The 144,179-nt window shown below is 41.0% G+C and overlaps 1 protein-coding gene across 1 annotated transcript; it reads right to left on the reverse strand.

Annotated features, from left to right (window-relative positions):
• Positions 1-5,205: 5,205 nt before the first annotated feature.
• Positions 5,206-84,508, reverse strand: MAP1B (microtubule associated protein 1B). The gene is made up of 7 exons (XM_044446150.1): positions 84,131-84,508; positions 75,059-75,160; positions 30,372-30,454; positions 26,446-26,586; positions 14,593-20,983; positions 12,697-12,935; positions 5,206-11,483 (listed from the first exon to the last, which is right to left on the reverse strand). The coding sequence occupies exons 1-7, from the start codon at positions 84,306-84,308 to the stop codon at positions 11,328-11,330; spliced, it is 7,290 nt and encodes a 2,429-aa protein (XP_044302085.1). The 5' UTR covers positions 84,309-84,508; the 3' UTR covers positions 5,206-11,327.
• Positions 84,509-144,179: the final 59,671 nt, after the last annotated feature.

Here is a 144,179-nt window from a genome sequence, read left to right on the forward strand (position 1 = left end):
AAATATGGATGTGGGGAATTGAACCCAGAACCATATATTAAGTAATGGTCTGTTCTCAGAAGCTCTCCCTTCCGTGCCTGGCTTGGAAGCTTTCCACAGTCATTTTACTGGCTGCTTTGGGGACATGTTTAAATGTTCCTCTACTATCATCTACTATCACAGAGGGCACAACTTTTTTGGTTCCAGTGGACTGTGTCAGCCAAGAGCCACACATGCACTCCTCTGTGTGCACACATTTCCCCACATGCACCTCCTGTCACTTTCTGCCAAGATCTAGAATCCACTGGGGATTGGGATGGATTTAAAAGTGTTGGCTCCTCTGCAGCACAGCTGACTGGGGACAGTGCGTGAGGTCCTGCCAGCTTTGTAGGTTGCACAGGAAGCAACCAAAGATCACAGGTTGTACACATGTGCTCTAGCAAGAATAGATTATATTATTTTGCAGCCACCTGACTCCAAACAAGCAGAAAACAAGCGAGTCAAGAAAGCAAGACTCCAAACAAGCAGAAACTTTAAGATGATATAGGAATATTCTATGAAATGCTTTGCAGATCAATTTCTACCTTTTTCATTAGTTGCTTGCCCCCTGTTCTGGCTGTGCTTTACAGTCTACATCCCAATCTCTTGTGAGCAACTATAAATATAATCTTGTAGTCTATCTGGATTTATTCTTACATTTTTGTCTTACATTATTCTTACATCCCATTATTACATTATGGGATCAACTTGGTTGCCTTCCGACAGTGTTACTGGACTGGGGTAGGATGGAGGGCCTGGGTGGAGGGGTGGGAGGGGCAGCTCTGCCATTACTAAAATGTGAGAACCAGTATTCAGCCATCAGAACTGGGCCACAGCAATCTTGTTTTTATGTGTTTTACAAGCTGGATCATAGAAGTTGCTAACATTAAGGATGTCTTCTTTCCCTTCAATGCTGACTTCCGCCTGCCTGCATGCATTTTCAATCTTGCATTCCTAACCTGCAAAGTTCCTTCTCTTAAACATCCAAGTTGCCTCTCCTGATATCTCCCTAGAAAATGTCACAAGATAATGATCTGCCTCTGTCTGTCCAGCACCATCAGGTCCTCTGTCTCATATGCTCTAAGCATCTCCTTCACGCACCTCTCCGTTTATTTTCTCCCTGCATCTGAGCACGCTACATCACTACAGCAGACATGGGCAGGGTCCCAGTTATTCCTGATGTCTGATTAAAACCAGTGAGAAGTAGGCATTGCTCCGAAACACTTTCCTTCTTGAATGACAAGACTGTTTCAGGAAGAAAAAAATATTTTCCAGTTTACAATCAAATGCATACCTGGCACAGACATGCCCCATCTGCAAAGAATTCAAGCTATGTAGTAGAGTTTTCTTCTTTGAGTGTGTTGGCTTATAAGTAGCTGCTGCATCTTTTGCCTAGCAGATTACTCTTCCTTATTCTTTTGAGATGCAGATTTATTTATGTTTGTTTTTTTTACTATAAGGAAGTCGCAAAACACAAAGTAGCCTTTATCGTTGGTGCTCATATAGGAATCCTTAGCACTGTCTTGTAATTCTTCGCTCAGGGGCTTCCAGAGGACTCTGGAAGATTTCTAATGGCATTTAAAAGCTGCACACAGTTTTCAGAAATCCCCAGCTGCCCTGCCTACCCTAGCAGCTTCACCCTCCAAGTAGGGAGATGCATGGACAGGACCACATCTCTTTACTGAACAGGATGAACAAAATCCCTCACACAGCAGGAGCTGGCAAAGCTCAGCACTCACTGCTATTTCTGTGAGGCTTTTAAGGGGAAGGACATCTGTACTAAATAAACAAGCTAATAGGCAAGACGTTTTTGCCTGTCAAAGCTCAGTGCCAGTTCACAGGTTACCAAATCCCATGATGTGATTCCCGTGTCACTTCTAAATAGTTGCATGCACATTCATCAATTTACACTAATCTGCCCAAAACAAAGGTGACCACTTCCTGCATATTGAACAGTGAGGAAATTCTATTGGCTGTGTGTTTACACAGAAGTAATTCTTACTTTCTTCAATGGGTTTTGCTCCCAGGTAAGTACATACAAGTTTGCAGTCTGCATTTATCTTTTCCTGCATCTTTTTCTAAATTTTAAAAATTCGTTATTCCTTCTAATTATTAAGGAAAAAAATTCTGTACATGAGGAGCAGAGAGATAATCAAGGAACATGCTGTAGAAAGAATCAGCATGTTGTATAGACAGTATGTCCCTGTAGCAATTGCAGAAAGGTGCTAGGTGCCAAAAAGGTAAAAGTCTGGCACAAAAACACAGGATGACCAAAATAAAAAGGCAGTGTGTATGTGCCCATTTGTCTTAACGGAGCCCAAATCCCAAGGACGTGTGTGCTTGTAAAAAGCTTGTATGGGCAGGAGAGAGGAGAGCATTTGATTCTTGGGAGGGGGGAATGCAAGTAGAAAGATCCGGGGTGGGGTGAGGGCAGCAGGAGTGGAAGTACATGCCAGCCAATTCAAGGGAAGCGAATGCAACGGGTTTCAGAGCCTCTTCACCTTTATTTCTGCAAGTGCCCATGCATGGCAGGGCCGGTGGGGCCACTGGCCTCGCAGATTCAGGGTTTCAACCGAGTGGGCCACCCCTTAACATTTCCTTTGAATGATTCTCCTTTGTATTCCAAATGTGTATCTTACAGGGCATGTTTTGGAAGGGCAGATGCATAAGCCTATGTTTAAGTGTCCTGCTTTAGAATGCCCTTGTGATCTAGTCTGTAGGCAGCTCTAAACTGGGAATGTTCTGTATCCATAAAGAGGTTAATTTTGATCTGCATATGAAGGGTTATTTTTTGTGTTTCATTTGAAATGCAAACCATTATTCAAATGCACAGTAGACACAAATAGTTTAATGGATAGGTAAGCGAATCTACTCCTATTTCCTTTTTTATTCACAATATTTTCACTTCCATAGAGAATATCAGTGTGCAAGATAGACAACAGGGAAATTACACATTTATTTTCTTCCCTCCCAGATCAATGCTACAGTAGCATAGCTGGACAAATGACAGCCTGTTGACCTTCAGTACAGTGGACAACAGTAAGATCCAGCCCCCAGATTGTTGCAGGACACAACAGCATGAATGGGATTCAGATTAAGCCAGATCAACTGTGCTGGTGAAAGCAGACTTCCGTGCTCACTCCACAGCATTCCTTCCAGACCCCTGAAAACATTATAAAGAATCAGCAGACCATGCTGAATGGGGTGAGCTGTTGATGCTCAGGACAGAAAGAGATGCTTCAAGTCAGAGCGTCCTGCTGCAGACACAGTGGCTCCTCTTGTGAAAAGTCCTAGAAATATAGGGAAAAATGACTCAGAAGGGGATTCCTGGGCCATCTAGCCTGCCCGGCCGCCTGGCCCAGCCAGCTCTGCTCACCTAATCCCCAACATGTTCTTGTCCAGGTTATGGAGATGCTAGATCCAGCCCTCTAGCAGCATGACTCCCCTACCCCACTGCCGCATGCCTTTGAGATAAACTAAGAATAAACTTCTAACTTTTCAGATTTCACATTAAATAATTTCACATGCTTTTGGTCATCAGACACTAAGAGCCAAGCCAGTCCAAGAAATGGAACAGGACTGCAGTCAGCATGCAGCTGGTCTGTTGCACAATTTATGTATACCTGTAGATCACTGTTCTTATTCTGGAAGGAGCAGCACCATGAATGCATAAGCAGACTCACATGGAACTGGCTTGGGACTCAAGGGGAAGGAGGAAACCTAAATGGCTTCGGCGTGCTGCTCTTTGCCCACTAGTTTCATTATATACATTGAACTTGCGGGGAGAGGGTGGGGAAGTAACTCATCCAGAAACTCTTGGAGATGCAATTTTAAAAAGACTGGATGCAGGCCTTACTCGCTTCATGTTGGATGTATTGGTGGATTATTTGAACGAATGATCATAGCCACAGAAGACTGAACCTTTCTTATCCACAGACTTGGCAGCCATGCTACTTCTTCTATGGCAAACCTAGCTGAGCGAGGCCTATTCATACACTTGTTTACAGAAGAGCTCCTCAAATGTTACCATCGTGTCCCCTCCTTTAATTGGAGTGTCCCTATGCATGGCTATAAGTAATAGCAATTGGACTAATTAATATTTGGGATGTTATGCAAATCCAGTTTTCTTCATGGATGAAGCAAGACTATAAATGCTGAACTGGGACGTGTTGACCAATAGTGAGAATAACATTACTCCTTGGAAATGTAAAATTATGCTCTGAAATTCAGAGCAACCGGCTAAGAGAATAATTTTTAATATGTTATGCAAGCTGCTTTTAAATAGTTCATTACTGGGATGAAAGATCCTGTCATCTGCAAGAGCTGCAACCAAATGGAATGTGTACCATTTGATCCTAGATTCAGACCACAATATTTCAAGCAGATGACTTCTTTTCCTTCCTTCTGAATCCTCCGTTTCCCAACCCTGTGGAGCAGAATTGGAGGGTGCCCAGTGGGACCGCAGCGAGATGTGGAAGTCCCATTGGCCTGGTAGTGGTACAATGCTGGATCCAACCCGATGTAGGTTTTCTCCTCTGCAACAACTGCTCTGGGCTTTAGATTGCAAAACAGAGCAGGGTTCCTGCAGCCCTAATTGGTGACCTTCCCAATCTGCATTCAGCCATCTCATTGTGCTTTTGGATGGTGAGATAGGTACAATAAGGATCCACATGAGTTAAATGTTTTAAGTTTCCTTTCCCAGTTCAGTATTTGCCCATCTTATTTTTAATAATTCTGCTGTTGCATCACACAAAGTGGGAGCAATAGGTTAGGCGAGATTACAAACTGCCCAGCTTTGCAAGTTAGGTTTATCACCTTAGTGGTGTCAGCTGAAATCCACAGCAGACACTTACTCTAGAACAGCTCTGTTCACTTTTCTGGAGTAAACCAGGACATTGCAGTGTTTGTGCACCTGCCACACAAGAAGCATAGCCTTCATTTGCTTCTCTGATCTGCACAAAGGCCAATTTAACCCGGGATGCTGACGTGATGAGCCAGGTGCCTGAGAAACCCAGAGTTTGCAATGATGCTGGCCGCGGCTGCCTCCCACCACCTTTGACTCCAGTTGCTGATACCCACTGGAGCATTTGCTCTTGCAGCCCATTTCAATGGATGCAGGTTGAAGAAAGTGCTAACATCAGATTTCTGTATCATGGTATAGAAGGACACAAATCATACCAACACCACTTGAACTATTTTTGTATTTTATTGTGGAACTGCGCTTGTTTCCTTTACATCAAATATCCTCAACGGAAGAGGGGATATTGCACACAAATATCATAAAAGCACTACATATTACTTTCACTGGAAACTAATTTTCTACGTTAGGTATGACTGGATAGAATAGAGGTGATGCAGGATTATAAGACATAAACCATACACAGCTGCAGACCGACACAAACAAGACCATTCAGAACCAGAGAGAGGAGTGTGTGAGGTGCTTCTCAGCCAGCAACAAGACTTTCTCTCCATGGCTTGGAAGAATAAATGGCTGCATGCAAACATGTGAAAAGCATCCTGGAACTTCAGAATTGCGCTTTTACTGGTATGATTACAGCCCAGTCTTGTATGAATATAATGGTAGCGCTGGGCATTTGGAGCTCCTAAGCTACTTTAGTGCAGAGAAGCATTCCCCCCCCACCTTAAATGTTCAAGGTTTTGATGCTGCATTTTTATTATTTTGTAAGATCACAACAAACAGATTTTTAATAGCAAACATCTTTTAGCAAGGCAAGCAATGCAATTGCAAATGCTTTTGAAGAACTGCTTGTACCTAGACTGATTTTCATGGTTTGTTCAACTATCAAGTGAAAAGGTGAGCTTTAATTTTTTTTTTTAAGTATAAACATTATTTTCCCATTGCTAATAATGCCAGACCACACAAAATTACTATTGTCCTGTAAGCAAAAAATCTCTGGCTACGTATGGACAAAGAAAGGGCCTATGACATAAAACTTGAAAATGCAGAATAACTCCTTGGGGTGGCAGTTCTTGAGGCAATTTCCCTAAGCAAAACTGTTCTTCTCTATCCCATGTTGCAAGGTTTCTAAACTGCTTAAGCTACTGAAGACAGCTAAACACATTCATATACACATTTGGATCCAATCACCATAGTATGTCCAAAAATAAAAAGAAGCATGAGAGAGAAAAAAAACAAAAGAGGGAATTACAAGGTAGGAATATTTGTAATTAAACCCACCCTGGGAAATGAAAAGGCATGCAAAAGAAGGTCTGTGTTAACTTGGAGATTGGGCTGAGATCTTAACTAAACCATCACTGAATTTCCATCAGCAGTATAGTACTATCATAAAGGCCATGATTAGGGGAATGTTACCAATGGGTAATGCCATTTTCTAGAGTGGTCTTAACACCCAAATATTATACATTAGAATTAGACTAATCCATATTGAACCATGCTTCTAGTAATCTGTGCTGAGCAACAGAGCTCAATATCAATATCCGTGGTACTTTCTGATTGACTGTCGCTAAGCTAATTGTGTCCGGCTGCGACTAACACAATTAGGTTAGTTGCACAGGCAAGAAAGGCATTAATTTGGTCAGGAGGAGCTTCTTTTGAAAAAGAACACCAGAACCAACTGCCAGTTAAAACTTTCTATGTGTATGTGTGTCGGCATGTGTGAAGAAAATGAAGGTGTTTGCAAAATACTCGGCCCACTTTCCCAGTTGTATTTGGAAACCTGAAGCTGGGAATCTGGGCTTGGAGCCAAAGATACTGCTGCACTGGGGAAAGCATCATGCTGTGTGCAGGGCGGGTGTTAATTTCACCTGTGCTGTCTCTCCTTGGATCCTCCAAAAGCCCTTCCCAAAGTTCTCTGTCCATTACAATCCAGCCTGGGTGCTACAGAGGAGGAACAGGGAATGAAGCAACATGGCTTCTGCACAAGGGCATCTTTGTTTCCAAGCCTTAGGGCAGTGTCAACCTGCTGCCCTCCAGTTCTCACAATTCCCAGCCAATAGCTCGGCTGGCTGGGAAATGGGAGTTGCAGTCAAGTGCATCTGGGGAGACCAGTTAGGGCAAGACATCACAGAGAATGCCACATTTTCATACAGGAAAAGGTTAGTTGGCATCCGAAAGCTGAATGAGGCTATACAAGACTTCTGAAGCACTGAAAAAAGGCTGCAGCTGACACAAGAACTTGATTACAGTTTTGCTTCCACAATTCTGTAAGAGTGATAAAGAATGTGCATAAAGTGAAGGAGTGTTAAGGCCAAATTCGAACCCATTAAGGCTGCAATCCTATACAGATTTACCTGGTAATAAGTCCCATTGAACTTGGTGAGGCTTACTTCTGAGCAGACATACACAGAATTGCGCTGTTAAGCTGCTTTTAAAAAAATCCGCTTTAACAGGACTGCTGATGTACATAGATTAGTGGGGGACAGCAATGACCACTTCTCTTTTCAACATACAAAAGTATATACATTTAATATTGCTAGTTAAGACAGAACAACAAAAGAAACCCCAATCCTGTATTTTGTTAAAAGAAGCAGCCCTCCTAAAAACAGACTAGATGGTAACCTCCACAATGCCCTTGCTCCCTTTTAACTACATTCTCCATTTTTGGTCAAAAGGTTTGTGAAATATATACTTGTGCCGCAAAATGCCATGGTTTGGATACAGGCTTAGTAATACTTAAGAGCAGACACACTGAAACCAATGGGATTCAAATCAGCGATGTCTGAGTAATGTCAATGCCATCTACTCTTAAGTAAGAGTATATCTGGATCCAAGCCTTTAAATTCTGCTTAATTACAAAGTGAGGGAATAGCAAGAAAAACAAAGTCTACAGAATTGGTAGCTCGATGGAATATTGCACTGGTAATTCGCTGGACTTAAATTCAGTCCCTGGATACCTACTGGGGAATAAACCTCACTAAACTCAGCATGACTTGCTTCTAGGTAAACATCCATAGTAGCAGACTGTAAAAGACGCACTGACTGTGTTAGCAGAGCAAGCTGAATGAGCGTGGGCAACACAACTGTGCCCTGCACACCGCCACAGTCATGTAATGTGTGGTTGGCAATATTGTGCTGGTTCTTCCAGTGTGGACAAATGTGTTGTCGAGGTCACTGCATCGTCAGATGCTGTGCTACAAAAAGGCTACATCTGAGCTAGGAAGTGGGCAAGCAGGAGTAATGTCCGGTCCTATGACAACATGTGGGCATTTGAGTTTCAAGGTACCGGCGGCTTCCATATGGGCAACACAGCAGAGCAAGCTTCCTCCACCTGTCCTGCACAGGAGTCTGTTACAAAGCACTCTCTGCTATGGTGCAAACCCATTTTAAGGATCAAGATGATCGCATTTGAGAAGAAATGTAGCATAGGTGATCATGACTCAGTAATTTGCTTCTTTCCACAATACATTTCCCTTTGCCATGCACGCTACAATCATATGAAAATTTAAAAGACGTTTTAAGACAGTTAGTGCTTCCACAAATATTGTTCCGATCAGAGGGAGTGCAAGAACACAAGTGTTTGAAGGGCCAGGGGAAAATAATAAATAAAGCAGCATTGCTAGAGATGTCGAACAAAAATAAAATATTAGAATTTTTAACTGCACAAAACATGTAACAAACAATATTTCACAGCATTAACTGGGCTACACAGCCCAAATTAAAAGGGGTCAGAAGTAGGATTAAAAAAATATAAAAATTAGCAGTGCAAATGCACATCTATCAAAACAAAAATAAACAATGTTAACCATTGAAATAAATTATACAACCAATAGAAAATGAAAAGCTGCAATTGTCCACTACTTAATGGAACCAAAGCCTTCCACCAAGATGACCATCGCAGAACAATGCAAATTCCTATTATAAAGAAATGAGCTTATGTAAATTCTGTACAAAGCCACAAAGTAAAACATAATGGGTATAATATGTAGTGAGAACATGCTGTCTGGTCCTTAAAGTATTCTACCAGCACCAGTTTCTTTTCTATGAGGTCAGAGGCTCTAGCATTTTCTACCTCTTTGAGCCCATCTGCCTTAATAGCAGGACAGAAGTTTTACACAGGCTGTCTGTACTCTGCAATTGTTCAATTTTTTTCTCCAGTATAACCCAAATTCTGTGATAAAGACTGAATTCTGTAATCTATATAAATTATGCATATCTGCATGCTTTCTCTTATTCTGTATAATTTATTCTTCTACTGTGGGGCTTGGAGAGGCGTATTAAACTGTATTCTCTGACTGCCAGAAATCCTAATCCACAACTCTTTTGGTTTCTCCATGCAACCTTACAGGTAAGAAACTTTTTAATTCAAAGAGGGATGAGATTCTTAGAATACTGAATTCTGACACCTAAGCTACATTTTGTAACTCTTCTATGCTCTCATAGAATTAAACATACACACAGCCTTGGTTTTCCTTTTGGAAGGAATCTGCAAATATTGGAAAGACAAACTGCTTGCCTTCCTTGAGCTAAATTTACTCATAACAAAACTAGGAGAAAGGAAACCTAGGCAGAGCTGGCCTGAGCCACTGGGTTGCCCCATCCTGCTGTGCTAGTCAGTTCGAGAAGGACATTGCAGGACTGGCTGCAATGTCACAGAAGATGCTGCACCAAAACTCCGAATCGCAAACTGTTTCCATTGGTACCATGAAAAATATTGCTGCCGCCAATGACTGCTTGGGTTACGTGTTCCCTTCAGCCAGCCCAGTATTCAGGCTGACCCCCAGTTAAAAAAGAAGCCAACCAGCCTTTCAGTCCTCCATCCTTTGATCAGTAACACTTAAGACATATTGTTAGTGTGCTCCCTGCAACATAATTCTTGGCAGTTAATGGTTTTCAATAAATACGCTACTGCAGTATCTTACTTCATTCTCACCAGAACTCCAAAACAACATTATGCATTTGTCTTACAAAACTACTAAAAAAAAAAAAAAAAAAAAAGCCTTTATCCGAATTTTTTTCTTTGCAATTTCCTGGAAATGAAACTTCAGTTTAAAAATTCATCTATTAAAAGTTCACACACAGCTAAAAAAATTCTTCTGTACATTTGTTCCCATTATCACTCTTAAATCAAACAGTCAAAAGAATGTAAGACAAAGAAGTCTTCCAAAGACTATACAGATGTGCAAAGAACCTTTTTGCAACATTCTGTATGTTTGTTAAGTTTTGCATTTCTGGTACTGGGCACCCTTTCTTTCATACTTCTATGAAGCAGAAAATAGGAGGAAAAAAACCAATCTTTCAAAAATGGCTTGCAGTTCAGGTGCACCAATGAGGTGTTCCACTGACATACATAATTCATAGCACCAAGCTGTTTGACCCATCAGAAAGGTTTCCAATAGCACACATGCACACGCATATTTCTGTACTGGTGTAACTATAATCCTACACAGATGGTTTATAAACTTGCTATCTTGCATTAAAAAATAAGTGCATCAAGTATCTTTTTACATTCAAGTCACTTTCTAAGGCAAATTGTCTACCATAGGTACTCCCAACTGCTTTGGTATTTTGCTTCAGTAAACTTGACTGTGACTTGGGTGTTTCAGCATGCAAGTTTGTCAAATTTAAGAGGATTAGGTGGATCTTCCCTGGGAGCATGCCTTAGACCGACAGGTTTGCATGTTAAAGTGAATGAGGTTCAAACTACTAGCATATATTGCCTAAGAGAACTGTGTTAAGCGAGTATGAAGCACTGAAAAGTGAAGTTGCTAACAGCAAGTGTGTGTTTTGGATTTCATGTCCCTTCAAAGCCATGCTCAGTTTCACATAATTTTCTGGCTAATTGTCACTAAATTAAAAACTCCCACTCTTGTGATAACTCCAACTGAGGAAAACTATGTCTTTCTTTTTAAGTGACAGCAAGACTACAGGAAGCAATGCATTGATTGCTTTGAGAGTAATGCAAAATGGATGAGTTTATTCTCCTCTACCTCCCTCTCTCTCTTTCTCTCTCTCTCTCACTTTCTCTCTCCCCTCCCGCCCCCCTCCCTGTGTTTCCCTCAAGGGCAAATGCCCATAACCTGGCAGAAGTCAGCAGTGTTTGCTAGTGCATGGTTTTCAAGTGTTCAGTGGAGATGAACCTGGATCTGCAGTTTGTGCAGTAATCTGAACCCTATGGTGGGAATACTGTTATTTCCCATAGCTATCAGCAAAGACCGGAAAAGAAAGAAAGATTAGTGACTTGCATCACTGTGATACAGTATAGCATTTGGCAGGAATATATAGTTCAGCAGCTGAATTAGATGGATTACATTTTTAAAAAAGGTGTTTTCAAATTGAAGACTTTCTGGAAATAAAGTTTAAAGTTGTGAAGCATTGCTTTTTTTTTTTTTTACAGTTCAATCTTGCATGCAGGGAAAGATTCATCTTGCATAACAACAGTGCTGCTGCTTGCCAAAACCATGATGTTAAGGTCCTGTTGTTTCTCATGGGTCTCTTGATACCATTCCCGCATCACCTCTGAATCATGAGTTGGGATTAGGGTCACCTGCAATACAAGAACAGAGGATACACCATCACCACCACCACCGCCTCCCTTTTTTCATTCAGGGAACTCAAGGAGGTTTACGTAATCCTCCTCCTCCTCCTCCTCCTCCTCCTCCTCCTCCTCCTCAATCTTATCCTCATAACAACTCTGTAAGTAAGTTGGGTTCAGAGTCTATGACTGGCCCAAAGTCACCCAGTGAGAGGTGGATCTGCTAAATCCCATGCCATTGGAACAGCCACTGACCTAAAGCAATCCTATGCCTGTTTTCCTGAGAGGAGACAAGTGAACGATGCCTCCTAGACAGCAACAGATTGCCTCCTTCATGCCTGCAGACATGAGCTTCAAGCACTGAGAAGATTTGATCTTGAATCTCCTTTTTCCCAGCCCCAACCATGGTGGAAAGGTTCTCCTGTAAGATTGCAACGGTGACCTCAAGAAAGAAGTCAAAGAAGAAGAGGAGGTATGATGGTGGGCAGGAGTGAAGAGACTACAAAATGCAGTCTTTTCTCCACCCACGGAAAGGTAACTTGGACTTGGAGACTATTTGCATTTTAAATAGAAGAACACAGAGGATGTTGCCTTCTTGGTCCTCTCCTGCCCAGTTCCTGCCAGAGCTCTCGGTCTGTTGTAGTGTGTAATCCACAGGACTCTAACATAAGTTGTTTAAGGGCAACTGAGGGTGGAATTGGACCTGTGACATGGCGGCATCCAGCAACAAGTGGGACGGGGTCAATTTCAAGGAACAGAAGCAATGAGCAGGAGCGGTGGTAGAATCTGTGTTTATACTACATTTTTGAAATCACCTGGAGAAGCTGCAATCCTACATTCAGGTTCCTAAAAGCAAGCCCCATTGAACTCAGCAGGACTGAATTTCAAGTACACCTAAATAGCAACCTTCCCCAACCTGGTCCTCCCCAGATTTTTGGACTACGCCTCACAGGTTTCCTGACCATTGGCCATGCAGGTTGAAGTCCACAACCTCTGGAGGAAAGCAAATTGGGAAAGGTTGATATATAGGATTGTACTGCAAATACAACTTTTATTGGGCTAGGTGGAGAATCACCATGTTTTAACTTTGTGCAGATAAAGATTGAAGACAGGCTGTTTTCAAATACCAAGCACCTCTTGAAATCTGAGTTTAATAGGTTTCCCCCCATCTCCTTGTCCCTTTTCTCCCTTCCGATTTTAATTCACTAACAACAGGGCAGCCTACCTGCATGTTGTTTCCCCACTGAGCCTTGCCCTCCAGCAGGGAGTCCAGCACAGCCCTGCTCGGCTCTTCGGCAGCAGGATCGTTCCCACTCACCACGTAGTAGGATGACCTCACCCTCTTGAAAAACTCTACATCAACGTTCTTACTATTGCTGTGGTTGGGAATGTAGACCAGGTCTAAATATACAGGAGGTCCTGGAGGGACAGCTATAGATTTTGTTTGTTTGGCATTTCCCGGTCCTTTAAAAGAAAAAATAATAAAGAGAGAATTATTGATGAGCAAGTATTCACACATATTGCCTACTAGTGTGACTTAAGAAGGGACAGAACTGTCTGATCACACTCTGGTTGCACTATAGACACACGTATTTTCTGATGAATTATGTTGCTGTCTATTGGCTCTGAGATGCTAAAATAGGATAACTGTGTCCCCAGGCTGGCTTAGTGAAGAGAACAAGAGTGTACTTTAGTGTTATTATAACACTGCCCTGTAAGTAATTTAACCAGTTTTGTTAAACACAAAATGGTCACTTTGCTGGTGGTGGTAGTAGGGGCCACGTGTGCAACAGAACTGGTGGTACTGGCTGTGTCGAGACCACAATGGTGGCCAGCCTGGATGGGCAGCACTGGATTCTGCTCAGGAGACAAGCGGCTTAGTTTGTTTAAAGGATTTAGGGTCTGCTTATACCATAACCTTCCAGGTTTCAGCACCCACTCGCACCAACTTCAACTCAACATGATTTCAGTGTTCATGAAATTCAATTTTATTGTATTTGTTGCTTAATGCTGCTTTTGCACAAAGACTCTCTTGATTTTGTTTTGCAAAAAGGGTAAATGAAGAATGGCAGCTGAACATCCAACATATAAGTACAGTGAAGCATAAGGAGGTTCGGTGAACAAGTAACAAAGGCTTACTAATCAAAGATAAAATAGGGGAAGGGCTGCACACCAGTAAGATGGGCCTTACATGGAGTGGAATACAGTAGTAAGCCACTATTGTTCTTTTTCAGAGGAGGACCACAGATCTTTAAAAACACTGTCTTGAAAAACAGGAAATAAATCTGGGTATGTAATATAATACTTACAAATAGTCACATCCATAATAAATAATAGAAAGTAATTGCTATTGCCTGAACAATAAGATACTGCTGGCACTATAGAAACATCATGATATCAAAAATTGCTTAAAAGTTATCAAAGTCAATGCCCCCTTTTTTCCAGACAGTAGTGCTGGCTGTAATGAACAGCATTGTCACTGTCTATTTGTATGTTTGTTATGGCCCAAGATATATTAATGGATGTGTAAAGCAGGTGTGCTGTCATCACGCTATCTGTTTGCAGTGGAAACCACAGGACAACACAGCAATTGTGTCTGCCATGGAAGGTGCAGAACCTGAGTCACTGTTAGACATTTTTAAAATTTAAATGAGTAAGTGAACAAAAGAATGAGCAGCCCAAATATATATTCTTTGAGCAAAGTGTTGTTGATCCATGTTGGTGATTGACATAAAAATTAGACGAAGCCAAAGACAGTGTCTTGATTGAAGGGAGCACTGATAGTCCTTATGTAAATTGCATTGGACAATTATAAGCATATGGTTCAAGCCTATGTTACAATTTCCCTTTTCTGCCTCCCAACTGCAGCCCCCTAGGTCTGCTTAGGAGAGTTGGGGATACACGGAATGCTGCCTGGGAGGGAAATCCATGTTGCCAGTGGCTTTCATTCCGCTGGCTGATGGGTAGGGTTCTGCTCCACTTGATGGATGGGCTGAATAGCTGAACAAAGAGACGGCCAACTTCATTAGCAACATCATTAAGAATATGACTTCATACCATAGGTTGCTTTTGCAGTTGAAGGGAACACCTCTATGGGACTCACCTTACAATTGCTTCTTACCTGCAGTCACTGTCTTTGCTGACTTTGATGTTGTAGAATTGGCTGCGTTCTTGGTTTCCTTATCCTTCTCCTCATTACGAGAAGATTTTATCTCTGGAGTAGAGATGTTTTTGGCAGCTTTCTCCACAGACTCCTTCTTCTTGGGTGAAGCCGTTCTCGACACTTTATCCAACGATTCTTTCAAGCCAGCAGGCTTTGGTGAAGCCACCTGCTTTGACTTACTGTCACTCTTCTTAGCAGGAGAGGAAGACTTGGTCTTGGTGCCCTGCTTTTTTGTTTTGGTCTTCTCTTTCAGATCTTTCCTCAAAGGTTTACCTAGATTCTGATCTATGGGCAAGGCTTCAGGGTCTACCATGGAGACATCGGGCTGCCTAGGTGAAGGGCTGCGATCTTGCATTGGGACTGGTGGAGGATCAATGTGTTCATATGTAATGGTTTTATCTGTTGGAATAGTTTCAGATTCATCTTCCGAATCAATGTTAGCATCTGCTGTAATAGAAGGGCACTCTTCAGTCTCAGGGGGCACGTCAGAGTCAGTCTGTGATGGAGCAGATTCACTTACTGAAGTTGGAGGAGTTTCGCCACACAGACGGCCTTGTTGTTTTCCTCCCGAAGGTGGAGGCCCACCTCCAGATTGAGTGAACGGCTTCTCTTGTTCCTGAGATGCTTCTTCACTTGCAAACCATTCTAAGGGGTTTGGATTGATAAAGGAAGGTGAAAGTTCTGTTTTGGGGTGCTTGTATTCACAGGAAGTAACAAGGCATAAATCCACATCTTGGCGCGTCTCTGATTTTTCTGAGGCAAAGTACTTATCAGTTTCATAGTGGTAACTAGCAGTGTCGGGTGATCTGGTAGTTTTTCCAGTCACCTCATAAGAGTAACTGACAGTCTCGGGTGATTTGCTAGCTTTTTCTGTGGTCTCATAAGAGTAGCTAATAGTTTCAGGAGATTTGCTAGCTTTTTCTGTGGTCTCATAAGAGTAACTGACAGTCTCGGGTGACTTGCTAGTTTTTTCAGTAGTCTCATAAGAATAGCTAATAGTATCTGGTGATGTGCTGGATTTTTCAATGGGCTCAAAAGAGTAGCTGACAGACTCCGATGATCTGGTGCTTTTTTCACAGGAATAAGCAAAGCCCTCTGGTGACTTGGGGGCTTTTTCTGTTGTTTCATAGGAATAGCTTTCTGTCTCAGGTGATCTTGTGGTTTTGCCTGTTGCTACATAGGAATAATCAAGAGCTTCAGGGGAGCCAGTGACTTTTTCTGTTTTTTCATAGGAATAACTAATAGCCGGAGCCGGAGGTGATCCAGTAGTTTTTCTAGTTCCATTGTATGAGTAATTAAGAGCTTCAGGTGACCTGACTGACTCGTCAGCATCTTCTTGACCTGTAGAGGCTAGGAGTTCTTGACTATGCTTTGTTAGAGGATCTTGAACTACTGAAGTATGATAGCCAAACTCTTTCTCTGGAGACATTTGCAATCCTAGTGGAGGTGAGTGGCTAGAAGCACTTGTTTCTTTCATCACAGGAGGTGAATCTGAAAAGCTAGGTGAGTATAAAGGAGAGGACTCTCGTGGTGTTAAGGGAGATAAGTCAGATTTCGGTGAAAGTTTTTCTCCCAGACTCTGCATTTTGTCTGATGGAAATGCAGAATGTAATGGCATATCACTAGGCTGCATAACCCCCGATATAGTCTCTTCTTGCAGGGGAGAACTTGCCTGCGATGGTGTATGAGCAGAAGAGGAAGATGGTGAAGCCTCTATCTGAGATACTGAAATAATCTCAGAAATATCCTTTTCATGGCCATAACATGCTTGGTCCACTGGTGATATCTTATGTGGGAAAGAGTGCTCCTGCACATCTGGAGGGCTATAATCAACTTCAGTGGGGCCATTTTCAGATATATGGTGCATAACTGTACCTGCTATGGGGTGTTCAGGAGACTGCCTACTGAAGTCCATTGCCAAAGACTGCTCAGGTGAATCTTGTCCAAATTCTACTGACATAGTTGACTGCTCAGGAGACCTATGATCTTGAACAGGTGTCCTTGATTTAGCTGTTTTAGGGGAAAAATCTGGGGGAGAAATAGACATGGGTCTTGGGCATTCCTCTTTAGATGGAGACATTTCTGTTTCCTGAAATGTTGTTGGTGTTTGTACAACAGACACAGAAAGAGAATCATCTACTTCAGTAGAATGAGGAGAACCAACCTCAGCATGCAGCGAAGGAGATACATCATCAGTGGTTGGTTCTGGAAATGAACTAGTAGCAACAGATGCTGTTGAAACAGAGGCAACTCCTTCAATATGTGAATAAGTGTCTTCTGCTACAACTTCATCAACAGGCGTTGCAGATTTATCAGAGACTGTGCCTTCAGAGATTGACATTTTGGTGTCTTCTTTGAAACAGCTAAAATGACTAATATCTACCTGTGTAGGAGAAACCTCTCCTAGCTTCCTTTCATCCAAAACCAATGCAGGCTGAGTTTCTGAAGTTTCTAAGTCATCTTTTGTCCTTTCTAAGATGAAGTCTGCTTTTGGTGATGGAAGCTGCATGTCTTTTTCAACTTGCTGTTCTTGGAAAATGCTAGGAGAACTCACTTCAGAAACCGGGCTCTTCTGTGAGGGAGATCTGTCTTTTTCACTTTTCTCTTCAAAGGGACTCTCAGTTTCTCTGACAGGAGACTTGACATCGGCACTCAAATAGGCATCATAGGAAGGTTCTGAACCTATCAGTGGTGGACTTCGTAAAGGTGAGAGCACTTTTTCAAAAGGTGATTCAGAGTCAGGCACTGGTTCATCCATTGGGCTTATTCTATGTTTTGCAATATTATCTTTGGCATCACTGACTTCAAAGCTGATTGGTGCTTCTGTCGCTTTTCCAGAAATCTCAGATGGAAGTTGGCTTGCTTTTTCATCTGTTGGAGACTGATAATAAGGTGTGTGCCCAGCACTACCAGCAGCGGATTGTGATGGGGAAACTACTTCCAATGTTTTATCATCAGGGCTGGGACAGTGCTCTTCAGGGGTTTCATGAGGTTTTTCAGGCAGCACTGTGAGAGCTGCAGGTTCTGTTGATACTTTAATTTCATTGGGAGTCAGCGAAAAGTTCACACTCCGTTCACTCAGAGGCGTTCTAGCAACTGGCGACAGAGGGGTTGGACTTTCATCTGGACTCTTAGCTGGACTATGTTTTTCATCCACAGCTTCTGAAATTTCTAATTTACCAGTACTTCTGACTTCATGTTCTCGTTGGTGGTACAGATCTTGGAAGGAAGATTTACTGAATCTGTCTTCCTCTAAGGAAGAAGGTGGTGAAATGGTAGAAGCCGAAACATTATAGTCTTTGCCTTCAGTAGCATCTGTTTTAGATCCTTCAGATAATCCATTGAAAGCATCAGGAAATGGTGAAAGTTTAGGCTTAGCAAATTCCTGAACATACAGTGCTGACTCATACTTAGTAATGTTAACATATTCCTGGGATGGGGATTCACTTTCCTCATTATTAGTTTCATCACTCATCACATCCCTTGGAGTTGACATTTCATCCATTGGAGTTGGCTCACTTGATATTTCAATCGTTGACTGGGTATAACCTGAAGTAGCCGTGAATTCCTCAGGCTGATCTTCCCTGTTTTCTTCATCTGAAACAGTTGCTTCACTTTCTGAACCACCAGGCAAAGTTTCATCATGGATGGAAGAGGCTGGTTCCTTAGCTGGAGATAGAGGTTCTGAGAGCTTCGTTGGAGTAGTTATATGCAAGCTGTATTTATGATCAATCTCACCAGCTTCTGCTGCTTTGTCTACAACAGCCATAACATAGTCCTCTCCAACTTCAATTTTTTCAGTTTCCTCTTCTTCATCTCTGACATCCTCAGTTTTGTCTTCCTCCTCAGTCCCTTCTATTTCTGCCTTTTCAACTGTTTCATCTACATATTCTTCATCTTGCTCCTCATCTGCCTTAAAGTCTGCTTTTTCATCATATTTTAAAGCTTTCATTTTCTCATGCTCAGGTATCGCAGTTATTTCCTTTTCAATCTCCCCGGTTTCTACTGTATCCTTCATATCTTGCTTTTTGAGACCTAGTGGTGCCTCTTCTTCCTCATTGTCAACTTGTTCTTCAGCCTCCTCTGTCTCAGCCTTTTCTTCATAGTCACCTGTCTCAGATGATTCTTCAAAACCTGTCCCTTCATCTTCAAACTTTTCATTGTCATCAACCCTGTCTTTTTCGACAGGCTCAAGTTCTTCAGGAGTTTGTTCACATTCTCCCTCAGGTTCAGTGGTAGTTATGCCTTCATCAGGAGAATCAGCAGGACCTTCTGTTTTCTCCTTCTGAACTTCATAATCCTCCTTTTGGTCTATATCTGTTAACTTGCCGTCATTTTCTATTATATCTACCTGAGGCTTTGTTTCCTTTACAGCTACAATTTCTTCAGCCTTTAATTCTTCGAAGTCTTTTGTTAAATCCTCTGGTGAAGACATGAGTGATCGCTCCACCTCAAGTTCTTTTCCAGGAGCTGCCAGCCCCACAGCTGCCACACTTGCAGCAACAGCTCCCACGGCAGTCGCCGCAGCTGCTGTTTCGGTAACCTTGACCTCTTTCTTCAGTGGCTTGCCTTTAACTTTTTCCTTTGGTTTCCCGACAAGTCCACTTTCCTTTTTGACAGTCTCTTCCTTCTTCTGTGGCTTAGGCTTTGTTGCAACCTTTTTGGACTCTGGCAAAGCAGCAGACACTTTCTTTGTTTCTTTTGGAACCTTCTTGGGCTCTTTTTTTTCTTCCTTCTTAACGTCTTTTTTCTCTTCTTTTTTAGATTCTTTTGGAGGTGCTTCTTTCTTTGATTCCTTCTTAGAGTCTTTTTTCAGGTCTTTCTTGGCATCTTCCTTTTTAGGTTTTTCTTCTTTCTTAGCTGGGATTTTTTCGTCTTTCTTAGGCGCCTCTTTCTTTGGTTTTTCCTTTTCCTCTTGCTTTTCCTCAGATTTCACTTTCACTTCCTTTTTCACAGGCTTCTCCTTCACTACTTTTGGTTTGACATCAGCTGCTTGTTTTTCAGCTGCTTCAGATTTCACAAGCTGCTGCTCCTTAGCTGTCAGATCTTTTTCTGTCACAGAAAGCCTAGCCTCAGCTTTTGCTGGCTTATCTTTTTTTACTGTGGGTTTTTCTTTACTTTCTACTTTTTGAGTCTTTTCAGGTGGGCTTGATTTACCTGTGTCAGGTGCCTCCTCTCTTGATTCTTTTCTGACTGTTTTGCTTGGTGGTGCTTTTGTGGCAGGTTTGAGACTTTCCTTACTGTCTGTTCGCTGCTTAAGTTTTGCTTGTTTTACTGCTGGACTTGCTACATTACCAGTTAGATCTTTCTGTGTAACTGTTGGATGCTTAAGAAAGTCTAAATGTTTGAGTTTCTCTAGTCCATCTAATATGCTATATTGAGAACTGTTTCCTGGGAAAAGAACTCTGATGATCTTTTCAGCAGGATTTGCAGGATGCCATACAATCAAAGATGAGATTGAAGTCAAATAGGAAACTGGTATGTCTACCTCTTGACCATTTGGTAGCACCAGTTCAGCTTTATCTTTGTTTGTACCTGTCCACTGGTGCATGAAATACTGCATCTCTTTGCTATTTTTCACTGGGTTGAGCACATACATTTCAAGCTTTCCAACTCCCATTTTTTGAAAAAGTATAATGGGTTCAATGCTTCCCACATTTCTAAAAAGAGGTTCTGGTTTCATAGATAACTTATTTAAGTACTGCAATGTGAAACAAGCTTCTTCCACGCTTCTTTTTAACTGAAAATTAGGATCTGGGTTTCCCAAGCTTTCAGGAACATTAAGAAATACAACCCCTAAATCAGGTGAAATCAGATTTTTCATCCAGTCGCTGTTGGTAGTAGATCCTTGAGACTGCTCCTCTTCTAATTCAGCTATCTTCCGTTGTAGCATGCTATTAATTCCTGGCAGGTTGTCATCTCCAATATGTGTGAGCAGAATTGAATCCACTCTGTCCAAATGTCGGATGAGTTTCCAGAAGCAAGATTTTCTCTCAGACCCTCCATTGATAAGCATGTTAAAACCATTAACTGCAAACAATGCAGAATCTCCTCTTCCACCTGGAAAGATGTAACAGCAAGGTTTAGAAAGTTTCAGAAAGCCACCGGAAGTTGGTGGCTCCAAGATATCAAAAGGTGATGGCACTTCTACTGATTCTGACAGATACTCTGTGAATTCAGAAAGTCCTTCCATTTCCGGCAAGATAGAGGCAGAGTTGAGTTTAATGTTGATAAAATCTTGAAGGTTGTGTCTCTCAAGATTTGAATTCTTCCAGTCCCCTTCCTCAGGACAGAAAAGTGTTAGACTGGCTTTGTTGGCAGGGTGAGTAGTGCTCAATAATTCTCCAATCTGGAGTTGGAAAACAGAAAGGAAAATATTATGTGGCAATTTACAATGAATTAAATTCACTTTCCATAAATCAAAAGCCTATTTTCAGAGCCCTGGTAAAGTTCAAAGTACAAGAAAGACCCCTTCCCTTTGTCACAAACTGTAACAAAAATAGAGAGAAATGTAATTATATTCATTCATTGGTAATTCTACATCCAACCTGTGCAAACTTTACCCAACAAGCTAAATACAGCTCATTGATCATGTGACTTGTGGAGACACGGCTGTGGAGAGACATGAAAGCGCTCTTCAAGTTCTTGGAAGGCTGTCACTCATGGAAGGGCCAGGATCTCTTCTCAACCATGCCAGTATACAGTGCATGGAATAATAAGCTTAAGCTACTGGAAGTTCAGGTTCCACAATAATTTTACTAGCCAAGACAAGAAGATGTTCCTTGGGGACCTAAAGGAGCATGATCTATAAAACAATATCTATGGGCGTTTTCTCCCAGTAGTTGTGCTGGAAGAGTTCATGGGATGCAGGAGGGAATTTTTTCTGCGCAGGTCACCTTGTAGCATTTGGCTCAAGTAGGTGTATATGGTTTCAGTTCAGTAAGACCAGATTCTGTTGGCTTAAAGTCTGCTCTTTCCTCCCTAAGCAGAAGGTTTAGATCCTCTAACTGGTTAAGCTGAAAAATGTGATCCACAAACCTAGTCAGGTGTGATCCCCAAACCCTAAATGTCTGCTTTCAAGATCTGAGCACTTGTTCTTTTTAAGCACAGAGCTCGTTTACTTGCTTTGGAGTGGCAGACAGACAGAGCAGATGTTTTACCCCTAAGAAATAATCCCCCCCACCCCCGGGTGTGTGTGTGATAGGATAGTGGAGGATTGGGATGAAATAAAATAAAGACAACTGAAGAACTCCATTGTGTTCATATGTTACTGAAACAGAATGGTTGGCCTATATAAAGAGATCGTATCCAAATATCAGATAAAGCTTTACCTATTATTAAAAAGAAACAAGAAATGTAATGAACAGGAAAAGTCAACACTCCTAAATATGAGAAAAATGCCAAGACAAAACATTTCAAAAAGATGGCTGAACTTATCTATATTTTAAAAAATGTTTATCATCAACTAACTAGATGAATCTCCTGACAAATAACTCTGGAATGACCATCACCTTTCTCTTGAAAAGACTGCATAACTTAGCATCTATGATAAAGAGCGGGCACCACCTTTTCATATGCAAAAATGAAGTTACTTCTAAAAGAAAATGTCATTTTATTTCAGTGTCACTCCTTACATTCCCAGAACAACTTCGTACATCTCCCACACGTATGCACACTTCTAGGACTGCAGAGGCAAGGTCGTTCTGCCGCAGCCACATACCATTAATAAAACACTGGATGTTTAAGTGCTCAACTGCATTCTAAAATAGGGCTCAAGTGATCAGACTGTTCTTGGGCCAATGTCCTTGTGTACATTCATAAGTCTGTTCTATCCCATTTCCACTCTGATTTGTGCGTTTTGGAGAGGGCGGTTTTTGGAAAGAAATCTGCATAGATTCTTCACACCATCTCCCAAATAAGCATGTCTATATATATTGTGTCATAAAATCCACACTTTAATATCCATCCTGGTAATTGTTGGTTTTGTTTTTGTTTTTCAAGGGACAAACAGACTAATGCACCTATTAAGGGTGCAACGCTATGCATACTTTAGAACTGTAAGACTTTTTCCTACCCAGATGCTTCAGATTGCATCCTTTGTTAAGGATGCTCAAAAAGTGGAGGAAACAACTGTAGCTAAGAACAGTGATGTCATCAAACACTGAGGTCAAATCACCAGAAAGCTTGTACCTGTTTAACAGGATACACAGAGCTGGGGAATGGGATGTGGTAAAATTCTGGATCTGCCCATAATGCAGACAGCATGAAAAAAGGCTAATCTGGATGTGTGTTCACAATTTGCAGAAAGTAGATCTGGGAGCCAACCCTCAAGTTCACTGATTAGATTAGATCCCCAAGACTCTGGGAACCATTAGTAAAGGAGAAATAGGGGCTAGTTCTTCTTTGGAAAGCTACGTGTGCAATACCCTGTGTAGAAACTGAGTAGGAGTTACATAGATATATTCCCGGCAATCAAACCAGAAAGGTAAAAAGGAGGCCTTACCTGGAGTGGCACAAACATTTGCTAAATATAGTATAAGGCTAGGCTGCCCATGCTATTGATTCAAATGGCAATTTACACTAGAATTAGAGTCACTCTATGTCTGTCTATATGTGCTATAAAAATGCATAATTCAGCCTGACAGTCTGTTTACCATAGGTTTCTTGCCCAACAGGAATTTGCAGACACTATGCATTAATTGTAAGCCAACATAATGTGTAGAGAAACAGACAAACAAAAAAGGAAAGGCAGAACTTCTACTTAACAATCACAGATAGTTGTAGTTAGTTGATACACACTTTGCCAATTCGGAAAATGTTGGTATTTTAAATGCTCTGTAGCCAAATTAGTAAGGTTTTAAATGTGGCAATATCAAATAATATATCCTGTGAATTGCTGAGCAGGGTTATCAATGAAATACAGTGTGCCAAATGTTCAAACATTGCCATATTAAGAGATACTGCTTTCATTTTACAAGTATTTATATCTCCCTGACTGTGGAGAAAAACTCTGCAAATATCTGAGCTGCGTCTGCTAAACCCCTGGAAACTATGAGAGCCAATTCCATTTTAGTTTTTAGACATGGGTGCAAAATGTACCTGGGTTTACAGGGTAAATTAAATTTGCAATGTAATTGGCTGTTGAATGGTTAAAGACTATTTCCCTTATAATATACACAGAAGTGAGAATTAGGAAAGGAACCTGTTTCCACACTTTTCTTGAACTTTGTTTCAAATTGCTTTCTGGAATGCAGAAGGAAAATTGCTTAAGGAAGGCCCATTGCTTGTCAGTCTCAGGATCTGGTGTAAATGTGTATTTGTAATATAAAGGACTGTGATATCACTATGCAAAGCCCCTAAAATAGTGCAGTTTGAGCACTTGCAACAATCTCAAGGTATCCAGATTCTCTCCACCATGCTTAAAATTTAAGCTCAATTGGTTACCAGGTGGCTTTCAGACACAATTCAAGGGACTTGTTTTAAAATTTACAACCATACAAAGTATAGTCACTGCTTTGTGTTGGTGCTGCACCCCTTCAAGTCACCTTGAATGCCCTCCCTATGAATGAGTACCCTCCAAAATGTTCTGTCTGTGCAGCCCTGCTCAGCTCTCAAGGCTGTGGCTCCTTTTCTGGAATTGTCCATCTCATTTGGTCTTTGTCTTATTCCTCTGCCTTCAACTTTCTCTAGCAACACTGTCTTTTCCAGTGAGTCCTTCCTTCTCACAATCTGCCCAATCTAGCCTAACTTTTGTCATTTTTGCTTTCTGGGCAAGCTCTGGCTGGATTTGTTCTAAGACCCATTTGCTTGTCCTTGTATCAGTCTAGGGTATTTACAAAGCTCTCCATGTTTCTAGCACATCAGTTTCTTTGTGTCAGCTTTCTTCGCTGCCCAAGCTTTCACACACATACTTCACAACTGGGAATGCAACAGGGCGGATGATGATCTCAGACTCATCTCCAATGAAATGCCTTTATACTTGAGGATTTTTTCTAAATCCTTCATCACTGTCCTTCCAAATCTCAGTCTTCTAATGTCTTGGCTACAGCATTGATTTAGCTAAGATATGCAAAAGTTTACACTAATTCAATTTCTCCTTTGCTCATGAGGACAATCAAGGGCTGAGGCACACCCATTTCTTTCAGAACCATCCATAGTTTCCCATGATCCACGCAGTCAAAGGCTTTGCTGAAGTCTAAAACACAAACTGATTCCTGGTGCATTCCAGTAGCCAACATGTTTTTGCAATACGATGTTAAGTGTCCCTTCCTTTTCAAAATCCAGCTTCACTGTCACAGCATTCTTGCCCCATAAATTTATTTGATGTAACATCTGGAGCATCACTTTGCTTGGATGAGATTACTGTAATGGTCTGGTAGTTGCTGCACTCCTTAGCATCTCCTCTCTTAGGGATTGCAATGTATATTGACCATTTCTAGTCTGTGGGCCATTGTCTTGTTTCCCATACTAGCTGACATATTCTTGTTAGGATGTGGTCCAATTCCATTTCTGCAGCATGGAAAAGTTCTGTTGGTGACCTGTCTACTCCAGAGGCTGCATTCCTTCCAAGTGTTTTCAGAGCGGCTGTCACTGCCAAATATTGCAGTTTCTTTCTCAAAGGATCCCTTTTCAAAGAAGTGGGTCATCTTTTTATTTCTTCTCCATAGTTCTTCTACCTTCCCTTTATTTAATCCAGGTTAGATAGTATGTTCCCCTGTTTGTCTTTCAGAATTCCTAATCTGAAAGTTAGAATTTCTCTGTCTTTGGGATTTTCCTCTTTTGCTGTTTTCTTCTATTTCGTTGTATTGGCCACTGTAATGGTTCATGTTTGTCCCCAGGTAATAATTGCTGAAAAGTTTCATTCAGGATTCAGATACTATTTCTGTTACCTTTTGCTTCTTGCCTGTCTTTAGCAATTGTGTGCCTTGGTTAATGCTTACTGTAAAGGAAATTCTCTTTTTACATGTTCTTACTTGTGTATTAAGATCTTGTGAAGAGGCCTTTTCACAAATGCCCGCTTTCTGATGTGCAGCAGCTACAAATTTCCCTGCCCAGAGTGAATTCACAGTCTCCCAGCATTTTACCCTTAAGAAGCTGGCAGAAAGAGTTCTGTCTTGCTGAAACTTAATTAATTTATGATTAGGCAGAAGTGTTTTCACCCCCCACCCCAAAGCTTTTGCTTTGTACTTTGGTATTTGCTTTATCACACATTTTGTAATACAACTTAGTATCTTTGTTATTTTGGTCCCAACCCCTTATTGTTAAAGTTTGTAACACTGCAATCCTGCAGCCACCAGACACTGTCTAGGCAGGCACAGGAAAAGTTGGAGACCCAGTTCTGGGCTCAGAAAAGTGCTCCAAGGTCAAAGCTGAGACTCTGGTGCCAGAGCACCGCACCCTCACAGCCAGTGTGGTTCTTTCCACACTGCCTGTGGCTCCTTAGTTTGAAGACCGACTTTGAAGCTGGGCACGGGAGGGTGGGAGTGGGGACTGTCATCCTACAATGAATTCTGGTGCTCCTGCTGCCTTTGCCTTCTCTCCTTGCAAGCTGCTATAAAACATCAACATGACCTAAATCCTCCATCTAAGTCTTTTGGAGGGCAAGGGAAGGGCAGAGGCAACCCTCTCCCCTGTGCTCCTCCTGCCCTCCATTTGATACCCAGAATCCTTTGAGTTTGGAGGGCTATGGGCAGCCACATGTGATGGCGCCCTAGATCTGCAAAATGTACAGATAACTAATGTTGAAGAAAACAAAGACACTTTAGAGCCTTGTCACATATGGTGAGAGTAGCAAACTATTAAAGGGCAAACCTCTTGGTCAGTGAAGATCTCAATAAAATTCTGAAATGAGAAAGACCCAGACTGTAGAATGAGCTCGCCGGTGTTTTCAAAGCTCTGCCCAGTCAGTACCAGCAGCTTGTGTCTTGCAGCATCTGTGATCATTAAACGCACCTGTGATAAAAGGCAAACCAATACCTTTGAAACATTTCCTGCATCTCTGTACAGATAAGCAATCGATGTGTACAAAACTCAAATCATTATCAATTCAATGAAGCTGTGTATGATTCACTTTGTATTTTTTATCCAAACACACTGGAAGACTAGACATATGTAAGTGTGTGTATATATATATATATAAGCAAAGAGAAAGATGCATACAGAAAGATGCATACCCTGATCCACCATCTTAATCCTCAGGTCAAATAAAAATCCCTATAACAAACTCAGACTATAACCAAAAAACAAGCAGCAGCACAGGCAAGAGAATGACATTAAACCAATCAGGTTAAAACTGCAGAAAAACAAACACAGCCAATAAAGCCATGTCAGCTAATGCTTAAAATGATTGGAAGCACAAATGTCTTTGCTGGGCACTAAAAAGACACAATAGTATGCACTACATGAGCTTTCCTGGGGAGAGAAATCCACAAAAAAGTGCTATGAATAAGAAGAACAAATGACTGAACATGCACGTTTGATCATGAACCAAAAATGTGCATTAATCATTCCATTCCTTTCTAATGGAATTTTAGCTAGCATTTCAAAGCTGAAATAAACAAGGAATCTTTAAGAGGCTTTGCACTCCTAAACACACTTCTTAGGGAGTAAATCCCAATGAACACAATGCATGCAGAAATACTAACTTTTTCATAAACATGTGTATCAGTGTTCTGTTAAAAACTTACCTGGGTAATAAATAAACTGTGTGCAGGGTTTAGGGCTAACAGGCCAGTACAGACCTCTATTAAATGAGTAGTAGAGGTTTTTAACAGAGACAATGCGCCCTGTTGCAAAAGTGCTGCAGTGGCAGGAGAAGCTTTGATGGTCAACTTGCCTGTTTTGCAATGCTTAAGTCCCAGGATGTGAACCTGAAACCCCCAGGGGTTTTGAACAGGGCTGTCTTGACACATGGGCCTGATGGGCACTTGTCCGTGGGCCCCATACTAATCTGTGTATGTTAACCCTTCATTTTTACATTTTTATTCCTGTGAGTAGTTGTCGTAGGGGCCCCAGTACACTGCTTTGCCCGGGGCCCATAATGCTAAGACAGCCCTGGTTTTGAAGGGGTACAATAATAGAAGAAGTAGCTTCTTCAAACCAGATGCCAAGATACGCATCTACATATATTTAGATATTAGGTGGAGGGTCAGAGCAGCATGGTTTTTTGATGCCAAAAATGATCACTTTCAAAAATAACTTTGTTCTCCTCTCCCTCAGTGTTTCTCAAGTGCACCCAACAGTGGACTTACTGTTTTAGGTGAATTATTGATGCTGACTGGAACAGCTGAATTCTCTCAAAACAGTTTCTCAACAAGCCACCTTTTTACATGTATCGACAGTAAAAAAAAATCAATTGTTCTTAAATAATTCCATCTTATACCATGAAAAAAAATTCTGCTTTGAAGTCAGGGAGTTGCCTTTACAGAGAGTTCAAGGGTATTCATGAAAAAGCTTGAAACAGCAGAAAACCACATAATCAGAAGTAAATCCCATGCTGCTTTGACACTAATTGTGTTGGGATATCAAAATGTAACATTATTCTTGATGGGTCAAGTCCATGTTTTGTATGATTTTTCCAGAAAACACTGAGGATGGTATTCAGCTGTCTGATGAATGTCACTTAAATCTTATTTAATTGCATCAAATCCATTAAAAATGGAATAATCTTTCTTTATTGTTTCCGTTGTTTTGGTGGCAAAGCTCTGGGAAAGTTGCCAGTTTTTTTGTACAAAGACATTAGCTTTACCAATATCTCCCACCCCTGATATATTTAACACTTACATATGACTGCTGCATTCTGTTCCTAAACTTTGTATACTTGTTGATGGACATAAAAGTCATGCAGAAATGGATAACACAAGAGGAAAGAAACCAAAATCAAATTATTCTTAGAATTATATTTATTTATAAAGTTGAATGAGGTCTCTGGATTTTGCTATTCAAAATTTTCTGAAAGACAAAACTCTTACCAAATGAGAATAAAGAGTAATAAAAGCTTTTAAAAAATAAACGGAGACTGACAAAATGACAACTGAGGAACTAAAAGCATTAAAACCAACAATGCATTGTGGGGACAGGGTTGGATCTAGAATGCGTTAGTCACACATTAGCCCTTTTAAAATGAATGTTAGTCTTGACTAACTTGATTCAGTGATTTCAATTGGGCTGAGATAAAATTGTGCTAAAGGAAGGTAAGGAGATGTATCTGACACCTGTTCCTGACTGACTTTTTCACAATCTGGAAAATCAAGCCAAACAATAGAAACAAAGAGAAGTCTTACTGACAAATTGCAAATTGACCAATTACCTGGTCTGGATCTTACTGAAAACTTCTTAAAGAACTGAAAAGTAAAGTTGGTAATCTTCTAAGGAAAATGTATAACACAAGAACCACGCTGAATCAGACCAAAGACCTTCAGTGCCGCATTCTGTTGCACAATGGCCAATCAGATGCCTGTCCAACATGACAGAAATGCAGTTTCTTCAGCAACTGGTACACAGATGCATGCTCCTCTGCTGCCTGAATTACTATGTAGCCATCATGACTACTAGCCATTTATATCATCATCCTCCATGAGCAGTCTTTTTACCAGGGGACTGGAAAGCAGTCAATGTATTACCCATTTTTAAAAGGCGATCCTGGAGGATTCCAGGAAATTACAGGCTTGTTGGCATAATTTCCATTAGTGGAAAGTGGGTTTAAGTAGATTTTAATTAGTGGAAAGCATGATTTAAGATAAACCTATCAAGAATAATGAACAAGCCAAACTGGTTTTTCCCTCCCCATTATCCAAATTTCACTTACTGCTGAGGCCTGAGCTGTCAGTGACTTCCAAGAAAAGAGATCTTATGGTCATGGTGGACAGCTCAATTAAAAAGTCATGGTGATAACCACCAACAGACACACTTAAAAGGGAATTATAAGAAGTTATGTTATCAACGTCTACTAGTCATGATGGTGCAACCCTACCTCTAGGACCAGAGGCAGAATGCCTTTCAATGCCCAGTGACGTGGAACATGAGTGAGAGAGGACTATTTCCCACATGGGCAGTTTGTGGGCTTCCACAAGCATCTGTCTGGCTTCATGAGAATTAGGACACTGCCTTAGGATCTTGCAGAGCTCCTGTATGTTCACATCATCTGCTTTTCCTTCAGAAATTAAAAAAGGGAGATATAGATTGCTGCCTGGGAAATGGCAGGGAACAGAAACAAAGACAGAAAGGGGGGAAAGGACCTTAGTTCACCATTAAAAATCAGGACAGTTAGAGCAGAATCTTATCACCTTCATGGGAGATGCTCAATTTGGAGGCTTACAAGTACTCAATGCAAGGCTCAAAGCACAGCTGCTGCACCTCATGTCTTGCATTTTACCTTGATGGCCATTTTCAGTTATCTAGATGCGGGGCAAGTGAGGGTACAAGCTTGTGTGAGCACAACTTTGTGTCCTCAGCCTCTGGCCTGCCAGCACACCTCTTTTCCCCCTCAGACCTCGTTGCCACATGGTTCTTTCTGCACTTCTGCAAGGGGGCAGCTGTTCAGCCTTAAGTGTCTGGGCACCAAGGCTGGAGGACCTCAGTGCTCAGACTCCAAAATATCCTACAGCCTCCCAGACAATGTAAGGAGGGCATAGAACTGCATCCTTAATAAAGCACAGTTATTGCTTCCCAAGCTCCTTTAAATGAAGCTGTTGTATGGCCATTGTGTACAATGTATGGTGCACTTTGCATTACTTTACCTCAGTGCTGACTGCTTCATCCGAAGGATTGATCAGGACTACAGTTTCTAAGACATCGCTTCTGTGGTGAAGAATTTTCTGACCTGCAAATATGGAAGGAGCAAAAAGTGAAATGTGTGGCTGGAACTTCAGTGACCTTATTTATCACCATACCAGGAAAGGTAGTTTCTCCAACCTGCTCACATTTCCTTTCCTCTGTCATAAAAAAGATTCATGCTTTCCAAAAGGTGTGAGCAGATCACAATATGAAGGCTCTGAAAAGAACAAATCCTATGTGATTATGCTCCACGTAAGACACCACTGGTGTAAATGCTCAAAAGTTAGCACGTGCCTGTTTCTCCGTGTGATGTTCCACAACCTTGGAATGACTCCCTCCCACTTCTTTTCTTTTTCTGGCATTTGGCATCACTCTTTTTCTGCTCTTTTCTCTGAGAACTGCATTGAGATTAATTAGCACTTTTATTGCAGTTGTGAAGGAAATGTCATCCAGATACCCTGGCTGGCAATTAGTCCAACACCCAAAAAAGAAGCCTGGCACAATTTAAAAAATGATTAATGAATTAATTAACCTTGACCAAAAAAAATGCAGGGAACAAGTAATTCATTTGCCAAGTTTGAAATACTACTGTTTTGTACACAGCACACATACTTTTGAGGGGAAAAACACTCCTGACGTGGAAACACTGTTCCAGTTTTAGGCATATTAGGGATCCTGTCTTTCTTCCAATGCATTTTTTTAGATGCTGCACAAGCACATTGCAAATATTTTTCTTAGTCATGTTCCTACTGCTTAGTTTAACAATTCTAGTGTTTTCAGGGCAGCTGTAGCTCTGCGGGAAAGAGGAATTGAAGTGGGATTTTTCTTCATCACTCTCTCCACCTGAAGTAAGAACTCTGACCATAGGTAAAAATGCCATGTGGTTGTGTGCCGGTGGGTGGGGAGAGAACACACCTGCCTCAGGTACTGGCTCCACTCTGACAGTGCTGCTGCACCCAAAGAGCCACCGAGTGGAAAATCACTTGAAAGAAAAATGGATACACAAAATTGCCTCTGGTGCTCCCTGCATTCTATTAACAGACCACAGGAGACCAGGTATAGGATGCTGGGAGCCCTCTAAACTTGGATGCTTCTGTCTCTCCATTTTCTGAAAGGTAGGATTGCTCCCTTATGTCAGTGTAACTGTATGTGTGCCTGTTCTGAAGTAAGCCCTATTAAATTCACTGGGACTTATACTCAGGTAAGAGTACATAGATCTGCAGCACGGAGATTAATTTTATAGGGTGACAGCTATAATCCGCTACCTTTAACAAACCTTCAGATTAGATTTCTAGCATATCAACAGTTCCAAATTTGTGCAATTTCAACAAAAAGAAGAATCGCACAATTAGGCTGGGTAGTTTTATGAAAAACATTTTTTCATACTTTTAATTGCCTCCTAGAAACAAGAGTGGATTCACAAAAAATGTTGCTGTTTATAGTATATTTATTTATTCCCTCTTTTTAGCCCAAGAATTGTATTGTAATATGGCAGATTATTTCCAACGTGAGGATGAGAATGTGATACCATCTGCTGTATCCAACTGTCAACACAGGATCAATGATAAACAAACATTGATATGGCCAAATATTCCTACCAATGCGCTATTTTACTGACACACTGCCCCCAGGTAAAGATGCCACAGATGAAGTGAACTAGCCCCTTTGTTCAGAGACTTAATTTCCACTGGTCTGATTTTAACACATTAGTCAGGCAGCCAAGTGATCCTATTGATTGTATGCTGGAGGTGCACTACAGATCATTTATTTTGTGGACAAGATCATCCCTTGTATGTATAAAGTTTACATACTGGAATCAAATACAGAAGTGCTGGTCAAGGAAGAAAGCATAGTTCTGGTGCTTTTTTCACACTGGTAATTACTGATATCGGAATTAATGTAACTTCCATCACAGATAACTGAAGTATTCAACAGACTGATCAAATAAGGTGTCAGTTTTAGCTGTTGTGGCACTGACCACCGATTCTGCCCAAACATGTTCCTAATCTCATTGTTTAAGAAGCATCTGGGGAAATTTTGGAAGAAGATTAACAAAACATACATGGCTGACGTCAATAGTAGACATTATGGGGCACCTGCCAAGGGCCATGCCTTTACACAGGGATGACTGCCAGTCCTCAGAGCCTTGTGGCTCTCCTCCTCCTCACTCTGAGGGCTTGTTCACCTCCCTTGCAGAAGCATATAAGCAGCCATCAGCATAAGAAGACAGAAGAACATCTATCGTCTATTGGCTTTGTTCTCTCCATCTGTGCAGTTGTTCAAATTAGCTCCAAAAAGAGAAGTGACATGAATAGGCAGGAGAGATGGAAGCAAGATGGAGGTGGCCCTGGTCAGGCAGTGGGCCCATGAAATGAAGGGCATGTTGCCCATGGGCCCCCCAAAGCAAATGGTGAAAATAATATGTTTATTACAGTCATTTCCAATGCTAGAGACTATAGGTTTACCACAGACATTACATCACAAAGAGTTTAATGGATGTCAGAGTCAGCAAAGCTCTCTAATAAATCTTCTGCTCACAACTGAATAATAAAATGAATTGTCAGCAGATTGGAGGTACTTTCAATTAGCTTTGAAGTATATTGACTCCTATGTTGCCTTGCCTTGTGGAAACATTCCTCTAATGCATATAAAGACAAAATAATACTGTGGGAGGGGTGTCAGAGGAAGAAGGAAGGGACTATACTTTGAAATAACTGTTTTGCATGCTAAAAAGCAATATGAATTTATTATTTTAACATTTTTAGGCAAATGGGAAAATTGGTGTCAGTGTTATCAAGGGCTAACAAAATTCTAGCTATATACCACCTAAACAACAGATGGATCTGGAATTTACGTTTTTAGATTGCGTATTAATGAAAGCTTTGGCCACCTCCAGATTTCCATGCAACACAGAATGGCTTAGATCCATGATATGAAACTGAAATTGCAGAGCTTAGTCTGCATCAGGAAAAAATGTTCTAACTGTATTGTCAGTAGAGTCTGAATGCTTCCTAATATTACTTGTCATTCACGCTCTGGTTATGGATGGCTGATCTGTGGACAACCACAAAGTGGGTTTAGACAGTGAACAAAAGCATTTTTCCTGGCGTTCCCACAGTGCAGCTTCACAGCCTTCAGCTGAAGAATCAGCTGGGGAAATCACTTATAAGTGACAGGAAGGCCTTCGATCCTCTTAACCCCCTTCCCATCACCACCTGGGTCCAAATGGACAGGTTTTTCAATATTTCAATCCTCCAGTGAATAAGAACGGAAAGTATCTATCTCACAGAAAGCCTGGCTCTTATTGCAGGCTAAGACAAGGCAACCCATGGAACGCACTTAGGGAACATATGAATGGAAAAATAATGCAATACACTGATTAGCATAATAGGGGCTACTGTACTATGCCAGACAATGAGGCTTGCAGAAAAGTAGCCTGTTTCCAATAACAGCCACCCTTAATCAGATAATTGCATGGAGTTAAATTGATTTATGGAAGGCGTACGATTTACAAGATAATCAGTGACTGAAGTGCTACTTCCAGGGAAAAGGTTCACTTTTTTAACATTGGTAAGCAAATTAAAAGATAAATAAATACTGATGGCAAAAGGTAAGTGATAACATTAAATGGATTTCAGACTGAAGCACAAGCCAATTCAGTGAAAATATATGAGGTTAACTGAAGATAAAGTACTTGGGTTTACATCCAGAATCAGCATTCCATCGATGGAAAAATACAACCGGCAGAGCAAGAGTTCCACACCCACTCCTCCCTGCTGCAGTTCCCACAAACCCTTCAAATCTGCCCCAGTGGGTTGGAGGAGCCTGTGGAGGAGATTTGGAGCCCATGAGGCACTGGAGAGGGGGGGCGGGGAGGAAGCAGAAGGCCAGTGGTTTCTTTCCACTGGCAGCGTAATTCTGGATTCAACCCTTGAAATGTAACTGAGGTGCAGCCTGATCCTATGTGTGGTTTCTCAGAAATAAGTTCCATAGAGTTTATTCCCAAGGAAAATTACACAGCATTGCAACTTGCATGAGAATCTGCACATTGTCCTATTTGTGTGAGATCCATGCAACGCCTATAAAGTTGGGGCAATATTTAAAGGGCTCATCTAAGTGGGCATTCACAAAATGCTTGCTGCATTGGCACCTCATCAGAGGGAAAGTTCGGATTTCATGGGAAAAATCCACATGACTGGTCTTACCTATATAACTTTGGTCACTGTTCAGCTGCATGGAATCCACTCCCAGAAAAAAAACCACTCTTATGTCAACAAAGTTATACTACAAGATCCTCAAAATAGCGAAAATCAATCTGGCAAGACCCAATATAATTGAGAACTAAGTCAATTCCGTCATAAAGCTTTATCTGTTTTCCTACAAGTCCTTATGATTTAACCATATATACCAGCATAGAAGATGGCCATGAAATTGGAAATAGTGAAGCAAAAATCAGGAGGTCATCTTATATGCCTGGTAAAAAAATGTATTGTATAGTTGGACCCTGGGATATAGGCTCTGATCCCCTAGTGGATGCCTGAAATCACAGGACTCCTATGCAAGTAGAAAAACTGTAAATATCTCTAGGCTTTTCTTCCTCTGGAACCTTTTATTTTCTGAAGAACACAGTTTCCAGCTTGACAGCCAGTTTTTGCAATCTCTGTTGTGATAGCAAGCGACAACCCTTTCAAAGTGCTCAAACCATTCAAGGGGCTGTCAGTAGCTGGCAAACTATTGTTGTTGTTGTGCTGAGTGTGTACAAATGTTTTTGTGATTTTTTTTACTGTGGATGGGAGCCTCAGTTGGGCATTGTCCTGCAGATACCTGCTTTTGAAATGCAGCAGGTACCAATGCTGGACACTGACTTAAAGATGCCCCAAATAAGGATTTCTTTGCTTTCTCTTGACAGCTGTCAACAAGCAAACTGTCAAGGGAAAGCAAAAACACAGGGGCTGTCTGCTCAGAAAATAAAAGTGGTGAGATTTACACCCCTCCTATTTTCTTCTTTTCCCTAACTATCCTCGGGGTACTTCACATGCTTCAATTTGGTCCAAAACTTTAACTGCTCAGGACGATGCAAAAAAGCATCCCATCCTCTTTTCAGAGAAAATTGCTTTGCCTCCTAGCTGAATCAGAATCCCTTTGAAAATGGGTTTTTGGCAGGGCTGTGGATACATATGTCCCTGTCAAATCCTCCCACTGCCCCATCAAACTCCCTTTTAATGGTTTGCCAACCACTGGCAGTCCTTCCAATATGACATGTTTGCCAGCAGGCAAAATGAAGATTGCGAAAATTGGCTGTCAAACTAGAGTTTGCAATCCCTGTAGGAGGGCCAAGGAAAAGCGAGGCAACCAACAACCCACAGTGAGTATCTGTCACGTACACCATGGTTTGGAAAACAACCCATTCACCATTGCTTATTGCCAAGGTGAGCTGTCATGACATGCAAACTCAGGAAGCAGGTAACAGATAAGCCTTCCTTAGGCTAGGTTGGCAAAATACCAAGTACCTGTTTCCTACAGTTCCTTAACAAATGTGATGCTGGTTAGCAATGAAAGATGTGTTTCCAGCTTCTTCCAATTTGAAACATTTCCAGCTCAGCTTTTATCAACCTGAATATCACTAAGCAACTCTGTGTACTGTACTCCTAAACATCTTTACTCAGAAATATGACCTTCACCATGGCACCTACACCCTAGTCGGCGCTCTCCAATATGGTATCCCACAGATGCTGTGGAATTCAACTTCCATTATTTCCATCCAGCATGGCCAATGGTCAGGAATTCTGGAACATCTGAAGGATATCAGGCTAAGAAAAGCAGTTCTAGGACCTGTGTTCAGGATGGCAGCCTAGAAGCTTCTTTGTAAAATCCAGAAATGAAAAGCAGGACATATTTTTCCACTGAACTAGGGCCAGGCTTAGGAAAAATTGCAAGGTTATTTTCCCCCCTTCAGATACTTTGCAAGCAAATATTGCTTGCAAAACAAATATTTCCCAGGATGATCATTCTTTGCACCTACAATGGCACCTGGTTAGTACAGTTTGAGACTTGGTTTCTTACTCAGGGCAGGTGATGAAAAAAAGGCCTGGGGATCTCTGTTTGGAATGAAGACACTGATGAACTGTGAAGAATAACTATGTGGGCCAGTCTCGTATAGGATGACTGTATGTCATGTAAAATTACACTGGCCTTTATGTGAACTTTAAGGGGGCGATTCGAGTTCCCTGATATTTGCTGCTAAATTTAAATAGGTGGATGGCTGCCACCTTCTCTCAACTTCCAGCAGTGGTATCAGCTACCTTGTAAAAATGTATTCTTCTGGGGATTGTTTTAATTATTGCCCATCTAACTGAATACTTAGGGAGATCTTTGGAACATTTGAAGCATTTCCTAGGAAAAGCTCAGTAGCAAACTGCGTGCCTTAAATCAAGTTGTGTGCACCTAACAGTGTTGATTGCCAGAATAATTGTAGCAGCTTTTCACACTAAGTATTGATTTGTTGTATCATTTGCCAACTTTATGTGACATTTAATTTGCTGTCAAACTACTGCCATTAATCGACTACAGACAAACAGCTGACCTTTTACCTTCATTAGTTACCATAGGGGACAAACTTTTCCCCACAACTGTCATATATATCACACCCTGCAACATTGCCCCTGCTTCATTTTTAATAATGCTGTTAGACCAGGACCTCAACAGCAGCCACCCCAACAAAAGCCCCATCCCAAAATCAGAAGAAAAAAGAAACAGGACATTTGGTACACTGCTGATGCTTAAAGAAAGCAAGGACACAATATAGCTGATGTTAAATGCTTGATGTCGATTCCAGTGGGGGAAACATTTTTTGTTGGATTCTGCCCAGCCCTAGAAGATTAATGTATAATTATCTACCTGGCTTAGCTTCAAAATCTCAAATGCACAGCAAAGCAAAGCAATCTCTTTATTAGCATGTGTATTTTTAATAGGATTTTAGTTGTTCCATGTCTTAAAAATATGGCTGAATTGATCATTGAGCCCAGATTTCTAGCTTTCAAATAAAAAAGAGCAAGTCCCCACTTCTTATAGAACCTTAAGATACAAGACAAAATCTTGTGAGAAACGAGTCTGCTATCACCTTTCAGTGTTTTTAGCCAATGACCTGGTTCACGTGAACAAAACAACCCATTATGGGTTGTTTAAACCAAGATAGGCTGTAATGCATGCTGGTGATTGCAGGACATTTTGCACAGCTATGGGTTCTGTGAGGGTTAAACAATTTTTGTATAATCCTTGATTTGCTATACGCTGTTTACACTTCACATAACTCATGCGGCTTCAGCATGATTAGAGGCAGACTATGCAAAATTCTGATGATTGCACTGCAGCTCACCATGACTTAAAAATGCCATTGTGGACTCCATGAAGTCACAGCTATGATTGAAATGTAGAATGACCACTTTTCTGCAAAAGGTACTTTGTGTTTCATTTGGGACCTCCCCCCCCTTTTATCCCTTCTGGAATAAGAGATTACTGCCCATAGAAAACAATTAAAAAACCCAGAAATGTAGTTTAGCTGAGATTGAACAGTAGCATATTTAGCTAGGGTTCATGTTCTGTCTAGTTCAGTTATTTCTTCCAAAAAATGGATTGCTGATTTTTGACAACATTTTAAAACATTTAAAAAAATCACCATGCAAATGTAAATCCAGTCTAGTTGTAAGTCCATATTTTGTGGGGTGGGGGTGGGATGGGAAAACGGTGGCTGAATATGGGCTATGCCTAAGCCCTGCAAAACAGTCCATTGTTCTTACACCCATGATACGTTAATGGGTATATAACATCCCATAACATTTTACCTGTACAGAATGATCCCAAATCTTCTAGTCATTGATGCTGTGGGTCACTTCACATATGCCAACACCTGAAATGTCATATTTGTATGTTGCAAAAGACACACCCTGCTTGGAACCAGAACTGTAAAAAACTGCACATGGAATCCAAGTGATGGATATACTGCTTACCAAAAGTTTATCCATCAGACAGAAATCGTCTATGGTTCTGTTTCAAGTAGCACAAAAACAGAAGTCTAGAACTAAGTCAAACAAAAACCCTCAGACTGTCTAGAGAAAGTACATTCAGTTTAAAAATGCCTCCTTTATGTTCTCTACCTTGCATCAGCAACATTAATAAATAATGAATTCCAGATTAGAACGTATTTCTACCATTGCTTAATGCAAATGGTGTCAATCTTTTAGAAGTCCATCTATCCCTTGATCGTAACTTCTAATGAAGCCTGACATTTCCCCAATCTAAAGAAACTCCTTGTCTCTCAGAATTTCTCTTTTTGAAGCCTTTGTATGCCTGAAATGTTTGCTTAGTATGGCTCCAGGGACTAGTCCCCAAGTGGTTTAGGACTTTAGGTTGCAAGGTTTTCTGTGACAGCAGCACAAAAGAAACAATAGGCCCAGAAAAAAGATGGTATAGACAAAGTAGAAAGTCTCTGGAGGAAAAGAGATTTATGAATAGTTACAGAAATTTCACGTAAAAGATCTCAAGAGGGAGAACAAATTTCAACAGCTGAAGTAATACAACCGTCAGGGTCCAAAGTAATAAAATTGTTTAGTCTAATGACTCAACAGGCTACACATAATTTTATTCACTTTTCTTAACTGTTTCCTGGGCTCAAAATTTTGGCTGGCCTCTATGATGGCAGGTCCCCTCTTCCCCAAGGAACCAGTTCTTGTCCCGGACATGAGCGATGTATTGGAAATGCAGCTTGTGCCTTCTTCTCCAGCTTGCTGCTGAATGAGAGATGCAGGGGCATAATGCCTTGTTTTGACAGGTGCTCTGATCTCAGAGTGCCAATCAAGCACTAAGCAAGCCCACATTCCTCTTGCCATCAGTTTGGAGCTGGGAGGGAGAGACCTCAGTTCATCAGCCTGCTCTCCCTCTCATCTAATAGGCACTCCAAGGTTAGAGTTTGCATTGCATGAAGAGTTACAATTTTGGGTGGCTTTATAAGACAACCACAAATTCACAGAGGATACGGTTCTCAATGGATGCTAGTTCTGATGGTATCAGAGGCCATGCGCCAACATACACCAGTTGCTGGGGAATATGACTGGAAGGATTCTCTTGGTGTCATTTAACCTACTTGTGGGTTTCACACAGCCAGAGAGCAGCTTGGCTATTATGTGAACAGAATGCTTGTCTCTCCTCATGTACTAGGTTTAAGGACAATCTGATGTGCTTCCGCCTCCAGTGACCATCTTAAACTGGAGAAAGGAGCTGGGATATGTACTTCTGGCTTGCAAGCACAGAACCAAGAGAAATATCTAGCTTCAGCAGAATTTGGGGCTCAGGAGGGCTCATCCCCTTTTTAGCACCAGGTTTATTAGAAGCTGAAGGCTCATCTCCCTTCTAGAAGAGCCTGGTTCACCTCTTGCCATGGTGAGTGTGGATCATACCATAACGAGAATCATAACGAGGGTGTGGAATGGGCTTTCACAGGAGGTCGTTAAGGCCCCATTGGTGAGGGTGTTCAAAGACGGGCTGGACATGCACATGGTGGGCATGTCTTGAGCGGAGCCGTCTGGTGCCGGAGGTCAGACTAGATGGACCAGGAGACCCCTTCTGACTCGCTCTGTTTCTATGTTTCTAACTTCACCAAACTCTGCTGGTTTTGTATGTTTTGAAAAAGCTTGCATTCAAATTCCTTTAGACACCACAGGCATCTGACAGAGAAGTTTTTATGATACAGAATTCTTACTTAAGAAGGTTTTATGATAGGAAATTTGAGTAAAATAGTGCAGCTCTAAAATCTTTCCCAACACACAATGCACAACCAGTTTTCCCACTTCCCACCTCTTGGTATTATAAAGTTATATATTTCCTGATGAGCTAAATAAAATGGGAGGGGATCAAAGCAGCACAAGTATCTAAAATAAGCTACTATTTATCATAAGAAAGGGAAAACTGATACATCTGTGAGTATCCATTGTTGAAACTTTACAACAAGGTTTATGGATTCATGCAAACGTGACATGCACAAAATTCTGCACACAACTTCTTCATCCTAGTACAAAAACTACCTTATGTAGGTCAAATAGGGGGCATTTCCATGGAATGGGCAAGAAGAAAAGAGGCCAAGCTATTCTAGTCCCTTGGACTGTTCTCCTCCTGCATTTGACAACCTAAATCAACCTTTTAGAAGGCTTCCATTTTACAGGTAGTTACATTAACGAGTGCACAGAAAAGTAAACTAGTGAAATTTAGAGACTGTTCAGTCTTCAAGCAACAGTAAGATTATATTATGCCTACGCATAGTTGAAATATACTATATTTTTCTTTATGTCCCCAAATTTGGAATTGATATGCTTAAGTTATTTCTTTAAAAAAATAGCAAGAGCAATGGAGTCATGACTCTGAGAAAAGAAAATAGGAGGAGGCCATTTCAGTTTAAAATCAACTCTTCACATGGGCAGAAGTTATTTCCACAGATTGGAAGGATCGTTACTTTGATTTATGCAACTTATTAACAGATGTAACACAGCAAAACCTGTTAGGTTTCAGTAAAAGATGGTATTTTATAAATGTTTCATTTTGCTCTGCTAGAAAACAAAAGGCAAGGGGAGAAAAATGTGCTTGCAACAGTCATGCAGCCACCTGGAAGACTGGGGCTGTCACAGCTGGGGAGGGAAGAGATAAACCTTTTGCTCCATGCAGTCCTAGTTACAACAGTGTCTCCCACAGGTATAGTTAGGGAAAATAAAGCAAGGGACACAGATGCACACGGCAGAGCAAACTGCACTATGCAGTTTGACCCTGATGAGTGAAAAATAAAGAAAGCACCTAGTTAGTACTATTAGCCTGATTGTGAGTTTGCCACGTACATTTATAATACTGCCTAGCAAAAAGGAAGTATTATTCTTATGTATCAGTTAAGCCACAAAAATATAAAGTCAATAAATTGCAAGCATACACATTTTTCTCTGCATTTCTCACATTCCCCAAATTATGGATATCTGCCCCCTCTCTCATGTATGTGTGAGATATTGATTAGTCTTATTTTATATCTTTCAAATACTTTCCCAAGTCAGCTGTCTCTCCCAAGTAGTAGTTAAATATGGATTTTGTTAAACCCTGTAAGACTCAACAGTCAATTCTGGCTTTTTAAAAATGCATTCTTTTCCTCAGATACTACAAACTGGAGCTCAGCTCAATTCTGAAGATCTTCTGTTCTGTTTCTGTGAGCAGGAAAGCTAGCAGAACATCCTGATATCTATAATCACTTCTGACCTCAAATATCCACAAGTAAAATGTGGAACAAAATGAACAGAATATGTATTTGGGAAAATGAGTAATACATCATCTCCAGCATTTATGTAGCACAATTAAAGTTCATGGTGCTCTGATTAAAGGAATCAAGCAAAACCTCCCTCACAGAAACATATAGTTAGAGTGGGCCTGAAAGGCAATCTAGCCCAACAGATAACCCCTTTCAATGCAGGACAGTCCACCCACTAGATTATTGGTTCCACTGCTAAACTGCACTTATCTATCATCAATGTGTTAACTAAATGTTCAACCAAATTCTATCTCACTGTAGCTTAAGCCTATTGCATCTAGTCCTGATACCTGTGCAGCAGCAAAGAACAAGTCTCTCCCGACTCCTGTGCAGCAACCCTCCAGGTATTTGGAGAGTGCCATCATGTCCCCTACTCCATCTTCTTCAGTTTCAACATAAACAGTTCTTTCAACACTTTCACATAAGCATTCATATTCTATAACACTGTCCATTTTCTTTGCCTTCTTCTAAACATATTCTAGGTAGTCTTTTTTCCTTCTTAAACTATAGCACTCAGAACAGGACACAGTACTCCAAATAGGTTGGACAGTTATAAAAAATAAAACAGAATTATTCCTTTTCAAGACTTGGAAGCTGCTTTGCACTACTGATTCATAATCGGCTACAATGCTGAGATCCTTTCCCCATGCACCACTGTCAAACAGAGTATTTCTCATCCTTTACAAGTACATTTGATCCTACACCCAAGGGGTACAGCAATGCTGTTGTTAACTAGAAGAAGGCCATGACTGGCAGAAATTATTCCCCCCCCCCCTTTCCCTCATGGCAGCCCCCAGAATGATCCCCAAATCTGCTCAAGCATTTAAGTTAAGTAGATGGGGCTAAGGATAGGGAGGACTTAATTGTGCAACTGGACATCCCATTCACAAAAGAATTGGATCCAATCTTTCCTGCATGTCTCTCTTGAATTCATTTCAGCCTAGTTTTCCATTTGTCAAAACCTTTGAAATGTATTCCTATTACCTAAAGCATTTACTGTCCAAACTTTGTAAGGAATTCCCATACCCCTTTATTCTAAATTAGTGATTAAAGTGTTGAAGAGTACCAGAACCAGGAGACAACTAATTTGAAATCTTTCTCCAATTTGATATGGGATAACTGGTGAGTACTCTTTTGCTATGATTTTCCAACCAGTTTGGAATCCACTTGATTGTATTACCATCTGGCCCACATTTAATCAAAGAGCTCGGCCAAATATTTTGCTGAAATTAGGACAAATGAGCTCCACAAAATCCCCACAATCCTCTAAGCTAGGTACCTGATTTTTAAAAGAGGCAGAGAGATAAGATGAACATGGCAATATTTATTCTTAACAGTTTGATGCTGGCTTCTACTAATCACTACAGCTATCAAGATGCTTACAAATCAAATTCTATTTATTCCAGTATCTTCCCTAGCGTTCACGTTAGACTGGAACTGCCTAACTGGCTGCCATCCTTCCCCCCACTTTTTTTTTTAAAGACTGAGATGTTCTCTCTAGCGTTTCCAGAACTGCTGCAGCTTACCTGTTCTGCAGATTTCTCCAGATGACAGGCAGGGTCTCTGACAATGTATCAGCAAGGATGCAATTCACTTGGCCATTAAGATTCCCATTATTTAATGTAGCTTATTATTTCCTGGCCAGCTTCTCATCAGTACATGTAATCCTGACTTCTCATGCTTCTTAAAAGTAAGGTTGTACAGAGCCCAACTTGAATGGTCAGATTCCAGTCCTAGGAGTCATTTCATCAAGTTTTAGTTATACCTACCAAGTCATGTTTACCTTCCTGTAGTGGGAGTTCAAGCTCAGCTTGTTAAGTCACATATTCTTCATGTTAGTATATACAGACACTAAGCTTTGGCTATTCTGTTCCAGTACCTCTCCTCCTTGTTTTTGTGTGACTCCCATTCCCCAGGAGTTTATAGAAATGGTGGTATGGGGAAAGAATAAGGAATTGGGAAAAAAGAGATGTTCTTGGAAGGCAAATATAAGAATGAGTGAGCAGCATTGTTTACTAATAATATGATGCTACTGAGGATGGTAGTTTGGGAAAAGAAGAGGTGATATTAACAGGCTAAAGAGAATAAGGAATATCAAATAACAAATTAGTATCTTAACATTTAGTATTATATTGCTCTATCTTAACAACAGAGCAATAAAATGCATTGCCTTATTTAATTTATATAAAGTTGTAAAAGTCTATATAAAAATCAATGATACACAGTATATGTTGCTACAAGCATACTGTGGGTGTCTGTAGGACAACAGACTGGAAATACGTAACATTTGCAAACATCAGAAAAGGTAGCAGTGTTTGGAAGCCTTGATTTGTATAAATTCACATAAAATTAATAAAACTATTTGTCTCTGAATTGGGAAAAATAGTATGCTGAAACTTAAAAAATCAAAACCCAATAACCTTGGATTTTCTTCTGAACAAACACAGTATTTGAACTCTCTTAGCTTTTCACATCAGTGGCAATCCCATCTTTAAAATTCAGTTTCATATGCCTCTTTGCTGCTCCCTTATTGAACTACTTGGCTTTATGCAGTATAAATAATATATTACAAAGCCCTAGAAGGTTTCCCGTCATTTTAATATATTTATAAAGGTTCCCCCTGTCAGTCTTCACAGAGTGTTATAAATTGATTTTCTGAGGTGCTTAGGGATACCAGGGATCACTTATTTGCATTCTGCACTATTTCAGTGAAACAGCTCACAGAAGCAATTTGTAACACCAAAATATTATCAACGGAGGCCTTTAAAATGTGAGAAGTCCCACTAGTCTTTTAGTTGTTCATGAAACCAGTGTCTAAAAAAATGTATGTGTCAAAATTTAACACTGAAGTAGTATACACAATTTTAAAGCAGTAACTTAGAACAATCTTGGAGAAAACAAAGGGTGTTTTTCTAAACCACATTTTGCATAATCTGGCATAGCCAAAGAGGCTTTTCAGTATTTGAGTCAGTCAGAAAATCCTAGCTGAGGTTGAATTTCCATCCCTGTTTATTTGAATACAGTCTTTCCAATTTGCACTGATCACATCCTAGAATCTGAATTTCATATTTAACCCCTTCTTTAATTCTACACATAGATATTTGCCCATTGACACATCTTTTGTAAAATCCTGAAGTACTGGTTAAATTTGGGTAGTATCCCAATGGAGTTCTGGGCACTAGCACAAATAATGTTACACTAGTATAAACCAAGGTTTGCACAATTAACTTGCACAACGGAGAAATGCTTCCTCTAATTTCTTAGACTTCTTCAAAGCTGAGGAAATGGTGATTCTACCAGGGACTAAACCAGGGGCAATGATAGAGCTGCAAGGACCCTAAGCGAGACACTGACAGCCATACCCAAGAAAGCAACCTGCCACACTTCCACATCAGCAGAAGATGATGGCACCTGTCATCCTCTTCTCTCATCATTAGATCAGGCTTCCTTTTCATCCATCCTTCCCAAACACCCACATGTTGTCCCCCTCCTTGCCTCCTTCCACAACCTGTTCCACAGATGTCAAATAATTGCCAATCCCATTCAGATGCTGTTATTAAATTTGGAAGGCTCAACCACTGACCAATCCTGAAAAGGTATTGATGTGGACTTGACTAAGCAATGCATCATGGGATCCAGGTTAGTGATAAACGTTTACCTCTATCTTATTTTGGGGGATCATTCTAACTATGCTCCTTAAATGAAACGAACTTCGGTACTGTAGCTACAGTTATGTAAGCTCTCATTAGCATGACTGATTGGAGGGTACTGTGAGATGGTGTTGGCCAGTCCCAAACTGTGTACGTTAAAAAGTGGTTTTAGACTTTAAGGTTCAGGGAGCCTGCAGGGGACTTCTGCCATTCTCAGAGCCTATTATGGATAACATACCTCCCCTGCTTAACAACGCTTCTATCAGCACCCCCTCCTATGGAGGATAGATAACGATCCATGAATTGTTTTTTGAACAATAGATTTAATAGAATAGATTTTTAGAAATTTAAACCAAATTTTCAATTTTTAAAAAAAACCATTGAAAGTTCCTGGCTTCTACTTTCTGTGTTTAAAGCCAAGTGTTGCTTTGCATTTTGTTCATTATTTTATTTTATTTTATTTTATTTTATTTTATTTTTGAGAGCGAGGGTGAACCAAGACAGAAAAAAGCAGAAACGAGTAACACTGGAAAGAGAGAAGAAAGAAAATGTCCAGTGTGCATTTTCCTCAAACTAAGGTTGCAATATGATACCTAACTTGCCTTGGGAATAAGCCATGCTGAAATCAATGCACAGCATGCACAGAATTGTGCTGTTAGCCTCAAACTGTCACAGCTGCTGGCTATAGACCCTATATGGGAATATGTTAAAGACATTCCCCCTTTAAATAAAGGCAAAGCAAGCAAAATATATACAGCAGGAGAAAGAGAGATCTTTTAGACAACTATCCAACACTATTGTTTGGCCAGAGTTTTGGCTTTGCAACAAAAATTATGTTCAATCTTTTTTTAAAGGAATGTTTGTTTTTTGTTTCTCTTATTAATGCAGTTGTGTATGTAAATATACATAACTTGCCCATTCTGGTAAATAGGAAAATTATATACAAGCACTTTTAAATAAATAAATTCATTTTAATGTAGGTGAAGATCAAATATACTTTGACAGTTGGATCATCATAATTCAGTTCTGCAAGACCCGGATATTCAGCAATTTGCTAAACAAGAACTCTTGTGGTCAGTTTTTTGTCTAGCCAAAAATATATTGAAGAGAGTGTGCAAAAGCATAAATAAATAAATACATCCAGAACATTCTTATCACTTTTCTACTTATTTGGTTTCTGCATCAGGTGTTCATCATAATTTTGGTATATTACAACTACTAACCCAGACTGAATTGTATCAGCTGAAATTCTGATGGGCATCATAAAACATAAAACTGTAATAATGTCTTTGTTGTTTGCAAACTGCTGTTAGATAGTAATCAATGATTCCTCCAGTTGCATATTCCAGCTCCATTCATTCTTGTGTTCCAAAACTTTTCTAGAAATGTTGCTTTTTCCTATGAAAAATATAAATGCCACTATATAACTTAATAATCTCTGAAAGTGCTGTACATCTTTCTTTGCCTGGTGCGTATCACCATTTTAATATCCTGAATGTTCTTTTGTCAGGCTTAACTCCTCCACAGTGAAGATTGTAATCTTCCAGAAACACGGCAGTTTAGTAAATATATAAATATAAAATACATACACTGTCTATTCAGTTTTATAATTCCAGTTCAAATTGCCCCCAGTATTCTCTACTATCAATGATCATTCTTTGGTAGAGTCTCCCATGGTAATTTAAAGAAAGATCATCGTGTTAGTTAATTGCAACAAAAACAATCAATAGTTCTTGCAGCACCTTGCAACACCAGGGTTAAACAGACAAAGCATTCGTTAGCTAAAAATCAAGCGAGAAGGCACGTGTGTAAGTTGGTTGGAATACAGGCTCAAACAGCTTTCAAATTAGAAATTAATACTATCAATAGTCTTAAAACAAAAAGACCACCCAAAAAATCAAGAGCATAAAACCTAGCTCAGCAGGACCAGTTAAAATGGGGAAGAGATGAGCTATTCTAAAAAGCCAAAGAGGAACATAACTGGTATTACAATATTGAAATGCTCCCAAAGAGAGGGAGTGTCAAGAGTTGCAGGGCTAAACATGCACAGAATCATGCTCCTAGTGTCTAGAAGGTGATGGCAAGGTTTTTGTAACTCCAAACAGGAACACTTGCCACATTTTTCCAGCTACCATCCACTGGTTTATTCCAGACTGCAGTCAAAATCAGTGCTCATTCATGCAGGCTGTAAAAATCCTCTCTGCTACAACTTAATCTTATTTGTTCTACTCTACAAGAGATATTGCTTCTTCATGCTTTGATATACTTAAAGAAATCACCTCCTTGAATCCTGGAAGGAGGAAGTTAATTCCGACAAGTTATTCTATAGAATTCTATTGCACAAACCACAGGCCAAGTAAGATTTGAAACAATTGTATTTGGTCTAGCCTCTGCAACCTAATCACATGGCAATTGGCCAATAAATAGATAAAAATCAATATCCAAAGAAGCAAAAGTACTTTGCTAATCAAAGGCAATATTAATATAGTTTAGATAGGAAGAGATTTACTTACATGGTGGCAGGCCCAGAATAAAATGACAAGGTGTACTGAAGCCAAATATGTGTTCTTTTTATTACATAATACAACAGGGGGAAACTAAAGATCTTTTTCCTATGGAAAAAGACAGAACTCTTCCATTTACCATATATTGGCTAAATGGTGAAATGTAATCTCCAAAAATTTGAACATAATTCATTCTGGGTAGCTATCTTTTGAATTACTGCAGTTTCAAATGAATATGCATCTATAGCAACACATCCAATATATGATAAATCTGTAATCCTGAAACTTGTTAAATCATACCTATGTACTTTTTCACAAGACATATACATTAGGCAGCTGGCATGAAAGATAACAACAGTCTCTGATGTGGGGATGAGCCAGAAGTCCTAATGAGAGACCAATTGTAATTGTCTACACTTTTACAGGCAACCACAAAACCAGCCAAATTATTTCAGGAAGTGCATTAGCCAAATAACATCATTTTGATTGTCTTTTCTGCAGTCTCCTGTATAATGACAAAATCCTTTTTGAGATGGGGCAACCAAAAATGTACATTGTATTGCAAGTAAAAGCCACACCATAGACTTGCTTGAAAGACTGACAGTCTTATTTTCAATTTACTTAGTACAGTAATAATCCCCTCACTGCCACTGCATTCTAATATGGCATTTGCATTGATTATCCACCATGACCCAAATATCTCTTTCCCTCATCATTTCAGACCCTAACTGTATAGACATGACAGGAGGATTTTTACTGGCCCAGGGTGCAACACTGCACCGATCCACATCCCTTTAGCTATCTTCTATCCCATCCACTAAGTTTGGAGCAACCCTACTTGTGCTCTTTGCAGTCTACTTAGGGCAGTCACTACACCAGGTCTGATGGGATTATTTAGTAAAATCTGGCACAGAATTAGGAAACCACACAAAAAGGTAGGCTTCCTTCCTTCCTTCCACATAAGATTTTATTCTCAGAACAGTGGTTCATTGAAAAACAGTTTCAGGCTGTTCTGTCGATGAGTAATTCTGTTGCTGAATAATGCATGAAATACAGTTGCATGAATTGATTAAGCAGAAGTAAACCTGAGCATGTTTCATGTGAAGTATTCATGTAACTGACGTCTTCTACACTTGAGCAGCACATTTGTATGCATATTTGTATGTATGTAAGCCAAAATGTATTCAGAGGGATTTACACACTAGCAAATATGCTTAGGATTACAGTCTAAAAGTAAGATGTAAGTAGAATGCATATCCAATTAAATTCAGAAAAAATGAGTTTTACAGTAATCAAAAGTTGGGACAAAACTGGTTTATGTAATTGTTGGCAAGGAAGGTGAAAGAGCAAGAAAGTTTATTGTGCTGTTATACATGGATATTATGTTCAAACAAAGTCCATGTAAAGGTAATAGGGAACTGTCAGCTTCTCAGCAAAGTGGTTGTGAAAGCTGTTCAAATCATTCTCATTGATTTAGAGATCATTGATGAAGGAGTGGAAGAAAGGAAAAGCTATACTGGAATCCTGTGCTAGCTTACTTAGAAGTAAGCCATTCTGAATCTACAGGGATATATCTATTCACTTGTACACATTCACTCAGTTAAATACTTCTTTTTGTTTAGTTTGTTTTTAATGGTTTTTTAAAAAGAAAACTGTAACACTAAACTTCTTGTTTAAAAAGCCAATGATCAACAAACCTGCCAGTTTAAGACAGGAGGATATTTCTGGCAATCCAATAAGGTTCAGAGGTTTTATAGAGCAATATAAGGCCAAGACAATGTGAAGCATTTTTCCTGGTGTAGTTTGCCAACTTGCACATCTGGATTTGGACCTTAACATCTTACCAGTAGGAAAAGTGAGTGTACTGGGAGGGTAAATGGTAAGCAAACACAATTTGTGGCACTGTACACACAGGCATCATTACTGACTATGGGAAATGTCTGTTAAGGAATCAGGCTGAGCTTCCAGTTTTCTGGCTTTCTGGAGCTTTAGCCAACATCTTGTCTTAGAAGAGGCAGTTTAAAAAAACAGAACACACACATCTGCACCCTCCTTATGTTTGTTAGAGTTTTCCTATTGAGGCTGCAGAATAAAACTAGGCTTGTTGCTAGCCCTTTATCTCATAAGTGCTCTCAATTCTTCGTACCAGAAGGATCTGATCCACAAATCAGTTCAATTAGCATGCTTGGATTTTAAATACATATCACATCTGCTGTGATAAAGTCTGCTCCCATCCATTTCAGTCATTCTGGATTGCAATAGCCTTATATATTCTGTGCACAATGCTTCTTTATTAACAGCCCCTCATCCTATTGACAGTTGTGGGAACTACGGCTGAATATAATGCTCACTTTAACAGAGACCCTACACATTATGAGCACTGAATACTCAGCCCACCCTGGCTGCTTCACACTGTTAATATGCTGCTCTGTTCTGCTTCTGCTACAGAAAGAGCTTAGCATCACTGACATTTAAGCAAGTGCTTACTTGGTTAGCTCATTATTTTTTTGTCATCACCAGAATGTTTTTTCATCCACCTCTGTCTTTTTAATTACTTGCTTTGATTATTACTTGCTTTAATATTACTTAACTTACTGAACTGTTTCGATTTCTTTGTAATTTTCACCTTGGGTGCTCTGCAGCAGAAATGTAGAATGTAAGTTCTACATTTCTACAATGAATATGTAATTATATACACACCCTGTCCAGACCTGCAGCAGTATTTTCTGCCAGGAATGAAGAACATTCAGTAAATAGTACACATACTTCTTCAGAAAAATGTAATAACAATAAAGATTTGAGCCTCCAATTCCAAAACTTTTACTGGGGACACACATCCAGGTTTGGCTCAATGTCCAGCAAAAGCAGCTCATAGGACAGGCTCCTCCCAAGTGGTGTAGTGTCAGATAGAGAGGAGTCTAGTGCATCAAAGCAGGGACTCATCCAGTCAAGCGCAGTCACATCCCAGAAGTCACAGTCCCTGGAGGGGTCAGGACCTTGGACAGCATACGCCAGGAGATGCTCACTTCAGCATTTCCCCACGCGGAAAGCTGTGGTCCCAGTAACAGACTACAGACAACTGGGGTTTGAAGAAGGGAGCAGGCATAGAACTTCCAGGGGTTTCACCCCCAACTGGATGCTAAAGGGACCACAGTTATTCTATAATCTTGCCCATGAGAGGCTGAGGGACTGCAGAAACTTTAGGGAAGTTGTCCTCGGCATCTGAGGTTGAAAGGAGAGCTACATCCTAAGGCATGAAAGGTATCTGTGTGGGCACAAAAGTTCTCCCTGAAATGGTGAACCAATGATTCCTTGGGATCGTGTTTTTTTCCTCAGGGTGATGACTGGATTCAGATACAACAGGTTCTATTCACAACTATTCTAAGCTAACTGTACTCTGCAATTAGGTTTACACACTAGAGTTGTCTATAGGAGTCTTAAGTGTGTTTAGGATTTCACTCTAAAACTGACTATAGCGTAATTATATTTACTGCAAGTATCAGCTCTTTTCAGATAAAATTTCTAAGTAATTGCTGCAATGCTTTCTCTTGCAAAAGAAACAGTATCCTTACCTCAGCAAAAGCTTACCCAGGCAGGTTAGAATGTACTCAGATACCCAATGTAGCCATAATAACTTTTTCTGACAGCATTTAGAGTTTAAAAATATTAGAAACTCACATAATCTTATACTAGAAAGAATTTAGAGAACATCAAATGTTTATGGTTTTATTGTGAAAGCTGTAGTACAGCCACCACATAACTTTTTTACCACAGCAATTACAGGACTTGAATCTTTAATTGCAGAGGTGTCAGAAATCTCTGCCACAACACATTTATCTTTATCAAGAAGATTTTTCACAATTACAAGGAACAGAAATAGTAGGAGATGCTTTGACAATGGGTTGGATCTACCTTTTGCAAGAGGAATAGCCCAGATCACTTTGTGCCCAAATTTTGGGGATGTGCCTTCCCAACACACACCACAATTCCCCCATTCAGCACCATCTTCTGGACTTCTATGCAGGCTTTTTAGGGGACTGGTGAGCTGCCATGTCCTGAAGGTGACAGGAAAGTTCACTTCCACCACATCCAACTCAACTGAATACATCTAGCTTTCTGTTTTACTTAGTTCATAACAACCATCTTTTCAAAACGTATTTCCTGCATCTCACCTTTCCCCTTGCTCAGTCCATGCTATCACTTTTTAGGTCAATTGCAAATGAAAGTACCCCAAAAGTGTGTGGGATTTGCTAACCCTAAGAAACTATATCTAGTGCTAAACCTTTAGAATACATAATTGCTGGCTTATGTGGGAGAAAATTCATCATCTAAGTGGCACAACTGGCATATTTCCCTTGGGTGCTATTACAAATAAATAACAGGGTTCTTTTGTTCCCTCATGGATGCAAAACACATCCAGCCCTCCTGTGCAGAGTAACTCGTGAAATATTACCTAGGTACAAAGTTGGCATATCTAAGCATGGAGGGTGCAAGAAAGAGAAAAAGCTGAGGAGCAGATGTCCACAGCAGCATCTCTAATCCCTTAGTTCCCTGTGGCTCTGTCTTCCATTTTCCTACCAATTAAGGCTGCCAGCTAATCTCTCTAAGTGATGAATGGCTAGGTGATGAAATCTCTTGGACTTTTTGATTAGGAGTCTCTTATTATCATCATTATCCAGCAGCTATTTCAGAGAAGATGAAGGAACCAACTGCCACAATTCAGAATCCAAGAATTATTTGTCCTGTTGGGTTATCCTTTGTCTCTAAGGAAGAATGAGCTATTAGTTTGAAAACATACCAAGAACCTCAGAGAAACTCCCTTTGGAATATTTGTCAACTGAAGAAAAAAGCTTGCATCAAGATATCACAGAAATCTCCATTCATATTTATTCCAGCCCCAGGAGATCAATTAACACACAAGGCCAACAATATGGGTGGTATCGAAGTCTGTGTCCCTGAAGACTGAAAAATCTTAAAGCATCTCATTGGAACAAAGGCAGAGGAACTATTTATGGGGTTTCATGTGGCTCCTCTGTGATCCAGTAGCCATGTGGAGGTTCGTGACTATACTGCTGCTAGGTTTTGCTCCAGCTCTCACTTTTATTATATACACTATAAATGTTTACACTGTATTTTATGTTTTAAATTGTTTTGAGCTGCCCAGAGAACTTCATCTCTTGAACAGTATAAAAGTGTAAGAAGCAAACAAACAGATATTAATCTTTTCATTTCAGATTGCATATATTTCAACTTTAAAAACAGGGGCTTAAGCAGAGCACTCGAAGTCCTGCAATATATAATGTTGTGCTATGACTTTTCAAAGCAACCACTTCTGATTTATCCTGCTGTGGCTAATGGAATAAATACGAGGCTACTAATACAAGGATTAAAAACTTCTAAAACAACTCAGAAAACTCCCTTACATTAGATGATCTAATTCTGAAAAGATTTAGGTAACAATTGCCTTCACCAAACAAGTTTAACATCAGGATATTAATCCTGATTTCAATGCCCAATTCATGGGGCACAACACATTATTTTATTTATGTAGAATATTTATATGCCATCCTTTTGCAAAGGCCTCAGGACGGCTTACGTAAAGCAGTATTCTTTATAGAGTACAGCTACAAGCCTATGTTTACTTTCTGGGAAGTAACCTGCATTTACTGAATCATGCTACAACACAGCAAGTTAATACAATGCAAGTTGAAGGGTTTTAACAGATTCCTCTGACACATACCAAGACTGCTCCCTCCCTCTATTTTGTTAGTACAGGCAACTGACACCTATTTCAGAATTTGACTGGGGCAAAGAAGAACCCACTCTCAACCCGAAAGATTGTGTGTGGTATATGCATAGTCGTATCTACCTGTGTCGAGCACTCTTTGAAAACCAGTTGCCGCAAGCCCAGAATCCACATGCAGAAATAAGATTAGAAACTGTTGTTATAAATGGAGAAAATGAAAAAATGGGGCAAATCACATCAAAGAAACGCGAAATGTTGTGCATTACATTGTGTTCATTGTGTTATGTGGCATTTTAGTTTTTTAACTATTTGTAAACATTAGCTATTGGATAGATTAGGATAGTAATAAAAATTGATTTAATTAACTCAGTGATGGATCTAGTGTTAGAATATAGCCTAATTCTTAGGTTATGAGAACTATAATGCCTGAGTCTTCTGTTTTAAGTATAACTTTGCTTTTAAGGTTAACATAAGAAACCAGGGGTTGAGTTCTCTCCATTTCGGAATTTTTTTTCCTGAAAAAATTATCACTTTTGAGCAAAGCTCCTTGTTATATGTAATAATTCCACATCTGAACAGTAACAACTTCTTTAACTTTCAACACATAAAGAACTGAAAAGGAAAAAATGATTTGTTACAAGATAGCAAGACATTTAGCTGGTTTTTAAAAACTGGAATGACACATTACATCTCAAATACCTTTCAGGAACTTTTTGAAGTCTGACACAGAAAATGAGAGAGTTGCTTTGGGTCTCAAATTATCTTTATTAGTTTATTTTAATGGGAAAAAGCAATCGTTCAAAATGAGATGAGCTGCATTAATCTGAATTTAGGCCTTGGGCATTATTCAAATTCACGGTCTAAGTGTCATGCTGAGGTATAATAAATGCATTCAAATCATCTAATAAGTACCTTCTACCCTGTAGCATAATACTAGTGCTTGCAAAGTGGGTTAGCAGAGCAAAACTTTTCTTCAAAATCACAAATTTGATATAGAAACACTAACGGTGGCTACTTGAACAACTGTAATAAAGACTGCATTTAATAACACTATTTCTATTTTAATAGAACTCTTCAAAACATATTTCCCCTTCATACTGATGACACACAAACATAGTTGCCCTATTAACCACTGTTAATTGTATTTATGGTTGGATGCAGTGTTAGATCGACTGTGCTGGTAGAAGGGGTTTTCCACACTGCCTCCTTCCAAGGCAAGCCTCTCCAGCCACTTGGAATTTCTGCACAGGAACCACCACTCATGATCTAACACCTTAAACACATAGCATCGAATTGCCAGTTTACATATATCAGGCACACTGGCAAGGAGAGTGTTGGAATGTATTATAAACTACAATAACTCAAGATGTAAGGCAGTGGAATTACACGATTACTAAGAAGCAACCTCCATTTAACATGGTGGTAGGTACTTCCAATTTAAATCCTTCCTCCCTCTGCCCCATCTTCACGGACAAGCATAGCAACACTGTTGAACTGTTGCCTAGGGGAGCTCCTCATTTTATTTCAAATACATTTTTGGTCAGTTCTAGAATTTTGATAGAACTTTTTTTTACAGTTCTTTATTATTCTTGAAATCCTCAAATCTATGACAAGTTATGTAATATTATGTAGCAACCTCAACATGCCAAAATGCACAGTTGGAAACCTTCATTAGAATCAACCACAATTCCTAATAAAGGTATTGCTCAGCTGTGGACTGGGGCTTTTCATTTCTCATGAACCTTTGCCTTTGGTGGTTAAAAAAGAGAAACAAAAGCAAATTTATGATCTGTAGTTTCTCTCTAGATCCAAATACTTCATTGTAGGTAAGGGAGCTTGCAGCTTGGAGCTGGCACTAAGGAATAAGACTCCACTGAACACAGTACAACTTACTTCTGAAAAAAAACATGGTTAGGGTTACACAATAAATGTGGTGAAATCCTGAACAGTTTCCCCACCAGAGATCTCAGCATCCTCATGTCATTTCCAGGACCATCTCAGCTATGTTTCCCCACCCAACAGGTCTCTCTAGTTCAAGGCTTTCCCTACCTGAGATAGTTGCAAATGGAGCCTCATTCTGACCCCAGTCAAGGTGCCCTGAGGCAGAAATTCCTACAAGCACCTTTCCCCTTCCCTGGGAGTAAAAGTAAAATAATATTTAATAAATATAACTTGATGCTTTTTCATGACTTCCCAAATTGGCTGTCTAATGCAATTGGCTCAAGCTCTACAGTGTGTATGAGTGTCTTTAATGGACCATCTCTCCTAAGGGCATCCCTATTTATTTTTTAAAAATGGAGAGGAGAGAGCAGTGTATTTGATTTCAGGAGAAAAAAACCCAGAGAAAAATATTTGAGGGAGGTAGAAGGACAGAACATATGTGGGCAAAAGCCAGCTAGACTGGGGGAATCAGAATCATGAGCTTATCAGGGTTACTTTACAAAGATTTCAGCAACTGCCATTTTCTTGAGTTGCAGGAAAGACCACTTTTTTTTCAAACAACTTTCTGTACAGTAGACTCCAGTCCATGAAAACTTGCAATGCCTTGCAAAATTCTTCATCTCCATCTCTGACCACTCCACATTTTGTTGATTTACACCCTGGAACTGAAATTGATTTAATAGGCATTGATGCCATTTGCTGTATACAAGATACACAGCACTGTGAAAGTACAAAACATATTTTGTGCAAAAAAAGTTAAATAAGCCATAACAAGCTGGCACTTCTTGGTTGCATAACTATTCACCACTTATCCTGACATGCCTCCTAAAGTAATCAGTTAAGTGGAGTCCCCCTGTGTGCCATTCCAGTGCCAAATGATTTCACAGTAAACACACCTGCGTCTGGAAGGACTTGAGTTTGTTGGAGACCATATCTAAAACAAACAACATCAGACCAAGGAGCCACTGAAACAACTCCAAGACAAAGTAATACATAAGCACCAATCAGGGTTGGGCTCTATATTAAATTACCTCCCCACCACCACCACAACTATGAACACCCTCCAGTGCCCCATTAAATCCACAATTTAATAATTAATTTAATATTGACAATAATATGCCTCAGCCATGACTCTGCCTAGAGAAAGCTGTTCACCAGAACTCAGCTATTAGGTAAGAAGGGCATTCATCAGAGGAGAAACAAAGCTCTATCAGCTAGCAAAAAGGCACATGGGAGGCACAGTGAACCTCAGAAAAAGGTTTTGCACAAGTCAGAGTCAACAGAGCTCAGAACACCATATAGTGTGAAGCGCTGTGCCGGCTGGCAACATTATGTAGCGGGATTTTTTCCTTGGCAGAACTATGAAACTGGTCAGAATGAGGGCAAGAGCAGCTTCATAGGGAAGGGCAGTTCTATAGGAAGAACAACCTGGGGCATGCAAGCAGGCCAACCTTCCAGCAAGACAATGACTCTGCAACAACAGCCAAACAATATGGGTTTGGTTTAAAAACAAGAATTTGAAATGGCTTAGAATGTGGCTCTGTGAAAGCCCATATCTCGATCTGATCGAGCATCTGTGTCAAGACTTTGAAAGCTGCTGTTCACCAACAGTCTGCATCCAACCTGAACCTGCTACAGTACCTTTGTCAGGAAGAATGGGCCAACTTTGCAAGGATCCAGATGCACAAAGCTGAGAGAGCCTTACCCAGGAAAACATGCAGCTGTAATTGCTGTCAAAGGTGCTGACTCTGAAGGTGCAAACACATGCAACCAAGGAATGTTGGTTTGTTTTTTGTTTCCTTAATTTTTGGGCCACTATAAAAATAAATGGCACCTTCCCAGCATGGAGTATCGTGTGTATATCAAGCAGTAGCAATGGCCAAGAAATCTACCAGTTCCAATTTGTAACACAACATATTGTGGAAACTCCAAGGGGGATGAATACTTCTGCAAGGCATGTTCTTTTGCCACAAAGTCTTTAAGGTGCCATAGACACTGTAGCACAAAATACAAAACAGCAAGAGGCCACCATCCTCCACCCACAGTTATTCAGCTTTCTTTGGTCTACGCTTTCTTTAGCAAACCCAGTGTTAAGGAAGAGCAGAGACTCCCGAAACCTGACAACATGGATCATACAAAAAGCAGGTACATTCCAGAACTTACAAGTTCCAAACACACTCAAGCCAGGGCAAATTGTGCCTGTCTCTGTGTTCAGATATTACTACTATTCAGACAACCTTCTGCAAGTAATACTTCTCCTTCATCCAGGGCCTGCTTGGAGTAGGCAATATATTTTATTGATTTATTTGATTTATATGCTGCCCCGTTAGCCACAGCCTCCCTGGGCAGCTTGCAACACAGTAAAATCCACAATATACAATAAACCATTGAACAATAAAAATCAACCACTACAGTTAAATAAGACAAATAATTAAAATGAATAAATAAGGCAAGGATCATTGCACAGGATCAAAAAATAAGGAGGATATAAGCAAGTTAAAACATAATTAGTGTCAATCTCTAGCATAAATTCATAGACTCATAAAAGGCAGCATTACTTGATCAGATAAAATCTTTAAAATCATCATTAAAACTACAAACAAACTACAAACAAATTCACCTGCCAAAATAACAATGGAACAAAATTTCCTTTAGTTGGCATCTAAAAGAGAGGAGAGCGGATGCCAACTGAACCTCCAATGAGTTCCATAGTGTGGACACTGTTTGGAAGGCCCTCTTCCTTGCCATCCCCCCTCACTTCATTGGGGGAAGGGATGCAGCGGAGTGCCTCAGAGGATGACAGCAGTGATCGGGTGGCACATATGGAGAAAGGCTTTCCATCAGATACATAGCTTGGCCCCAAACCATTTAGGAATTGGAATGCTATTGTGAGCACTTTGAATTACACCCAGACAGCAACTGGCAGCCAGTGTAGCCTGCCTAAGACAGGTGTGATGTGTTCACAAGTGTCAGTCCTCATCAGCAGGTGTGCTGCCCCATTTTGGACAAGTTGCAAGGTCTGGACCATTTTCAAAGACCATGTTCATGTATAGGGCATTGCAGTAATCCAAGCAATAGGTTACCCTCTAGGAAGGCCTCTGATACCCCATCTGTGCCTGTTCTTCCTCACTGCCTACAATGGTCCATGGCACATGAAATTCCCCAGTAACAATGGACTAAACAAGTTTCTGCAGGTTGAGGCACACTCTGAGAGAGCCGGGTGACAGGCAGTTTGCCTCTGGACTTAATGAAAATAACCAGTATCTCATCCTTGCCTGTTCCTGACTCTGCCTTTGCTTCTGCACTTGTCATGCCTTGATGGCATCTGACCCTTGCTTGTCCCTAATTCTGCCTTTGCCTCTTGCCCAACTGCATCAATGCCAACACTTTCCTCCACCTGTAGAACCCTTGTCCTGGCATTCCAGCCATCACCTGCTGCCTGTATCCTGCACCTCACTGTGGGAGCCTGCCTTTAAGTTTAAAAGCCTGGTGCTTTCATGCAACACTCCTTATTAACCTGGTAAGCAAGTGAGCCTTAATTTTCCCAGAAACAGCAAAGTTGCTGCTTTCAGAGGGAAGAAGTAGGCTTATATTAAGACAGGTAGCAGCTATTGGAGCAGCTTTAAAGAAGCAGAGCACAGCTCAGAAGAGTCAAGGCCCATGTCCATGTGAGCCTCCACTGTCATTGCCAGTGTTTGAAACGCTATCCTACGTTACCTGCCATCTTGCAGGCCCTGCAGGCTGTCATCATTTTCCCAAGATGAGCCACCAAAACCTCTCAATACAAGACAACTAGTGCGGTGTACCTGGCGGTGACCCAGCTTCTATTCTCCAGTTGCTGAAACTCACTGAATGACTGTGGGCCTGTCACTGACCTTGACATTAAGCAGCCTCACAGAATTGTTGTGAGGATGAAATGGAAAAGGGGAGGGTTGTGTTGGTTTTCCTTTGGGTCCTTGGAAGAATGGTGAGATATAAAAGAATAAAGAGATATTCTTCCATTGTTTTCCAAGACAGTCTGACCACTCCAACTAATCCAGAACAGGGTGACATGCCTTGACTGGTCCAAGAGTCTTGTCCAAGATCATGCCAGTCTGTCAGCGGGACCAGCAGCCAACTGTAGCCCAGACCCTATTCAATGTTTTGACACCAACATACAAAGCCCTACACAACTTGGGGCCAGGATATCTGAGGGAACGCCCTGTGTCCATATACCCTACCAAAGCATTACCTTCAAAGTAGGTCCTTCTACAAGAGCCACACTGCAATGAAGTGAAGGGGAAAATGGCTAGGAGAAAGGCCTATACTTATGGAATGCCTTCCCAAGGAGACACACCTGGCACCATCACTGTTCACCTTCCAGTTGCAGGTAAAGACTTTCCCCTCCAATTTAACAGGTGTTTTAGTAGCCAATTTGATTTTTGGTATTGCTTTAATTTATTGCTGAAATTTGTGCTATTGACTTCTATTTTTCTGTACATTTTCTAGCACAAGGACAGTGCAATGCTATAAAAGTCATTGGCTAGTGGGTCAGCTGCAAATATAGTAAGTCCCAATGGAGCTTACCAGCACATTAGTATAGGTAGGCCTTAAATATTTTTTATAAATTTACCTTCTTCCCCATGCAGAAGGAAAATGCATGGATTTAAAAACTCCACTAAGATGCCTAGAAACAGTCCTACAACTGACTTCTCTTCATCTTGCACTGCTTTTGCCCCAAGAAAACAAACACTCAGCTGCTTCTTGGGAAAAACAGGTTTTCATTTTGTGGGAAATGTCAGTTTCCATTAGACTACAGCATGAAGAAAGTGCCATTTTCGATGCAGAACCTTATTTTTCCCGATTCACACATACCCTGTGTAAATATTTTCATAAACTGCATCCTACCAGAATGACAAACTGTCAGCAAAGTGAGACTGTAACCTACTTAGTGGGGGAATATTCAATAAGCCTTGAAGAGCACCATCCGTCAAGACAGTGCGTGCACACACAGACACAAATGGCAGGTGAATACTAATTTTACCAAGAAACTCTGATTTCTTCCAAAAGCATGAGGCTACACTTGAGGTGATACCATTGTTAGTATATTGTGTGGTTTTGTCCCAGCCAAGAAGGAAGAAAATTACTGGGGGACTTCACTGGGCCAGAGAAGAAACCACAACCATTTTCATATTATTTTAAATCTAATGGATATTATCAGATCACTATTGGAGTCAGTTGAAATAAATACTGCCACATATATGAATTAGCTTGCATACATCCAAGGCATCAGAAGTATGCTGAGACATTACTGGCAAAACTATGTGGATCAGCACAGGCAAATGAATTAAACGGCAATGTGCACAAACAAGGGCAAAGAAAACAAAGAGAAAAGATGGCCTAAAGAAAAATAGTAGCAAAACAATGGGTGTGTTTGCAAGAATGCTCAAAGCTGCTAGAAAGAAGAGGCACTTTTGGACACTTATAGAAAACCATGAACTAGCACTCTTAATGACAGCAATTCTCCTTTGATTTTGTGCAACATTAGTCTCACACAGACCCAAACTCATTGCAATATGGATGCTACAAGATAGACAGTTGGTGAAACTTGATTAGTTGTACATCAAGATACATCATCCTAATTAGAGTTCTATCCTCATCATGATGCTTTCAGAAAGCAGATATTAACAGTTTTTTTCAACTTGAAGAGCAGATCTGTCCAAACATCAGTATGGAACAGCAGCTTTGGGAAAGGCAAGAAGCTGTAGGGAAAGTGGCAGGAAGGGGAAGGAATCTCACCTACCAGTTCTAGACTGCAAATCCATTCCTCCCAATACTGCCTTGCAGGATCTGGGCATATGGAAACACACATTTGTATTTGTTTGAAATTATTCTTAAGCCATTAAGCCATTTTTAAGGGTAAAAGCCAAATGCTGAGTGTCCATTTATGACCTACATTAAGTCCCCTTCCATGCATACAGGCACATGGATGAAGAAGTTATTTCCAGTAATATGTGTGGTAAATAAAGTCAACACAGAGGTTTGCACAAGCAAATCCTTCTTCAGGCTTCCACAGACTGACTGTAATGCCTCTTACATTTATATCCTGCTGTTCCTTCGAATAGCCCAAAGTGGCAAACCTGATCCTCCTTCTCCTCCTCCTCTCTGCATTATCATCACAATAACAATGTAGGTTAAACTGAGAGTTAGTGACCTGCCCTAAATTTCCAGGGAGCTTCATAGCCAAGAGGGCAGAATTAGAATCCTGGACTCCCAAATCCAGTCCTACACAAATTCAATTTTGCATTATAGCCCTAAACTAAATAAAAATTACCCTTCAAGTACAGCATGCATGTTTGTTTCTGGATGAAAATGTTCTTTATTTTCTTAATGTCCTGAAATTTTCATATTAATTATTAGCTCCGTAAAACAAGTAGTCTTTGTAAATACAACACTCCTTTATCAAAGCTTAAATATTACACTAAAACAGCATGATACAAGAGCATAATGGAAACCAAAAGGACAATCTAATCCATCAAAGTAAATCTTTTCTAATGCTGTCTGTTTGACAAAGAACGTTTAATTGTTAGGGATAAGCAAACTTAAGCCTTTTTAAGAAATGAGAAACCTTGTTTAGCAGGTCATACATTTTACTTGAAAGAACCTCTGCAATAAATACTGATTTACCTTATCTTGTCTGTTAGAAATATGGTACTCTTGCTTGCTTAATTAAATTGTGCTAATATGATGGTGCCAGCCAGCTCTAAAGAGCCCAGCAGATCTGGGAGATTGTGGTGTGCCTTCAAATCACATGTCATTTGAAAGATATGTATGGGAACTTATCTGCATACTAATACACCCCACTACTTCATAATCTACACAGATGGTATTTAAATCAACCTCCATGAGTTCAGCTTCAAAGTATTCCAATTAACCCTCAACCACATGACATACAATAATGCTAGACAGGGGCTGGCAAATTAGAGGCGACAAAAGTCAAATGCTAGTCAATCCTGTCAGCTCCAGGAATTGAAGGTGACCCCCGGCAGTAATCTCAATTCAGAAGTTTAATCAGAATTGCCACCAGTTTTTCCTCTGCATGGGCATAACATTCATCTCTGGATATTTTTTTCTTTTTTAAGGAATGGCAAACAGATTCTAGAACCAGCCAGACCTTCAGGGAAACATGGCAGTGCTTAAAAGCAGACAATGCCTTTGTGATATGAAACTTGAGTAGACAGCAGTCCGTATTTCATCATGGGATTTTCATTACACAAACATTTCAGATCGCTAGAGCACAGTATATGAATTGCAAACCTCTTACTGACTACCAAGACTACTAAAGCCTGAAAGAATGGTGGAGGATGGTAAACGGACATATATTTTCTCTTTTCTCTTGACATTGCTGCTAAAGTGAGCTGTTATGACTGTAAAGTATTTTACATGCATTCTAGTCAGAAAGACAGAATAGGTTGTTCTGAAAAAAACTCAGAACTGAAATCAAGCTCTGAAGTTGTCCATATATGGACCTCATGCAGTGCAGTTCTTCAAAGCGTGAGCTCAGCTTCATTCTCAGACTACTGTGAATGCAACCTCTTGACTGGGCAGCATATCGAATAAGAGCTCACATTCAGCCGTTTAACTGCACAAGCTACCATTATTTTAAGGGTCCATTAAAATATCAGTTCAGTTATTTGCTAATCTTCCTTTCATTTGCCAAGGCTGTTTAGAGCATTTTCTAAATTGTTCTATGTTTTGAAGACTAAGAATCCTCCTACAGACCAAAAAGAGCAGTCTTCCACCAAAAAAGCAACTAAAAACCTAGCATGCAATAGACCACAATCAAGCACAGATTTTAGTAAGGTTTCAAGGTTCTTTTAAATTCTAGTACACACAGGTTCATAAGTATTGTCAAAAGTTCAAAGCAGTGACCACCACTGAAAAGACCCTGCCTCCGGTGTCCAATCACCATGCAACCATAAAGCAGGGCTTCTGTGGACAATCTTAAGACCTAAACAAGTTCACAAGGGTTCAGGAAGCCCTTCAAATAGCTAACTGCCCATTTCTACCATTCCACCACACTAGTGTGATCCAGAAACAGAAGAAAACAAGGTTATGCATATAGGAAGAGACCTGATTTTTAATGGGCATGCTATAGGCAAAGAGGGATTTGACTTCACTTCAGTGGAGTCAATGCAATCTTTTGTTTTCTGACGCACAAACTGAATAGTTTCTATCTGAAAATTAGAAGATTGTCATTGTTGCAAAAAGTTTAAAAATTGCTCTGTGCCTATTGCAATAGGCCTCTCTATTAGATGTCTTGTCTAGGTAAACATGTACCCAGTATACTCCTCCGCATATTCCCAACTTATTATAATAAGCATCTGACTAACATCCTCCTTAACCTTGGTAGGTTTCCATGATGTTGTTGCCTCCTGTCCTATAGAGCAGGAGTAGAATCTCAGGATCACGGGTCCAATCTGGCCCCCATGGGATCACAATCCAGCCCTCCAGATTCCTGGATTTTCTGCAGGTTTTAATCTTCTAAAATGTTGGCATGCCTCTCCTGGAAGCAAACATGATGAAACTGAAGCTGTCATACTTCAGACACATCATGAGAAGACAAGACTCGCTACAGAAGGCAGTAATGCTAGGGAAGGTTAAGGGCAGAAGAAGAGGAAGACCAAATATGAAATTGATTGATTCCCATAAAGGAAGCCTGAGCCCTGAGATTACAAGAGCTAAACAGGTCTGGACATTTTAGAAGGCATTTATTCATAGCGCCAGCATAAGTCATTCACTTAGGCATTGTTAGATTTCATTCACAAATTATAATGATAATATTTTAGAATATGCCCATTTTGAATAATATGTAATAGCCAATGTTTTGGTGGTTATGTGATATTTATTAGACAATATTTTAAAAATCAGGCATGGTAGAAATGATTGAATTTGCAAAATATTCTTATATCCAGGGGAAACTGTCAGAATTTGCAGCGGTGCAAACAGGACTACAATACTGCCTCTGCTTATTTCTACACATTTTTCCATGCCATCTACTGGTTGGACAGCAGAAGTAATTTTATTGTACACTGCCTTGGGCATTTTTTCCACTTGTGATGAACTGAAAAATGTTTGATTCATTCCTATTCTTTCATTTCTTCCTTTTTAGTCATCCATTTGGATGACCTCAGAAGATTCAGATTATCCCAAACCTCTGACACAAACATGGTATGTGCTCTCTAACCGCTGTGGAAGTTTAATTCAATAATTAATAGCACAATCCTGTGTATATTTTAATGGGGAAAAGTCCTACAGCTTCCAGCATATCTCAGCAAGTATGACTGATTAGGAAATGTAGCTGTTTCTAAACATGCACAGGACTGCATGTTTAAGGTTCAAAACTGGAGCAAAGTCATTAATAGGGACCCAATAAAGCAATAAATAGTAGCAAGCAATGAACAGTACCTGAGAACACCTGAAATCAGTATCTACTAGGGATAGCCAAATCAAGTCTAATCGTCCCAAATACACTACAGTTCTTGACTAGGTCAATGAATAAGCAAGAGGAAGGTGCAGCCTAGGAAGGGTCTTTGTTCCATCCCTTGTGATAAAGAATAGGAACTCCACTGAAAAAGATCAAGAAAGTGGTGGCAAAGAAGGCTAGCGATTGTCATGGAGGGGGAGTAGTAATTACCCAGGTGCAATTGCTGTTGGAAAGGAAGGAGCTGTAAATCAATTTTGTTGGCTATTTAAATCATTTTTGGCTTCATTGGTAGGGGAAGTAAACTTTCAATTTCACCATTTGCTGGATCCATGTGCAGCCCTTATTTCAAATTCTATTCAGTTACTCATTTTGAAAGTGGGAGATAAATTTTGCCACTAACATTAAGAATGAATTACTTGGTCTTTCAACATCTTGGAGAGTAATAGCTGAAACACCAGTATTCCTAGCTTCAAAACTAATGATTTTATAGAACTGTTTTGTGTCTCCTGTCTTGCTTCTAATTGGTAGTAAAGACTTATTATCTACATATTCCTATTAACTTACCCAGTAAATGGCTATACTCCTCTGAATAATTATGAGAAGAAGAAAATCAGATTCTCCTATTTAGCATAAAATGACAGTGTCGGCAATGTCTCCTTCTACTTGGTAATCCCCAACTTGACATGCAATGACATTATCCCACCGAAGCCAAAGACAAATTATAATTCTTGATGTAATTATAGGTTTAATGGGGAAGGGGAGTTGTTAGGGGCAAAGTAACCATTCCCACAAGGGTCTCTTTATGAATACAAATGGAGCAGCCGCAAACCTAATGTGTGATTTTGGGACCAATGCTATGATTCAATCCCAAAGAGACAAATACACCAGTAAGCAAACTCATCTTAGATTTTGGAATTATTTTTACAAGATTTGTTATGTTGTTGTTAACTGCTTTGCTTTTCAAGGGCAAAAAAGCAGAATTTTCTATACATAGAAAGAAAAATAAACACAGATGCTAAAAGGATGACAATTTTGAACTCTCAGAAAGTCTTCAGTTGAAACATCCTTATTACCTATTCAGGAATATTCAAATGATTTTAAGTCTAATGAACTTCCTAGAATCGGAGCTCTGCAGCTTACAATTGATAATGAAGAGTTTAAAAATTCAATAGACTAGGATAAATGACTATGAGTAATATTGAATTAGCAGATTGCTAAATCCTGTCTTCAGACACATTAGAGCAAATGGGCTTTTATGACTCTCTAATATATTCTTTCAGACAGTTAAATATTTAAAATGCATCCAACAGAATATCTTCAAATATTTGTCATGAAAGGTATTTACCCACAAAATCTGATATCTTCTCAATTCCACATAAGAAAAAAGAGAGTGAATCAACAGACCCTTCCAAGTTCCACAAGCAACTAAAGGACACAGGAGCGCACCCTAGTTCTTCTGGATGGTGAGACTAAAGGCAAGAGCCACCTTTGTCCAGCGATGAGCCTGATTTCCAAATGACCTGAAGGCTTTGGGGTGGTTTATGCTACATCTCTGTGTGCCGTATCAAGAAGCCGGAACAATGACTCCAGGTTAAGCATCTCGTGCAGTCACAGGGTATGTGGAGCAGGCTTTCCCAACCTGGTGCCCATGAGGTATTTTGGACTAATACTCTGCAGAGGCTCAAACCCACAAGGCTGGTGGCCACTGATGATGGAAGTTGTCGTCCAAAGCATCTACAGGGCAGCAGGGTAGGGAAAGGTGAAGTAGAGTGTGCCCCATTTGTCATGGTATTCCACTTCGGTACAAATTTGGCCTGTGGCAATCCCATGTAAAGCGGCGATCAGTATGAAATGTCAAGGTTTATGATAGTGTCATCGCTGTCCAAAAGGCACAGCCATTTCTATGCTTCTGTGCTATTCAAAAGACATCTGCAGATAGGCACGGATACAAAACGGTTGCACACAGTGCTTCATAGTACCAAAGTAGATACTTACTGTAACTGCTAGTTCCATCTTTCTTTCATTTCCACTCTACATTAGTCACAGAGAGCCCTATCTAGATTAGGGCTCTAGCTTGCAGGTCGAGGGGGCAGGGAGCATACCCTGCCGCGCCCCCAACTTCGACCTGGGGTCCTACTTCTGTAGTTTGTATTACAAAAAGAAAGAGGGGGAGGGGGAAGGGGAAGGGAAGGGAAGGAAGGATTATTGCAGCTGCATGAAAACCATTGCTGCCCTTGCTACTCTGCTACTACTGCTATTACAGTTTACATTTCAGTAATGGCAAAACTGGGGTGCCTCTCATTCCCTGCATCCATAGTGGTGCTTTCTATCTCCAGTCTAAGATCCCAGTATATAACAGGGACCCTGTACCTGCTCTTGAACAAAAATCAAAGCAACGTCTCTAAAGTAAAGTGTGCTGTGGCACTCAGTCTCAGTCCAAAAACAGCCAACATGAGATCCTAGCCCCCTTCAGGAGTAAATCTGGTGAATGGATGGTGTACGTTGGTGTCCTACAAGAGCAGGGGGCTGGACCCAATGGCCTTCATGGCCCCTTCTAACCCTACTATGCTATGATTTTATGATTCTGTATATTGTTAATTCGTTTTATATTTTTAGTGTATTATATTTTAATTGATGTTTTGTGAGCCGCCCCGAGGCTTCGGCGAATGGGGCGGCATAGAAATTTTCTAAATATAAATAAATCAATCAATCAATCAATCAATCTGGGGAAAGGACTGCACTCTCTGGCATCTGGCCTGCTGCTGGTCCTGCTTGCAGACATCTTTGTGTTGTGCAGTTTGCCTTCCTCAGGAAAACCTATGGGTGATCCACGGCTTGTTATGGTGACTGTCCACACTATGCATCCTTCACTTGAGGCATTCCAGCATCCATGCCAACCCATGGACACTGCATCAGTACCACAGCATGGCAGCACAACTGCTTAGGGCAAAGGAAGCTCTTTTGTAGGCATCCTTGAACACAATGTTCTCACCAGCCTCCCCGCTCTGGGTGGGCCTGCCCCTCCTTATTTTCTCACCTTCCCAGAGGGGAAAGACAGATGAACAGGCCAAAACTGGAGATGCCCAGTGCTTCAGACCTCTGATGTGAGCCCCAGGTGAACATCTCTCTGCAACATGAAGTTTTCTAAAGTAAGACTGTCAATGCCACTTATCACAACACATCAGTGTTTAGAACTATAATTATATTTCTGGGATTTTTTTTCAATCCTTTAACAAGAAGGCTGTTTCTAAATCTTTATATTAGTTCAACAGGAAAGCCGCATCAAACTTCTCATGGTTTCTGCACAGAAAACACTACATGGATTTCCAGTGAAACAGATGCCTCTGTGATAATCCTGTGGTTTTCAGACTTTTCCCACACAGAAGAGCATTTCACACTGAAAATATGCCCATCTGTAAAAGCACAAGTCCACAAATATTTTAAAAATCATAATTACTTCCATCAATGACTCTTTCTGCTCGTATAAACAAAAGCCATTTTATTTTAAAGGCCTGCTCTGAGCACATAATACAGGAATCTGCTGAAGCAAAAGTCTTTTTACTTTGCCTCCTATTGATACACAGAATTCTAAACCTATTTATACTTGGTGAAATCATAAGTTTTGTGTTTCTTCCTACTCAGTGAACACAAACCATGGATCTTTAAAGACATCTGCATTCCCTGTCTCACAGTTACTGTGCATCAAGGCAGGGATGCTACAGTGCAAGCTGCTAACAGCAACGCCTCCACGGGGAAAACTAAGCAAGGATCCATCTGCATGAGTCAGCTAAATTAATCTAACCTCCGTCTCTTTGTCTCCATTTTCTTTCTTTCTTAGAACAGCAAGTATAAAAAATTACACTGAAGATTTCACTCAACTGAGGGGCCTGGTGCAAGGGGAGGGGGGATTAATTCAAAATTCTGCCAAGCTATTGTGATTAATCCTAGAATTATTCCATAAATAAGTCTCTCTACATTCAGAAATCTTAGGTTACTTTTCCTGAGTTTGCAAAGTCACTGCATGACTATTTTGAGACTGAACAGTATTTCCCCAGGATTTTCAAAATGCTGTGTAACAGATTAGTGACTTTGTAGATCATTCTACAGCTATGAAATATGAAGAAGTTTGATTTAATATTATTCTCTCTCTCTCTTCTTTCATGGGTATTACCACTAACAAGTTCCTCTATTTATTCACGACATTTGTGTGCTGCCCATAGTACAGCAAAATCCAAAAAGCCACTCAAATAAAAACAACATAAAATACAAAAACAGAACAAAACTGAACCAGTTAATAATGGACATGGAGTTAAAACTAGCTTTTCTATGAAAATGAAAACACAATTTGATCATTTCTCAAAATGTGAATATTTACTCTTGACCTAGTACTTGCAGAAAATGCACATTTAATTTTCATATGAAGGCAGTCTTGTCTGCCCACATTTCAGCCTCTTACAAAGATCCCAAAGCAGATTATAGAGCCCTTCTGCTCCCCAGTTTATCCTTACAACAGGTGGATTAACCGGAGAGTCGCAAATTGGCCCAAAGGTACTCAGGGAGCTTCATGGCCTCTATGTGACAACATTTGAGAAGGTGCTCCTTGTTGACATAGCAAGCATTAATTAAATTTCTCATTTGTTTAACATAACTACCCACCGACAACATCAGTGAAAGGTTTCCCATTCAACTTCATTTCGTATATAGCAAAGGCAGTATACGCTAATCCTGTGGTTCTCAACCTGTGGTCCACGGACCCCTGGGGGTCCTCAATGTTGTCACAGGGGGTCTGTGAAAACTTGAAGAAATGTTATGGTTTTTTGCATATGAGCTGTAATTATTTGGACATAATATGTTCCCTTTTCCCCAACAGCTTGTGTTAAGTGAAGTAAAACTTGTAAAATTATATTCGCATCATTTTCTAGCTTTCATTTTCATGTGACTTTTGTATGCATATGCTGTATGTATATACATGGAACATGTAGTTCCATGTGGTTGTAGTTCCGGTGCTAGTATGGCTGGTGGGATCCACTTTAATGAGACAGTTTTTCTCTTAAAGGCCTATTCTTAACGCAACGGCCCTCTTTAGGGCTACAATGAGGCTGAAGTCTGTTCCTCCAAGTGGTGGCAGTAACTACAAATATATGGTGACTGAGTACAGACAAACAAGGGAGGAGGTGGGAAGAATTGTAAAAACTTTTCATCAAGTTTTAATGTAAAAACTGACGTCGAATTCAGAATTAGCATGTCAAAATACCATAAAATGGGCTATTTGAACGAAGATGTTGTTACTATTATTTGAAATTCGTATGGAATTATTGTAATAAAGATATTATAATAGCAGTGTGTGCATTATCAGATTAACTTATTTCCCCTTCTCTCCACATTTGAAGGCCCTTCATGAGAAAACTGAAATAAATATTTGATGCAGTCTAGTGCTTTCAATCTTGAATTAAGTCTTGGTGGTTCACAGCCACAAAAGGTATTTAAAGGGGGCCTGTGGTGAAGGAAAGGTTGAGAACCACTGCTCTAGTTAATTGTAAGTCCATGTTACGTATCATGAGTCTTCATCATTCTTTAAAGAATTTTCCTGTCCACTCTATAACGAGGGTCATAAAAGCATCCTTTGCTTTTGTAATAAATATCACAGCCAAGATTCATACAAGCTGCATCTCAAACACTAGGAAATGGGCAAGTGTACAAGCAAAAACACGTTTCTAATAATGCAGTCAGAGCAAACATAAAAAGTTATAGGAAAGTATTCTGCATTGTCACAGCACTAGTGATAATGGTTTTGCAAAAGTCAATGCAGCCCAGGGTCATTAGTGCTTGGTAGGCAACAATAAAAGGCATGGATTTGCCACAGAATTTCAGCAACATCATTTGCAACCAATTTCCAGTAGCAAACTACTTTTTTTGCCTTTGCTTAGCAAGTGCTAATGGTCACTCCGATAGCATAGGGTATTGCCCACTGTCAAGCTGGGTATGAATTACATTTTATTAATTTTCAGATTTAAGGAAACTCCTTCACAGTGTCATGAACTTTTATTGTTTTCCGGTATTAGTCCAATGGCTGGAATACTGGAAAAATATCCACAGCTGCATATCATATAGGTAGTGATGGATTGCAGTTAAGTGAGAATCCTTCTTGATGACTGATTAACCACAGAAGCATCAATATAAAAAGTTAAAAATCCTTTTCCAATACTATATTTCCCAGAATATTTGAAATCTCTACCATTCAGAAATGTGCTGCCTTTAAATTTACATTATTCATTTGAACAGAGACAGATTAGTTCTTGTATAATGCTATCAAACACATTTTCCAAGCAAGAGACTTGACAGCCTTTCCATAAAGTCAGAAGTTTGCTGCAGTGATTCATATATAGTATATTCCCAAGACAGTGGGCAGGTTTGTTTCAATGGGGAAGGAAAATAATATTCAGCAGTTGCATACTGCATTGTCATAATCAGGGTCACCAGGCATGGCTTGTCATGGTGTCCAAACCCTGTACGGTAGGGGGCAGAGGTGGTTCCAAGGTTGCTTGTGGTTATATTCCCCACCTCCACCCTCACCAGGTTCAGATCACATGATTCAGCAGTGTACTCCTGGCATGTGCAAAGCAAGAAAATAAGCTACAATGGCTTATTGTCTTTTCCCAATAATCACTCTGGTCTGTGATTCCCATGCCAAATTTTCAGTATTCACTGAGCTCTACATCTGAGCTCTACTTCTACTTGCATATTCTTCTCTTCTGGGCCAATAATGGGTAGAACATTAGACCAGGAAGTTGGGACACCCGGGTTCTAGTCCCCACTTGGCCACGGAGTTCACTGGCTAACTTTGAGCCAGTCACTTACTCTCAGCCTAACCTACCTCATAGGGTTGTTGTTGTTAGGATAAAATGGAGCTATGTAAGTTTTCTTAGGTTCCTCATAATAGGAAACATGAGATATAAATGCAATATAATAATGCTAAGCCAAAGAAGTCTCTTTGCAAGTTAACATGAAATGTATAAAAAGGCAGCCCCTCTGTTCACTGGCCTCCGACTGTACAAAGAAATTCACAGAACTTTGGATGAAGCCCAAGTGTTTTTTAGGGTCTAATCCTGAAATCCACTTTGCTACCCCATGCATTTTTGGAATGGGATAAACCAAGAGCTCTGCTAATACAGTATCACAATACAGAATTGTGCCAGACTTTTTAAAAATTGCAACATTGCTGTGAATAGTTAATTTGCACAAATGTTTAATACATGGATATAAACATATGCATTAAGAAAGTGTTTGATCAGATTTATCAGATCCCTTAGGAAAAATATTCCTACCTAGCCTCTTTCACCCATGTACTCTCACTAAGGGCCAGGGGAGGAAGGGGGAGTGGTTGAAGCTGGCTCATAAAGTATTCTATATAATGCACATTGCATGTTGTGTCTAATATTTGCTGAAACTGTGGAGCTCAGCCATTTCGAAGACTCTGGATTTGCATGTTTCACTCTTATAAAAATGCAAAAGGACACATAATTCAAACCACTGCTTTTCATAGATTTGGAAGAGAATGGGTTGTACCCAAAGTGTACTGGCAGGCACTGGAATATCTGTCAATGGAACTGATGTGCTGACAGATATAATTCCTCTACCCAGTGGAGTCCCCACAGGAACCCTGCCCAGCCCCCAGTAAATCTATTCCAGAGTGTTTGGAGACCTTCCAGAGTAAATTTGGGAGAGCTGGATGGGAACTATAGAGTAACAGGAGAAAGGAAACTTTGGTTGAATGGTCATAACATTTGATTCAGGCCTTTTTGTTCATCTATTACAATTTCTGTTACAAAGTTTGATGGGTTGGATCAAGCCTTAGTCATACTCAGAGTAGACTTAAGCCCAGTGTAAACAATGCTGCAAGAAAATTAATAAATTTACAGGAGGACAGGGCAGCAAATACTAATTTATCCATGCCTAGGTGCGCGCTTCAAGCTAAGACAGAGAAGACTGGAATATTCACAATTTTCACAATTGTGAATTCACAATATTCACAAACAGAGAAGATTGGAATATTCACTCCAGGAAGCAACAGCCAAGATGCAGCTTTTAATAACTCTGTCTATAGTGCTGGCTACTATGGAATTATTGTAATACAATAAATTATAATACTAGGACTACAGTTTTATCAAGGCAGACTGTTTTGCTCCACTTTATTTGTATTGATCCTAGTTCTCTTCTAAGCAGAAGTACAAGCCTGGGTCTACACATGAAGCAAAACAGAATGGCAGAGGGATAGTGCCAGTTTTGACTGCTGGCAGAGACTTACTCTTTAAGTTTCCTTTTTTAAAAAACGCTCCCTGCAAGGAGAAAACCTGCATAGCAGGGAACAGCCTATAGAGAAGCTTTGTTCCCAAATGTTAATTTATTGCTATGTGCAGCAAAGCTTTTTTTAAACTGCAGACTATTCCAAAATGGCAGCCCCTAGCTGCATCCTAAGTAATGCAGTCCATTTTTCCATGTGTATCTGCCTAACAAATGATCTAAAACTAGTCTTTAAAAGTTTGCTCAATTTGAAACCCTCCCCACCCCTTCTTTTACAAGAAAGCATGAATCCTACATGTTTCAAAAGGGACCTTCAGTAGGGGTAGCAGCTCATAGACTTTCGGCAGAGTCATCAAACAGCACACTGCATGTGTGCCAGCATTTTATTTAACTTGACAATAATGATGGGCCACATACACTAGCATCTTCTCTCCTTACAACCGTAGTAACATCATTTGCGAAGAAAAATACAACAGGAACTTCATGCAAACACACCAACATGCAGCTTGCTGTTAACCAGACTGAAGCTTTCCCCAGAAACATTTACATTGAACTACTTTAGGTATACCCAAGGGTTTAAATGTATGGCTCTCCAGCAGTTGTTGAACCGCACGTTTTATCATCCTTCACCACTGACTATGCTAGTGAGGGCCAATGGGAACTGCAGTCCAACATCTGCTGGCTATCCACAAGTTTCCAACCCCTGCTTTAAGCAATCTAAAGTTTCAATAGTATATATCTCTTATGCAGAAGCAAGCAAGCTTCATTCAGTTCAATGGGACTTCATTCCCAAGCAGCACTGTATAGCAGCAACACCAAACCCCAAGTCCACAGGCCATTCCCATCCAGAATTCCAATCTGACCCTATGGGATTCCTCCTGTTTCCTCTAGCTTTACCAGCTTTCCTCTGAGCACTGACCATTTGGTGGTTTTCCAGCTTTTGCACAGTATTCCCCCATTCTAAAAGCTTGAAATGCCCCTCATAGAGCTTAGCTACTGTTGAGAAAAACTCTAATTGGGTATTTTTAATATTTTATCCCCTTCTTCTTTTCCCTTCAGTCTCACCCACCTCTGAAATACAGTGCTCAAGGCCTTGGTTCAACACCGCTGGTGTATAGGATGGCTGCCAAAAAGCAACTGGCAACTCATTCTGATCCCACAGAAGTCATACTTGTCTGTACTGCTACTGCATGCTTCATCAAATGTCCATGTCCATGTCACTTAGCCTTACTCCAGTTTTAGCCAGACAAGCAGAGTTACAAGGGCAAAAGAGCAACTTTTATCAAAGTTATTTCATTGTAAAAATGAATATATAGGGAAGCTGTAGAACTGTACAATTGAGTTACTCCCAAAACTGTGACCTATTCACAGAATACAGAGTTATTTACCAGGCTCACAGCCCAGCTAAGCATATTTCCAGGGAATTAATTCCCACTGAGCTCAATGAGACTTACTTCTTCATACGTCTGTTTAGAATTACAGCCTTTGGCTGTGGTCCTAGATTTAAACAGTTGACTTTATTTTCCACTGACCTCTACAGGGCTTTCTTTGAAACTGATATATTTACAGTTGTTATTACATTCAAATACAGCAGCAAACCATGCTGTCCCAAAGGATTATTTTGTACTGGAGGCAAGGAAAACAAGTTTCATCATGCACATATATGTTAACTTATACTATATACAGGTAAAAACAGAAAGGCAACCTCACCTCGTACATCTGGAGAAAATCGGGCTGAATGGCGAGACACAAAAAGTTTCAGTTCTTGATCCAAATTGCATTCAATTAGGTTGGTGTCCCATGATCGGATACCTGAAAATCAAAATGAAATACATTAACATGTAATTCCTGGATAGGAGCAGAATGCAAGTTTCTAGATTGTCTTTACCATGTATCTATGTTTATACCCTTATCTATAGACCTTCTGTTCTTAAAGGCCACTTAGTTTCTTAAAATATATATATTACCTATTCTCATTTTCTAAGTCATGGTCCTTCAAAATGCTGGGCCTTCTCTAATACTTTGCCCTGCAGTATTAGCAGAATTTCAGCTCCAAAACTTGTAAGTGCATAGCTTTTATTAGTTTTATGATTATGTAGCAGGACTATGTACCACAAGCTAATATGTATGAAGATACTAATTTGTAACAGTTTTAAAAAATCTAATTGTTTGATGTTACATAGTAATACAGTCTGCCCAGGAACTTAGACAAATTTTATTTTTAGAAAATAAAATAAAGGATGTTAGTATGCATCTGAATAGTACCATGTTAAAGAAACACTGCACTACTACAGATACAACACAACAGACAAAGTGGTTGTTGATTCACTCTGAAAGCCTGTGTTGTACTTGGGTGATGCTGTTTCAAGCAAGGCCAACACCACATTTCTCTACTCACAATCACTAACTTGAATTAAGATCTTCATTTCTCTGTGTACAAATATGTTGGAGTGGTGAAGCCTCAGACACGGATCCTAGCTATTCTCATTTATATTCTCGTTTATAACCTCCATGGCTCAAGAGTCTAATTTTATTAACTTTTCCCACAAAGGCACCACAGTACAACATGGACTGATCTATTAGTGGTCATGCAGAAAGGTGTGCACCATAATGATATAAATATTATCTTCATTTAGATATCTTTCCCGCTCTCCCTACAGAGACAATCAAAGCCATTTGCAAAATTCCATAGTCAGAATTAAAGCAATGATAATCCATATCATCATTAAAAATAGAAGTACCACTGTGATAACTATAAGCAGTGTAAAAGAAGAAACAAAATGTGGAAATCCAGTAGACATTAAGAAACAGCCTAAAGGAGAAATTAGTTAAAAGCTTGCTGAAAAGGAGTCTCCAAGCTCTGTTGGAACACTAGTAAGGACCAGGATCATGCATGTTCTTAGTGCAGGGAGCTCCACAAATGATGCACTGCCACCAACATGTTGCCAGCTGAATCTCTGAAAAGGCCTCGGTGTGTGCAAGAGAGCTCTATTAACTGCCTTTAGGAAAGGACAACCTGACATAAATAGCAGTGCTACAGCTAGTACACTAAATCAGCCTTTTAGTCTGGGATTTCATTTAATCTGAACTATTTCAATATAAGGGGCTTTCTGTTCACACAGCTCTTGTCTGATGGAGCTGACTTGCCCTAAACGGATGTAAAGGTCCCAAGGAGGCATCTCAAACCTTTGTCTCCAGCAGACAGCCTTCGGTGATAAAGTCAGTAAAACTAGATCCCATAGAATAGCCTCTACCAATCTAATGTCCTCCAAATATTTCGGACTAACTGAGCTGATGGGAGTGAAAGTCCATGACATCTGGAGGGCTTTAGGCTGGGGAAAGATGCCACAGGACAAGGATGCATGGTGGGTACATGAATGGCCATGAATACTGTCAGTGGACTTCACAGACTGACTGTGGAGCTGACTTTGCAGCTTGATGGAGAGGCACCTTTAAAATAGTTTCTTATAGGCTGAATAATCATCCCATTGGGTAGCAGAGATTCTCTCTTACCTACTTCACTTCATCAGTCCAATCTAGTATTTGATCATCTATCAAATACAGTCTATATCTGTATTGCCTGTTTTGACTCTTGGCTCCTATTTGCTTAATCCAATACAAGACCCCCTAACCCTCCAGCTGATCCTTCTACCTATCATCTTCTTCTATAGTAGCATGTATAACTTTTAATGAAGCAATCCATCAATGGATACTAGTCTTTGGAAAAGGGACCCATATGTTAACTCTTCTTCTGCTGAAAGAACTTTCCCCCTTTGCCCTTTGTTGCCCTTTATGATGTCCAGCAAATACCACTACTGGGCAGATTTCCTGTCTACTAAGGTACCTGAAACAACTGTGGAATTCAAGCCTACAATCAGTAGCTCCTGCCATGGGCAGAGAAAATGCAGGCAAATTATTATATTAAATAAATATACTGACACTGCTGTTTAAAAAATCATAGATATGAATAGCTTAAATTTCAAGGTTTTTAAATCCAGATTAATGTGTTACATTGGAACCTTTTAAACCAACCTATTCTATTTTAAAATGAAGTTTATTGTTTATTTAGGAAAGTCTTTTCTATGATACAGAACTCAATAAGGCATGCATACTAAATGTTAAATGCACATAATCATAATGGACAGTTTAGGGGTGATATTTTTAAACAAAAAGCCTGCAAGCTACTGTCAGGTATGGCAGAATAACTGCAGATGTTTTGAAAACAAGTCCAAATTAGTCGCCATGTCATATTTTAAAAGGTCACCAACCTATTGTCAAATGATAGAAGTTTAAACAAAATCAAAGACGTATATTAAAAACATTAAATTCTAACAATGCAATTCTATAGATATCCTCAGAAGCAAGTCCCCTAGAGTTAAATGGAACTTAGGTCAAGGTAAGTGTCTATAGGATTGTAGCATAAATTGACAAACTGTTTGCCTAATTTAAAAGAGAAAACAGGTCTAGGAAACTAGACTGATACTATTTGTATCTATATTCAGACTCTACAGTTTGAAAGCATGAATTTGCCAACTAAAGGGGAAGCTCCTGCATAGCTGGAACATCACTTCCTTCCCACTATCCTTACCAAAATATACTCCACACTTTACTCTTTAAAAAAACCACATTCTGTCTATCTCGAAGAGCTGAGGAAATAATATGGAACTATTAAAAGTTTTGTACAAAGTTCTGTACAAACAAGTTTAAATGCAAGCATTTATTGATTCTGAACAGTCTCCTCGCAACACCAACTAAATAACCTTAGATTAAAAACAAGTTGTTTCTTTCTTAACCATTTGATTCTTGGTATAACATGCAGTAAAAGTCTTTGTCTCTAATGATGCTTCTGCATTGCCATGTTATTCTCATTAAGTGGCTTTTTCTCTAACCCATGACCTTGGGTCTGCTTGTCTAAAACCGTTTTTCCTATGGTTTGGGCCAATCAAGTTTGTCAGGCAAATGAAATATGCCAGATATAAAATGCTTGTATTTTATCAATTATGTTCCAGAATTTTTCACCCAAGTTAAATATCATGGTTAAGCAAAGTTCGGAACCTTCTGATTATAGAGAAATGAGTAACTTGTACATGTTTTTCAGTGGAAAGAAAATTAAAATAATTTTCTGACATGCAGATGTTGGTGATTTCTTATAGGAGAAACAATAATGTGTACATCAGCAATTTCCAATTTATTTTGGCATTATTTGCAAATGAAGGGGAGGGAGTTAACCTGTTTTAGAAAAAATATAAGTATGCAGCTATGTATTAATCAGTAATGTTGAATGAAAGTTTTTCCATTGTAAAATGGTTCAATTTTGCCAAAAAATACACTTCTAAAATTCATTGTTTCATTAAATTAACAATACAATGAATTCGTGCAATATCGAAAGGAAACTGCCCAAAGATGTAAGTAACTTTTTGAAGTTCTAGTAAGAACCAGATGCACATGACAAATGGTTCCTCAAAGCAGCACAAAAATTTGGGCATGCTAAATTTAGCATGTTAAATCTTTTGTTCCTTAATTTCTTTCATGTCTATATACTATTGCTTAGGTTTCTTATAATAATTATATATATTCCAATAAGGATTAAAAGCATTCCCCAAGTAAAGGTTTAATTTTATTACAATATAAGTGTGCTTGAAGTTTTTCCCTAATTCTATATTTCATTCAAATACTTTTGGCAATTGAAAACATGAAGTTATAAACAGGAGAGAAAATTGGCATGGCATGATTTGTTTTTTAGTTTTGTTTTGTTCACCAAAAATAAACCTGTCAAATATAAACATGCTGAATCATATCCTAATCTATTTTAAGGCTCAGGAGGAGGGGATTTTACAGATTTTCACATTCTGAATTTTCCAGAACACAAACATCATTGTACTAAATGAATTTCACCCGTTCTTCATAGTGATTCAATAATGGCCAATTGTGCCAGCATCCAGCAAAAAGGCTGATTCACCCTTCTTTTTTATCACTTGACTTGTGACATGATTATTGATACTCAGCCAAATGCATAAACTGTTTCCATTGAAAAGTATTGTGCCTGAGTTGACAGAAGGCATTTTTCTGCCTGTGTCTAGTCTAGCATGCCTTATACCAGGTTAATCTCTTGCTGTTTATTCAGGCTTGCTACACATTAAGGACCTTCTGATCACCTGGTCCCTGAACCTTTTTTGACTGGAGAAGCCAGGGACTGAACCTGACACCTTCTGCATACAAAGCTTGCCCTCCTAAAAGATATTGCCCCAAGTCTTCTATCCGGATGGGCTTGGTTGGGAATTGGATCAGGACTTTCTACATGAAATAATGATTATACCCCTAGGCCAGGCACAGGCGACCTGGCACGCTCCACGTGTTTTAGAATACAGCTCCCAAAATCCCTGACAATTTACTGGCTAGGGCTTATAGGCTTCCAGTCTGAATTATCTGGAGGACACCAGGGTTCCTTGCCCTAAATAGGCAAGCTGTGGCCCTCCAGGTGTTGTGGCCTGCAATACCCATTAAGACTGATGTAGCTATCTAAAATTATTTCCAGGCTACTTTTAAGGATGAAGTTATAAGGAGACCGAAATTTCCGGAGGACCACAAGTTACCTGCCCCAGCCCTAACTCAGACCAGTATATCTGAGCTTGGGAATTGCTCTGTGGTGACTAATTTCACCCCTCGAAGACATCACTTAGTGCTACAGTGCCTGGATGATGCACATGTGGATCCTCCATTATACGAAGGACCATCATGGCCAATGTTCAGGAACAATATGACTTGAATCCTACAATATTGGGGGCACCAGTTTCCTACCCTTGCTTTATACGAATTCTTGCAAGTTAGAATAAGGTTTCAATCCTACATAATTATGTCTATAAAAATCAACAGAAGTACAAATGAAATCCTTCTCATGGTTCCTCACAAGGATATATGCAATAGTCTTCTCCAACCTGTTCCCTCCAGTTATGCCGAACAACACTATATGCCCAATCAACCAGTTGGGGTGTCTGGAAGTTGTAGCCCAACACATTTGGAGGGAAAAGGTTGGGGAAGTCTATTGTATGCAGGCAATCAAAATGGAACAAGGAGAACTGCTTGCTTCTTCAGTGTACGATTCCATGCATGTTTAAATGTTTGGATGGGTATGCTGAGAGTTGTAGGAATTTTTCCTGCCTAAACATGCATAGGATTGCACCTTAACAGTTCTTTCTTTTTTTCAAAAAGACCCTGTTTATGTTAATATGCTGCTTATGTTAATAAGCTGGTTCGGTGTCTGCTCTGAATCTTAATTTTCTAGGATCTCTTTATTATCTTTCTTAGGATATATTAATAGACTGCTCAATGTAACACAGTCATAACAATGTTCTGTTTGTATTGCAACTTGGCGGAATGGAGATGTGTGACGCACCTATACAAGTGCTCTGGCAAGGTCACATTTGCACTGAACATGAAAGATGAAACAAGCCACTTGGACAAGAACTGCCAGATTTAAAAAGTTTTGGTAGCAGAATTCAGAATTTTGCTGAATTTCTTGTTCTACAAGAAGGGTCATCTTTTAATCCAATCACGTATCATTGTTGCATAGGATATGAGGCACATGGGGTTATTAAGTGTGAATGCACACCAGAATCACAACTTTCAAATAATACGCCGTAACATATCAACCACTGAATGTCAGTTCCCCATTTACAGTTCTATAATTCTGCAATTCTGAAAGAAACAGAACATAGAATGTAATAACGATAGGGAGAAACCATTTAAATTTGCTATTACTATGCATAACCAGTGGAATTCCAGTCAAGATAGGACTGTTTGTTTTCTTCTGTAAGAAAAGCAGAAGCACTGACAATAGGCCTGCCTCAGCAGTCTGGGCACTCCCACAAATCCTGAGTTTTATACAAAAGTCTTAAGTACTGGAAAAGGATGACTGGAGCATTAAAATAAACAGCTGAGTCAGAATTCTTAAATCACGTTGGATAAGGCTGCGCACTTTAAGCCTCTCTTGACAACATGTAAAATAAAACAAAAATCTTCGTCCTCCATCTTATCCAGGATTACCCTTTAGTAAGTTATCAGTGCATGATGTCTTCTTAAATGTCTCTGCAGTAATTCATATTAATCCAGCATCTTCAAAGGTGGGGCCCAAGTAAGAAACCTGAAATCTTGAAGGCCTTGTTGTAAATGCACAATGTGTCAAGTTACTGGCGCCTGCTCATCCAGATTTTCCAAAGAAAATGGTTTTAATCAAGCCGTGGATGCTCCATGGAAACAATGTACAGTCTTTCCCCCAATGAGATATGCAGTCCTGAAGGTTTAAATGGATTATCTATCACTCCTAGTTTATAACCCAAAATTTCAGACGGATGATACAAATATACCAGCATTGGAACTTCAGGCTTGAACACTATTCCTTCTTGGTGGGGAAACTGGGATCAGATGCCTTTAGGGTATAACATGTAACCATCTGCCATATTAAATTGACAACTTTAAGCAAATGCAGATAGTGGCTTGATTTAAAACTTCAGATAAAACTAGAAACTAGAGGAGTATAAAACAAAAATCATCCCCAGCAGATTCTGCCACTCTCCAGTGGGAAGATAAAAGGTCACTTACAAAAATAGCTACCAAAAGAGGTAGCCCTGTCGCCTTGAAAATATAGATTCAAGAAGAAATGTCCAAAGTAGTTTTGAATTGGAACCACTTGTAGGGAGTGAAGCAACAATACAAAGCACCAAATGAAGTCCTCCATCTGCTGAACCACACCTATGTGGCAAGAATGTATTCAAGGCACTGCCTGAGGGTTGCATGACAATGGCAGATGCTTTTAATCCTTTCTCCTCTCCCAAACAAAGCCACAATCCCATAATTTGCTCCAGAACTTAATTTTAACAAGAAATGGTATACAACCTATGAATATTTAAAGTCTTAATTCTCAAAATATCTAGCACATCTAGGTACTTGAACTGCACAACTGCATTCTTCAGATTCATACAATGGACAAAGCATTATATTTAAACATCACTACAAGAAATACACTTGTTTCCACCAATATTCTAATTTATTTTGACTTTTATAAAATAAAGGCCGGCTAAAAGTTCACAGCAGTAATTGTCTGTAGCTGGACAATGGCAAAATTTTGTTCCATATTATACAACAACATTTCTGTTCTTTATTGTTACTGTTATTCTCTTGAAAATCTGTCCAAAGCCTCTTTTTCTTCAAATCTACCTGAAAACAAACCCAGAAGACTTATGGCTGAAAGTTAGAAACAAAGGAGGCTGCCGCATCTTTTTCAGGAGCTGTCTATTCTGCAGCGCAAAGCTCTCCAGATTTTTTAACTCAAGTCTCGCAGGGGCAGAAGCAGCCTGCTCACAAGCAGACCCATAATGTAATTTTCTTTTTTTCTCCTTGACTGTGTGAACGCCCTTTGTCCGCTATGGGCTGCCATAGGGACCGCACTGCGGACTGCACCACGCCCACAAGCCGGTGTCTCTGGGCAGACTCCCCAGCAGCAGCACCAAGAGGTGAAGAAGAGAAAGCGAAGGAGGCACTGTTGCAGGCACTGCAAAAGACCGGAACGACCTCTGCTCGGAGCCAGCTGGGGGGTCCGCGTTGTGTGTGTACAGTGACAATAGGGAGGGAACGGAGGAATGACTCACAAAAGGGAAAAGTGGAGCAAACTCAAGATCAACTGCAGGAGAGGATGGTGCGTTATGTCCCCACCTTCCTTGTGCAGCAAAATGCCCAAGCCAACTGCAGATCTTTGTGTGAGCGAGCCTGTCTCCTCCCTTCTCTACTGCTGCAGGGACTCCAAAGCCATGTACGTCTCCAAACACTTCATCTAAGGTGATAAGATCCACACTGCTTTGGAAGAACCCCTCCCCCGGTTCATAAAAAGAAATCCCACTTGGGTCCTGCAGTCCCCCCCCCCTCCTGGTAATGCAGGAGCTTCATCTGGGATGGAATTACGAGTGCGCCATTTAGCATGCTTCTTCCAGCAAAGTGGGAGGTGGGGATGGGAAGGTCAGCCCTGCTCTCTATCTTGGTGTTGTTGTTTTTGCTGCTTGTAACCCAGCTAGGATCGAAAACCAAACCATTCATTAGCAGGGTGCTGCTTCTTCCATCTCCTCGGGCTGAGCTGCAGCCCGCCAGCGAAGACAACACACCCTTGACTGAATCCAGCTGCAGCCTCTCCTTTATTCCATGCACAATGCAACTCCGAGAAGTGAGGGTCCTTCGAAAAGCTATGCAGAAGCGGTTGGGTTGGGTGGGGAGAGGAGGGGAGGGGAGGGGAGGGGAAGAAGCGGGGCTGAGCAGATCTTGCTGCCCACTCTAAGTACTGCAGTTCCAGACAGAGGATCCTCGCCCCCTCCTCCCAACACACGCGCGCACACACATACAAAGCGGGGGGGGGGGGGAGGGAGCGGTTGCATCAGATTTTCCCTTTTTCGGACCTTCTCTGTGTGCCTGGACTATGAAGTCAGCCTCGCTGTTCCACATGATTTTCAGGCTAAGAAGACAATGAGCAGGAGCCCTGCTCGGAAAGGAGGGGAGGCTGTGCCAAGGTTAGGCGGACTGCCTTGGGTTGCGCAGAAGCCGCCTCGCGCCCCAGCAGGCGATGGCGCGAGCAGCGACGACTTTTGTGCAACCTGTAGGTCGCCACCAGCCCCTTCCCTTCTCTTCCCGCAGCCCGCTCGGGAAGAGGGAAGAAGGGGGGGGGGGAATTAACTCTCCTCGGGGATACCGAGAGGGAGAAGTGTGTGCGCCCGGGGCGGGGGGGTGCAGGCGCCGCCTTACCTCGCTCTATGTTGGCGATCGCTCTCCTGAGATGCTCCTCGGTGACCAGCTCGCCGATCACGACCAGGAGATAAAATTTGCTGTCGAGAAAGCGGTGCGACAGGCTAGGCGAGGGGGGCACCGCGTTGGGGAGGCTGCACGACGCCTCCGACTCGGGCTCCAGCACCACCGTCGCCATCCTGGCAAGCCCCTCTCCCTCCTCCTCCTCCTCCCTCCTCGGCGCCTTCCTTGCACTTCTCCCCTCCGGCGGCGGCGCCGATCAAAAAGGCAGGGGACGAAAAGGGTTAGTTCCCAAGGCGCCTCCCTCGGCAGGGGTGGGGGGGAACGAGCCCCTGCGAGCGCAGAGGCACCACCGCGCTCCGGGCTGCTGGGCGAGTGAGGGAGGGTGGGGAGGCGGCGGCGCTTTTATACCGAGACAGCGCGGGGCTGGGACCTGGCGAGGAGGAGGAGGCGGCGGCGGCGGCGGCGGAGGAGGAGGAGGAGGAGGGGACCCGGCACAGCCACGCGCGCTGCCGCGGCTCTGCCAGCATCCACCACAGGCAGCTGATGTCATCTGCAGCAAATCATTCCCATCGCTGCCTCCGGAAGCGAAAAGGACGAGGTGGGCCAACAATAACCAGAAAGGCACACCGAGGGTCAAGGGAAGACCCGTCTGGGACCAGCCTGCAGACTCCGCGGCCAGGCGGGAGCCGCCTCTGTGAAGGAATGAGCAGAAGACCCAACTTGGGGCATGTTTGTCCCGCTACGCCCAACGGGGCTCATTCCCAGGGAAGGAAGAGGGTGGGGGACTGCAGCCTGACTTAGGACAACTCCATACGCAGGAGCGCACAGCCAAGGGAAGGACCAGCCCTTTCTCCTTAGCAGGCTCCGGAGCACGGTTAGAGAAAGGGATTTATCCGCCCCCGCCCCCGCCCAGCTTCATGTGTTCAAGCACATTGCTTTGGAGGTGATGGACTGGATAAATACTAGGGCTCTTTTGACCCCAAGATGTAGAATGGATTTATACAAGTTTGCCTGGAGTGGAGAAAGTGGAAGAGAAGTTATATTGTCACTTTCATACTGCTAGAACTGAGGGGTCAGCCTAGAAAACTGGCAGGAGATGCAAGATAGTCAAAAGCTGAGCACAGGGTGAGGTGTAAAGAAATGTGCACATGATGAAGTGTATAAGGAAACACTTTTGTTAGCCTTTCATACTGGAACTTCAGGTCATCCCATGAAATTGATCGGCGGAAGATTCAGAAAAGGTGAAAGGATGTACAATGCCTAGTTAAGTTACAGAGTTCACTACGACAATTTGTAGTGGTGACCACCAACTTGGATGGCCATCAAACGGTGTTAGACAAACACACGGTGGGAAAATGTATGAATTGCTACTAGTCACAATAGTGATATGTTACTTACAGAATCAGAGGGCCTCTGCATATCACTTGCTGGGGAATATGGGCAGGAGGGTGAGTCCGCACTTGTGGATCCCACAGGTTGTGGTATCCCAACAGGCTAGACTGAACCTTTGGTCTGATCTGGCTATTCTTATTTTATGAAGTAGCTCATCACATAGCATACAGTTAAACCTCAGATGGTTTGCCGGATCATCTGTGATGCAATGGTTCTGTCCTTACCTGCAAGGGTAACTTCCTCTGAACCCCATGCATTTGACTGTGGAGTCCCACAGAGCTCCATCACATTCCCCAAGATGGTTCTTAGGTAGCCACTTGGTGAGGCCTTCCAGGAATCTGGAGTCACTGTATTGAGGATACCCAGCTCTGTTTTCTCCATATCATCAGAATCAGGTGATGCTGTAGAAGTGCTGAACCATTGTCTGGACTTAGTAATGTGATGGATGAGGGCCAATAAACTGAAGCTGAATTTTGACCAAATGGATACATTGTAGGAAGTTGGTGTTCAGTTTATTCTGGATGTACAGCTTTGTTGCAGGTTTGTCGCAGAAACATGTTTGCAGCTTCAGGGGTGCTCTTTTATCTAACACTGTCAATAAAACCATGAGTAACTTCAGTAATTCAAAGCATTGCTTACCAGCTTTGGCTCCTTTGCAAGCTGCAGCATTTCCTAGCTAGGTAGAACCTTCCTGCAGTAACCAATGCTCTGATAGCCTCCAGATTGGATTACTTTAATGCATAATACAAGGGACTGCCCTTGAAAGCTTGAAAGCTTCATCTGGTTCACTATTTAGAAATTGTAATTCTCAGTGGTTTCCTAGATGGATACTCACTGCGCTCTCCTCAAGGAATCGCCTTGGCTCCCTGTTCATTATTAGGTGCACTTCAAGGTGCTGGTTGCCTCATTTAAAGCCTTAAATGGCCTGGGCCCAAATTTCTGAAGGAGTATTTCATCTCATTTCATCCTGCCCAGGCAATAAGGCTTCAGAGGAAGCATTATGAAGTTACAAAGCAGTCTTCTCCTTGGTGGTACCCAAATCTGGAACGCCTTCTTAGGCAGAGTTGTGATTTTGAGCAACTTTGTTTTCTTTTCAGTACCAAATTAAAATGTTCTTGTTTTCTTGGCCCTCTTAAAATGTTACACTTAATGTTACAATTGACTTTAGATTGATTGCTTGTTGCTTGCTTTTTATCCCTCTTATCCTTGCTATTGTTATGGCTCTTATATAGTTTTATTATTACATTACATTTATACCCCAGCTTTCCTTTTGCAAGAATCCTAAGGTTATAAGATTCTCCTCCTCTATATTTTAGTAGTTGTTTTTATAATGTTATATACATTGGCCTGAAATCTTTGCAAATAAAAGGGTGGTTTTGTTTAAAATATAATAAATAATATCATATGAAAATTGCTACCACAAGTTGTGGTTACATTTGGTGCCAATCCCTTCTCTTTGTTATGTGAGATGGAGCAAGAAATGTTCCTCCAGTTGACCTTAGGCAAAAAGGGCGGTACTTGTCTCTTGGCAATAAAAACACAACAATCAGCTGTGTGAGGCAGTTGTTTCACTTTTGCCTGATGGTTAGGCCAGTCCTGAACTGGCCACTGGTTTGGATTAGTTTAGGAAGGATTGGTTACATTAATGGAGCAGAGAAATGTCTGTCCTTTTGTGATGCCTATATGTGACCTCCAGATTTAAAGATTGTATGCCTTGGAAAACAGTTTCCAGGGAACTGCAGAAGCAGAGGGCTATTGTTTTTATGTCCAACCCGTGGGCTGAAACATCTGCTTTGTCACTGTGAGAAAGAGGAAGATGGGACTAGATGGATTGTTCACTCAGTCCTTATGTTCTTAAGCCATTTCGTTTACTAGACCTCATGTAGTTGTTTCAAACAAGGATTAAGCAGGCTGTTTCTGGTAGTGGCATCCCAATCACAGAACAGCCTCCCCATAAAGGAGGCCATCTTGATGGTCTTTTCAACACAGTTTCTATTCAACCTGGGCTTTTAAATAACTTTCTTTCTTTTAGTCTGTGCCTCTCACTTTAATGTGCATGTTAATGGTTTAAATTGTGTTTTCCTTGTTTGAGAATGTATTTTGATTTGCATTTGTTTCTAAGCTGACCCAAGAATTTCTCATATGAGTTAGCTGCATGAATACAGTACTAAATAATAAATTGGTAAAATAAAATTTGAAGATGTTTTCAAGACACACAATAGCCTTAAGGCTATTTCCATGCTGCCCTTATCAGTCCCACTTCAGCATAAGTGTTGTTCCTTATTGGGGCTGGCCCAAGATAACTTAGTGACAAAGCTGTGACATCGCTAATCTGAAAAATACATACCAGTATCTTTTGTTGTGAAAGTACCAGAGATGCAGCTCTTAGGTATCATGGGACTGTGCGTGATCTGTCAGTTGCTCTCCAGCATCCTCTGAGACATTCCAAGGGCATCCTTTGACTGCTACAAGGTACCAAAGGGACTTCAGTGTGGATTGCATGGTTCTCAGTGGACCATCCCTATCAGAAAGGGGATGATGCATGACAACAAGTGGCAGCTCTCTGTAGTCTAGGTTGGATGCCATACAATATGGTAGGAGGAAGCCCACTTGTGCCCAGCCTGACATACTTTTTTGTGGCTGTTTAATTTGTTAAATTCAGATTGCATGGTGCACATTGTTTGAACTGCCTCTGTTTCAGAATTTAATGCTCAATTTTGTGCCTCATAATTTTGTTGATTCTATTTTACTGTTTTATTGATTTGAGCATCCTGAATGCTGATAATTGGCTGGAAGTAGATAATGTAGTTAGGACTTTACTTCCCCTTGCACCTGAATTAGGATGAGAGAGACAGCCTCAGAAGAATTTGTGCTCACCTGGGCAACAGCCATAGGAGGAACTTCAGCTCTGTGCTAAAGAGCATGTGCTTGGCATGCAGAACGTTTGGGGAGAGATCTCCAAGTAAGGGCTGGAAAAATTCCCACATGAAACCATGTTATAAATAAACAGTAATGGCCTAGCTCTGACTAGTATATGGCAGCTTTGTATGTTCCTGCTAGTGGATGCTTACACAGACAAGCTGCACATATCTGAAAACTTTAGTCAAGGTGTTTGTTTGTCCTAAGCTATCTCGCGATTTCCTTCAAAACATGGATGGAATTAAAAACAAGGTCCTAACGTGCTGCACAAAAGATAGCAGGAAAGAAGCCATGCGGATCTTTTGAGGGAAATGCTTCTAAATGACAATGTGCCACAACCAAAAGGTCCCTGCTTCTAAGGATCACCAATCTGAGATGCTACAGAAGAGACTTGAATTATTGCCAGTGGAAGATCTTAACATGCAGGAAGCTCATATTGGAGGAGACACTTTGTTTTGTACTGTTTATTTGTGTAATGCATTTATGAATCACTCCTTTGCTCAATAGGTACTCCAGGTGATATACGAGTCAAATTGAAGAGCCATAAAATTCAAAAGTATCCAGGCCCATGGTGTTCAGGGCTTTAAAGGTCAGCATCACCATCTTGAATCTAGTTTGGAAGATAACCAGGCCAATGAAATCCCACCAGCACTGGCGTTAGAGGTTAGGAGTAGCATACGCTGCACAACAATCATGCTCTGCATTTTGAAGCCAGTTGCTATTTCTAAATAATCTTCAAGGTTACACCCCAGTTAGATTAGATTATATTACAATAATCTAATTTAAATCATCAAGGTACTGCCTTATACAAAAATTGCATATGTGTACTCAGCTTCCAGGGAAGTACAGAGCTGATTGGACCTGACATAATTTTATTATTTTATAATTCAAACAGTTGTACTTTGAATTGTGAATATGAATTTTTTCTGTGAAGCCAGAAGGGCATGTGAAAAAACACAGGATTTGCATAACTGAAGGAAATGAGTTGTCAGTATCTCTCAACAAACAACTTCTTGTTGGGATGGTACTCAGGGGCTTCAAATAGGGCTATTAACAGCACCATATTAAAGATGCCCTTTTATATTAGGAAGGCAAGGATAGTAGGATACATTTAAAGGCTGATAAACTAGTGTTATGAGTCAGCACATTCTTGCAACTAAAATGTTAGAGGTTGGTTTCAGTTGCCACTTCTACCTTAGTATTCAAGTACCCACAAAGGAAAAATTAAATAAAATATAACTATATGCAAGTAAACCAAGTCTGAGCAATGCAGTAAATTGCTTATTTATTTCCTTCATGGAAAAAATCCCAAGATTTAGGCATGTTAATATTAAACCCATATAGATAGTCCTACTTTTATCCAGAAGTAGCTTGTGGATTTCCGGCATATAAGTAGAACTCAATTTCTCTCCATACCCCAATACATAATCTCGGTGGTTTACTATTTAATGTCCATTTTAAAGATAAAAGTGATTTAAAAAACTTGACATGGTAATTGGTATCCTAAAAATCTGTCCACAGCTATAAGCCATAATATTTAAAGGGAAAATATCTTTGGGAGCTAGAATGGGAATCCCAGTTAAGGTAGGGAGCTTATTTATGATAAAAGTGGATATTTATAATAGTATGCTTAAAGATATCATATGGTTAGCCTTGTTTGGTTAAAAAGCTGTTAAATACTATTTTTTCATATTTTTCTATGTGGCTAATTTGATTTTTACTAAGTATTTGATTGCTAGATCTAATATGAACTGAATGCATGGCGTAATGTGGACATAATGTTGATGTTATTGGTATTGTATATATTTATTTATTTATTAAAACATTTTTATGCCGCCCCATTCGCCGAAGCCTCGGGGCGGCTTACAACAATATTGCTGATTAACCTTTTAGTATGTTTTATATCCATTCTAACTTTTGCTATGCTTTAAATGTATGACTACTAGTTGAACTGTCAATGACATGTTGCATGGGTATTATAATTTTTATTATAGCTATTGTATGATGATTGTATTGCAATCATCCTTTTTTGCAAACCATTTTGAGTATAATACAGTTGCAGAAAATGAAGCATTCTGAATTCAGGATGCTGGAGGCAAACCAGGGAAGACCATCAATTACATGCTCTGTGATCACTCAGAGAAGCCTACTACAAACTGGGGCCTTCCCATCACTTCCAGCCAACATACTGGACTAAATGGACTTCGCTGCTTCTAGTAAATATACTTAAAAGTAAAACATGGAATACTGTAGGATACATCACTGAAAGACCCATGTCTTCAGGCAATACTCTCATTTGCCTCTGTTTAAGGACTACAGAGATTGTAGTGGCTTCGAAATAACAATTTGATTAGCTACAAATTAGAGAACAGTTCTAACAAAGTCCAAATGGCTAGCAGATGTGCTCCAGAGAAAGCACACTCATTTACTGTTGACCAAACAATTGCGGCAAGCAAAAGTTAATCAACTTTCCAGTTAGCCCTCCAGTTGGATTTTCAATGAGTTTCCAGAATGGAATGCACTGCATTGCAATCGCTCGTAAGTGCGCACAACTGCTGCAAGAGAAGCTAGAAGGCCGTCCGAGTGCCTGCACTTTTGCTCAGCAAGATTCTAGAAGAGGCAGAAGCAACAGTTATCTATGCTGGGGTGGCCTCCTGTTTGGATTACTGCAATGTGTTATAGACGGGGCTGCCTTTGAAAGCAGTCTGGAAAAGGCAGCTGCTCCAGTGGAAATGTTAACAGGGACTAGGTGAAATGACCGTGTTATGCCAGTGCTTTGTGATCTGTACTGGTGTCCAGTCCACTTGGAGGTTCAATTCAAAGTGCTGCTGGTAACTTTTAAAGGCCTAAACTTTATCTGAAGGATCATTTCCTCCCACATAAATCTGCCCAAGCTCAACCTATGCCTGGAAAACAGAACTATGGATTGGAATTTGTTTAGAGTGTCTTCATATGTTCCCTGTGAGCAGCAGATTGCTGTAGTGAAATGTAGGAGAGATTGGGATGTAGGAGGGATGCAGGAGAAATTAGGTCTAAATCGTTCTATGAACTTATTAAATTCAGATCTTTCAAACTTGTAAGTGAACCAGGGGGCCTTTGCATGATGGAATTTGCACTTTTAAAAATTTTGCAACCTGGTTCACAATTCAAAAACTGCATACAAAATTGTATTCATTAGGGAAATCATGCACAAACCTGCATTATATTTGAGGAAAATATAAACAGAGGGGTAAAAAAGAGGGTCCCTGTGAAAAAATGTATGCAAAAAGTCTATCCTATCAAAAGTGTGCACATAAGGTACAAATTTTCATGATGAATTTTGGAAAAATTTGGTTTGTTAAAGGGATGCAAATTTGACTTGCAGTAAAATCAGAAATTTGGTGAAAATGAAACTTTCATATTGGTTCATCCCTGACTTCAGGATATTCAGAAACATTTTGCATTAATTCCTGCATCCACTTCCCATGTGAAAATATTCCTTTTCCTTAAATTTGGTCTTTGTTCATTCTCTTGTCATCCTATGGAGAAGGTAACAAATGTCTATAAAGTGGATTTCTAGTTTACCAAATAAAATATTATTCAATCCTAAGCATGGGAAGACAGTCTCACTAGTCACAATAATTCTTATTTTTAATTAGAATTGACTAAAATGCAATAAATAATAATAAATAAATAAAAATCAGCTGCATCTTGGACTTTATTCCTACATATATGGACTTATATGGAAAGTGGCATAGTGGTTGGAGTGTTGGACTGGAACCTAGAGATCCACATCAGCCATGAAGCTGACAGGGTCGCTTTGAGTCAGTGGGTAACTCTCAGCCTAACTGACATCATGGGTTTGCTGTGAGGATAAAAATGAAGAGGAACAGGAGCATTATGTAAGCCACCTTGGGTTCCTGACAGGGAAAAAAGTGGGATATAAATATAATAAATAAAACATACATTCTGCAACTTTCATTTGCATTTGATTTAGCTTCATTTGTTTCCTGCCCAGTCTTTTAATTGATTTCTGTAACTGGGCAATCAAGATATAACTAGCTTTTCATATGGCCTTTTCTTGTTGTTACTTGTATTATTTTATTTTAGTCACTGTTTCCCACTAATGTATCCTTTTCTTTTTTTTGCTTTGCTTTGGTTAATTTGATATTTGCTTATGTGGTGTCAAACTGGCATTTGGCAACAACAGGGATATGTGGTTTACACTTGCAGTGAAGAGAAAATTATCTAGCAGAGAAAATGGGGAGCTGTTTGCCTCAAAAGTTATGCTGTTGCCAGACCACCCTGTAAACCACTGCACAGGATCCCAGAACTGCTGGAACGGCACGATTGCGCAATCATGTCATACACAGCCCCTTTCAGTTGTATTTTCTTTGCCTGCAGAACAAGCCAATGAGAAGCCACTCTGCTCAGTACACGCAGGCCAAGCATATATGTATGAGGGCAGGAGTAGGCAAACTCGCTGAGCCTCGGGCACAATTTGAGAAACTGCCTTGGGAACCCCACAAAAGAGGAGCTATGGAGCCATAGCAAAGGACAAGTAATCTCTCTAATGGAAGAAGTGGGGTCTGTCCCCCAGTAAACAACTCCTTTAAAATGACAATGTTCAGCATCAACAGAAATCAATTTCTCAGCAGTCCCTGCACCTGGAAAGGAAAGCCATTCCTTTAAAAAAGGTGACGCAGAGAGGGTACCTTGGTGGGACCAGGAAAGGTGTGCCGGGGGTCACTAGCACTCATGAGCCCCACAGCACCTGCCCTTGCCTTCCAGTTTGCTGTGATCCTATTCAGGGCCCCTGCTTTCATTTTTTTGCTCGCTTGCTTGCTTATTTATTTTTCCAACTAAGAAAAAACAGTACAATTAGCACAATAACAACAATTATGACTAAACATCACTGATCAAACAACACACCAACATCAGTGCTACCTCCACTCCAATTATTTAATGTAAGATTATTCATTCAGGTTGCCCCACTTCCCTTCCAGAACTGCATCGACTCTTGCAGTGGTTCACACCCCTTTCCTTTTATTAAAACATATTCAATAAGAGGTTTCCAAATATTTTCAAATTTATTTTCACTTGTCAAACCCGTTTTTCCATTTAATATCACAAGTTAAGTTATCATCAATAACTATATTCCAGAATTCTTTATACCTGTCAATTATATGATATTCACCTTTTGTTTTCCAGTTCCTTACTATTATTAATCTTACTGCTGTTAATAAATTTATCATCAATTCTTTAGTATTTTGTCCCATCAGTTCCCTAAATAATAACAATAATTCTAATCCAGGGTCAACTTCAATATTTAAATTTAGCCCCTGCCTTCAGAGGTGGGGCATTTTCTGCAGCTACATCCCAGTCATGGGATTTGGGCACATTTGCCTGGCTGCAGTAGTGGTTTTCAAAACAAAAATCAAATACTTTTACTGATCACTACATTTAATAAAATAAACAGTAACAGCAGCAAGAAATAGAATGACTTAAAGGAAAGAGGAAAGAAAATAAAACCCAGTCTCTAGTCAGTCCAACAAGCAGTACAAATATTATCATATTCCAACAAAATATTGTAACTCTGAAGACATCTTGTTTCATTATTGGAATCCCTCAAGAACAGTTCCCAGCTAATTTTCAACTTAGAATTTTTCTCATCACTGAGAACATCTGATCTGATTAGTTAACCTATAACTGTGATACCTTGGCTCACAAACTGAATCCGTTCCATGACTCTGGTTGTGACCCAAATTGGTTGTGACCCAAGTCAAATTTCCCCATAAGGTTCAATGTAAATAAGGTTAATCCATTCTGTAACTTTTTTTTTAATAAGAAAAATTTGAAACAAAGTGAGAAAGAACAGCAAAGTTACAAAGTACTGTACAGTACATTGGAGAACACTAACCTAGGTTGGGGGAGAGGTTATTGTTTTGAGGTTATTGTTTTGAGTCCCCCTCGATAAGGAAACTGGGGAGATCTCTTTCAGGGGTTTCCTCTCTTCTTTGTCTCTTAGCTGCAGGGTCAATTTTGGTGAAAAATCTGTCTATAGTCACTTGTTTTTTCCTCCGCTGCACAACCCTCCGGAAATGAGAGACCACGTTATCATTCATCAGATTCAGCACTCTGTTCGTTACAGTTATGCTGGGGTGGTGCTTCTCAAAGAAATCCTGGCACTCGTTCCATTTTTTCAGAATGGATTGTATCGCATCACTGCTAACCTCCTCCCTGTCTTCCTCTTCCTCAGTGGAATCCTCCTTAGCAATTGCCTTCTGCTGCTCACTCTGGATTTCAGCAAGAACTTCTGTCATCAGCTCCTCTATGTCTTCCCTGCACTAATGCAACTGCGATCGTGGCCATCTCCCCACTTGGGGGGGCGGGGAAATGGCCAAGATTGCGCCCGTCTTTCCTGCAGGAGCGTGCCTGTGATCATGCACATCTTCCCTGCATGAACAGAACTGCGATCGTGGCCATCTTCCCACTTGGGGTGCGGGGGTGGAGATGGCTGCAATCTTGGTTGTCACCCAATGCAGAGTAAAATTTTCATGAATTTTTTGTTCGTGACCCGATTTGGTTGTGAAGGCATTTGTGAGCCGAGACACCACTGTAGTTGGTTCCAAATGTTATCCTGACAATTACTATTTGATGCTTTCCCTGGATCTTGTTATGACAGTTCCTGCAGTGATTAGGTATTACAGGTTGGGGACTTATCTGACAAAAGTACACTCTAAGTCAGAGATGGGCCAACTTTTGGCAGTATGTCACCAAAATTCAGCAGCAAATTGCTCTGTAGAACGAGCAAACCCTTCTTTTCACTTTGGGACATGGGACAGTGAGAATATGCTCAGCCCTGCAAGTGTAGAAGAAGAAGATTCCTTACCAGGGGAAATGTAATCAATCAGATCATGTCTGTATGGAGGAACATAAAACCATCTTCTGGATTCTATCATTACCTGGAACTTTTCTACTGGCCCGCCAGGTGTCCTGCTTCTCTAGAAGAATATGTCTTCCCCAGAGGTAGGCAACCACTGATCAGTTTAAAACAAGAAACATGCAATATTAATGGTTATTTTTCTCTTAATTGTTATTTAAAACTTTGAAACAGTCTTGAAAAACACTATCTGCGTCCCATTGCTTTTCCACCTTGTCACTTCTCATTGCCTCCCCATTACATTGGAGGCTTGAAATACCTGTAGAGAAATACCTTCTGGGAAACACACTCTTAACACTGGTCTCCAGATAACATATCTTACTCAATGTCCCAAGCAATTAAAAAAATATTTTCCACTGCTTTAGAAGGACCATTGCAACTGACGGCATGCCTGAGAGGTTTGACATCTCTTCACTCTCTCTGCAGCCTAAGAGGGTTCTTGAGTAAATGCATTCCTTTTGCAATTTAACCAGCATTCTCAGGACTTGTCTGCACTGGTTGCAAAAATAACTTAAAATCCATATGCTTGCTGTTGTTAATATACAAATATTTATATTTTCATCACATTTGACTTTCCTTTACTTCCTTAGGAGAATGATTATGTTGGAGGCACAACAGATAAACAGGATTGGGTAGATTAGACAGACAGACAGATGTGGGTAGGATTTAGCTGCATTTTAATTCCCTTTTGCATGCCTTTTGCTTTTTCTTGGGAGTAGAAACATGAATTGGTATAGGTGGAGTGAAATCTGGCCTCAAGCTTCAAATGACACTTTTATTTGCTTCATCACGTCCTTTCTGTATACATGATTAGGGTTATTCCCTTAGGTTTTGCTATCATAATAACCCTCAGCTCTTGTCTCAGACACTCTGTTTTTCTTCCCAGAAATCAGTCAGCCCTCAGCACTAAAAGTTACCAGCTAGCCCATAATTATAGTACTGAAAGGAATTCTTTATGTGAGAATGACATCTCAGCTGAATTGTACCACAGAAAGCTGCACAAATACACTGCTCTAGAAGTCTTTCCCTGGAGCCCAGACATGTCAGTCAGAGTCTTCTGAAAAGCGCTGCAGTTGCTGCCCTCAGAGAGGTTTCCCAGGATCAGATACACATGAGGAGGGGATTTTGAAGAGCAGAAACTTTGAAAGGGTGGCTAGACGTGTGGGAAGCCATTCCCCGTCCCTCTTACATCAATGGCATCTTGGACAGGACAACACGTTCCTTCCAGGTTAACGCACCTCCATTAAATGCACACACCACCACCCCAAACCCAAAGTCTGGGTTTAACCAATGCAATGGGTCTCTGAAAATGTCTGGCGGCTATGCCAGGTTCTCTGTGATTCAGAAGCCAGCAGAAATAGAAAATAGAAATTAGAACTGCCCGTGTTTCCAGGGCCAGCATCAAGGGCAGGCATGGGCAGGCACCTGTTGTGAACCCACAACCCAGTAGGAGCCCATGGAGAAGAGATCCTGGACCTGCTACTGCTTGCTCAGCCGGCTTCTCACCAGCCTCTTTCCCCCACCCAGACAAGGAGGAAGAGCGATGAGGCCACTGCCTACTTACTCACTGTCTCTCCACTCATCACGCAAGCAAATAGCCTTGGCAATGAGCAAGAGGAAAGAAGAAAGAGCAGCTGGCTGCAGATGGTGGGCTCACCAGTGGAGGAAGCCTGTTGAAGGCTTCTTTCCCGAGGATCTCTAGAGGCAGCGCTGCGTGTTTCCAGCTGACTATGCAAAGAGCAGGATCATAGTCAAGTGGTTGTATTTGCACATCGCAATTGCCCATCCCGGTGAGCTGGTTGTTGTGCAAACAACTCACATGGACGCAAGAGATGATTGGGCTCACCGGACGTTATTGTCCCCCCCGCCCACCTCAGGCCTCTCCCCTCAGTCTTCTCACAGGTATTTCAGGGGACACTAGAGCAGGACCACTTGTCTCTCCACTCCCAACCACAATTGTACTTGCTATAACTTTTTTTTGCTTCCCTTTTATTTATGTTTGTTTGTTTATTAGATTTATATCCTGCTTTTTTTCTTACAAACTCAAAGTGGATTACACCATTCTCCTCCTGCTCTCCATCTTACCCCCACAACAACAACCCTGTGAGGTAGGTTGGGCTGAGAGTGTGTCACTGGTCCAAAGTCACCCAGTTGGCTCCATGGCTGAGTGGGACCAGAACCCAGGTCCCCTGAGTCCCAGTCCCACACACTTAACCACTACAGCACACTGGTTCTGCAGCTGCCAAGCTGTCAAGTGGGCTTTTGACAGCGATGGATAGTCCCTTCGCAGTGGCACAGTGGCACCTTGGAGGAGCTGTGCATGCTTGCCAAACTTTTTTTTTTTTTTTTTGGATTTTGGTTCCCCCCACTCCAATCCTTGCAAATATTTGCATTTTTTTCCAGAACTGGCATACACAATTGCATAAGCACAGGTGTGCTTTTTTGGGGGGTGGGGTGTCAGGTAAACTTTATAAATTTATGTAGTCAGTTTTCCAGCCAAAAAACACACCATTTTAAAATCCCACTTCAGAAATGGAGATTTCCTTTCAACAATTGTCAAAAGTAATTACTTATTAAAGTGAGGTGGCTTGAACTTTTGCCTATTCCTAAGGTGGTGGAACCTTGGGAACCATTAGGATGCATGAGTCCCCCTCCCCCAAAAAAATCCCAAATACAAGGAGCTTGCTACAAAGGGAGTAAATGATCCACTACTGCACTTTTGTGAACTAAGATCACTCTACTTTTATTTCATTTGTCAACTCACCTTTTGAGAGCCAAAGATGTAGTCGAACTGGACAATAAGCTTACTTGCTGTGAGGCAATGCCCAACTTGGGTATTTGCCAACAGGTCATCTCCTACCCACCCAAGAATCCATGTTGCTATTCCTATGTACCCATCCAAGTTACACTAACTGCGATTATTTGGGAAAATGAGGGCAAAATGTTTGGTTCCCCACCAACATGCTGCTGTGCACTTTGGAGGTGCTGTCCATAGGTGTTAAAACAGGGATCATGAATAGCTCTTTGAGAGCTGGCTTTCACAGTCTGGGACAAGGCTGAAACAGCAGGGGAGGGGGAAGCGAAGTACCAGAGCGGCTGCCCCGAGGTGCCCTGTGGATACTTTTCAGGTGGCAGGCAAAGAGTTTTGCTGCTCCACTTCCATCTCTCCAGAATGGAGTCAGACAACACAACAACCCATTGTAGGCACAATAGCCCCCACTACAACCAAGGGGGTCTCATGCTGGCTTGTTGCCCATAAACAAGCCACTCTGTGGGAATCAATCTGGGTTGTGCAAATGCAGACAGCGTGTCCACTGGATATGTCCATTCATCCTAAGCACAGTTCACAGCGCCACTGGCTGACTGCCTGGCAGATAAGAGCATGTGTCTCCTTTAGAAGGCGTGTCCTGTCCATTGAGCAGATGTGCTGCCTGTGACCGGCAACATCTTCTATTGCCTCCTGCATCGAGCTTAAAACATCAGGTGGTGCTTATTTTAGTTTTATAGGAGAACCCGGAACACCCTCAAAACTCTTTAATTGTAAAAGTAAGGCCTTGAGCCCTATTTATAGTGCTGGCAGATGCTTACTAACGTATTTGGGTTGTTGATGATGATGGTAAGCTAAGGAAAGCTCTGAGTGTTGAAAGCTGGGACGCTGGTTTAAAATAATCCAAGTGTGGTCCCAGCCACAGTATCTCTTTATGTGGTTGCCCGTTTTTGTTTCTCTGAACACACTTTTTAATGGGGTGCCATGGCCAGGCTCTTACTTCTACAAACATTCTGTATGGTTGCCGTTTTAATATATTGCACTGTATCATTTAAAATATTGACTTAATATTTGCTATATTTTTTAAAAATCGAGTAAATCATGTGCAGTATGCAGTACAAAGGTGATTAATAAGGGAATCGTATTAGGTAGAATAATAGATTATTCAATAATCTGTCACTCCTACATAGAAGCATTGATCGAAATCCCTCATTTATACTTGGATCAATGTGACTTCCGAATGAATAGCACCATCATTTTCTGACTCTGCTGTATAATGGCTTTGCACTGCCCCTCTGCCATATTTGGTGCTTAGGAAAATGGATTGCATTAACATCTCTTTATTTCCATATATTCACATGATGGTCTGATATTTAGGACATGATTCACACCCATGATTGTGCAGTTACATCATATATTGAGTGCACTTGCATTCTGAAGATTGCTAACAATACTTAGTGAACAGATGACTAACAAAAAAATCAAAGTCAAAATTCCAAGGCATTATTTTGCTCCATAGCTAATTTCTGCAAACCAACCAGAGGAATTATTTTCTACATAAATGGATCAAAGAGAACAACCTCATTCTCTTTGAAGCACCATGTTGCACTTTCCATTTTCTAGCCACTTTACCCAGTACTCATCTGCTTAATGACAGAACTGGTATTGATCTGGAGAATAATGATCAAGGGTAAGATGGGGGATTAATGATGGGCTGGGAGGCGCTGAGGGCTTTCAGCAGAGCCAAAGCCAATTCATCTCATCTGGCTATCAGAGCCCAGGTACTGCTATAGACTGAACTTATTTTTTTTTTGCAAAGATGTAATGAAGACTACAAGCAAACGTATTGGTAAGTGATGAAGAGTGAGAGCTGCAAGACCATGGTGCTCTCCATGGTCAAGAAGAGGGTTCAGAGTAAAGGGAGAGAGGGATCAAAGGAGGGGAGGAGACTACAGAAACCTGGATACAAGTACTCTTGATGGAATTCCCCCCTCCTTTCCTCCCCTTCCAAAGTGCTGCGGGAAGACAGCTGCAAAGAGATGTCTAGCAAAATTGAAGAGTGAGAGCAGCAGCGAGATGAAGATTGCCTCCACTCCTCCCACTTTGAATAGGATCCTCTGAGTTTAGAGGCTTATGGGCATCTCCACTGGATGACACCCAAAGTCCCTGATTAACTATGTACTAGGAATACAGGTGTTTACTTTTTCGTCTCTGTTGGCTTTCTACTATGAAAAAGTTATTCATTTTGCTACTGCATTCTCCTCCCCACTTGTTGCTTCTGTCTTGCATTCAAGTATCTGGAGCACAGAGGACTGCAAGACAGACATAGTTGTTCTGTATATTCATTTTGGTACTTTTCTTGAACAAAGTACAGCCATATTATGAAATGAAAAGGCTAAGAGTTAAACTTTCAGCCCAAGACTATTCTTCTTCTCCCATGTCTAAGGGAAGCCATTCAGACCTAGTGGTTGAATCATCATGCTGCCCAGTTAAATGGTTCCTAACAAACTGAATACTGTGAGAAACTTACATACCTTCTAGATCCAGTCTACTCTATGTGCCAAACTAATCTCTGTCCTATTTGAAATAATAGCCAAAGGAAAGTTTTTGTTTTTTTGGCAATGATTTCAAAACCTGGATTGGGGTGTCACTTTCCATCCCCCATAAAAAGGGAGCAGTTTTTCCTTAGGAAGATGACAACATGTTTGGGTTCCACTTACAAGACTCCATGAGACAGGAAAGCTTATTTTCTCCTTTTGAGATGTAAAATACCAACTTTCAGTTAAACTGGTAACTCTGAGACTCTTGTAATTAATTCTTGCCCTGACTTCTAGCTTCTGTCTCTAAATCACTTGCTGCATTGGGATCTACATGTGCTAATCAGATGTATACATGCATTCAGTGTGACCCCGTTTTCATTACTGATAGGAATGTTGGGGCCATGTTTTGTATGCAAGAAATTGCTCTATATGACTTCTGATAGATCATGACAAATGCATTCAGAACCCAAACAGGAGTGTAAAACTATACCCCCTGCATACAAACACACACTGGACTATATTCACAATTTTTAGTCTGCCTGAGTGATTAAGTCTTCAATCCTAAACACATTGACTAAGGAGTAAGACCCATTGAACATGGTGTGGCAGAGTATGGCTGCGATCCTATACATACTGACCTGGCAATAAGTCCCACTGAACTCAATAGGCTGACTTCTGGCCAAACATACACAGAATTGCACTATTAAGCTGATTTTTAAAAATCAGGTTTAACAGGATTGCTGATGGACATGTGATTAGGTCATCTAATATTATTTCCTTTTCTTATAAGGAAATCAAAATGGGTATAATCAAAAACACACAGGTATTACTTCTGTATTGAAGATTTGGAAATATAGAAAATAATTATTGATACCTGGTATATCTCCACTGATAAGAAGTCAGATTTTGTCCTGAATGATAGATAAAAAAGCTTTAAAAGGCAATCTGATTGAATGTTATGCAATTAGAACAATGGAGTAAAGAATGGGTAAAGAAAACCGGCACATATAGAGCTACTAGTCAATTTGTAATACAAAAGGAAGAACAGGATAACATGCAAACAACAGAGATAATAAGTGAAATTTATATGTTATTGGAAGAGGAGGATCAATGCAACCCTCTTAAGGTCTCATGGGAAATAGATTTAAGCAGGAACTTGACTAAGGAAGAATGGGGGAAAGTGTGGGATAAGAGAATATTAAAATGTACGTCAATTAGAATAAAGGAAAACTTGTACAAATTAGTATGAAAATGGTATCTGACACTGGTATAATTGTATTACATGGACAATATATGTTGGAGACATGTCAGAAAGTGAGTAGTTATTTCCAAATGTGGTGGGAATACAAAAATAATATGAAATTTGGGGAAGTGGTTTTTAAGGAAATTAGCAAAATATTAAGTTTAGATATTGAAGTCTACCCTGGAATTGCATCATCGCTGCTATTTCATGAAAGGAATTAAAATAGAACATAAAAGAAATAATAATAATTTCATTAACAGCTGTAAGATTAATAATAGTGAAGAATTAGAAGGAAAATCATGATTTCCAATTAAGTAATTGATACAAGGAAATTTGAAAAAGAGCTATTTTTGACAGGTTAACTTGTAATAAGGTGAAAAAGGGTTGATAAATAATAATTTTGATGATATTTGGGGTTGTTTGTTGAATAAGTATTAATAAAAAGGAAAGGTATAAAACCCTCATATGATTCAATGGAATTTTGGATGGGGAAGGGGTGCTGCTGAGAGAGGGAAAAGAAAGGGGAAAATGCATATATAGATTTACACAAATCATTAACATGTAACTGAATGTCCTGGTGGGTGAATGCACCTTTTGTGTTTAGTATTATATAATTTATCTGTGTTGTAGGGGTTTTTTTCCTTTGTTGATGAATTTTTGTATCATTAAGTTAGTTAATAACAATTTTTTTAAAAAAAAATACAATCAGTAGGATAAACTAATGCCTTATTGTATGGATACAGCACCTCTCCCAAGTAGTTTCTGGAACACCTCATGTATGATACTGGTATCAATTGTCCACATTTATTAGAGAATATTAAACTACAAGGTTAAAAAAAATGACAGATTTTGAAAAAAGTAGTCACTATAACATAAAAAAGAGAGCAAATAATACATTCATGTAGATTACTGTTTAAACAGGACGTGGGATCACAGCAAGGGCTCTGAATCTGTCTGAAATCTGATTGGGCAATTAAGAATACTGGACAAAACGAGAGGAAAATTTCATTTCAGTGCTACATTAACTAAAGGTGCAGAGATGTCACTTAATATATTACAAAAGTGGTAATAAACTCAATCCAAATTAGCAAAGTTGGCTAAATCTTATTATTGAGTTGGAAAGGCATTGGGTTAGGCTTATATTTGCATGAGGTGGGACTACGAATGTATTTAATGATTCCAGAAGGATTTTTTTCAAGAACTACCTTCCATATATGAAACAGCAGCAATAAATATACTAGAATTGGCATTACTTGATATATTTGATGGTCCAATCAAACTTTATTAGATAAAAAGCAAATTGAGTTCCTTTTAATAGCAGCATGTATATTGATAGCCAAGTGTTAGAAATGCCTACATAGTAGAGAGGGTAAAATAGCACTTTCAGAAAAACTTGCCCAACATTTCAGATTTTCAAGGGGGCAAAAGAAAAATGATTCATTTGCAACAGTATGATGGTGCTTTATCTTACCTACTAATAAAATAACAGCACCAATTCAGGTCCCAACTGCTTTTAATAGCCCATGGTTCCAGTGACATCTATTTAATGGAAAGAGTAGGATGATAAAACAATGAGTCAATATCAATGTTTGTAATGAGCTGTAAGTAATCAATGTTACTGTAAACCAATAATAAATAAATGCAATTCCTCTGCTAAAACTTAGCAGTAGTACTTGAGATAAAATATGTCGGTATTTGGGGTATCTTTGGTATTTGGACTGCCGTGTCCGTTTTGACTTTGGCTTGACCACATTTGTATTTCTTCCTATACACTGCACACCACTGAAATGTGGCCACTGAGAGCTTCTCTGAATTTGAATTTGGCCACAGGATGAAAGAGGTTCATCTCTAGGAGATGCTGCACCCTCCTTTGTCAGTGGAGGCCACATCCACTATAAATGTTCTTCACAGTTTTATAGGAATTTAGTAGGAGCTATGGAGCTGAGTTCCATCACCAAAACAGATTTACCACCATGGATAGTTCCTAAGAAGTTGAAAAGAAAAGCTGCAATGGATGAAGAACACGTGTCTCCTCGCAACTCATGGTATATGATTAAAGTCACAGTCCTATGGTCTCCTGACATTGTCTGGTGAGACAGAAGATCATGCATTGTCCCAGGTCCTCACAGCTGGGGCTCTGAATGAGGATCCCAAAAACCCTCACAGCCAGTGCAGAATGAGCCATGCCAGCTGCCTCTCCAGGGCCAGAGCTAAAGAGTCATGTTGGGGAAGAGGAAGAAAGAGTCTGGGGACATTGTCCAGAGCCAGTCTCCCCCTTAATCCTTTTCCCCTTCCAGGATGAGATGCTTCTTTGATTATGTCAAATCGGGGAGCCAGAATTGAGTTTATGATACAAAGAGGGAAATGTGACGATGATTAGCAAAATACATCCATCAAGTTACTAAGCCAGCTAGTTAGGGATTGAATACTGTTCATGCTAGAAGTTGATTCCAAACTGAATGCTCCTCATCCCTTCCTCATCAAATGGAGTTACCTCCACCTTTACAGCAGTTTCCACTGCTTGAGGGCCAGATGGCAGGAGTCCCAGGCATTACTTAAATGGTTAGCTCTCTTGATATGCTGTCAAATGAAAGAACTGATTAAGTTATATCCCTCCTACTCTGGCCCTTCCTGTTCCACAGTGTCTCCTCTCAAACTAGAGGCTCACAAGCTACTTGGCTTGCCTTGAAGCTTGCTGGTCGTGGAATTTTAGCCAAGAATTCAAATCCTGCCTCTTTTCCCAGTTCAGATTCAGAGTCTGAGGCATCCACAGTGGAATGCTATTTTTTGGGAGAGGTGGGCCCAGAGGCAGGACTCAGCCCCTTTCTCTCCAAGTCTGTTGCGTATAGATGGTCAAAAATCGTCATCTAGATGAAATACAGTGTGAGATATGGGGCAGAAGGCATCACTGTTGCTGTGCCTTGTGCCCTGCATTAGATGCATATAACTCTTCATGGCTGGAAGCTTATGCACATCAAAGGACAGTGACACTGAATCATGCCCTAATCCACTGTTTTTATTCATAGCAATTTCTCCGCAGCAGCAAAAGGACAAACCTTCCAAACCAAGTTTCCTGCAAACCCAAGGCTCTTCCATATTAACAAATGTTGCTTCATGCAGCAAGCACAATATTTTCATGTTGGATCTACATGTAGTTTTGGATGCAGATAAAAATAGTTTCTATTATGGGAAGTGAGGTGCCGGTGTGGGGAAACGGTGCTGCTTATTGTTCAGACAACTAATCGTGTCCGTATAGCCCTAGGCACTAGGCTTTCCTCCAACAATGTATTTATATATTGCATTGACCTGCTTTTGTTCCAGTTCATTAAATATAGCTGATGTCGATGATCAAGAGAAAATGGACTGCCTGCAGTGGCTAAAGGATTAGAGAAGCTGTAGTCACACTGACTAGCTGCTTGGAACCAGTGATATGCATTATGCAATTGAATTAGTTGAGTGTGCTCACTTTTAGCCCAGTCACTGCAGCTAAAAGCTATATCAGGCCAGGAAAAGCACACACACATATACGCCTTTCTCCTTGCATAATCACTAATATTCTGTTGAATGGAAGCATTCCCACTGTCCAATTAGAGGCCAGGCAATAGCTGCCTCTGGCTGGGTTCTCACCCCATATAGGCATGTGGTTTATAAAAGAAAGCTGGAAAAATAGAAGAGGAAATGCATTTGAAAGGACATTAAATGCATCAGCTACAACAAGTATTTAGGGAGTCAAAAATAGTTATACAAGCCAATAATGCAATATGTACAGAAGGATAGCTGGTGTGTACATGTAATTGATGAAAGAGGGGTGGAAGGTTGTTTGGGAGTGGGTGAGAGGGAGAAAACCAGCCAAAGAAATAGACATAAGCAGGCTTGAGTAAGGAAGATAGAGGGTTGCATCCCTTGTAAATGAAAGAAGGAGATTCTGGGATATTTTTAATGGAGCCACCAAGGATCTTATTGTAAAGAAGAGGGCAGTTTCCTCAAGTACCATCTCCCCAGAGAGATTCTTCAGATGCAGAAGAGAAAGTGGAGGGGCAGAGATGAGCGGATGACTCTGCACTTTCAAGATTACCAAGTGAAGATTTACTTAGACTGAGCATGAGAACCAGCCCACTTTGGAAAAGGGTGGGACATTTCAGTGCCGGGTGCAAAGAAGATTGAGGAGGAATTCCTCAACCCTGTAAAGAGGCAAAGCAAGTGAACCAATTAAGAGGTTTCTGACATTCCCAGTCAAGTGTGAAGCCCTCAAGAAGTGGGAGACACCCTGATTGTAGTGTTGGGACCTATCTGAAAATGAGGAAAGGAGGGGATGATTCAGTATAGATTCTCCTCTTTTCCATAATATAGCTAAGCGATTGTTACTTTATGCTGTTTGAAAAAAAAAAAAAAGCCAAATATTTTATTTTGTTAACCTCCCAGCATACCTGACTGTTTAATTGGTACTGGTGGTAACCTAAAAAGGCAATACACATGACTGTGCTTCTAGGGTTTCATCTAAGTCTGGTGGAGAGAGAAAAGTGGAATAGAGACCTATTCATGACCCTTATCCTGTTCTGAAAAGGGGGTAGATTTAGCAATGGGTAGAGGTGTTCCTGAGTGGGGGAAGGAGATTGCTCCACATTTGGGGGATCTATGCACAGTTTCAGCTTTTGGAGCAGCTAAATGCTCCTTAGTAAGAGTGAATGAATCTGTCCATTTCAATTCTTTCTATTACTCAATACTCCTGTCCTGGGTTTGGTTCAGCTCAAACTAAGAATTTTTCTAGTTGTATACTGTGTTTTTTAAAATTCACATTAAACTATTTATGCACATTTCTCCTAAAAGACACATTTTTGCCAGCAATTTTCCTGATATAATGGACTTTAGAATATTATTGTCTGTAAAATATGCATTCCCACTGGAAAACTCCATTGCAAAATTCAGCAAAGTTTTTGTCTCAAAGCTTAATGTTCAGTTTGCATAGGCTTTCAGAAATGTGAAATTGGCAATGAACTTCTCTCCCTTAGCCTTGAATTAGCATTAGAAATTAGGAGTTTCCCTTTCGACCTGGAATTTTGCAGCATGCTTACCAGCAGCTCTTTCAAAAATATAATAAAGAGGAGAGCAATCTGTTGGGTGACAAGCAACCTCTGGGGCAACTAAAACTTAGTGAAAATCTGAACAAAATCCCTCTTGAAAAATAGGAGCTGAGAAAAGAAAGGAACCCGCAAGTTAAATAGCTTGATGGAAGAATATAACTGTTCCTTAGTTGAGTTTCCTATCCATAGAACTGAGTGAATCAACCAGACTTGAGCTCTGTATTTTCTGTATTCCATCTTGGAGTTCTATCTCAGACTGAATTTATTTCTGTTCTTTTTGCGTGAAAACTTGTGCATATTTCCATGCACATTTTTCAAATGCATCTTAGTATCACAGCAATGTTGGGGTGTCTGTGAATTGCTTTGCAAGCTTGGAACTGTACAGACTTTGCCTGCAGAGTCCATGATTATTCCAGGAGATGCAAACTGGGTAAATCCTAATAAAAATGAACTGAAATTAATTTCTCAAGCATGCCTACATGCTGTAAATCTGTCAGACTGGTGTGTGATATTGCTGTTGGGATCATTTCCAGGAACAAAAAAGGAGCTAGAGATAATTGGAAAGGGCTCCACATAATTCTTCTTGTGAAGTAAAGCTTCTTTCTGGGGCACCTGGCCTCAGTTTGTACATCCATATCTGTGTTTATGATTAAAATAAAGAAAATAGCAAGATTCCTGATTCTTGATGATCCACCATGATTGTGGCTGGGATTTAAAAGGTAACACCTTAAGAGAAAATAGACTGATAATTCTCCAACTTGGAGGCTTAAACCAGGAAGGTAAATTAACATGCTGTTGAATGCATTAGCTGGTGTTAACTTGCATGGTGGGTGTCTGAAGCACGATGCACGGTTTTGCAAGGGGGAAATGGAATATTTAAGGTTAGGTCTCAAGGCAAATGTTGTTGCAATAGTCACATTCACAGTAATTCACTGAAGGCTCACTATCTGGATCTCAAACTTCTGCCAAGAGCAAGCTTGGGCTTCTCAATGCTGGTATAGGGTATATGTTCAAAAAAGTAATGAGATTTAAAGTGTACTGTGTAACAGCTTCCCTCAACCTCACTGTTCTTATTTGAGGCTGTCTCTGATGTATTGCATTAGCACTAAATGATTGCTTCTAGTGTGCAAAGGCTTCAGGGCATAGTGACATGACCAAGAGGAAGAGGATGGGTCAGTGAAGTAGCTAGAAGCAAGAAGCCACCACAGCTCAGTATTGCACTTGCTCATCTCCAAGTCGTTTGCATAGATTCAAGATGAGGATAACCCAAAATGCAAAATGCAAAGCATATGCTCAGGTGAAACATGCCTTCCCTGATGTGCTTAGCAAGGTCTGCTATATGGCTGTGCTTGGGAGAGGTCCTGGCCAAGGGGACAAAGCACCTGCCTTGCAGGCAGAAGATTCTGGGGTCAATACCCAGCATCCAGGTAGGGCTGGGAAAACACCTGCCTGAAACCCAGGATTGGCACTGCCAGCCTGCATTACCAACACTAGGCTGGATGAACCAGTGGTCTGGCTCAGGATAAAGCAGCCTCCTGTTCAGAAGGGCACTCAACTAACCTTGGGATTTCCACCACATCAAGAGACATTTGAATGCTGGCTCTGTGTTGCTGTGCAATCCGTGCTCCTGGGCCACACTGCTGCACCCTGAATAAGGCGTGGAAAGGGGAACCGCCATCTGTGCCATCTTTTTGCCTGAGGTGCACCAATGAGGCCGTGCCCTTTCAGCACACACATGCTGTATACAAGCAACTGTAGTGCACACAGCTGCAAGGCAAGCCAATAAGTGCCCAGCTATGAGAATAATTGTCCCTGTTAGCCGGATCAAGGAAGCTGACAACTTTCAGAAGCAAAGTGGAAGATTAAACGAGCAGTGAATAACTTTATAATTCCAAGCAGAAGAGTACAAAAAGGTACACATTTGATCTATGATGCAGCACAATCCCCACTTGCTTTGACAGGAAGCTGCTGTCATTATGCCCAAGCACCACTCTGTTCTCCATTGCCAGCATGCATTGCAGACTCTCCATAGCAAAATGACTGTTGGAAGAACCTGGCCACAGTTTTAAGTGCTAATGACTCAGGTTTTTAATTTATCACATCTATTTTGTATAACTAGTTTTAGACCCATGAACCTAGAATTTCCTGCATGAAAAGTATATGATCTTCTACTTAAACTACTGTCCCCACTTTCATGTGTAGCCCTAAGAGAAACTTGTATTCATATTTTGCCTGTTCAGGTACACAGATCACATTCATACTTTACCTGTTCAGGTACACACCTCACTGCATCACTTTGTGGCTTTTTAACCGACTGAAAGCAGTTGATGTCACTCAAGGAGAAGTGGATTCCTCCATGCACTGTAACCTGCCCTGCCATTCAAACTGCTCCTGAGCATTCTTCCACCAAACTCTCTATGGGACAGAGGGCTGATGTATCAGCAGGACTGGCAGCAATTGGATTTTGTGACTCTAAGTGCTTTTTGCTAGTGCAGGTACATCCTTGGTTATAGCCTATTAAGTGTAAATGGTGGTAGCAATCATCACACTTGTACAAACAGAGGAGAAAACACCCTGTTCAGAATGAAAATGCTTCCATTGCAGAGCTGCTAATATCATTTTTTGCACTAACTTGCTTGGTTTGTGAGGTATATTAGAATACACTAGAATATACAGTAGTAGTGAAATCCAGAATTCCTACAAGCTCAGTAGCTCATTGAGAATGCTCTATAGCTGTGAAGTTTGAAAGTATGGGATTTGGTTTCTGCTTTGATATATTGCAAAATACTTTGCAAAAACCTTGAGTGATGAATCTATGCAATGGATGATTGAACTCAAGGTGACGATTAGTGTCTAAATATTTCACTAATTATATACAGGCACCAACAGCAATTTAAATGTTAAATATAGTTTCAAAAGCTTTTCAGAAGAGAAAGTCAACCTTAGAATTAACCAAGATTTATTGGTGGTAATTGGTAGTAAATTGCCAAGAGACAAAACAAAAACAAAATCCTGTCAGCTATAATATTCCGCAACCAATGATACCTCAGCCATGAGATATATCTGTGATTATTAATTCTGCATAATGTGGAAGCAATACTTTTTAAAGAACCATTTAATCATATTAAAACAGGAAATAATGTAATATATTTAACAGCAGGTTTGATTGTCTATATGAAGTCATTTTGCTTATTGCTAACACTTTTGACTCAATTTGCCTTAATTCTGAAGTGATCAGTAATTTATCTTTATTAAACATGGATTTTTGCCATGGTTTTGTGGAAACATTTAACAATTTTAAGTCTCACATTAAGGGAATAACCCAGAAATACATACATAGGTCCCAGTGAAATTAATAGAATTGATGTGCACTTCATTGATTTCAGCTGGAATTAAGCATGCCTTATTTTCTCTGGATTGGACCTGTGACCTGTGATAAATTAGTTTTACAGCACAATTCCAAACAAGTGCACTCAGTAGAAAGACCCATTGAGGTCAATAGGGTGAAGTTCCAAGAAAACAGGTATATAATTGCCTGTTAGTAAAGTGAGCAAATACCTTAGCTGTAACTATGAAGGATACATAGCTATGGAAAGTAAAATCTTCAAGTTGTAATTAAAAACGAACAACCTTGTTATGTGGAAATTGTCCCTGGAAAGAACAAAAGAAAATGACTTGAATACTTCTATAGACTCAAAGCAAATAAATAACACTTTTTTAAAGCAAAGTTGTGGGCTAAACGAACCACTGAATGCCTTTACAAGGGAAATGCTGGTGTCAGAACGTCATAGGATGCTGTGAATCTCCTCCTCTGAGCCCAGCCACAGAGCCCTGATCCTGGAGCGTAAGATCCAGTATGACTTTTCCTGCTCCCTCCCAGCACCAAAGGAAGCTCCATGGTGGCCCCTCTTCCCAAAGCCATTCCTGTGGCCTCAGCAAGAGAAGAAACATGCTTGTTGGAGGCCAGCAAGTGGAGGAGGAGGGGAAATGCTTCAGGTCTACCAGATCCATGAGTTTCTCTGCTTCTACCCCTGCCTGCCTGCAGCAGCTGGATGGGCTCAGAGGGTGGCTAGCAAAAGCTGTAGGGGAAGAAGACAGAAAGGCCAGAAAGCCTCAGTTGCCCCACCTGCAGGCATCAGTCCTGAAGGACTGCACCTTTACTCAGAAATGTCCCATGGAACCCAGTGGGCCCTATGTCTGAATAAGGCCACATACGAGTATGCTGTACCATGTGTAGGGCTCAGGAAATGTATGGCTGTATAGATTAAACCACAGATAGCTGAAGATGAAAGGGAAGGCAGTGGAGACCTTGAACCACTGTAAATATGTTCCTTTCCGCATAGCTTTATGAATTACAATTCTGTCTTACAGAGCAGACATTGCACAGAATTTACTCCTGCAAACTGCTGCATTCTGTAAAATATCCTTCACATACGTGGCCCTGTCGCTATAGTAACGCTGTCATCAATAATATTATAGCTCCATCTGCTCAGCTGGATTTCTCAGAGGGAACCTGGGGCAATTTGGAGGACTTCTGTTAACTTTGCATCGACTGGGTGGTCTGCAAAGATGCTTCACTCACAAGGGAGAAAAGGGCCCCTAAATTTCCCTTGCAGTGCAGAAGGCCTTTTGAGCTGAGCCTACTGCACAGGAAGCTGAAGGGTTTTGAGGACAACTTTCTATTTCTAATGCTGCTCCCATGAGCTATCAGACAGTCTGCCTTCAGAGAAAAAGTGAGCTGGGAAAACTCACTTCCATTTTAATCTGGGATTGCAACAAAAGAAGAAAGTGCAGGGTAGCAAAAGTTCTTGGAGGTAAACAAAGACACCTAGATCTTCTCTGATTGTGCCCTTTCCCATTTTCAGGGACACAGCATGCCCCAGCGCTAATGTAAAGCCTCAAATCTGGAGGTGTCTAGGAAAGACAATCACTGTAATGTTTCCTCTCCAAAGACATTTTTTCAACTTGATTATGCAGCAGCAAGCAAGCCTGCAAGGGTTGATACTATTAGCAACTGCTGCCAAGTGTGACCCTCCTCTAGAAGTTGCGGGCATTTTATCTCAAGGCTTCCATCCAGCAGCAAGCTCAGCTGTGATGATAAAGCAAAGCTACAACCAGCAATGCTACAGGAAAAGTAATCTCTGCTGTGCACACAAGTCAGGCTTCTGTCTGAGCACTTACCAGATTTCATCCTGCAACACACAAAAAGGTTTACTTCTGATGACGTGCTGCTAAGCTGTAAAATATTGCTACTATTGGCAAACAGATTATGATTTTTTTAAATCACACCCATGAAGGGCTGAAAGAGAACCACCCGCTATTTGAGCTGTCCTGTAAGTCTGGGTGAAAGATAAAGAACCATAAGAAGAGAAAGAAGGAGAGACCCTGAAGTGGCTTGTCAACAGTTAATAGTTTTCCCCACCATGGTGAGATCGGCTGTATTTCTACTTACAATATTTTTTTCTAAATTTCCATTAAGAGCTATATATGAGCAGTGCAAATTTTGTACATTTTTTAATTGTTAGAAAATTCTGGCCTCCTTTGTCCTCTCTTTTTAGTGCCACATTTCCTTTTCTTTCTTTTTTTTACCTCCCGTATAAACTAGGTATTTTTGTAAATGCTTCACAGGCAGGGAATTGTAAAGACTGACAATTTGGTCTTTCATTTTAGAAAGAGAAAGCCGAGAAAGGAGAAGACAAATGTATGAGATAAAACTATTAATAGTATGGAGAAAGAGAGAGAGAGAGAGACTTTTTTCTTTCCCTCCCTCTATTTCTCTCAGTACTTTAGGATTCAGGGGTACACCCAGTCAAACAACAAGTTCAGAAGCGAGAGAACTCCCATTATCCCAAGACACAATAACAATTGTTTTGGATCCTTTTAAGGACTAGACAAAGTCATGGAGAATAGATCTCCCAACTGTGATTACTCACAATCAATATCATCGGAGTCGCCATATTTGCACGTTTCACAAATACAGCTTCTATCCATAAAACTCACATGGTGCCTGGCTTAGAACAGTTGGAAACAGAAAGCCAAATGGACAGCCCTTTGCCCAGCTTAGCAGGGCAATATTTTTTTCTTAATAATGACTTTCCAGGGCAGCACAGCAACAATCAGAAGTAAAATGTATGGATGCCCTCCTTGTGAAGGTACCACAGCAACAAAGGTCCCTGGTTCAATTCCAAGCAATTTCAGTTGAAAGGATGAGACGGAGATGATGGAAATCCTTCTTCTGTGACCCTGGAGAGGAGGTGTCAGTCAGATGAGACCTGGGATGCAGAACTTCAGGTCCAGGGGAAAGAGAAGGTGCTTTGAGGTTCCTCAGACAGCCATATCCTTTCCCGAACCACCAACCATTTTGGTGGCTTCCCAGCTTTTGTGTATTCTCCCCTTCCAAAATATCTCTCCTAAGGCTTCGAGCTAAAACAGACTGGTGGGGGTTTGGGTTTTTGTTTCACTGCAGCATTTTGTCCCTGATCCCACCATCCTCTGCCATGTGGCCCACAAGAGCTTTTCTGGGAAGGAATTTGCCTCACCAACTGAAAGAGGTACAACACCCTTGCATAAGAAAATACTGGGTTAGAGGAACAAATAATCAGAGCAGGCAGCTTCTTGCCTTTCTGATAGTCATAAATACTCTTAGCAGTTTCATTATGCAAAATCGCTGACACCTGCCATCTCATTCACCTTTACAAGAAGTTCATGACCACAAATATGCCTATCCTACAAAAAAGGAACCAAAGCTCCAGTTCTGTGTACACCTACCTGGGAGTAATCTCCACTGAGTTCAGCAGGACTTACTTCTCTATAAACATGCTTAGTATTATGCCACAGTCTTGAGAGACTGTGACTCACTGGGCACTCTCATAGCACTGAGAACCCAACTCTTCCAAATTCAAGTCTAAAAGACTTTCTACTGAACTGCACTGGTCTGGCAGTACCCTAACTGCAGGATTTTATTGTTTTTAATAGGTCCAAAACAGCAACTGATTTGCTACAAACTAAGATGCTGAAATAGCTTCGCTTGGGGACTTGGTTTCTGCTTCCTGCCAGTCGACGTACGTTACGCCCTCACACACACCAGAGCAATGCCATAGAGCTGCCGATGACTCCCACACAACTTCTATTTGCATCAGTGCATAGGAAGCACACTGGAGCAGCGCAACCCAATTTCCTCCATCTTCCCAACAGAAACAAATACCACACTGCCAGAACTGCACACTATTAGCTATGCCCAGAAGATACACTTTGCTCACTGATGAATGTCAATGTACTTCTCTCTCCCCACGCCAGTTCTTAACCTGGATGGTGATGCTAGCTTAGAACTCAAGCTGCAGTGTTATGTGCAAAGCCCGAAGGGCACTGGATTCTTCAGTGTGGCTGTGCCGTTTGCCATGTGCTTTAGCATTTGATGGGGGGTTTGCAAACTCCTGTTACCTACAAAAGTGCCTGACCTCTTCCACTATTTTTTAAAAAGAACACATCTTCTTTCGGGCACCTGGGACTGCTCTGAAATAGGTTCCTGCTGGTACTGAAAACTGTGAGTTCAATGGAGTTGTTGGATATGTTGAGGATCAGAGCTCCTCTCTGCCTTGCACTCAGTATTTGGGGCAGGTTGTTTCTCCTTTGGCACAACTCCCATTGCAGCCATTCTGCAGTGGTGCCCAAGACAGTTTCTCAATTTGCCAAAAATGCTCATGACCCAGAAGAGTTGCCTACCCTTGATTTAGATGGTATTTATGCTCTGCTTTTGGAAATTCTCTTGACTGATACTCTCAGATATTAAGATACAGAAACAGGCCCTAAAATACTACTAAGGTTTGCTTAAGACTATTATGCTAGTCTACCTTCTCCCAGATACCCTCAGAATGTTTGGGACTACAGCTCCCAGCATTCCTGATCATTTGCCATGATGGCTGGGATGATGGGAGCTGAAGTCCAAAACATCTGGTAGGAACCATGCTAGAGATGACTGTGCTATTAACCAAATGAATATTTTTAGGGAAACAAAATCTTCTTTGGGCAGCATCAGACACATTCGCTATTTCCATGATATAGCAGAAGCTGCTTTTGATTTTTCCTTCAAAAGCAGTTTGATATGCTGAGGAGTGGGGCCGAAGCTTTTGCTAAAGGAAATTATATCTAAATTTGCCTTGAGCACTCATAGTTTTTTGTGTTCTACTCAAAGTCTACAGTTCAGGGCACATATAATATACTTCACAGTAGCATTGCTTGCCTGTGTGATGTGTGATGTTCATCCATGTGGAATGATCAGGACCTAAAAGAAAGTTCAAACAAAATAAAAAAGTCACCTCAGACATGTTCAAACTGTTTCAAAAAAGAATATTCACTATCAGACAAATGGCTTGATGTAAATGTACTTAGGCCAGAATTGCTGAGGCATAGTTCCACCGACTGAAATCTTGGCAGTCTGAACACACTGGGCACTGAATGGGCAAGCAAGCAGAAACAACAGGATTTTAGGATAAGGCTACCCTGCGTGGGGGTGGGGGAAACTGGAATCCTAACTGGTTTGTGTAGATTATTTAACCTAAAATATTCAATCACTTTTTTCTTAAGGCCTTCACATATATACCATTCCAGACTGGGACTCCTTGGGGAAGCTGATAAAACAGGCAAGTGGGCAGAGCAGCTGAAAGTCAGGACCTCAGACAGCTCCCAGAAAGCATCAGAAGTCTGGATGAGAGACAACTCCGAGGATGCTGCCCCAGCCGTGTCTAGTGCCAACTGGGAACTACTCATCTTCAAGCCACAAAATTGCCTCTAGTTCAGAGGAGAGGTGTGATGATTTGCAGATTTCTTTGATCAGCCAATCCATAGTAACTGCCATCACCAGCTGCTAATTAACCCCCATGAGCCAAGACAAGCAGAGTTGATAGGTTTTGTGTTTATAGCTTCTGCATAATTATACATCAAGCTATCATGTTGAGTTACCTTTGCTAAGCTGGAAAGGTGTGGACCTGCAGCCTGATGAGGGAAGCTGAGCATGGGGTTGGACTTGATGGCCTCCTCTCCTCTCCTCTCCTCCAGTCTACTCTACTCTACTCTTCAATCTTTTGGGACAAACTCTCCAGGAGAAGGCAGCCCACCAGCCAAGCCCTGAACTTCCATTGACCAGAACTTGGCCCATTCCAGCCTCTTCTTTCTTATTCAACTTGTGGGATGTAACTAAACAGTTTAGGCAGCATGAGGAGAGAGAAAACAACTACCCCTCTCTTGAGTTTGGTCCAAAAACAACTTCCAGTTTTCAAGTGAATAAGCAAAATTCAGGAATATACTGAGACAAGAAGGCAAAACAACATATCTACTAAGAGAAAAAAAATAATGCTTACTAATAAACAAGGAGACTGAAATAGTTATATGTCTCTGTATTTCTGTATGTACGTTTCTGCTTCCTGCCAGTCTATGTACATTACACCCTCACCCTCTCACACACAGAGCAATGCTGTAGAGGTGCTGATGACTCCCACATAACTTCTGTTTGCATCAGTGCATAAGAGGCATAAGAACTTGCATGGAAAGCAGCGCAACCCAATTTCCTCCATCTTTTCAGTGGAGGAAAGAAATACCACCTTCCAAGAACTACTCACTATTAGCCATCTGTTAGTAAATTAGATGATATCTGATCCTCAGCACATTCAACAATAATTGTTGCACAACAAATTGGTACATGCAGGAGTTGAGACCTAAAGATCAGAGATGCAAGTTGGGCTACCTTCCAGAGATGCTGCTTCCCAGTGGCTTCCTCCTGTGGCAAAGCAGTATTTCTGAAATTTTCTCCATGCAGAAATACTTCTCCTAACCTTCCAAATTGCTTGTGTCATCAGGTCAGAGCACATAACAAAAAAGTATTTATATTCATTCTGATTTTTTAAAGGCAAGAATTAGAATGGAATTGCCTCCCTTCACACTGATACAGCTTGGCCCCCTCTTCTAAGATACAGTAGCAGTGCAAATGCAAGGCTGAGGGTGGGAAGCATCAAGAGCTAGGCCCATCATGGCTGGCCCTGTGTCTATCGAGACAATAGGTGGCAGCCTGGAATCATCAGGTCAGAGCACATAACAAAAAAGTATTTATATTCATTCTGATTTTTTAAAGGCAAGAATTAGAATGGAATTGCCTCCCTTCACACTGATACAGCTTGGCCCCCTCTTCTAAGATACAGTAGCAGTGCAAATGCAAGGCTGAGGGTGGGAAGCATCAAGAGCTAGGCCCATCATGGCTGGCCCTGTGTCTATCGAGACAATAGGTGGCAGCCTGGAATTGTGCTTTGTGGAAGGCAACCCCTTTCCTCTTCTTCTGTGCATGTGCACCTTTGCTCAAGACCTGCAGGGCACAAGAGATTCAGCAGCAGGGGATTAGGCCAGAATGTAGGGGTAAAGGCATAGAGGGCCAGTGTGGTGTGGGGGTTAGAGTGTTGGGCTCGGAGCTTGGGACAACTGGGTTTCACTCCCCTCTCCACCATGAAGCGACTTTGGCCCAGTCACTCACTCCCAGCAAAATCTGCTTCACAGGGTTATTGTTATGAGGACACCATGGAGCTCAGTAAGCCATCTTAGGTATTTCCCAAGAAGAAAAATGCAAAATAATATGAATACGAATACCAGTGCTAGAGGGAGGAGGAGGAGAGTGCACAAACATGGCTCCTTCAGACCCGGGGCCATTCTAGAAGGACCCTTGGGCTGCTGCAGGACCCCAGCAGGGCCTCCCAGTCTTTTGATATGTTTCCTGCTCCCACCTTGTATTGGGGGAGCACCAATTTTGTTTCACACAATGCTGGCTAGTGGCAAAACATTGGGGGTGCTGTGGAAATGTAAAATGGTGGCTCAGACCCAGCCACCTTGCACTAATTGTGCTGCTGCTGCTTGCCATCATGGTGAAGCCAGGAAAGCCCAGCATGATTGATCAGGCCACGGAGGGCACCATGCAGATGACCCGGTTAAAACCTAGACAACCCAACAGGAAGTGAGGTGCTGCTGCAGCTGTGAAGCCCAACCCTCAGGGAATGAATGAGAAGATCCCCATAGAGACACTCTCTTTGAGTAGCTGTTGAAGTCAAGGACTGGATTCTCCCCAGTTTTTTCTCCCCCTCCTCCTTCTTCTAGAGCAGGGGTCTCAAACTCGCGGCCCGCGGGCCAATTGCCAGGAGGGGCGGGGCACGGGGGAGGGGCCCTGCAGCCTTCAAAGCGCCGGCGGCACCCGGCCATGGGATGAGCGGCCCCCCACCACCGCGGTGGTGGAATACTTGATGCGGCCCAGCCTCACCCAGACTCTACTTCCAGCGCCCCCAGGTAAGTTGAGTTTGAGACCCCTGTTCTAGAGCATATTAGTCATCTTTACTGTGGAAATTGCTCAGGTAATGAGCAAATGAAATTAAATGAAACTGTAGGGTTTAATTAGACACTAAAGTATAAAAAGCCAACTTTATGATCTAGAGGAAAAAGACCTCTCTTCAGATTGAGTCATTCATCATAGTCTTGTCTCATGTATCTTCAAATCCTGCTAGTTTTGCACCATTGATTGATTTTCTTTATATTAGAAACCCACCGCTTCTTTTCCCTACAAGAATTTATCAACAAGCTACTGCACTGTACAGGCAGATCAGCAACAAGAAATCAGGAACACCTTGGCCAAGGCTGTTGCTTTCACAATTTTTGTCAAGACTGAAGCCTCATGGTGCTGGTGCAGTGGATAGATTTTTTAAAAAAACACAGTAATTGCTTTTTGTATATGTCTTTGCAAGTCATACTAAATAGTAGTATGTAAGCATAGGGAGGATAGAAAGATGTCTCAAGCATCCAGTCATTGGATTAACTGCTGTTATATCACAAAATTAAAAGAATTATTATGTGCTAAGGGTAAAGGGTAATTTTTACAAATGTTGGCAATCCATATAACTGTTTTATAAGAAGTAGAAGACTGGCTGCCTTTTGCCTCCCCCATGTCCTTGGGGAAAAGAAAATGTTGCTGAATGTATGCAGAGACGCTGAAATTCACCTATTGATTTCAAATAAGTAGTTTAATATAGCTGCAGGCTTTATTTATTACTAAACCCATATTTGTTTGATTCATTATTTAAGGTATTTTTATCTTGTTCTTAGCCAAAAGAGCCCTCAGAATACTTTGCATATGATCAGTGAAACTAGACAGTCCCAGGCAGGCAGCTCAGAGCTAAAAAGAAATGACGCTTACAGAAAAGGGAATGGGGATGGGGAGACGAGGGTACTAAAATTTTCAGCAAGGCTGGTAGAATGACCCTGTTGCCCTTTCTCATCCATGCCTCCCCCCCCCCCCCCCATTACAGTTTCCTGGAATGATTGCTGGTTGTATATCCTGCCTGTCCACTAAAATTAGGTGCCTAACTATAAAAATGCAGATCAAATTTAGAAATATAAATAAAACCTAAAGGCTTCCATTAAAGAGACATTAGTAAGAAAATACTAAGCAAGCAAGCAAGCAAGAGCATCCACCAGATTCAAATCTACTTCAGAAAATAAGGCATCTTAAAAGGAAAAAGCCTGTCTAAATAGAAATGTTTGGGGCTTCTGGCAGAAAGGCAACAGAAACAGAGCTAGCTTGGCTTTCCTTAGCAGGAAGTTTCAGAGGCTGGGAGCAGTCCCAGAAAGCAGGCCTCAGATGATGGCAGAACATTTAAGATCCAAAAACCCGGGCAGGTACATAGGGGATAATGCAGTCTTTCAAATAGTCTAAGCCTGAGTTGTTTATCATGATGATGATGATGTGGGATTTTATAGGTCATAAAAAAAAACTTTGACTCATGCTCTTTAATGGACCAGCAGCCAATGGAGGTATTGTAACAAGGAAGCCACATGCCCGCAAGGAAGCCACGTGCCCTCTATAACTGGCCCCAGTCCATGGTCTGGCTGCAGCATTCTGGACCAGCTGAACTTTTCCAAGGCAGCCCCATGCAGAGCTCATACAGCAGTTCAGACAGGATGAAACTAAGGCATGTGCCTCCATGATCAAATGAGGCATCTGCAGGCTTACGTACAGTTGGCACACTAGCCTTAGTTGTGAAAGCACGCTCCTGAAAGCCAGGCATTCAGGACCACACTCAAACTGCAAGGCAGAATCCTCAAGGAGAGTGCAACTCCATCTGTGACAAGTAGAATGTGTGTCCCTTGATCTGCCTTTCCAATGGCCAGGAATACCTCAGTCCTGAATGAATGAAACATCGGTCTATACAACATCCTCTAGTTCATCTCTGTCGTCAGACACTGTTTTAGAGCTTGGAGGAAGATGTAGCTGCATGTTGCAGCACATGGTGTATGTGCTGCATGCATGGCCAAGCTGTGGATGACCTCGCCAATGGTTTCATGTATATGTGAAAAAGGGAAAGGTGGAACCCTGAAGAAAGCCACACGACTAAGGGGCCAACCAGGAGTCCCTCAGCACCATCTTCTAAAATCTCCCCTCCACAAAGGAACCACAGTCACTGCAAGAGAGTGCTTCCAAAGTGCAGTCCAGCTGGTGGTCCAAAAGGATATCATGGCTGATGGCATGGAAAGCTAGAGAGATGTCTAGCAGAACCAATAGGAGCGCACTCCTCTGTCCAGTTTTTAGTACAGGTAAGTCTCTGATCCATAACCAGTGTGGAGAGCCAGTGTGGTGTTCTGGTTAAAAGCATGGGACTGGGACTCAGACGATCTGGGTTCTAGTCCCCACTCAGCCATGGAGCCAACTGGATGACTTTGGGCCAGTCACAGGCTCTCAGCCCAACCTACCTCACAGGGTTGTTGTTGTGGGGATAAGATAGGGGAGGAGAATGATGTAAGCTGCCTTGAGCCTTTGTAGGAAAAAGGCAGAATATAAATCAAAAATAAAATAAAATAAATAAATAATCAGGCCTGAAACTAGACTGAAAAATGCCTAGTAAAACTTTCTCCGATGGCCTTCCCCAGGATGCTTCAGACTATAACTCACCTCACTCCTACCCACCACTGGGAGTAATTGTAGTTTAAAATATCTAGAGGGCATGAAGTTGAGGAAAGCTGATCTAGATAGTCTTCCTCATTGTTTTAATAATTCATTGTTAGATACCTGTATTCATCTTCTGGATGGAACTTTCAAGAAAAGGGGGGTAATGTTTAAAACATGAAAACATTTGCTCTGTATATTTAGCTAAATGGGTCTTTTGTCTTTGCTAGGAGGCTTGGAAATTTCTTAACAGCAAAATCTTAGGCATGTTTACTCAGAAACAAGTCTCACTGTGTCCAATCAGGCTTACTCTCAGGTAAGTATGTATAGCATTGGAGCTTTCCTTTCAGAAATAACCTTTACTTAAGACACAATCCTACCTTGTTCAGACAGAAAAAAGCATTCAAGCATTCCTCAACCAGCTCTTTTCAGGGCTTTTCTTCCCATATATAAACATACATAAGATTATGCCTTTAGATTCTGTTACCTGAAGAGTATAGTCATCAGCTTTATTATATCCCTTCAAAGAGACATAACTCAAAATCATTCCCATGTTTTACATGCCACCTGGACCATTTGGATAAAGAAGTTTCTTTATGTTGTTTTGATTCTAGAGGTGCTTATAAATAGCTACTACCCTGCAGAAAAATAATAAAGGCTATGTTTGTCTTTTAATAAACCTGTCTCCAAAGAGATTTAAATATAAACATGAAAAATTGGCAGAAATTATTTCTGGTTTTGATTAACTAATTGCATGTTAATTCATTGTGCTAATTATCAGCATCATTTCTCCCCTACAAAACAAATGCAAAATTGGCAAGCCATAATATATTCCACACATAAGTTTATTGCACAGGAGCTTACAAAGGAGCAGATAGCTCATCAGGAGGCATTTTGTAAGACTGCTCAAGTCAACAGAAGGTTTTGGCTAAAAAAATGCTTACAGCAGCATTATGGATGAGGTCGTTTTCAGGGTTGCAGTTTCAGCTGCACTTGTGATGACATTGTTTCCGTCTCTTAAACATGAGAAGATACATAATGGAAAAGCAATTTCTTCTTAAGTAAATGTAGACCACGAATGATATTATCTTCCTTACCTTGCAAATTATGTTGGAGTGCTACCTTTTAAACTCATGATGGCAATGCTCATGATTGGCAACACTGCGATAGAAGCTGCTAATTAAGCTCCTGCTGTCGCCGTGTGTACAGCTGCCCAGTTCTGCAAACATCATTGTAAACACATGTCAGGTTTTCGTGTTGCAATTTTACAAATCTTATGGCCACAGCTAGAATGTAAACGTCTTCTAAGTTTAGCTGTCTTCTCAGGATGAATGTAGGTAGCACTTTGCTAAATGACAACAGACTACAATGCAACATCACAAACCTGGTGCCCTCCAGTTGTTCTGGACTTCCACTCCCATCAGCCCTAGCTATCATGGCGAATGGGCCGGACTCTGGAATGTCAGTATAAAATTTTAGATTTATATATTCAAAAGTAAATTTTCCAAATACTAACTATTACTGATTTATGTGATCACAACAGCTCAAATAAGCCATGTGGCCTCTTTAATCTGTGGCACAGGCCAGTATACGCCAGATGCCATTTGCCCGGCCAAAGCTTGTTGTGACGAACAAACCCAAGTAGCTTGGATTGTTTGACGGGAAAACAACCAACATGGCCTGTGCAAACTGGGTTAGGGAGTGCACTGACAAACCAGTGCTGATGTCCTGCAAGGTTGTAAGAAGAAAGCTGCCACATTTTACAAACAATCAGAACATTAGGAAAAGTTGCTATGACACCCACCCCTTTGAAGGACCATGGGAACACAGGATTTACTAGTACCTTACCGCAGAATCCTATCCATGCAAGTACACAAAAAGGGGCCTTCTCAAACATAAATATGGATAATATAGGAGCTTATATCCTACTGAGTTTAGTGGGACTTATTTCTGAATAAATACCTTTAGAGTTGCACTACATATGTGATGGACATAGTTTAGGAGCCATATGTAGGATTAATTAATAAATTTTATATCCCAAGTGGGCCTCTTAAAAAGCCCTCGGAGTGTTTTACCATAAATCAAGTATACAGCTATGTGAACAGAACTCCACATATTGAAAACAGAAAACAGCATTTTTCATAATTAAAGCCATATAGCCATAGAATTCCCCAATCATACAGCAACAATAGCTGAAGTAAAGCCAAATCTGTGTCAGATGTTGTTAGGAAAAGTCTTTCCAGGGGGGCCTCTCTAGCACCAACAATGTCATCTTTTTGATGCCCTGTTAAGGTTTTCCTCTTTCCCCAGGCATTCGATGGCATAAAATGGTCGTATTAATGCATCACTTAAATGGTTTATGGTTCTCGCAAAGTAATCCTACAGCCTCTAGACAACTGGACAACTGTGCTTGCAATGCTGGGTCCCAACTGGAACAGTCACAGAATCACATCAGCTGCTTCGCCAGAGATGGAAGAGTGAAACTGTAGAATGGCAGAGGTGTGTACAAGGGGGCAGGGAAGGGCAGAGAACAGAACCCCCAGGACACCTTTGCTGCACTCCTCCTTTCACCCTGAAGACCATAATCCTGCAATGCCCATAATCCTCTGAGTATGAAGACACAGAGGAATCCTCATTGGATTGTGTCCTCAGTGCTGCTGGGCTTGTATTATTTTATTGATACTTTGTTTTGAATTGTTACACCATTTCCTATGTTTTAATTTTGTTGTAAAACTACTTGAGATGGTATTTGAAGCTATTTAAAGAATACCTAAGAAATTAAACAAACTTGAGTGCGTGCGCGCACACACACACACACTCAACAGTGAATGACATTTCTGTTATCTATACTCAGTGCTACATAGTGACTGAGAGTTCCACTGTGCAATGCATGGAAAAGCTCAATTTTGTATTATTTTAAACCTGCTGTAAGTATAAGTCCCATGGGTCTAATTAAAAATGAAAGGTTCACAAAGCTCTGAAAAATCGTATCCCCTATATGCTTAGTTCAGGTACTGCTTCAACTGAAATGTGGCAAATGTTGACTTTTATATGGCTTGCTTTATGATACTTGAAATTATCTCAGAATCATCTTATCAGAGGATACAATGAATTCACAAAACGTGGCCACCAGCACATAAATTCTGAGGCTGGCAATATTTGGCAGGAACCTACAAACTTAGGTACCAAAATTTTGTTCTGGAAATGTGTGCATTCATTTCTTGGCCTTGAGTGTAAAAAAAAAATCTGTTTAGCTTTCATGCACCGCATGTTGATTTCTACAGGTGCAGATGATGGTTTGTATATGGGGAATTCCCAGCTAGCAGGAAACTTGTTGGCAGTCTGGACTTGGAGATCACAAACATGAATGTTCAGCCAGAGGTAGGCCAAGGAGGAATTTCCCACTGTGGTCTTTAGTGCTGAGCTTTATGGGACAAGTACCTAGGTCTTGCTGCTGTCACTTGAACCCTTAGTAGCAAGTTTGGGAAGCTTATGTATTGTAATTAATTTAGAGTTCCCACCTGTTAACAATTATTAGGCAAAGTTTATTACTCCAGATTATACAGCTTCAACAAAGCCAAAATACTTGGAAGCTGATTTCATTTCATTTATTTCATGTCTCCAAAACTGCTTGCTTATCTACATAGCCTTCCAAATGTGTATACACACCAAACATAGCAAATATGCCATCACTTCTAACAAAACGGTCACAAGTGCATCACAGTTTTAATGCACAAGAGTGCTATTTTGCTAGGATTTAACACAGTCAGGGATTAGGCCTATACACTATACAGGGATCAGGGATCAGCCTTGGAACATATGATGGAATATAAAACATCCATATTATCCCCAAGACCAACACCACAGTGCCTGAATATGTGTTAACCTGGGAGTGGGGAAGCATAAGTGGGGAAGGGATCACAGCCCCCCAGCCCTCCATGAGCCTGATGACATCAGGAGAGGGAGGCCACACCCCCAGTGTCCTACGGTCCCCAGCTGAAGCATCTCCAGCTGGTATTTCAGTCAGGGACCCTTCTTTGCCCACCCAAGTCCTTCCCATATTGATTGGCAGATGGGCCAGGCAAAGCTGCCCTAGCTGCAGAAGCGGGCAGAAGCCTGTTCCTCCCCTGGGGAAGCTGGAGCACTGCGCTGCTCTTCCTGCCAACTGGGAGAGTCAGTCGTGGGCAGGGAATCCCCACTATTACATATTAGTTTCATCAAGCTGTATATTTGTCTAACTTCTTCTAAAGGAAATGAATGTTTATGCATCTCTGATTCAGATGATATTGTCCATTTGGAAAGGCTTTTATCCTGAAAGCAGCCTAGAAATATTTGAAATAAAAATTAAAAACCTTTTAACCCTCCTGTGTTTTCCCACTTGTACTTGTCTCTTTTTCTTACTGCAGAAAAGATGTCAGGGAAGAAAAGCCAGACCTGCTTGCCTTCCCGCTGTTAGTGCAAGGGCCCTGCATCTGGAAGCATCCTTGGCATGTAGCAGGACCAGGCCCCTGCAAAGCTCCAAGGGCCAATTTCGCACCCCCAGAACCCATCACTGGCCACCCCCAACCCAACACTGTGATCACTGCCACCAAATTGTCAACACAATTTCGTGGCAATTGGCAGAAGCAAAAAAACAGAAGAAGTGCTGCATGGGATGCATTTCTTGGAGCAGAAGCCCTGCAAATCTTGCTTTAAAGCAGGGGTCTCAAACTCATCTTACCTGGGGGCCGCTGGAAGTAGAGTCTGGGTGAGGCTGGGCCGCATCAAGTATTCCACCACTGTAGTGGTGGTGGGCCGCTCATCCCGCGTCGCTCCCGGAGGCTGGCCCGGGTGCCGCCGGCGCTTTGAAGGCCGCAGGGCCCCTCCCCCGTGCCCTGCCCGTCCCGGCAATTGGCCCGCGGGCCGCGAGTTTGAGACCCCCTGCTTGAAAGTGAGAAGGTGGCTTTTTCAGTGGTGGCAGTGAGCAGGGGGGCGGGGAAGGCACCATGAAAAGGCTGGAGAAGTGCATCGACTAAGGACAATACCTTGTTATATTAACTGCATGTGGATGACATTTGCTTAAGCAACCTGGGATCCAGCTTTGATTTGGATGTCTAAAAGTCTTTTTGGAAAGGAGAAGTTAACTAGGTAAAGAAAATGTCAAGTCCATGGTTAACTTATATACCTGAAGAACCTGGCAGTTTAGTTTCAAAATTTTAGATACAATTGTGTCATTTTAGATACAAAGGTTTAGACCAAAGCAAACCAACAAAGGTCGACAGACCAAGTATTCTCCAGTCAGCATAGCTGGCTAGGATATGCTAAGAGTTATGGGCCTTTTTTTCTGCCTAAACCTGCCTAGAGTTGCACCTTTAATCACTATAATTCTACTTTAGCAAAATTCATATAAAGTACACATTTGTCTTGAGCTACAAAAGACATGAAGCATTACTGACTAGTAAACTTTAGAATCATGGGAGACTGCCAAGATGATCTCTATAAATGTCAAGTGGTGCATGGTCCTTTGCAAAGAAAGAAAGACCTGCACAAGGCAAAGGAAAATTCTGGCTAAGAGATTGTGGAACAAAAGCATTGTGCTGCATTAAAAATGCTGTGGAAGAACTAAGATGAAAAATGCATGGAGAAGGACTCAATGCACAAAGCAAATTGGAAAGCAAGGCTACAGTTCTACCAGGGGGAGGAGGAGGAGGATTGGAAGCAACAGACAGACAATGCAAAATCATTCTGATTTCAGGTGATCTGAAATGAAATCAGTGGCCATCGAGAGTCTTCCCTTGTGTCTTTCACCACAAGCAGGGCATGAGGGAGACAGTTGATCTCGTTAACCGACCAGATCACTTCAACTATTGGACAGAACAGAAATGAAATGAATAAAGCATTGGTGTGATTCCACTCACATCCTTGTCCTTCTTTCTGAAGGCTGATTCGTACTGAGCAGTGGTGGGAGACTGGTGGCACTCCAGATGCAGTTAGACTCTAAGGGGCAAAGAAAGGGGAAGGAAGCAGAGGCCAAGCCAGTTGAGATGCGAAGTGCAGTCCATCTTTATGCTCATAAGTCCCAACATACTATTACCATGCAGTGGCTATTTCACTGATGACACAGGGATTTCCAAACTGCAGTAGGCTAATACAAAGCCTCCCTTCATTTCTTTTATCAATACTTAAACACAGCAGAGCAAGTATACTTGAATGTTTTGTCTTCAAAGCTTTTAGATGGCAGATGAATCACTATTCCTGTTGAAGACAGACATTGCTCCTATTATAACAGAAAAAAAAATAAATACAATCTACCTTTTATGAGATGCTGACCAAGTTAATCTTTATAGAATCCTCTTGATTTTCTTTCACAAGGCATTCAGCATTTAAAACAATGAGGTGGCAAAATTTGTAAACATTATATCTCATAGACTTCTTATGACTGCCAGTCTTAGCATGCCATTTTTAAATTTTACTTTTGTCAAGTTTGTGGCTCTGTATTTTGTATTATTCGCTGACTGGCTACAATCTACCTAGTATGTATGCATAAGTAAACAAAAAGTAAAGTTATCAGTCCAAATCACACCACTAAAAGTAATTTTGAAAAGGCAATGATCAACTGATTTACTAGTAAATCTTTTAAAAACAGAATAATTTGAAGTGAATGGGGATATAACTTGCTCAACATGTATGGTCAATGCTATCTTTTTTCTTCCAAAGTTTTTATTTGTTTTATGCACTTCAAGATTTATTTAAATGTCATTTTATTACTTATAAATTACATTACATTATTATTATGCACGCTGAGCTTAAAGTGTATAATATGTTCTAAATGTTCATTATAAATGCAAGAGTTCTAAGCAAAGATGGTTGATTTTATCTGGCGAAAAAAGTTTTAATAAAGAGGAATGTATAATTTAGGCTATAAACCTATACACATTTTTAAGGAGAAAGTCTCAGTGAACAAATAGGACATACTTCTGATAGTATAATACTGAATACAGTATTGCACTGTAAGTGCAATATAGTCAGAGCCTTTTCCTGGGGACAAAATGTTCATTCATATGGACTCTGGCTAGCCAGTGATGTTCTGGGTTATCATTTGGGAACTATATGTCCTATGAACTCTAGGGGAAGATTATACTGATCCAAAAGAAGCACCATTGCAAAGCAATAACAACTTTTTAAAAATCAATGTATATTTCCCTTCAAAACCATAAAGAATCTAGAGGACTGAAAACTAATAGGCAAGTGTTCTTACAACAGCATTGCTTCTGTCCTTGGCAATATAACCAGGCTGCTCCACTAGAAGCATCTGTCCTTTTGTAAGGTCAAGGACCATCTTGGCAGACAACTCACCAGGCAATGAGGCAGTTACTGCTCAGATTAGATTTTTTGCAGTATTCACCCCAGAGTAATCAACATACTTTAACCCAGACTTTAGCCTCAGTCAGTCTGAATGTTGTGGTAAGGAGTGCACATATAAACATAACAAATTAATAGTAAAAAGTAAAAAGAGGTAACTAAGAGCCTAGAGGAAGCTTGGTTTTATCAATGAAGTGAATGCATGGGCTGCACAAACCTAGGTTATGCATTACACCAGACTGCTGTTTTAATAGAATTGAAGCAGCCCAGACCTACATCAATCACTTGTCTAATTTCCTTTAGCTTGCTCGCTCGCGCACTCTCTCTCTCTCTCTCTCTTTTATTGGTACACAGTGTTAAAATTTAATGATGCATTTCAGTGTTTTCTAATTTGGAAACAAAGGGGTTTCTCTTTCCAGCTCATCAAGAACAGTCACCATCCATTTGGGTCCACATAGCTTATTGCGTGTTTGCCTGTTCTGGACTTGCCACTGTGGACATCTGGCCAGGACAAAATCTCATGTTGATGCTTTAAACTTGTTGCAGGCCATTCTGGTAGCAGCAGCTGGTGGCAGCCGCTTCCTCTCTGGCAGCACAGCAGATAACAGTGCATGGATTTATTGCTTCCCTCCCCCAATTCCCCCTTCCCTTCCCTGCCCTTCCATCACATTCACAGGCCATGCTCCCTTCATTACAGAAGGTAATATTTTATAATGTCCTGCAGCCTTTCATTGTAAGAGCAGATTTATGCCATGGGATTTTATGGAGGCCTTCAAATTATATGATTCTTAAGGGTCCATCCTCTGCATGTTTAGACAGGAAAAAAGGCTCATGCATTCTGGGAGTTGTGAGCTTTTTCCTGGCTAAGTGTGCATAGGCTTGCACCCTTAAGTTCCAAAAGGAATGTTAGCCTTCTCCAGGCCTAGATGATTTGATCTAGGAAGCATAATTGCTGGCTGGAGAGTTCTGGAAGGTTTGTAGGACATTTTTTTCTGGCTAATCATACATAGGATTGTGTCTTTACTTGCTGCCTGCTCCCATTACCTAGAGATGTGACAAATTGTACTCGGACTTGCTGCAGGCAACCATGTTCTGTACCACCGAACTGTGGTTGGTTTGTGCAGAACAAATTTTTGTCTGATTGAATATATGAAGCATACATTCTCATCTAAAGAAAGACTCTCAGCATCATTAAGACTCAGTTCTTAATAACATATGGACTCATTTCGAATGTTCAAAGGACCATGCCTGAGATTATTCAGAATTATCTATTTTATTTATAAACCTATGTATTTATTTACTTATTGAATTTCTAAGCTACCCATTAGCCAAGCCTTCAGGATCATTTACAATGTAAAGCTTAAAACCATACAATACCTTGTAAAACATATCTTCAAAATAGTATAAATCCAAATTAGGCAATAGTTGTGCAAAGAATTTAAAAAGATATTAATAGATCATTATCAGCAGCAGCACCATTATTACCATCATTATTGGGTTTATTATTGTAACCATTAGCATCAATAATGATGCTTTTACTTAGAACTGTTGCAAATACTTTTAAAACATAACTTCATTTTTCACTTTTACTCTATAGAATAAGGTGATTTCCAGATGCAACTCATGCTCACACGCTGTTCCATTTTCTTCCTTTTTTCTGGTAACAAATATGATGGAAGAAAAAGTGGGAAATACGGGAGGTTACAATGGGAACATGCTGCCTTCTCCCCTGCCACCAAGATCCCATTAATGGGACGTTCCAGAACATCATGAGAATGCAAGACTCACTGGAGAAGGCAATCATGCTAGGAAAAGTTGGAGAGGGGGAGGAAAAATGAAGGGCCGTACATTTTGGAGGCCATTCAATCCATAGAGTTGCCATAAGCGGGAGACAACCTGATGGCACATTGTAACACAGAACAACCAGTCCAAGTCAGGTATAGAAGGAAGAGGTGGGCCTCGAGATTGCTCAGCAACCACACCTAGAGAGCAGACTGAGTAGGCACACAGCTCACTCGATCACAGCCGTGCCAGGCTAAGATGCACCGTATTCCTATCTAAACCAGGAGTTGTAGATGCGTATTTCCATAGTGTCTGAGGAATACTGGGAATTGTAGGATTTTTTTTGTCCAAACATGCATAGGATTGTGTTTTAAATAATCGTAACTATTTCTAGATTTGCATTTATACATCTAAATAAACATGTACGTATTTTATCACTGTTCTCTTTTTTTGGCAATTCAGAAGTGGCCATGCCAGCCCTAACTAAATTGGGGGAGGATGCTACTTAGCCACTACTGTTCTTTTCTAAAGGCCATAGACCTTTGCTTTGTTATGCTTTACTGTATTTTATTGCTGTTTCTAATACATAATATGTTATGGTTTTTATTATGTTTTATGTGTTTTTATCTTGTGAGCTGCCCAGAGGTGCTGTGGCACAACTGGGTGGCATACAAAAGTTTTAAACAAACAAATAAATAAATAATAAAGATCATCCATGCAAAATAATACTGTTGTGGAAATTTTTGAAATGTCCCTTATTAACATTGCCAGTTTAGCCAAAGTACTGAATCCCATAATCTGCATTTACTAGATTTCAAGACAGGAAACAAGTCATATTACTTGCAAACAGATACATTTAGAGTTCTTGTGACAGAATCTCTCTTTGCTTTTAAGAGAATACCGTAAACTTGCATGTGAAATGGCCCCTTCTTTCACACACAGACACAAAAGATGTGATGTTCCTCCAAAATCTGAATTAGGATGCTCTCCATTCCAGACGGGGCCACTTGCTGAGTTGACGCAGAACACAAGCCAGGAAATCGAGCTCACTACAGCTGTGGAAATTGCTGAGGAAGCACCACTGCACTTGAGTTGCTGCTAGCACATCCCATTACAAAACAATCACATGGATAGTACAACAAGCTTTTAGATTATTTGTATCTGTAGTACTCGTTAGATTTACAAAGCAAATGGAACACACCATCCCTCTCTCTCTCTCTTGCATGCAGTTTCAGTTTTACTGGCATTCTTTCCAAGGTTTTCCTCCCCTCTCTTGTTGTACATTTAACAAATACATCTGTGCTTGCTTAGATAAACTCATCACGCTTGGTAAATGGTCAAATAAATCAAGTGCTCAAGAAAACATTGAACATACAATGCACACTTAATTGCCATTCAATTTACTCATCGTGTGTGCCCTTCAGTGCTTGTATTTTTTATTTCTGTGTGACTTTGTAACACTGTTATAAAAGTCATGGCTAATGGAAATGCTGTCAAAATTTAAGGGAAGGAAAGGAGCAAGCAAAATGAAGACTTTGCATCTGAGTAAGACCTTGGGAGGCAGGGAAGGAGGGAGAGAGATCTCCAAACATTCTCACTTTAACATTGGCTCTCTTCATAAGGAAATCAGTGGGGAAGTCCACAGCTGGCTTCAGCAACAGGAAAGCAAGATTTACAGTATAATCCTGTGCATGTCACTCAGAAATGAACCCTACTGTGCTCAGAGGGGTTTATTCCAGCTAAATGTGTGGGGCTGGACCTACTAAAATTATTTCACTTATTGTTATTATTGCATCTTTGCTCCCAGGTGCTTGTAGGATTTTCTTCCTGCAGTGCCAAAATAACCTGGCTAGCCTTGAGTATTCTGCACCTTGAGTGGAGAGAGGGACATCACTGTGAGTCATGACCCTTTCTGCATTTTTCCCTCGTACTGTACAGCTGTGCGTATGAAGCATGGAGAAGTGGGGAGAGAGGCTATCAAGATGGGGACCCATACAGAATTGTAACTGGGGAGAAATAAACAACTAGGAAATTTCTACACATAGGAAGGATATCTTTTTTATGGTGATTTTGCCATTTTCTTTCCAGCAGATAGGAACAATTCTATGGAAACAGATAGGAAAATAGGTTGGTAATAATCAAACAAATGTGATTATTACAGTTTTTAATGTCATTTTCATTAAATTTACATCATACCTATAAAAAGTATTCAAGGGCAATTCACCGAAAAATATTAAACAAAATAGATAATAAAGCAAGAAGAAAAACAAGCAGCACTTTAAAAATCTCAACAAAGTTACAAAGCCTAGACTGTTATAAGTGTGTATGTTTTTGAGTCTCATGAAGCAAATCCTTAAAGCATGCTCCTGCTCGCTGGACCAAATTCGATTTGATGCGCCCTTGTCAGATTCTTGATGCCAAACATCTCTTTAGCAAGGAAGAGAGAAAAGAAATACACTCACCCTGCTCCTCATCCTGCATGATTTGGCATCCAGCCATGCACATGGAAGTCTGGGCATCCAACCGCTCTGGGTAACTCAGGGTGATCTCCCACGTGGTGTTGCCAGTGCTTTACCAACAGAACTGCATTGTTGGCAGAACTTCCACAGGTACAGTGTTTCTGTCCATTGTGTCTCTGTGTGGTCAAAATATATAAAAAACCGAAGACAGCAGTCTACTGAGTAGCTGATAAAAGACATAACATGTGCTATAGAGTGAGATGGCAAAGGAGGTGGCTGCCCTAATTTAATGACCTTCCTGTTGTGCCATGACAGAAGGGAGTGGAAGTATTCTGCAGAGGCAGGTGGCTCTATAGTCACAGTAGGAAATTTTTCAGCAGGCTGGCAAGGCAGTTTTGGACATTTGGGTTTATCCAGGAAGTCAGTGCTGTACAGTCTTGAAAATAAGCCAATGTAGTGGTGTGCCTTTTTGATGGCAGATTTCTTCTTCTTCTCTCAGCCACATCACTATAAAAGGTGTAGAAGTTTCATAGAGGTAATTCCAAACACCTGCTGCAGTAGATAACATGATTGCCAGCCTGACTGACTGCATGCTAAATGCCATGTTTGTTTGGGCAGATACCAGGGGGTCAATTCACACATCCTCATTATGCCAGAGCTACTGCAGTTTGTCCTGTTTTAAAATAAATACGTCCACCACCCCTGTTGGTTAACTACCCCCTGCACAAACTTTCCTAACGGCCGGATTACAAATGCTATGGTTTGGGTAACATTTTGCCTTGGATTTCAAATTAGCCTGTTGTCTTATTGTGGTGTATGCATTTTCTACATTCCTTGTTAAAACTATAATAAATAAAGTATGGAAATGGTTGGGGAGAGCAGCGTGTGCCATTCCTTCTCTGGAGTAAAGGCACCTAAGAGGAGCAGCAAGCACAGACTGCCTGCGTTGCCTGAAGAATGCCTTTGCGGTGTCCATCCATATAATTTGTAAGTGATGCTGTGGGAAAACAAGTCCTATGGAGCACTGGTTGTCCCACAAGATGCCTTTGATATGGGGCCCGAAGCAGGACAGAACCTGGGATGAGGTGCACATTGCATCACTGCCTGCTCTGGTAAACATGCAAAAACAAAAGGTGGAGGGAAACCCCAACACAACTCCCTGATGAAGGCGTACTCCAGTGTTCTAATTTTCTGTTGCCCATTGTGCTCCTGCTGCATGTTAGCCTTCTTTTCTGGTACATAACAAAAGCTCTTTCACGGGAGGGGCATTTCCCCTTCAAGTGCAGAAAATCCTTGTATGTAATGGAGGGCCGGGGTGGGGGGAGACCATGCCAGCCAGTTGCTTTGGTTTTGTATAACTGCTTACTGTGCTTTCCAATGAAAGGGAGCAGTCACTATAGAAACTGCCACATCACACGGTGTTGAGTCTGCCTCTGAGATATGAAATACCTTTTTAATGAGACTTTTTTCTTGTAGCCTGCCCCGCCCCCCACACGCACGCACGCACGCTTCCTTTTAAATCAATCTTTAGACAATATAGCCATGCCTGTAGGAGCTTATTTATCAGGTTTGCTTGAAGAGGACCAGAAGCTTTATAGCAGAAGCTGGAAAAAATATCATTGCTGCTTTTAAATTTTCCTTTGGAGCTGTGAAAGCATACATACATAATCACATCAGTTTGTCTGACCTGCAGAGGAGCAGTAATTTCTGTTCTCTCAGCTGTCTGAGTGTGTATAAGGATAAGTCAAAATTTTCACGGACCTGCAACACATTGCATGTTGGAAGAGCCAAGGCATCTCTGATTGTTATGAAAAAGTGTAAGTTGATGCAGCAGCTGAGACAAGTCTCTTCGGAAAACCATTTGCATAAAGCATTTGGGAATTAGAGTGTTTCTATGGTGAAGCACAAATACATAATGCAGGCAAAATTTTATTTGCATTTGTTTGTTATGGAGTTTGCTATATTGTTTGGCCTCTGAGGGATAGGAAAGGACTCCACAGTTCCTTTAAAGCAGGGGCCTCAAACTCAACTTACCTGGGGGCCGCTAGAAGTAGAGTCTGGGTGAGGCTGGGCCGCATCAAGTATTCCTCCACTGCGGTGGTGGTGGTGGTGGGCCGCTCATCCGGAGGCCGGCCCGGGCGCTGCCAGTGCTTTGAAGGCCGCAGGGCCCCTCCCCCGTACCCCACCCATCCCGGCAATTGGCCCGCGGGCCGCAAGTTTGAGACCCCTGCTTTAAAGGGTGTGAGATCCGTTTTACTAGTGGGGGATCCTAGAAGTGCAATGGAAGGAGTGAGGGTGCAGCAACAGCATAGGATACTGCCAACATGTTGAACAATTTACTGGTCAAACCAGGCAGGCCTATGAAAAAATAAATCCATTGAATCCAGTGGGAGTAGGAATGGGATTTAAATCTCCCAGTACAAGCTTAGTACATAGTTGGATAAGTGCAAAAACCAAAGCAAGTGGAAGAACAGACATGAGACCATTCCCTGCCCTTCATGCAATTAGCAATCATAAAAGTGGTATTTAAAAAGAAAAAGTAAAAGCGGGCACTGGAGCCAAATCAAGATTGAAACCCTGGTGAATGGTAGGGGGATTTTAACCCTTTACCCTTATGGAGTATGTGAACATTCCTCACAGAGTCATTAGGAGATAAAAAGAAAGAGAAAATTCAGATGTAAAAAAAGTGTCTTTGCTTTTTAAGGGAAATAGATTTGACTGTCTTTCTTGGCATTGACTTTGCAAAGGTAGCAAAATAGTTGAAAAATAAATGTTTTGAAAACCGCATTTTCTGCAAATTAAATGCACCACGATGTGAACTGGAATAAATCACAATTTCATATTTTTGGTCTCCTTATCAATAGAATCTACCAGACTGAGAGAACTCTTCAGTTTCTTATGCCCTGAAATGTTTTAAAAGGCATTTTTTTCTGGGCAGTTTGACACTCACTCTGAACGGTTTGCTTAAGCCTGTGATTTGCTCAATGTTTGTCTTCTGCCATTCTGCAGAGGAATTCCAGATTATTTTATGCTGCATGGTAAGCAAGGTAGGACTGGTACTACATACTAATGAAGAGGATTTTCCCAAAGCGAGGGAAGACTCCAATCATTATGAAACAATAGAGAACAGGCGTTTCCATTTGTCCCTTGTTTTGCTTTTGGCAAAAACGCTTCTATTCAACTTTACTGAAATGCAGAAAATACCGAGGGCCAAGATTCCACTAAATCCAGGCTCTGCAAATATTCCACCTTGTGCCTCATGTCTTTTAGACACATTTTATTAATAGATAGGAAATGGCTTGCAGGTCGTTAGAAACAACAATGTTCCAGTGAATATCAGTGCTCTCATTTCCATGTCATTCTCATCTTATCTGTGAAGGAGGAATACTTAGTAATGTGTGAATAATATGTATAAAGCATAAATTACTTGTCTGTATATGATATGTCAATGCAGTATATTTATTTCACGCATATTTCTGTGGTGTGACAGTGTTCTGCAAAGACCCATTATTTCGAACTGCTTTGAGACAGGGAAGCTTCATGTAATCCCGAAGGGGCACAGTTCGGTTTTTGCTTGAAAACCAGATTAAATGAATTAGATTAATGTTAGGGAGGAAAAGGCAGGGAACATGGCCCATGAACTGTATCAGGCAGAAGCAGCAGGTCCTCAATTAGCACAACAGCAGCAATCCGGTCAGGAAGACTCACTGTGAGAATTCTCCACCATGCAAAGACCAAACTAAAAGTGGCACGAGTGATCTGTGATCAGGGGTCGGCTGCATTTGCACAAATAGAATCAAAACCAGCCAGTTTTGGCTGCTAATTTAATCATGGGAGTAGCAGTGGGGGATGAGTTAATCCTTCACTCTGCACTGTTTTCCTGATTTAAATGACTGTTTTGCATGTACACATCCATACGCACGCACGCACACAACTACTCTGAGCCCCCTGCCTGGACTACACTTCCCAGAGTAACACTGTTCACAGCTCAGTCCAGGAGCAAAAGTAGGAAACTGAGTGTCCATTCCAGACAGCGCAGGTTGACGTGGGTGCTCTCAGCTATGCAACCAATGGCTGCACCTTCCCTTGAGTAGAGATCAGTACCATGCTACCCTTTTTAATCCTGAACTGCTCATGAATAACTGCAGCATTAACTCTTTTAGGGAGCTCCCTGTGTGTCTATGACAACAACACATCACTGTGCAATGGATCGAACTGCAATGGCACAGGCTTATATGATGTTCCCCCACTGAGTCATGGAATTACTGTGTAAGGAAAGAGAGACGAAGGTTGAGACTGTCACTGCACTGAGACATGATCTTTTCACCCAGTGCACAACCAAACTAACTGAGGTGCACCATAATAATCAAGCGCTGGCAAACCTTCACCACAACTGAAAAGTCTTTCTTATGTTTGTTAGGACAGGAAGCCCTGGACCAAGAGAGGAAAGCAGTCCAGACGTCCTGTGGAGGCATATTTACCCCCTTATTGGCCCGTCCAGGGCTGTCTTTAGCTGCTTAAAGGCAGCTACCCCAGGTGTATCTGAAGAGGAAAAAAGCTCTCCCAGTCTTGGTGCCTGATGCTGGTGCTGCACAGTGCTGCACAGGTCACCCGGGAGAACTTTTTGTCAGCCCAGCCTTGACCTGGGTTGGCAGCGCCCCAGTGATACAGAGGCCAGGTTGCCCCTTTTTGGGGAGCTGCTTTGGTTGAATGCAAGAACAAGGGTCACCTACTAATATCAGGTTGGTTGACTTTTGTGGTTCTCATGACAGGGAGCTGGCTTTTCTCTTCAATCTGCTCATGGGAGAGAAAACTGGCTCCAGTTAAGGAAGGAAGGTCCATTAATGTGAGTTAGGGAAAGCCCAGACGGTTAATAGCTGGGCCATGCAGTAGTCCTTCCCACACCTGTAGGTTTGGCAGGGGCCCTGTCAGCCTACTCTTGGGTCCCCTGAGGCTGCTTTCATATACCTCCATGATTCCAGATTGACAGGTGGGTGAGGTGGCCAAGCTGGTTCACATAACCAAGAACTGGGTGGGTGAGCAGAGCAGAATTAGTTTCTCCCAGCTCTCCCTACTAAGATACTTACTTCAGCATCAAGGGCCAGGCTGCTGTGGTTGACAGGAATTAATCTCATTCTCCAGACTCTCTGCCAGACTGCCAGTCGGGAGCGTTGGGTCATTGGGACAGATGAGTACTAGTGCATTGCTCACTGTGTTGCTCAACAGTCCCCCTATATGAACTGCCATTGGTGGTCTTAGGTGTGTTGCCGAGGTTCTCCCAGACTGTTGTTTATGGAGGATGTCAAACTTTGTGCTAAGGGTACCTTGTTTGGGGTGGCTCAGGAGGGCTTCTTGGTCTCCATGACAATCATGAGACTGTTCCAACATGTCACTGTCCCAAAACTTGAGACTTGGTTTTCTCATCTAGACATGGAGATGTGGTCTGAAGGTGGGGGACCCTGAATCAGTCTCAGATCATTGAGGCTGATTCTGATCAGATCACTGCCTGGTGAGGTTAGACTTACAGCAGATCCACCCCCCCCCCGGGGGGAGGGAGAGCAAAGATGTTAAGATGACCTGGTCTTGGAGGGTTCTGTGGAGGCTTCTAGCTGATATGCCTCCTGGTTGATCTGTGGAATGAAGAAATGAGCCAGTTGGTCAACACAGTTGCCCCTGAGTGGCCTCTCCAGAGTAGAGTTTGTATTGCTTTATGGTACACTCCAGAGCTGAGAGCTATGAAACAAAACAGGAGCCAGTTTGAATGCAGATGGAGTAAAAGACTTAGTAGGTGCATTCAGATAGTGCTGTGTGTCTATAGTCCTGTATATTCAGGGGCAATGAGGCAGCAAATAAGCAACATCTTGCTGGCTTTACTGAATCCTTTATGTGACACCCAGTGGAACTTTTATGATTTTTCCAGGGCCTATTACATGTAGGTCCTGAGGACACTGTCAATCCATTTGAGGCCCATTGTGACACATGTGCTAGGTTTTTTCAGGATAAAATCCCTTGCATATGCCAAGATTTACACTCCTGTGTTACAACAGGTGAATCAGATGAGGGATCTGAAACACCGCCTTTGGATGAGTTTCACTTAGCTCAGCTCCAGGACATTGACAAGATACCTGGACAGTTGCATGCAACCACTTCCATATTGGTTCCTTTTCCCTCTTGGCTTATAAAAGTGGCAGGTAGGGAACATCCAGCTGGACCAGGCAGATGATTAAGGCCTTCTTGTGAGAGAAAGTGGTCCTCGGCTGCCTGAAAGTATTAGTGGTGGGACCACTACTGAGGAAGCCTCCTCTTTGGCCCAGGAAATCTCAATAATTTTGGCAAGTGCTACTTTTGGTGACAAGTGCTACTTTCCCTTGAGGGGGTGAATGCCAACCAGCTCCAAATGCTCCTAGAATACACGGGTTATATTATCTGGATCATTTCAGTCAGGGTTCAGGCCTGGTTTTGTCATGGGAACATCCTTGTCATTCTGTATGAATACCTATGTCAAGAGAGAAAAAGGGGAGTGTCACTTTGCTGATCTTTTGGTGGGTTTTCCCACTTCAGCCATGGTATCTTTCAGGGATGATTGAACTAAGAGTGGGAGTAACTACACTGCAGTGGTTTCACTCCTACTTGGAGCTCTGATTCCGGAAGATGGTGCTCGAGGAAATAGTGCTAGGCCTCATGGGTTTCCAAGAATGGAGTTCTACAGGAGTTGATTTTATTCAACATTTACATGAAAACATTGAGGGGGGTCATCTATATTTTTGGAGCGCACCATAATCAGTACACTGACACTCAACTCTATTTCTCTTGCAATCTCCTACAAGTGAGGCTGTGGACATGCTAAAATAGTTGCCTTGCTGTGACAATGGACTAGATGTGAACTAATACACTGAAATTCAATTCAGACAAAACTTAAATGCTGTTCATAGGTGCTTTTGATCAGATGGAGGTTGCTTAACCTGTTTTTGATAGACTCTCCATGAAGGACCAGCTTCAGGTCTTGGAGGTTCTCCTAGAGCAGGGGTCGGCAACCTTTAACACTCAAAGAGCCATTTGGACTCATTTCCCATTGAAAAGAAAACACCAGAAGCCGCAAAACCCTTTTGACATCTAAAATGAAGATAACACTGCATAGATTGTTTTTTAGCTTTATGCTATGTATAAAAAAACTATAGTGTGTTGCATTTATGAAATCAATGAACTGCTACAGAGAAAACAAATTTTTATTTCTGCATTCAACATTTTGAACTCCAAAAAAAAGACACTGGGTTGGAAGTTACTTTCAAATAAAATACTCAATGTCTATCTGAGTCCTCCTCGTATTTATGAAATAAAAAGCCGAACTTAAATTATCCACTAGCAGCAAACCAAACATGCCACCTGCAGCAAACCAAAAATGCCATCTGCTTCTGTGTGCCCTCATCCTTTTATCAAGTGGTGAAATATTGAACAAACATCCCTCTCCCAATGTAATAATGTTGCTGGAATTTTTATAAGAATCTTCTTAAAACAAAGATCTATATCTTCATTATGATTTAGCTGCAGCTCTTGTTCAGTCACTAAAAACTGTTATTTTTAATCTTACATTATAAACTAGTAGGATTCCTTTCATATATTTTGAATAGGAGAACAGCTTCCTGCAGAGTCAAAGTCAGTCTAAAGGGCTTCATGCATTAAATAGCAAACCCCATAAGTTCGTCAGCAGTAAAAGCAAATGAATCTACCCACGTACCATTAAACGTTCGGTTTTCTCCAGAAACTTTTCTTTTCTTTGGATTTATCCATGGTTGGAGGGGAGGGAAAGCTCAGTAAATTGGTGCCGTATTAAACAGCAAACCCCATAAGTTCGTCAGCAGTAAAAGCAAATGAATCTACCCACGTACCATTAAACGTTCGGTTTTCTCCAGAAACTTTTCTTTTCTTTGGATTTATCCATGGTTGGAGGGGGGGGGGAAGCTCAGTAAATTGGTGCCGTATTAAACAGCGAACCCCATAAGTTCGTCAGCAGTAAAAGCAAATTAATCTACCCACGTACCATTAAACATTCGGTTTTCTTCAGAAACTTTTCTTCGGATTTATCTATGGTTGGAGGGTGGGGGGAAAGCTCAGTAAATCCACACAGGTCAGGTCATAGATATAGGTGTGTTTAGTGACTGATTAGCAGATAAACAGTCAAGTGATGTGAATTGTGAATCGTGACAGGTCCCAAGCACAGCTTTTAACATTCAGATGAAGGAGATTACATTGGGACAAAGAGAATCTTTTCAGCAGCATTCATGTAACATGAGAGCCTGCAGGAAGCTTGTTTAGCAGAGGAATGTAGCGATTTACTTAACTAGCTAGCGCTTCCTTCCTGAGTGGAGCTTCAAGCAGATCAGTGGCTGTGCCGGCGCGTGTTTTGAGCGAAGGAGCCGCAGAAGAGGGGTTCAAGAGCCATGTGCGGCTCCAGAGCCGCGGGTTGCCGACCCTAGTCCTAGAGTCATCTTTGTCTCTTGAGGCTCAGATGGCCTCAGTGGCGAGGCTGGAGGCCCAGTAAGCCCATATCTGGTAGTCTACATGTTCCGGTAATCTCCAAGTTAGTTCTTGGACAATATGTTCTGCATGATGTTGCCTTTGAAGATGGTTCAGAAATTGTGGTGTATACGAAATGTTGCAGGGAAAGTGATAACGGGACCAGCAAAGTCTGAACATATAACACCATGCCAAGAACAGGATTAACTAGGTTTCTGCCTACATAGTTATAAGTACAATTCAAAGATCATGTATGATGCTTTACATGGCTTGGGACTTGCAATACCAGCTGAAACACCTCTCAGAATGAGCCTACTTGTAAACTATGTTCATCATCTAAGCCCCTCCTCCAGGTGTCCTCTTTGAGAGAGGTGGCAAAAAGGAGCAGGGCCTCCTCAGTGGTGCCCCCCACATTATGCAATAATCTTTCTGATGATGCCTACCTCTCATCAACTTTATTTCCATCAGCTACTTGATTCTCATCTTCTGCCAGGTATTTGTCAGTGTATGATGGAAGTTTTAATCAGATCCTGGATTCTTCTTCCTGTTGATTATTTAAAATTGTTTTTTGATATGCATGCATTTCTGTGCATGCTGTCTGTTTATATGTTTGTATGGAAATAGGTTTTCAAACGTATTTTAAGATCTTAATCTTTGTAAACTAGCCATAGAGCTTCAGCTATTGGGTGGCCAGGAAAGAAAGGAAAGGAAAGGAAAGGAAAGGAAAGGAAAGGAAAGGAAAGGAAAGGAAAGGAAAGGAAAGGAAAGGACGTACCACCAAGACTGCTATTGCTGGTTCCATTATCAAAATTCAGCAAAGCTGATAGGCACATATTTAAAGTTGCATAACCCAGATGAACCTTTAATCATCATGTTGCAAGTACAGAGCAGGATTTTCTCTATACTTGGTTGCCTACCAATGAGTGAAGTGGATATTTAAAACTGCAGTTTACTGATAGTGAGACTAGAATCCAGTGACATAGTTATTCCAGAATAGCTCGGATTAATTGAAACGCCGGTCTTGTAAATAGGTGCATATGCACTCTTGATCGCTGTCTGATTTTTTTCCCACCATCTGGATTTAGAAACTGGGGCTTTCAAAGTATTCCTGTGTCATCCATAACACACTTTAATTGGTAGAAATTTGAGTAAGGGCCAGTGCCCCAGTTTACCTAAGGGAGGATGTGCACCATCTGTTTCCCAATTGTTTCTTATCTGGAGCTACTCCTATTATAGCTAAATGTTAAAAAGCACTTTTCTGTAGACAAACATGCCCAAGCAGACCAAAGCCACTTAATAAAGTGAGCAATTTCAAATATGAGAGAAGAAAACATCCATCTCTCTGCTTTTCTGTTCTTGGTAATATGCTTCCTGTTCTTTGGTGATTCATGAATGGCCACCCAATGCTGCAGTCATACCAGCCTAACTCAGGAAAGAACAGATAAAGCTTCATGTAATCACACAAGGCAAAACAGCACTTTAGCATCTTCAAGGATGGCAGCACAGGCAGCAATGGGCTTAAATTACAGGGAAACAATTGGCTACTCCCAAGGCATTGCTGGAACTGCAAGCTCTTAGAGCCAGCTTTGTGCTCCAGATGTGATTGACCTTATTCTTCTAGTTAGCAAACACGTCTGCCCTGTGCTGCACTTGCTACAGGCAAAAGAGCCCATTGCCTTGAAAGCAATACTTGCATGAAAGCACACCTCAAAGCCACACCCATTTCCATGATTTTGCAACCTGTTTATTCAATGAAGTTATGCTTGGCCACTTGATTTGAATTTTTGCTGAGAAATGAATGCAAGATGAATGCTTTTTGAGGTGAAGCAATGAAAGCTTCTAGAAGTTATTTCTTATCTTTTTTATTATGAAAGAATGTTTTTTAAATTACATGCATACCCTGCTCTATAGCCAAAAAGCTCCCAGAGTGGTTTATGTGGAATTAATACGGCAGTTCCTGACTACAGGCTCACTGTCTAAAAACATGTCATGCAAAGGGAAAGGGACAGGAGGGAAGAGGAAAAAAGGAAACTCAGGCACTAATTACCCACACTTGGAGAACCAAATGTAGTTATATTCTCCCAAGAACATCAGTCTGCATTGATAATCACTGTTTGATTTCTTTTGATTTTCCATGGCCTCTGCAACCCCTGACCCGGTGTGTGCATATGTGTGGGAGATACTTCATGAGTCCAGACAAAGTCCATAGTTCAGGGTTTCCAGTGTCTCAAAATACCCAATAACCTTTTATTGTGCTCACATTGGATCCATGCTGAATCATGTGAAAAGTAGCCTAACTGAAAGAAGAAGAACTTAAGGCTATCAGAAGTCACAGCTAATTTTTCCCATTGCTTCCAGTGAATATACTCCAGTTACAATGCTTTTATTCTACTTTATGCCATTATTTCTCCCAAATAATTCTGGGGCTAAGAGTTGCTAGAAAACACCTATTTGCCTTAAAGAGCCATAATTTCCAGAATGATTTATCACTCAATTGCTCTTCCCCAGGAACTCTGGAAACTACCTCTGTGTGATGAATAGGTGTCCACTAATGTATCCTTGACAAACTACAGTCCCCAAGATGCTTTGGGGAAGTAATGGCTGCTTAGAGTGGAATAAAAGTGCTCTAGATTTGCTGTGTGAATCCAGGTGAGATGGGAGGTTGGTTTTGGAGCAGCTAAGGCAAGCTGACCAGATGCTGGTGGGGAGCAGGAGCTGGCCATGACAGAAAGTGTCACAGAAAACAGATATGCACACCTGGCAGGCCTCACCAGATAGGGAGTTCCCAGGCATTGTTGGGAACTGTTGAAAACACCCCTGTTCTTAACCCATTAAATTCAGGGCTCCGACACAGTGGCAGCTGCCAGCCACAAGCCAACAAAATTAAGTCTCTTGAGAGGCGGTGAATAGGGACAGTGAGCCTGGCTTCAGGGATCCAGTGGCTCTCCGAAGGATCTCCTCCAAAATAAGTGGGGGTGCTCTGACCCCGAGGGCCCCCTCCATTCTGCACTTGGGGGTGGCCCATTATATGAGGACTGGGCATTGTTCTGTTTCATCTGAAGCAGGACTATCATTAGCACATGTTTGAGGAGACTTTCTGTCAGAACCTCAAAACTAAATTAT

The sequence above is a fragment of the Varanus komodoensis genome, unplaced genomic scaffold (assembly GCF_004798865.1).
Source record: "Varanus komodoensis strain SLA01 unplaced genomic scaffold, ASM479886v1 scaffold5, whole genome shotgun sequence".
NCBI lineage: Eukaryota > Metazoa > Chordata > Lepidosauria > Squamata > Varanidae > Varanus > Varanus komodoensis.

What these genes read in the sequence shown, in the direction of transcription:
- MAP1B (XM_044446150.1), bottom strand. Translation starts at nt 84,308, where the DNA reads ATGGCGACGGTGGTGCTGGAGCCCGAGTCGGAGGCGTCGTGCAGCCTC. An exon ending in ATTTTCTCCAGATGTACGAG is followed by an intron (nt 30,455 to 75,058) that starts GTGAGGTTGCCT and finishes CCATATTTGCAG; the next exon opens with GTCAGAAAATTCTTCACCAC. An exon ending in AGATCTTCACTGACCAAGAG is followed by an intron (nt 20,984 to 26,445) that starts GTTTGCCCTTTA and finishes TTCCAACTCCAG; the next exon opens with ATTGGAGAATTATTGAGCAC.